Below are 124,224 nucleotides of genomic sequence, written 5' to 3'. Positions count from 1 at the left end.
ACCAGGACTGAGCTTTGCACTCCGAATCCTCACATCTCGCTTGCTGTCCAGCTCCATATTCATCCCCCTGCCATGCCGTAATCAGCCCTCCTGGCCTGCAGCCCTCCAGAAGCCTCCTGTCTGGTCCTCTTGCCTACCTTCTTGCCTTGCAATCATCCATTCTGTACAGAACAGCCAGAGTGGTTTTCATAAAGTAACAATCTGATCTGTATTTCCACCCACCTCAAACCTCCGGTAGCTCCTAGTCACACTGAAATAAAAACCCAGTCTCCTTGTCCCAACCTCAAGGCTCTGCGTGTTATGGTCCTTTCTCCTTCTTCTCCTGCCCCTTTACCTTTTGCTCCCTTTGTTGATATTTCCTGGAGCACTCTTTCCTGCTCCAGGGCCTTTGAATTTGTTGTTCCTTATGCTCAGACAGCTCTTCCCTCAGCTCCTCATCAGCCCCTGCTCCTCAGAGTCTCCAGGGGTGGGGGCTAGGGATCTGCATTTTAAATATGTACTTTATGTGATCTTCATGCAGACTCAGGTTTGAGAGATGCACTGGCTTTTGATGAGTATTCAAGGGGCACATGCAGAGAGTTCAAGAACAAACTTCTGATACCTGGAGTTCTTCTTCTTCTTCTTCTTCTTCTTCTCCTTCTCCTTCTCCTTCTCCTTCTCCTTCTCCTTCTCCTTCTTCTTCTTCTTCTTCTTCTTTCTTCTTCTTCTTCTTCTTCTTCACCTCACCCTTGTGAGGCCACATGGATCCTCTGGGCTGAGATGTTCTTCAAAAAAGGACCTAGGTGTGGGGGTGCCTGGGGCGCTCAGTTGGTTGAAGGTATTTTGGCTCAGGTCATGATCTCAGGGTCGTGAGATCGAGCCCCACACTGGGCTCCACACTTAGCAGGGAGTCTGCTTGAGATTCCCTCCCTCTCCCTCTGTACCCCACGTTCATGTGCACACATGCACACACGCTCTCTCTCTAAAATAAATTTTTAAGGAAAAGAAAAAAAGGACCTAGGTGTGTCAGCTTACAGAAGGATGGGACATTAGTGTCTAGAAGTTCCTCTACCAAAGGTAAAATGATGGCTAAAACTTCAGCTAAGATTTTTTTTTTAAAGATTTTATTTATTTATTCATGAGAGACAGAGAGAAAGAGAGAGGGAGGCAGAGGGAAGGGCAGGGACCCCCGATGCAGGACTCGATCCCAGGACCCTGGGATCATGACCTGAGCTCAAGGCAGACGCTTAACCATCTGAGCCACCCAGGCGCCCCTCAGCTAAGGTTTTTAAGTGTTGACTGTTACTTATTCATCTATTGGTAAATTCAGCATAAATACCTACAACAAATTAGCCCTTCCTCTGAGGTGGTGTTTGGAGACTGACTTAGGAAGAGTTCTGAAGCAGTTATATTCAGGCTTCTATCTTGGACATTTACTACCTGAGAACTGTTGCAATCTGGAGGGCCCTGTAGGACAAACAGATGATGAGGTGGTGGGGGGCGGGGCGGGGGGGCTTGGAAGGTACTGGAAACATTAAGCAAACACTCTTGGAGCTTATGCTTAGGGTAAGTTCCTATGCTAGGCATGGGTAGGTGGGGGAGGACACCACAAGAAGATGCACCCAGGTCTGCCCAGCCTGCCCATGAGGGCTCGTGGCCCCTCAAAGAAGCTTGTCTTGGTACAAAGTGGTTAGGGTAGTTTTGTTTTTATTGTTTTTTGAGGAATTTACCTAGTCCCACCTGGTGGGCATAAACAGAAGTCAGAACTTTACAAGGAGGCTGTGGCAGGAAAAGCAATAGAGAGTCATTAATTTTTGTTGGTTTCTCCCAGGTTTCATTTCAGGAACCCCTCCCTCACTCCCTGTGGTTCTGGGGAGCTGCCAGTCAAGGTGGCCCCGTCTCTCTCACCCCAGGAGCTGGGCCAATCACAGTCCTCTCTGGGTCTTCTTGCCAGAATCTAGGGGGCAGGCGTTCCTCCAGCTGGGCTTGCTGAACTGGCCAAACATGAGCCGTGTGCTGTCCGGTTCCATCATGCCCACCCAGCAGAGAGAACCTGAGTGACAAAGAGAAAGAGAGAGCCCCAATGACGTCATTCGAGCACCTAGATCCAGACAGGACTGAAGCTAGACCCACTCCTAATCTTTCCAGGATGGGTGTTAATAAATCCCCTTATTGCTTCAATCTGTTTGAGTTCAGTTTCTTCTCTTGCAACAGATAGAGGCCTGATGAATGCATAGGTCTTAGACAGTTCCTTCCATTATTATTCCAAGTCTCCAAATAAAAAATGTGCTATTGGCAGAAAACTCGTCTTCGCAATGTAAGAGTGAGGCCAATCTCATAATGTAGATGGGCAGTGTTACAATCCTATGGGGTTTGGGGCTCCTATAAATACTGGGCCAGGCACAGCCCTACTATTCTGGGTTCTCAGAAGCCGTTCTTGTGGGTGGGTGTGTCATAGTCTCTTCCCACCAAATGCCCTGCTCTCACACACCATGAATCCACTCTCTGACTTCCAAGTCTAGTCCCATGCCACAGAGTTCATTCCAGCCCCCCTCCTTTTCATATTGGTAACTCCCTTTCCCATCAGTGAGAAATCTGGCTCCTATTATATTTGATATACTTACTGACTTGCTCAAACCTACAATACATAGAGAATAGTTTCGGAATTGTGAATCCATACTACTACAAAGGCAAGCCTACTAAGTGGAGTTCAATATTTACTTATAGTTCTTTGGCATTTGTCTGAGGGGAGATCGTCAAAACACAGTGTGCAAAAGTTACCCCTTCCCTATTTCACTATGTTTATGTTATTCATTTGAAATAACACGAAGTTCATTGTTTCTGCTTCTATTTAAATTTAAGGGATTTTTTTCTTCCATCCTTGTTGATATTAATTTTTGAGTATGTGAAACATGAATACAGTTCTGAGAACAAACTATGCATAATGCATAATGTATCAGACAAGTGTAAACCCTCCTCCTACCTCTTCCACCCTGTTCCTATGCTTCTGTCCCCTCCACTCACCCCTATCCCTGGAAGGTAACCAATCTCATTTCCTGGCTTATCCTTCCTGGGTTTCTCTTTTCACAAATAAGTGGATATATCTATGTTTTCTTATTTTTCCTTCTTTCCATGCTATAGATACTCTTTAGCACTATCATTTGTTCACTTAATAATATATACCCTGGACATCTCTTCTTTTCAATTCATAGAAATGTTCAATCTTTTTTTTTTTTTTTTACAGCAGTATAGTATTCCACTGTATACGTGTACTATGGTTCACAAACCCACTCTCCTGTATACAAGCACCTTAGGTTTTTTCCAATATTTTGCAATTACAAACAGTGCTTCAGTGAATAGTCTTATGCATAAGGATTTTTGTGTTGTTGAAAAAAAATTTTTTAAGTAAACTGTATGCCCAATGTGGGGCTCAAACTCAAAACCCTGAGATCAAGAGTTGCATGCCCTACCCACGGAGCCAGCCAGATGCCCCTGAAAATGTTTATTTTTTTATTTTTTTAAAGATTTATTTATTTGAGAGAGAGAGAGAGTGGGAGGGGGGCCGAAGGAGAGGGAGAGAGAGTCCCAAGCAGACTTCCCACTTGAGCATAGAACCTGACACAGAGCTCGATCCCATGACCCCGAGATCATGACCCAAGCAGAAATCAAGAGTCTGACATGCAACTGACTAAGCCACCCAGGTGTCCCTGAAAATGTTTCTTTAAGAGTCACAAGCTCTTCCAATTAAGCCAGCCAAGCACCACCCCCCAAATTTCTACATAATAAAAAGATTTTGGTGTGCAGTTCTATGACTTTTAACATATGTATAGATTCTTGTAACCACAGTAAGGATATGGAACATTTCCATGACTCTCCCAAGTTTACTCATGGGGCTCCTTTTTAGTCACCTTCCTCACCCATAAAACCTAGTCACCACCAATCTGCTCTCCATTCCTATAACTGTGCCTTGTCCTGTGTCATATGAATGGAACTTTTTGAGACTTACTTTTTTCATTCAGCATAATATCTTCGAGAGTCATTCACATTGTTGTGTGTGCTAATAGTTCATTCCTTTATACTGCCCAGGAGCGTCCCTCTATATGGATGCACCTCAGTTTGTTTATCCATTCATCTAATGAAAGACATTTGGATTGTTTCTAGTTTTTGCTGATTATGAATAAAACTTCTGGGCACTTGGGTGGCTCAGTCGGTTAAGTGTATGACTTCGGCTCAGGTCGTGATCTCAGGGTCCCGGGATCTATTAAGCCCTGCTTCCAGCTCTCCACTCAGCAGGGAGTCTGCTTCTCCCTCTCCCTCTGCCCATTTCCCTGTTTGTGCTCTGTCTCAAATAAATAAATAAAATCTTAAAAAAATTCTATAAATATCTGTGTACAGTTTTATAGATAAATACCTAGAAGTGGGATTGCAGAGTTATTTGGTAAACATATGTTTAACTTTACAAGAAGCTGAAACCATAAAACTCCTAGGAGAAAACATAGGTAGTGAGCTCCTTGACATCAGTCTTGGGGATGATTTTTTTGGATTTGACACCAAAAAAAGGCAAAAAACCCAAAAATAAACAAGTAGGACTACATCATACCAAAAAGTTTCTGCATAGCAAAGGAAACCATCAACAAAATGTAAAGGCAATTTATTGAATGGGAGAAAATATTTGCAAATCATATATTTGAAAAGGGTTAATACCCAAAATATATAAAGAACTCATGCAACTCAATAGCAAAAAACAATGATTTAAAAATGGGCAGATAAGGGCACCTGGGTGGCTCAGTTGGTTAAGTGGCTCCCTTCAGCTCCGGTCATGATATCAGGGTCCTGGGATCAAGCCCCATGTCAGGCTCTCTGCTCAGCGAGGAGTCTGCTTCTTACTCTCCCTCTATATTCTCCCTCTCTCTCTCAAATAAATAAATAAAAATCTTAAAAATAAAAAAATAAAAATAAAAATGGGCAGAGAGGGGTGCCTGACTGGCTCAGTCGGTGAAGCATCTGACTCCTGATCTTGGAGTTGTAAATTCAAGCCCCATGAGATTACTTAAAAAAATAAAATCTTTTAAAAAAATGGGCAGAGGAACTAAATAGGCGTTTTTCTAAAGAAGACAAGCAGATGGCCAGCAGGTATATGAAAAGATGCTCAACATCACTAATCACCAGGAAAATGCAAATCAAAGCCCCAATGAGATATCACTTCACACATGGTATAATGGCTATTATCAAAAAGACAAGAAATAACAAGTGTTGGCAAGGATGTGGAGAAAAAAGAACCCTTGTGCACTATTGGTGAGAATATGAATTGCTGCAGCCACTAGGGAAAACAGTATGGAGGTTCCTCAAAAATTAAACTATCATATGATCTAGCAATTCTACTTCTGAGTATTTGACTAAAGGAAATAAAAACACTAACTCTAAAAGATATATGCACTCTTATGTTCATTGTAACATTACTTACTATAGCCAAAACATGGAAATCACGTAAGTGTCTATCAATGGATGAATGGACAAAGAAAATATGGAATATATATAAAATGGAACATTATTCATCCATAAAAAAGATGGAAATTTGCAACAATATTGAAGGCATTATGCTAAGTGAAATAAGTCAGAGAAAGACAAATACCAAATGATCTCACCTCAATGTGGAATCTTAAAAAAAAAAAGAAAGAAAAAAGAAAGAAAAAACAACTGAACTCATAGATACAGAGAACAGATTGGTGGTTGCCAGAGACAGGGGGTAAGAAGTGGGCAAAATGGGTGAAGAGGGTTCTAGAGGGGAGGGAGGTGGGGGGATGGGTTACCCTGGTGATGGGTATTAAAGAGGGCACGGTCTGCATGGAGCACTGGGTGTTATACACAAACAATGAATCATGGAACACTACATCAAAAACTAATGATGTAATGTATGGTGATTAACATAACATAATAAAATTTTTTTTAAGATTTTATTTATTTATTTGAGAGAGAGAGTGAGAGAGAGAGAGCCCAAGAAGGGAGGAGGGTCAGAGGGAGAAGCAGACTCCCTGCTGAGCAGGGAGCCTGATGTGGGACTCGATCCTGGGACTCCGGGATCGTGACCTGAGCCGAAGGCAGTCGCTTAACCAACTGAGCCACCCAGGCGCCAACATAATAAAATTTTAAAAAATGAAAAAAAAAAAAGAAGATCCAATAGTAAATCCCTACTGAACAATAAAGATTTTACATTTCAAAAAAAAAAAATGGGTGAAGATGGTGAAAAGGTACAAACTTCCAGTTATAAAATAAATACGTCCTGGGATGTAATGTGCAGCATGGTGACTATCGTTAATACTTTATTGTATATTTGAAATATACTTGCTGAGAGTAAATATTAAAAGTTATCATCATGAGAAAAAAATAATCTGTAGCTATATGTGATGATGGATATTAACCAGACTTATTATGGTGATCATTTCACAATATATACAAATATTGAATCATTATGCTGTATATCAGAAACTAATATAATGTTATATGTCAATTATATCTCAATTTTTTTAAAAAGGGGGTGAAATTCTGTAAGATACTTCTAATTTCAGAGTCATCTTGGGGCTGGTGTTCATTGATTTTCTTTTCCCATGATAATGGGTGAGACTTTCGTGGTTCTTTTTATGTCAAGTAATTTTGGATTGCATCCCGGCCATTTGTATACTATGTGATGATACGCTGAGTCTTGTTTAATCCCTATGGACAAATTTTTTTTAAGAGAGGGAGTGGGGGAGGGGCAGAGGGAGAGAGAGAATCCCAAGCAAGCTCCATGCCCCACACGAGCCCGACTTGGGGCTCGGTCCCACAACACTGAGGTCACCTCCTGAGCTGATATGAAAAGTCAGATGCCCAACTGACTGAGCCACGCAGGCACCCCAGGGACAATTTTTTTTTAAGCCAGGCAACTGACCTGGTTAGGTACAGACTCAAGTTCTGATCTGCCTCCTGTGGGCTGTGTGTCCAATGTCAACTTAATTTTCATTGTCCTTGCGGTGCTATTTAGATCTATCCTATATATGTGCCACCCACAGGCCAGCAGGTGTGTAGACAGTTGCCTATCCTGTTCAGTTCTCAAAAGCTTTGGCGTTCTGTTTAGGATCTCTGATGCATGCGCAGCACAGGCAAATTCAGGAGTTTGTTCCTGACTTTGTGAGATTACCTTCTGAAGCCTTCTCTCTGTGATCAACCCCACATTCTCCAGTTCACAGGGGCTCCCTTTGCTAGTCCTCTGGCCAGCCAGGGCTTTAGTCTCCTTTTTGCTGTGCACTTCCTATAGCTGTCACTGCTTCTGCAGCCAAGCAGTGGGAAGATAGGGAGATTAGAAAAAAAAAGAAATGGAGAGTCCCTCTGCACTCTTTGAACCTTGGTTCCTCTGGTCACAGTAAAGGCTTATCTTTGCTCTGAGAGTGAAGACAGAATAGAGTGTGCTCACTCCATCTTAACTGGAAATGGAGGGCTTCTGGTGTGATTTTAATTTGCATTTCTCTTATTGTAAGTGAATTTTTAAAAAGATTTTGTTTATTTTTTTTGACACAGAGAGAGAGACAGAGGGCACAGCAGGGGGAGGAGCAGAAAGTGAGGGAGAAGCAGATTCCCTGCTGAGCAGAGCCTGACACGGGGCTCGATTCTAGGACCCTGGGATCATGGCCTGAGCCAAAGGCAGACGCTTCCCCAACTGAGCCACCCAGGCGCCCCTTACTCTAAGTGAATTTAACATTTTTTGTATCTTCAAGGTCCATATTAAAATGTCTTTTTTTTTTTTTTTGAGAGAGGGAAGGGAAGGGGCAGGAGAGGGAGAGAGAGAATCCTCAAGCAGGCTCCATGCCCAGTGCAGCTCCATCCCACAACCCTGAGATCATGACCTGAGCTGAAATGAAGAGTTGGACGCTAAACTGACTGAGCCACCCAGGCGCCCCTTAAAATGTCTTTTTGATTAATTTCTTGTTCATATTTTTGCTCATTTTTCTACTGGATTTTTGGTCTTTTTTATCTTCAAATATTTAAGGGTTATAACCCATTTATTATATATGCTGGAAATACTTTCTCCTAGTTTTTCATCTACTTTCCTAATTTTTTAACCATGAAAAAGGTTATTTTTTTATTTTTTATTTTATTTTTTTAAAGATTTTATTTATTTATTTGGAAGAGAGAGAGAGAAAGAGCACAAGCAGGGGGAGGAGCAACAGAGGGAGAGGGAGAAGCAGGCTCCCCCCTGAGCAGAGAACCTGATGCGGGGCTCGATCCCAGGACCCTCGGATCATGACCTTAGCAGAAGGCAGATGCTTAACCAACTGAGCCACCCAGGTGCCCCAAGTTTTTATTTTTCTGAAATAAGCTTTATCAATCTTTTCCTTTGTTAAATCTGGATTTTAGATCAGTTAGGAAACTTCTTTCCCTACATACAGATTATAAAGAAATTCACTGGTATTTTCTTTTAATACTTATGTGGTTTCACATTTAGTATTTAACTATCTAACCCCTTTGGGTAAGGTATTGAGAAATAAATCTAATTTAATTTTTTTCCCCAAATGGCTATCCAGTTTTCCCAGGACCATTTATTTGAAAGTCCAACTTTATCCCCATGATTTTATTTACTAAATTTCTATGTCTTTGGGTCTATATCTCAATTTTCTATCCTGTTCCACAAATCTATTTGTCTATTCATGTGCCAGTACTATACTTTTTATAAAAAAGATTTTATTTTTAAGTAATCTGTACCCCCAATGTGGGCCTTGAACTCACAATCTCAAGATCAAGAGTCGAGCACTCCACCAACTGAGCTAGCCAGGTGCCCCATATACCTTTTATTTATTTTTAATTTTAAAATTTTTTTAAAAGATTTTATTTATTTATTTTGAGAGAGAGAGAGAGAGAGTGAGCAGGTGGGCTGAGGGGCAGAGGGAGAGGGAGAGAGAATCTCAAGCAGACTCCCCGCTGAACATGGAGCCAGATGCCGGGCTCAATCTCACAACTGTAAGATCACAACCTGAGCCAAAACCAAGAGTCGGACACCCAACTAACTGAGCCACCCAGCCGCCCCACCCTGTATACTTTTTAAATCACAGGTTTTGTAGATTGTCTTAAGGTCTGGTTGGGCTCTTGTAGATTTTCTCTTATGGTGTTTCCCTTGCTATTGTTCATTTTTTATTTTTCCATACATACTTTAGCATTAACTTTCTAGCTCCATAAAGAAACTTGTTGATATGTTTGATAGTGTAGATAAGGATACACTTGCCTTGTTCCTTATCTTTGTGGAAATGTCTTACTGTTTCCCAGTGAAATAAAATATATTTAAAAAGTGTCCACCAATGGGGCGCTTGGGTAGCTCAGTTGGTTAAGCCTCCACCACTTGAATTTGGCTCAGGTATGATCTCAGGGTTGTGAGATCGAGCCCCATGTGGGGCTCTGTGCTGGATGTGGAGCCTGCTTAAGATTCTCTCTTTCCCTCTCCCTCTGTCCCCCCGACTCACACTCGCTCTCTCTCTCTCTTAAAAAAAAACCCAAAACATCAATTTCTATTTTCTTGAGTGTTTTTTTTTTAAATAGATGTGAAATTTTGACAAAGGCTCATTTAGAATCTATGGAGATAATCATATGATTTTCCTTCTAAGATCTATTGATATAATAGATTATATTATTAGGGATTTCCTGAGATTGAATCAGTCTTGTATTCCTAGAATAAATCCTACTTGGTGATAGGGTATTATTTTCTTAATGTGGTGTTAGATCCTGTTTGCTAATGTTTTATTTAATATTTTTGTATTAATATTCATAAGCAATAATAGTTTTGTGATTTTCTTTCCTTTTATCATCTTTTAAAGGACCTTTTATTATTTATTTATTTATTTATTTTAGAGAACTGGGGCTCAGTCTCACAACCCTGAGATCATGACCTGAGCCGAAATCAAGAGTCAGCTGCTCAACCAACTGAGTCACCCAGAGGCCTGTTTTTTTATTATCTTTTAAAAATCAACTTTAGGGGCACCTGGGTGGCTCAGTTGGTTAAGCAGCCAACTCTTGATTTCGGCTCAGGTCATGATCTCAGGGTCCTGGGATGGAGCCCCTCATCAGGCTCCTTGCTCAGTGGGCAGTCTGCTTGAGGATTCTCTCTCTCCCTCTCCTTATGCCCCTCCCCCTGCTTTCTCTCACTCCCTCTCTCTCTCTAAAATAAATAAATAAATCTTTTTAAAAATCAACTTCACTTGATTTAGGTATCACTGTTGTACTTGCTGTATAAAAATAACTTGGGGGCGCCTGGGTGGCTCAGTTGGTTAAGCGACTGCCTTCGGCTCAGGTCATGATCCTGGAGTCCCGGGATCGAGTCCCACATCGGGCTCCCTGCTCGGCAGGGAGTCTGCTTCTCCCTCTGACCCTCCTCCCTCTCATGCTCTCTGTCTCTCATTCTCTCTCTCGCAAATAAATACAATCTTAAAAAAAAAAATAAAATAAAAAAATAACTTGGACATTTTCTTTCATTTGCTACATTCTACATAATTTATGTAGCATTGGGACTACCTGGTGTTTGAAGATTTAGTAGAATTCCCCTGTGAAACTATATGGAACTGGTTCTCTTTTGTGGAATAATGTTCTATTTCTTCTACAGAAATTAGTGTATTTAAGATTTCTATCTTTAAAGGAATCAAATTTGGTAAACTCTATTGTTTTTTTTTAATTCACCATTTTTTCTAGTTTTTTTTAAAAAGATTTTATTTATTTATTTGACAGAGAGAGACACAGCGAGAGAGGGAACACAAGCAGACGGAGTGGGAGAGGGAGAAGCAGGCTTCCCGCTGAGCAGGGAGCCCGATGCGGGGCTCAATCCCAGGACCTTGGGATCATGACCTGAGCCGAAGGCAGATGCTTAACTACTGAACCACCCAGGTGCCCCTTTTTCTAGGTTTTTAAATGTATTTGCTTAGAGGTCTACCAAATATTCTCTTATAATTTTTAAATTTTCTTCTGTTTAAATTACTATTACTATTTCCCCTTGTCATTTCTTATTTTACATATTTGTGTTTTCCCTCTTTTGCTTGATTCAGTTAGTGAGTGGCTTGTCTTATTTTGTTAATTTTTTTTCCAAAAACAAATCAGGCTTTTGACTGATTCAAACATATTATTTTTCTAATCTCTATCCACTGATTTCTGATTTTATCCAAACTTCGTTGTTTCCATGTCTGTACTTTGTTGTTGTTGTTTGTTTATTCTGTAATTATTTTCTGATTTTTTGAGTTTGGAATTTAACTTACTAGCACTCTTTCATTTTTATTGACTTATATGGGTAGGGATATGGATTTTCCTCTCATCACTGCTTTATATATATTTCATTGACTCTGATACATAGTTTCATTATAATTTTTTAGAGATTCTGTAATTTTGGTTTGTCTTTCCCCTTTCCACCCAAGAGTTAATAGAAGGTTTAAAAACTTCCAGTTTGAAGATTCCTTAAATATTTAAACAATATAAAACTTACAGAAAATTTGAGAGTATAGTTCAAAACAACATTTTTCCATGAGTCATTTGAGAGTAAGTTGCCAAATTGTAGCCCTAATCACCTCAAACATTTAGTGTGTATTTCCTCCAGACAGATATTTTTCCTATATAACCACAATACAGGCACAGAAATAAGGAAATTAACATAATTAACATAGATGTTCTTGTTTTTCTTTTGTCCTGCAGAATCCTTAAGTTTCTCCCTTCTGTTCCTTTTCCCCTTTTAATATACAGTCTCCTCTCCCTCCTTTTTTACCCTCTTCTCTCCCAAAAGCATTGCCTTTCCAAAGGCTCCTCATCCACACATTTTGGTCCCTTCCCTGTAATCAGAGTTTTGATGTACCAAGACTCTTTCCACACTTACAGATGGACTTTCCCTATTTAAAAACATTTGAGGGGGCGCCTGGGTGGCTCAGTCGTTAAGCGTCTGCCTTTGGCTCAGGTCATGATCCCAGGGTCGTGGGATCGAGTCCCACATTGGGCTCCCTGCTCTGCGGGAAGCCTGCTTCTCCCTCTCCCACTCCCCCGGCTTGTGTTCCTGCTCTCGCTATCTCTGTCTCTGTCAAATAAATAAATAAAATCTTTAAAAAAATAAAAAATAAAAATAAAAAAATAAAAACATTTGAGGTATAATTCACATACTATAAAATTCATTTTTAAAAAGTGTACAATTCAGTGGTTTTTTGTATATTCACAAAGTTGGGCAACCAGTACCACATCTAATTCCAGAACATTTTCTTCACCCCCCTGAAGACCTCATTCCCATTAGCATTGTCCAACCTCCCAGCCCCTAGTAACCACTAATCTACTTTCTGTCTCTATGGTTTTGCCTCTTGTGGACATTTCATATAATTGGAATCATACAATATGAGGCCTTTGTATTTGGCTTCTCTCACTTACCATGCTGTTTTCAAGGTCTAGCCATACTGTAAAATGTATCAATCTTTCATTCTTTTTTACGGCTGAATAATACTTTATTATGTGGCTATACAACATTTTGTTTATCCATTCATTAGTTGATGATCATTTGTTGTTGATTTGTTGTTTCTACTTTTTAGCTATTATGAATAATGTTGCTGTAAACATTCATTGGACATATGTTTTCAGTTGAGTATATGTCCAGGAGTAGAATTTCTGAGTCATATGGTAATTTTATGTTTAATTTTTTGAGGATCTGACAAATGATATCCAATATGGCTGTCTCATTTTGCATTTCCACCAGCAACGTTTAAGGGTTTCCATTTCTCTACATCCTTGTCAATACTTGTTATTATCTATCTTTTAAAAAAATTATATCTATCCCAGCGGTTGCGTGGTGGTATTTTATTGTGGTTTTGATTTGCATTCTCTGGACTTTCTCTTTCTGGTGGTGATTTTAACCCAACCCGTGTACAGAACCCCTACTCTTCACCACTATTCTACAACATATAACACATAAAGAGTAAAAAGTAAAAATCCCCCTTGGCCCTCCTCTTAATATCATAGTAACCACTATAGCTTCAACAATTTATTATATATCCTTGTCCCTGCATGTAAGCATGCTTAGGGTCATTTTAGTAAACTTTTGTTTTTTACATAAATGATGCCATAAGATGCATATTCTGTAATTTGCTTCTTTTTTACTCAACATTCTATTATTTTTTAAAGCTATAAGCAGGTATTGTGTAAATAAGAATTATTGTAAGTGGAATAATGGCATCTTCTAGATGAATGAGTACATCTGGATTTCTTCTACAAATTTCCAATTGCTATTTTAGGAGTAACGGACTTAAATCTAGTGATTTTCTTAAATCTTAATTGTAAGGTTTAATATTTACATAAATGAGAATGTACATATTCTCTAGCCTAAAAACCACTTATATTTAGAGAATATGTTATTTCTAAGGAATTGTTGGAACTTAAGAGATGCTGATTACTTTAGTTATCAAACCCTCAGACCTCTTACCTCCCCTACCTCCAAAAAAAGAAAAGAAGGAAAGAAAACTTCAGTGTACTCTTTTAGATAGTGTCATTAGAACTGGTAGCTATGTCTTCTAGAAGGTTTAGTGGGCAGAGGCAACTCTGGAATTGGACAGAACTTGGTCTGAACCGAGTAGAAGTAGCTGAGCTACTTCCTAGCTGTGTGGCCCTGATCAAGTTCTTTAGTCTTTCTGTATCCCTCAATTTACTCATCTGTAAAATGGGGATAATAAATCATCACAATAAAAAAATAAAATTTTTTTATTAGGTTTTCTTATCTTTTTTTTTAAGATTTTATTTATTTATTTGACAGAGAGAGAGATAGTGAGAGCAGGAACACAAGCAGGAAGAGTGGAGAGGGAGAAGCAGGCTTGCGCTGAGCAGGGAGCCCGATAAAGGGCTCGATCCCAGGACCCTGGGATCATAATCCGAGCTGAAGGCAGATGCCCAACGACTGAGCCACCCAGGCACCCCAGGTTTTCTTATCTTTAAAGTGCGTTGGCTATATCAAACTTGCAGAGCCGTTGTGAAAATTAAACGAGATAATTCATGTGAGGTGTCATATTGTTTAGCTCATGGTGGGTACCTAATAAATGATGATATTAATTACTGCTTTTATTAGTAGTATCATCTTTTATCTTTATGACTTTGGTGAGGAGGCTCATTCAATTCATTCTATTCATTATCCAAAAGGATATTGATGGGCTAAAAAAATATAATAATTATCTGTAAATCATAGAAATAACTATTAATACACTAGAAACATATAATAGGTGATCATAGGAATGGGAAGTTGTCAGATAAAGGAGCAGAAAAAAACATAAAGGGTAAGATTGAGATTTGTCTAAAAATATTTTAATTTCTCTATGCAAAAATTATAAAATTAAAAGGTAAATGTTAAGAAATTATGAGTCAGACTGTGGTAATCAAATGTTTACCATATAAGGAACTGATATAAATCAGTAAGAAAGGGGCGCCTGGGTGGCTCAGTCGGTTGAGCGACTGCCTTCGGCTCAGGTCATGATCCTGGAGTCCCGGGATCGAGTCCCGCGTCGGGCTCCCTGCTCGGCGGGGAGCCTGCTTCTCCCTCTGACCCTCCCCCCTCTCATGTGCTCTCTCTCTCATTCTCTGTCTCTCAAATAAATAAATTAAAAAATCTTAAAAAAAAATCAGTAAGAAAAACTATAAGACTATATTGCTACAATGGGGTTGGTTTTTTTAAAAGATTTTATTTGTTTATTTCAGAGAGAGAGTGCGAGCAGGGGGAGGAGCAGAGGGAAAGGGAGAAGGAAAGGGAGAAAATCTCCAGCAGACTCTGCACTAAGCACAGAGCCTGACACAGGGCTCGATTCCATGACCCCGAGATCATGACCTGAGCCAAAATCAAGAGTCAGACGCTTACCCAACTGACCCACCCAGGAGCCCCAGTGGTGCTGTTTTTATAACCCTTCAAACTCAGTGGTTAAAAATTCTCTCACAGGCCTAGGATTTGGAAGAATGTGCAGGTTTGGCTGGGCTTGGCTCCAGACTGCAGTTTGGGTTCAGGTCTGTTTCATGTTTCTCAATTTTTGGAGCCCAGCCTAAAGGGGCAGTAGGCATTCAGGGTATGTTCTTGCAGCAATAGCAGAAGAGTAAGTGAGCAAGGGGAAGGATGTAATGTCTCTTGAGGTCTCCTCCTGGAACTGGTACAGCATCACTTCTGCCCACATTCTATTGGCTAAAGGAAATCACATGACCAAACCCAACATCAGTGGAGTGGGCAGATAAACTCTGCCCTCAGTAATGGGTGGTACTGCAAAACCCATGGCATAGGACATGGATGTATGATTTTAAAATATGGAGGGCACAAAAAATTATGAACAATGACTCAACAAACCACAGGCTGCCAAGAAAGAAGTAAGTGAAGTAGGATTGACCAAATGAGAAGATAAGGTGATCAATTAACATGGCAAATTTTAGTCTCAAAAATCAAGTTGAAATAAAGAGAAACCAATTTTCTTCTACAAAATTAGCAAAAGTATTTTTAAAGGTGATTTTACTCAGTCAGGATGAGGTAAAACAAGCAACAAGTAAAAGATTTTCATTTTTGGGGTGCCTGGGTGGCTCAGTCGGTTAAGTGTCTGACTTGGGCTTGGGTCATGATCCCAGCGTCCTGGGATTGAGCCCCATGTGTCCGGGCTCCCTGCTCAGTGGGGAGTCTGCTTCTCCCTCTGCCCCTGCCCCTCCCCCTGGCTTGTGCATGCTTTCTCTCAAATAAATAAATAAAATCTTTAAAAAAAAAAAAAAAGAGACACCTGGGGGGCTCGGTCAGTTAAGCGGCCGCCTTCGGCTCAGGTCATGATCCCAGGGTCCTGGGATTGAGCCTCGCATCAGTCTCCCTGCTCTGCAGGAGGCCTGCTTCTCCCTCTGCCTGCCACTTCCCCTGCTTGTGCTCTCTCTCTCTCTCTGTCAAATAAATAAATAAAATATTTTTAAAAAATTAAAAATTAAAAATCAAAAAAATTTTAAAAAAGATCTTCATTTTTGTAGTAATAGTGCAAAAAAGCAGTGTCATCTTTAAAAGCACTTAAGAGCTTTGTTATTTATTTTCCTGAGTATGGTTTGAATTTTTTAGAGGTGAGAAGGGGCAGAGGGAGAGAGAGAATTCTAAGTAGGCTCCACGCCCAGTACAGAGCTCAACAAGGGGCTCCATCTCATGAGGTTGAGATCATGACCTGAGCGGAAATCAAGAGTCTAATGCTTAACGGATGGAGCCACCCAGGTGCCCTAACCACTGGTTTGAATTTTTGAGATAATTCATCAAAAAAGTAAAATTTTCCCCAAATTTCAATTTCTATGCCTATTACATCTAACATACAGACATGTGAATAGTCATTTTGGATCCCATTTTTTAGAAATTCTCTGCCTTGTTAAAATAGTTCTAACATTTTTCTCTAATGTACATCTCCTGGTGATAGTGATTTTCAAATGTTTGAAAGCTTTAGAGGGGCATCTGGGTGGCTCAGTCATTAAACGTCTGCCTTCAGCTCAGGTCATGATCCCAGCGTCTTGGGATCAAGCCCCCCATCAGGCTCCCTGCTCCATGGGAAGCCTGTTCTCCCTCTCCTACTCCCCCTGCTTGTGTTCCCTCTCTCACTGTGTCTCTGTCAAAAAAATAAATAAAAAATCTTAAAAAAAAAAAAAGCTTTAGAGCCCTATTTGGAAGCTAGAACAAAGTGGAAAAACCATGTAGCAATCAAAGAAGTGTAGATCATCAGAAAATGTTGTTAGCATGGTTATTGTTATGACTTGTAAGGATGATTATTAGTTGCAAAATTATTTTTTTTAAGGTTTTTATCTATTTATTTGAGAGAGACAGAGATAGTGAGAGAGCACATGAGCAGGAAGGAGAGGGAGAAGCAGGCTCCCCAGTGTGCAGGGAGTCCGACGTGGGGTTCGATCCCAGGACCCTGGGATCATGACCTGAGCTGAAGGCAGACGCTTAACCTACTGAGCCACCCAGGTGCCCCTTAGTTGCAAAATTATTATCTGCAGGGATTAACTTGCAAATTGGTAAGGAAAACTTTTCTCATGATAGTATCAGAAGTAAGAGAAATAGAAACAGGTAAGTAAAGTCCCCTGCCTGAGTGTGTAAGTTGCGGGACCAAACACAATCCAGTTCTTGCATATTTGGTAATTTTCAAATGTCCCAAAGCTTGCAGCACTTTTAATTCACTGTCCTCTCCTTTCCCTACATAGTGGCCGAATTTCCCTCCTGTCTCTATAATCTCTACTTTTCTTTCCATCTCCCTTGCCCCTACCCTCACCCAGGCCATCAACAACTTCAAAAACACATACTACAACTACAGGTAGGTTGATCCCCCCAATCCAGGCTTTTCTTTCACCCTAAATCCTGCTTCTGTCTTCCTAAACCATGCGGCAACCCTAGTTTAGTAAGTAAACATGGCTCGCTATTTCCCACCACATCGTTTTACTTCCTTGGCCTTTTTCAAAGGTTTTCCATAATCTGTATCCACCCCCAACAGGAAGGTCTGGCTACATAATTTGGGGGGCTCAGTGCAAATTAAAAATGTGGGGCCACTTGGTTAAAAATTATTAAGAATTTCAAAATGCCAGCAGCATTCTGAGCCCAGGGCGCTGGTGTAACTGTAGGGATTGCGTGCTCACAAGGCTGGCCCTGCCAACAGGCACTCACCACCGTAGGGAGGCCCCCCATTCTTGCTTTCCCCTTCTGAGTCTTCTCACATGTTGTTCCTCACTTGGAACACCTTCCTACCAACACCCAGCTCCTGCCCACATTAAGCCTTAGCCTTTTCCCAGATCTATTCATGTAGCGGCAACAAGTTGAGAGTTGGTCTCTGATCCATCCCCTCCTATAGCTTACAGTAGTCGTAACCATTTTCACGTATTAATTTAGACCTTAATTATATGCTTCCAATGTGTTATATATATATACAATGGAATATTATGCAGCCGTCAAAAGGAATGAAATCTTGCCATTTGCAACGACGTGGATGGAACTGGAGGGTTTTATGCTGAGTGAAATAAGTCAATCAGAGAAAGACATGTATCATATGACCTCACCGATATGAGGAATTCTTAATCTCAGGAAACAAACTGAGGGCTGCTGGAGTGGTGGTGGGTGGGAGGGATGGGGTGGCTGGGTGATAGACATTGGGGAGGGTATGTGCTATGGTGAGCGCTGTGAATTGTATAAGACTGTTGAATCACAGACCTGTACCTCTGAAATAAATAATACAGTGTATGTTAAAAGAAAAAAAAAAAAGAAGAAGAAGAAGATAGCAGGAGGGGAAGAATGAAGGGGGGGAATCAGAGGGGGAGACGAACCATGAGAGACTATAGACTATGAAAAACAAACTGAGGGTTCTAGAGGGGAGAGGGGTGGGGGGATGGGTTAGCCTGGTGATGGGTATTAAAGAGGGCACATTCTGCATGGAGCACTGGGTGTTATATGCAAACAATGAATCATGGAACACTACATCAAAAACTAATGATGTAATATATGGTGATTAACATAACATAATAAAAAAATGTAAAAAAAATTTAAAAAATTATATGCTTCCATGTGTTATTTTCTTACTATTTCATTCATTCATTCATTCATTCACCATCTATTATAGGTCAACTATTTGCCATGACTTTGTTAGACATTGGGTGTAGTAAGTCCCAAAACAGCAGAAACCTTGTTTAACTTGTTCACCACTCCATCCCCAGAGTCTCACAGAGTGATTGGCTCATGGCAGACACTGAACAAATATTTGTTGAATAACTGTTAAACAGTTCAACAGTTTCCCTCCACCATATGGTGAGCTCCTAGAGACCAAGAACTGTTTTTATTTGTTCTCTGACTGCTGATTGAGAACCCACTATATGCCACATGATATTCCAGACATGACAACACTCTTCTAGGCAACTTTCTTTACTACTTCTATATTCCCCAGCACATTATTATAAGTGTGAACATTTTCTGAGTGTTTTATATGTGCCAGGCATTAGTCTAAGCCTTATCCATTATCTCATTTCGGTCCCCCAGTGATTCTATGAAATAGGTCCTTTTTTATTCCCATTTTATAGATGAGGAAACCAAGGCTCAAAAAGGTTGAATAACTGGACCAGAGTCAAATACCTATTGGGGTTTGAACCCAGGTGACCAGACTTTAGCCCAACCTCTTGAGTACATTGCTAGGCTGCCTCCAGGGACTACTTTTTTTTAGATTTTTTTTTTTAAGATTTTATTTATTTATTTGATAGAGAGAGACACAGCGAGAGAGGGAACACAAGCAGGAGGAGTGGGAGAGGGAGAAGCAGGCTTCCTGCCGAGCAGGGAGCCCGAAGCGGGGCTCAATCTCAGGACCCTGGGATCATGACCTGAGCCAAAGGCAGATGCTTAACGACTGAGCCACCCAGGTGCCCCCAATGAGTACTTTTTGACTGATGACTTGACTGAACTAGAGAGCTCAAGGAAGAGCAGTGTTGATGGCTCCACACACCATCAAATAGGGGTTGTGCCCTACAAAATCAGTTAGTCAATTTCTTGACCAACACAAGCTATAACAGGTACATGTTTCTTTGCAAACTTACAATGTAGTAAGTAGAGCACAAACTATGGTATCATTTGCTTCACTGAAATCACCCAGTCATAAAATGCTAAATAAAGGAGATGCCCAGTGGGCCATCCGAAGATGCCTGGAAGAAGAGAACAGACATGAAGTTCTAAATGTTGGGAACTCTTTACTAGATGGAAGGTAAGCAATAAACTGTTTAGGCTGGAGGTTCATTTGTGGGACTCAATAATTCTTGTTGACACCAACAAGTTTCCCAAGGCATTCGCTGGGGAAAAGGAAAAGGGTGGGAATAAGAAAACAAGAGAGAGGAAAAGTGGGAAGGAGTGAGACTAATGAGTTGTGGAGAGGAGGGAGCCATCCAGAGCTTCCTTGGCTGCTCGGCTCCTGTGGACTGCTCCCCCAGCAGGAGACAGAATATTTAAAATGAGCTTTAAATTTAGCCGAAGGTACATAAAGTGTGTTCAGTCTCATGGGGCTCAGTGAAATGAAGATAGCCAAGTTGCCGTGTCATACTTTGATTTGTGTTCCACATCAAGTAAAAGGACTAGCACCCAGATTCCTGCCTTTGGAAGTAAAGACAAGGCCCCGGGTTGATGCTGTGTGTTGGGTTCTGTAATGGGGGATTTATGCTATTTGTGTGATGTGTGATAAGATGCAGGGAGTGAAAGCAGCTATTAACACTGATTAACTCAAAAGGTGACCACCAGCACACACAGCCATTGTTTCCACCAGCACTCTCTAGCCATGGGCTTTGTCTGGCTGCCTTCACAAGAGACAAATACCATTACAGGAGACCAAATAACCTTATTTAGGCAGTCGTCAGATAATAGAGACGCTCTAGGTATTAGCCTGACTGCATTAGTTTGATTTGTTACTACTGTTCACCTTGTCCTGGGCCTTAATGGAGACAATGGCTTGGAATTACCAGGAGCAAAGATAAGCTGTGGATTAGAGCCTGTGTGTTTTGGGGGAAAGATAATTCTATCTTGGGTTTTCATTTCCATTTCCATCTTGCTTGCTTTTTCCTCAAAGTTAAAGTCCAGTTTTTTTCCCTGAATATCATTATAGTCACTCCAAATGACTAACAGTTGTAATTGCTAAAAAAAAAGTTACTGACTCATTATTTCCTTTAACAAGATCAGCCTCTATTTTTTAAGTTTTGGAAATGATTTGGGGAAATACGCTAATGATCTTACAGATGATCTTGTTTCTTGAATATTCTTATATATTACAGACTCACTTTACAATATTTAATGATGTTAGGTTGAAAATATAAAAGCATGTGCATATTACATTCATAGTTACTTTTTTTTTTTTTAAGATTTTATTTATTTATTTGAGAGAGAGAATGAGATAGAGAGAGAGAGCATGAGAGGGAGGAGGGTCAGAGGGAGAAGCAGACTCCCTGCTGAGCAGGGAGCCCGACGCGGGACTTGATCCCGGGGACTCCAGGATCATGACCTGAGCCGAAGGCAGTTGCTTAACCAACTGAGCCACCCAGGCGCCCCCATAGTTACTTCTTTAATATCACAAATTCTAGTATTATTTGGGGCGCCTGGGTGGCTCGGTCGTTGAGCGTCTGCCTTCAGCTCAGGTCATGATCCCAGGGTCCTGGGATCGAGCTCTGCATCAGGCTCCCTGCTCGGCAGGAGGCCTGCTTCTCCCTCTCCCACTCCCCCTGCTTCTGTTCCCTCTCTCGCTGTCTTTCTCTCTGTCAAATAAATAAATAAAATCTTTAAATAAAAAAAAAATTCTAGTATTATTTAAGTTTTTCTGACTTCCAAATGTTATTTGTTTGTTATAGATGCATCATTTCCATTATAAATGATTTCAGTTATAAATATATAACTTCAGTTGTAAACACAACTTATTTCAATTATAGATAAAATTGGATTTTAGGCTCGCATAAATCAGTTACGTTAAATTGTCACTGGAAAATACTGAGATAATGTTATTCTAGAGTTACTATGCTTCTTTCCTCCCCATACTTTTTATAGGTATGATCAGTTTTTATAACTAAAAAACAAATTTAAGTGCATTACTAGTTGTTTGTAATGTTGTTTCATTTTTTTCCAAAGTCTATCATTTTATACAGAATCCTCCCACTCCTCAGAAATTTAGAGGTTAGGTTCAATTTCAGATAAATTCTAGATAAACTATGATGACTCTCTGAAAAATGGAAATTTGTGAAAATTACTACTTCAAGAATACCTAAATATTAATATTGTGGAATAGCTTGTTATGTACAGGACTTAAAATCCTATCCTAAACTAAGCAAACATTAGAAAGGAAATAGTTAGATGTCTGACATGGCAAGATGTCAGAAAGATGCACAGAATGTCAAATGTGATGACATTTAAGAAAATAACAACATCAAAACCAACAAATATATACACGTGCACATACATATGTGTGCATATGTACATGCTTTCATATACAAAAAGATTGATAGAAATGCTTAATGATGGTTATCTGTGAAGGATGAGGTTTGAGGGAGAGTTGCCTCTATTTCTATACTACTTGACTTGTTTACAATATGTAAATATGACCTTGGAGATAAAAACAAGACTATTTGAAGAAGCCTATCCATCACGTGATACTTTCCCCTCCCACCGGCTCCTGGTGACTTCCAGTCCTCCAACTTAATATAACTTCACTCACCTAATGAAGAGCAAAGAAAGCTCCTGGTGGACCAATTTTTACTAATATATTTCATAAATAGTGCTTCAAATTTTATATTAGTGAAAGCAGCTCTTTATATTGGAAAAAAATGGCCCAGTCTGACAGTAGATATCCTCGGAAAACATTTAGTGACTCTGGTTTTCCGTTTGCTGCCCTGCTGTTCTTTTCCTCCTCGCTCTCCATCTCAGCAATTGTGGAACAGAATACAACCAGTCTATTGCTGGCCAGCAGTTGGGACACAGAGCTCTCTATCTCCCCAAATGATTTTTTAAAAGCTCTAAAATCTGAGTCACATCGCTTTTCCTCAGTGGTAAGATGCAAACTCCTCCTCTTTCTCATGCAAACAAACAAGTAAACAAAAATGTATAGAGTGGGTAGAGATTCAGTAATTCCACAAGAACCTTAAACTGGGAGAGAAGAAGATAGAGGAGCAGGAAAGATAAAGGGAAGGGAGAATTCAACTCAATGCGCACAGCTGAAATACAGTTTCCAGGAGACCAAGTCAAAGTCCTCAAGCAAACATCTCAAAAAGAATAGCCACTTGGGCCTTCCACTAATTAACTAGAAAACAAATAACCAGACATCCAGTGGTAGGATTTCCTTCTTGTGATGCATCTTACCTGTTCTCATCTTTAATTGGCAGGTACAATGGCAAATGCAAGGAAAATACATAGTTTTTGTCCCAAAAAAGTGCCCTGATTATATCCAGCAACTATGTCACAGCACATACAAAGGGCAGCTCAGTTACCCTACCTTCTCCATCGACGATTTACTGTAATAACAAAATATGCAGTTGATTGGAAATCACTAACCTAGAAATAGATACAAGCCAGATGAGCATTATTACTTTAATGAATGAAAGTAAAACACAACATTAAATAACTAGGAAATATTTTAAAAATTTGCATTTATTTCCAGTTTGAGTCTTTTTGCAATATAGTATATATGAATATGACAACTGATACCTTTCTATCTCTACCTTGCCATTATGATTTTGCTTAAAAAAAACAAACTTGAAACTAGCATGCTAGAAGGATTTGTATTGATGGTCAGAAATTTTCACTGCTTCATGCCAGAAATTAAGAGAACCTAATAATCATGTTTCAAAATGCACTTGAAGAAAAGTAATTGAAACAGATCAGATCTTTGTGCCATTCTTCAGATTATTTTACTTGAATTATTTTGCAAATTGAATCCAGCTTGTGGAATCACCTAGTCATGAGTTTTAATGAACTAATTAATTAGATTAAATTTGCTCACTTAAAAAATAGCTGGCTTTTTATGAAAATTTTGTTAAAATATATAGGAAAGGCCTTTATTGTAACTAAAAGTGCCAAGTATAATAGGTACCATGTTATAACAGTAAATATTTACAATATATTTTAGGGAAAAAATAACAGATTAAATGCAGAAAAGAAAACACGTTTTTAACACTTGATATTTCCATTGATTCTTCATGTTCTGCAATTGTAAGATAATCTCATGTATTTAGTTTCTATCTATTCCAGGAGATTTGTGTTGAAATTTTTTTTCGCCATTAGAAACTGTGATTCTCTATGGGACCTTTTCAGCTTTGCACGCCGATTTTGGAACCAGATCTAAAATTAAGGAAAAATAAAATAGATCTCAGAAACATTATTTTATTATTCTTAACATTTCAATCATCACAAGTAACAACTAAATTTGAAAATTACCTGGATTCTGTCTTCCTCTAGATTCAATTTTCGAGCTAAGTCTTCTCTGATATCAATGCCCGGGTAGCAGTTAACTCTAAAGACGTTTTCCAACACTTCAATCTAAGAATAAGGAAATAGTTACATAAAATGTTGATATTTGGTATGTTATCATAAAATGGACTTTAGCTTACATATAATTGCATTTAGATCTTAGGCAATTAATTTATGTATGCCTTTTTTAAAAAGTGACTATCCAGAAACTGTTTTTTTAAAAAAAAACAACTCCGTACAGCCTATTTTTCATTAACAAGGCTTCTAAACTGCGATCCCAAAGTGATTGGGCTTTTGCTCAATAGGGTGTCAGTTAAAGCCTTTATATTATCATTACTAGTTGAAAAAAACTTCCCACCTGGTTTTGAGTAAAAGCAGTTCTGGGTCTCCGGCCTCTATACCAACTCAGCTCTCTTTTCAAAGACAGTCTTTCTGAGGCTGAAAAGTAATTTTCGTATTTCAAAAATCTTTCTTCTGGTACTGGGTGATCCACAGTACAAGGGAATGAGACCCCATTAGGAAGGCTCGGGATATGCACACATAGGTTAACATCTTTCCCTAAAAACAGAAAAATAATTAGAAACCCCCTGCAATGAAGAAATAAATCAGTTCCTGAGACTGTTTAAAAAAAACACACACACAAAAAAAAACCCAGAAAAATACACTCCATCTTAGATGTTCAATCCTGTATTCCACAAAGTTCTAGGAGAAGTAATATCAGGAAATTGTCTTTAATTTTCCTACTGGAATTCTTCTGGGTTTCACAAAAGAACTGACCTCTCATCAACCAAAACCAAAAAGCAAACAAAAATAAAGATCCTGCCTTGGTGCTAGAGAACATTTTGATCTCTGAATGTCATTTATTTTTCAGCGAAAACATAGAATATGTGATGTGTCAAATAAAAGAGACCTTTTGAAATAAATGCAGCTTCTTGGCATTTCCTGTGAATGAACTTTATACCCGCTTGGATCTAAGGCTGATATTCTTTTTTATTTCCTATGGAACTCATCGGGAGGCATTAAAATCCCCGATACTTCATTTATATAATTCGATGAAATTGCAGTTTTTCTCTAACTTGATGTAGTATGGAATAAAGGGCAAAATAAAGACTGCAGACGAAAACAACAAAGAATTAAACAAACAAACAAACAAATTGTGGCGTACCTGAGGAGCTGCAGGTGTCTGCCCACGGTCTGTGGTGTTTCACTGAAGGAACACAGTCTTTCTTCTGGTCCAATCCTAAAATGCTCTCAATTGAAAAGGAGCAAGGCGAGGGTTTGCTTTCCCCAAGCCGAGCACTTTCCGGAAGACTGGGAGCCATCCTCGAGTGGGCTGCCCAGAACGACAGCTCTGGCCTCTCCTGCCTCCTGGCTGGCTCTACCCCATGTGTACAGGGCTGGGATCTTCCTGCAGTTCACCTTTTGGCTCCACAGACAAGGGGGCTGGATTTAGAACGTCACGAATTAAAATCCTGTTTTAGAAAGTTTTAGCATGTCAATGAACACTCGCCCAGCCAGCAGCTTGAGGAGTTAATTGTTTATTTGTTTGCAAGTAATTAGCAACTAATGGCTACACCAGGGGGGCCACCTACAGGGACAAAAAGTGTTATCTCTCCTAAGCAGAACACAGACTTAACTTTCTCGGAAGAAGTGATGCACAAACTAGCACTCCTCTTTTATTTGAAATCATTAATGTATAAAATCATGCCTTTTATTCTGAAGTTTATACTTTCATGGACTCCAGTTACCTAAACATACAGGCAAGATAGGAGAGCAGTCAAGTAATAAATAATCTAATTTGAGTGAATTTTCTTCCAAGGAAATTGGAAAAAATAATAATCTCTTAATGCTATTACGGTAATTCCGATGAAAATGCCTGTTTTTCATATGCATATGTAATAGTGAATGTTGTCAATGAAAACACAATAGTATTTGGAGTGCAGCATACTGGAAAAGGTTGGCAATGTTATTAACACTGAGTGTAATTGTCTTCCAAGTGCCTGGATTAATTCATAAGGAACAGTTGCACCAAGTATTTTAAATAATTAATGAACTAATTCCATTCTTTCATCTTTTCTTTTAAACGAGAGAGATACAAGTTTATATGAAGATCAGATGTAACCACCACCAAACAACTTAAAAGCATGACTCTTCAAACTAAAGGGAAGAATTTCTCTTCCTACCATAGTTGTTTCAAAGACAAGAACATGATTTACTGTATTTTTTAAAGAATTTCCCTCTGTTGATTTTTTGAGGGCCTGGGAAGTTTTCATGAAGAAAATAAGATTTGTGAAAAATAACCAAGAACAGAATATTTTCATTTCATCACCCTATGAAAACTCGAAAGTAAGAGAGAAAGCGGCTAATTGGGAAAATTTTGAAGTAGGTACTCCCTCCAAACGTGTGGTACTTTTACTGCTCTTGTATTCTGTTGCCCCCCCCTTTTTCCAGTACCTTCTTGATGATAAATTTAAGAGCTCAACTTTATCCAGTATTTAAACAACTACCAGATTTTTCTTCAGGGAAGAGGAAAAGTAGTCTCCACTTATAGAGGAAATAGCCTCTACAGGATGGAGCTCAACTTGATCTGATTTTGTCCTATCATGATGTCACAAATATTAAGTTAAATTCCAACTTAAGCAACCTCTAGAACGAACAAAGAGTTCACATACAAAACATCACCGGGCACACAGAAGGATGGGTATATAAATATAGGTGTAAAGCCATTCTAAGAATGAACAAACCAGTAAATATTTATGCCTCATGGAGGTTTTGTCTCTAGTGTCTTGGAATGTAGACTGTGCAAAGGAGGGGGTGACCTTACCCTGGGAAGACTTGGAGGAAGAGCGAGAATTCAAGACCTTCCCAGATTCCTTTCTTTCTTTTGAGACATTCATTCATTCATCCATTCATTGCACTGTTGGTTGAGTATCTATTCAGTACCAGAAATAACAGAATAGGATCCTTGCCTTCATGAAACTCAAAATGGTATGGGGTGAGGTGGGGGTGGGGAGCAAACAATACTTATAACAGTAATTATAAATGAGTAGATTAGCTCATATGTTAACTGGTGATAAGAATGGAAAAAAGGAAATAGGTGAGCCAGGTAGGCTGGCTCATCAGTGCAAGAGGGGGAGATCCTGAGATCCTTACTCCCACAGATTGGTGCCCTTGAGGCGCGGGTGACAATGATGCTTACACAACTCTAGTCCCCAATTTCTTCTTGATCCCCAGTAACATCCCAATATCTTTACTCTGTCTGTGTTGACTTTATCTGGACTTACATAATACCATTATATATGGATGGTAGATGAAAATAAAAGGTAGGAAAGAATTTCTCTAAAAATGTCAGAAAACATTTTCTCATATAGTCATTCAACTTACTACGTGCCAGACACTGTTCTAGGTGCTGGATCCCAGTAATGAACAAGGTCATTTCAGAGAGTGATAAACTCACTGAGAGGAATAAACAAAATTTCAACTTCTCCCATTTACTACCTTTTGCCTTATTATATTATATATGTTTATTATGTTTGTTTTCTATTGTCTGTTTCCTATCTCTAGGATTTTTGTCTGTTTTGTTCACTCCCTAGCATCCAAAAACAGTGGTTGCTCATACTGGATGAAAGAATCTTATTGTTTCGGGTGCCTGGGTGGCTCAGTTTGTTAAGCGACTGCCTTCAGCTTGGGTCATGATCCTGGAGTCCCTGGATCGAGTCCTGCATCGGGCTCCCTGCTCGGCGGGCAGCCTGCTTCTCCCTCTGACCCTAACCCCTCTCATGTGCTCTCTCTCATTCTCTCTCTCTCGAATAAATAAATAAAAATCTTTAAAAAAAAAAAAAAGAATCTTATTGTTTCTTTTTGCATTCCTTCAAGAAAAGTTGGGGATTTCTTTCTTCATATGTTTATTGGCCAGTATGTGTTCTCTTTTGTGAAATGATGTTTTATGTCCGTCTTAGTCTGTTCAGGCTAACAATATACGACAGACTGAGTGGCTGGTAAACAAAAGAAACTTATTTCTCACAGTCCTAGAGGCTAGAAGTCTGTGATCAGGGCACTGGCATGGTTGGGTGAGGGCTCTCTTCCAGGTGGCAGATTTCTCCTTATCTTCACATGGCAGAAGGGGCTAGGGAACTCTCCAGGATCTTTTATAAGACACTAATCCTATTCATGAGGACTCCACCCTCATGACCTAATCACTCCCAGAAGCCTTCACCTCCTAATACCATTACACAGGGTATTAGGATTGCAATATATGAATTTTGGCGGGACACACACATTCAGACCATAGCATGTCCTTTGCCCATTTTTTTATTAGGGTATTTTGTTGTTGTTGTTGTTTCTTTTTTTACTTTTATTTATTTATTTATTTTTATTTACTTTCTTTTTTTTTAGAAAGAGAGGAGGTGCCTGGGTGGCTCAGTTGTTAAGCATCTGCCTTCAGCTCAGGTCATGATCCCAGGGTCTTGGGATCAAGCCCCTCGTCGGGCTCCCTGCTCTGCAGGAGGCCTGCTTCTCCCTCTCCCACTCCCCCTGCTTGTGTTCCCTCTCTCTCTGTCAAATAAATAAATAAAATCTTAAAAAAAAAAAAGAAAGAGAGAACGTGCACGCAAGCACATGCAAGCGGAGGCGAGGAGGGGCACAGGGAGAGAGAATCTTAAGCATGCTCCATGCCCAGTGTGAAGCCAGAGCCCTACGAAGGGCTCAATCTCATGACCCTGAGATCACGACCTGAGCCAAAATCAAGAGTCAGACACTTAACTGATTGAGCCATCCAGGCGCCCCTATTGTTGTTTCTTTAAGAATAAGAGTTTTTAGGGGCACCTGGGTGGCTCAGTCGTTAAGCATCTGCCTTCGGCTCAGCTCATGATCCCAGGGCCCTGGGATCTCCTATATACTCTATACATCTCCTATATACTATTAACGCCTATCCAGTGAATTTTTTATTTCTGATATTTTATTTTTCATTACTAGAAATTACATTTGGTTTTCTTTTGTAGTTACTATTTCTCCAATGATGTATGCTGTCTGTACATTCATTATGAGCATATTTTTATTTATGTCCTTAAGTATATTTACATTAACTGTTTTCAAAATTTGTCAGCTAATTCCAACATCTGTATCACCGCAGGGTCTGTCTCCATTGATTGCATTTTCTTGTGAATAGGGGACACATTTTCCAGTTTCTCCATATGTCTAATAATTTTGGATTGTATCCCGGACACTGTAAATGATATAGTCTCTGGATTCTATTTTGTCTGTCTGACGAACGTTGATTTTTGTTTATTTGTTTTATCAGGCTGTGCTCAAACTGTGTCTAAACTCTGTCTCCTTTGTGGTTGTCATCAGTTGAAATTTTTGTTCCAATCATTTTAGTAGCTGAGATGTTTGGTGTTTTCCAAAGGCATGCCAAATTCAGAAGTCAGCCAGAGTTTTGGGCAGAATTTATATGCAGCATTTGGAACCTTTCTTTTATCTCTTTCCTTCCTAGGAATTCTCTGTCACTTCCTAGCTGCTGTGGTTGCCCTGAACTCCCTCCTTTGGTTCTTTAAGCCAGTTAAGACTGTGGATCCTCCCACAGGGTGTTGACTGGTGCCTGCTTTCAGACAAAAAACCATAAAAATGGAAAAAACTCACCCAGTTCTAGTCATCTCTTCTAAATGTCTTCTCTTTTTGAGTTTCTGCCTGTTTGGGGCCACTTTCCAGTACTTTTGGATAGTTTTTTAAAAATATTTTGTCCATGGGGCACCTGGGTGGCTCAGTCGTTAGGTGTCTGCCTTTGGCTCAGGTCATGATCCCAGGGTCCTGGGATTGAGCCCTGCTTCGGGCTCCCTGCTTGGCTGGAAGCCTGCTTCTCCCTCTCCCACTCCCCCTGCTTATGTTCCTGCCCTTGCTGTCTCTCTCTCTGTGTCAAATAAATAAAATCTTTAAAAAAATTTAAAAAAAAATGTTTGTCCAGGGTTTATAATTTGTATCTTTGGGAGGGTAGGTACAATAGAGGGTACTTCATTATTACCATAAGTGGAGCCAGAAATACACTTTTTAAAGGTAGGGGAAAAAAACTAATAAGTAAATTAGCAATATTTTATCATATATTTAGCAAAATCATAGAATAAAGGTAAATACACAAAAATCAACTTAATTCCATATGTTATCAGCAGACAACTAAACATATACCTGTTATGTCCCAGCGATTCCATTCTTAGAAAAATATAAACATATGTCCACAAAAAGACTTGCATGAGAATATTCATAGAAACTCTATTCATAACATCCAAAACAGGCAACTAGGTGTCTATCAACAGGAAAGTGGATAAGCAAACTATAGCATAGTTATACAACTGACTTTAACTCAGCAATAAAAAGGTATATAATACCGATATATGTAACAACCTTGATAGATGTAAACACATTATGCTAAGTCAAAGAAGCCTTATGCAAAAGAATATCTGCAGTATGATTTCATTTATGTGGTGTTTAAGAACAGACAAAATTAGTTTGTTTTAAAAAAAATCAGAAAGTGGTGGTGGAGGTGGATGGAGGTGGGGACTGAATGGGAAGCAGAATCAGGAAATTTGGGGGGTTATGGCAATGTTCTAGATCTTGTTAGGGTTTGTATTACACAGATGTAGGCATTTGTCAATACTCCTTGATTAGTACTCTTTAAGATTTGTTCCCTTCACTGTATATGAAATTTTATCACTTAAAACATAAATAAGTATTGAACTGTAGTTAATGACATGCATGTTGAAGGATTTAGGGGAGAAATATATATGCCTGCAATTTGCTTTAAAATGCATTTATTTAAAAAATAAAATAAATTGATGGATGGATATGTGATTATTAAACATTATAATTGTAGATCAGATAACTTCTAATCCAGTAGAATTTTCTAAGGTGATATAAATGTTCTATATCTGCAGTATCCAGTGTGGTGGCTACTAGACACATGTGGCTAATGAGCACTTGAAATGTAACTAGTGCAACTGAGGAAATGAATTTTAAATTTAATTTTATTGTAAGTTGTTTAAATTTAGATAGCACATGTGGCCAGTGGCGACCATATTGGGCAGCACAGACAGAACATTTCCATCATTGCAGAAAGTTCTGTTGGACAACACTGGTCTAGAAGTACAGAACAGTGTTGAAAACAGTGATGATGAAAACAGACCTTCTTGTTTTGTTTCTGACAGGAGAATAGTGTTCCACCATTTATATAATGTCTACTATTGGTTTCCAATAAATACTATTTATCTAGAGTAATGTTATAATGAATAGAAACACAAAATATCTGTAGTGCTTTATAGCTTCTAAGGCATTTAAAAATATTTGTATTTAGTCCTCTCACAAATCCTCTACTCTTTTGTGGCTGAGAAAACAGAAACTGAAGGGTTCAGTTGTAAATTGCCACCACCTAGCCAGCAGCAGAGCCTTGACTCAATTTTTTTGTCTCCGAATTCCCTATTCTACTGACTTTATCAATTAACGGCCACTGTAATATGTTCATCAATGATCTCATGATATAAACATCAAAGGGTACTGATAAGTTAAGAAAAAGGTTGTGAGTGAATATGGTATATCCTCAATATCTTTTTTAAATTATTTATTTATTTTTTATTTTATTTTTTATTTTTTTATTTTTTTAAAGATTTTATTTATTTATTTGAGACAGAGAGAATGAGAGGGAGGAGGGTCAGAGGGAGAAGCAGACTCCCTGCCGAGCAGGGAGCCCGATGCGGGACTCGATCCCGGGACTCCAGGATCATGACCTGAGCCGAAGGCAGTCGCTTAACCAACTGAGCCACCCAGGCGCCCCTATTTTTTATTTTTTAAAAGATTTTATTTATTTATTTGAGAGAGAGAGTGCATGAGCAGGGTGAGGGGCAGAGGGAGAAGCAGACTCCCTGCTGAGCAGGGAGCCCAATGCGGGGCTTGATCCTGGGACTCTGGGATCATGACCTGAGCCAAAGGCAGAGGCTTAATCGACTGAGCCACCCAGGCACCCCTATCTGGTTTTTTTTTTTTTTTTTGAGAGAGAGAGAGAGAGAGAGACTCTTAAGCAGGCTCCATGCCCAGCACAGAGCCCAAAGCAGGGCTTGATCTCACAGCCCTGAGATCATGACCTGAGCCAAAATCAAGAGTCAGACACTTAACTGACTGAACCACCCAGGCGCCCCTATCCTCCATATCTTTTAACACTTATTTTGATGTAAGAAATAAAAGCCTGACACACTGACATTGAAAAGAAGATTCTAGGACTTATAAAATTGGACAGTCTACATTTTAAACATCTAAATATACAAGGTGAAGTAAAAATTGAGAGGTTTATGTTTTGTTTTGTTTTGTTTTAGTAATTTGTAAATCTACTCAAGATTGCTAACAATTTATTTTCTGATTGTGTATTTCAATTAAGTCCCAAATCATTAACATCAGGAAAAAATGCTCAATGTCTTAGATGTTTTAGCAGAGCTTTACAAATCAGTCATACAATTATTATGCTCATGGTCTGTGAAATGCAATAAGCACTTTTCATAGGAATTACACTGTTCTATTTGAGACTGCATTTTTTTAAACGTTAAAATATGTTTTCTAAAATAAAATAATTTTTTGCCTTTACACCTTCAGTGTCTTCTAGAACGGTGACAAAGTAGACATTCAATAAAATATTTATTGAATGAGTGAACAAATGGATGGATGGATAGGTGGGACTAGGAAGAGATGACTTGTAAACTGGACAGGCAAAGTAAATGCTGTGGGTTTATGATTTTTGTTGTTTAATGTGTTAAGGTACTCCCAGTTTCTCATGAACTACTTCTGTATCACTCCAGTGTAATCCACAAATTAGAAGACGTTTTGGCATTCTGTAACTACAATATAATAAGAAGGGAGATGAGGGATTTGTTTTAAAAATCAGAGCTTATGTGTGCTGAAACTAATATAACATTTTATATCAACTCTACTTAAATAAGAAAAATTAAAAACCTGAGTTTAGAATAAAACACTCTGGAGTCATGTTGGACAAACAGTTCATAGCTGTGGCTCTCTGTCATTCCTAAGGCCCTCATCTGTCACTGTTGTTACTTGAGACACATAATATCTTTCTCAGTGATTCACGAGAGTTGGGAGAGTTTCATACACATTTCTCTCTCCCCCAGCACCCATCACAGTGCCTGTCACACAGGAAATAATAAATAAAGCTTTGTTGAATAAGTTCACTTTATTTATGACATTTAAAAAACATCTCAGCCTTTATTCTTCTCAAATCTCAAAAGAGTACAGTTTCTTATTCTTACATTTTGAAATCAGTTAACATTCTTTTCAGTAAAGTATAGTGCCTTGCACATATTACACTCTTGACTTTTTTTTTTTTTAAGATTTATTTATTTTAGAAAGAGAGAAAGAGAGAGGGAAGGGGGCAGAGGGAGAGAGAATCTCAAGCAGAAACCCTGCTGAGCTCATACCCTTGATTTTAAAATTTTCATGTAAAATCACCTGAAACACAAGTGCATTTTTTTCAAAGATCCATTCAATATCACAGTACATAGAGTAAGATATGATTATCTCCTTCAATTTACCCCATTTTTACTCCCCAACCTACTATTGGCTTCCATTACTAACAGTTTATACTTCTCTTTCTTGCCTTTTTGAAGTACCTTGATATAATAGGTGGACGTGCACACACATATTTTTATCCACATGGAGTCAGACGTATGTATTGTTCTTCAGTGGGTCTCCCCGATGTTGACAATGACACTGAGTCAGCACATATAGTTCTACCCCACTCTTCAACAGCTGCTTGGCACTCCATCAGGTGGATAAACCATAATTTATTGAATTATATCCTTGATGATGGGCACTTAGGGTTCTCTCCAACTTTTTAAACTATAATAAACACTATGGCAATGAATACTTTATACACACATTTTAGCATACATGCAGGAGTATTTCCATGAAAAATTTCTTTGAAGAGTATATTAGTTTTTGGTGGTGTTGTCACATTTCCTTATAAGAAATCTTTACCAACGAACACTCTCACTCAGTCTAGTCCTTGTGGGAACAAGAAAGCTCAGAGCTGGCTAAATCAGACTCAGGTTATCCCCAGACACAATATTCAAAGAAAAACAGTTTTGGATTTAGGGCTTTGAGGGGTTCAGGCCAATACTTTAGTATCATTTAGTCTAAATAATCATTGCAGATTAAATAAGAGTGTCGGCTAACCTGAAGACCTGATGGTTACTTATGTCACTGTTTCTGGAGCATGAATGTTATGGTTCTTATTAACTTAAAAAAAAAAAAAACACAACCAACCTTTTGAATCACAGCAAACATTTATTAAACTCCAGCATATACCGAGGGTACACTAGGTAGCCAGGAGCTGAAATGGTTTCTGTCCTCAAGAAACTGATGATCAAGAAGATAGTAATTAACTTTGTTAGGTGTAGCTAACTGAACATAAAAACAAAACAAAAAAACAAAAAACTTTGTTAGGTGTGAGACTGATTATGGTTCTGTAAAAAAAAAAAAAACACCTTGTAAAAAAGATTTTACTTTAGTATTTATAGGTAAAATTTCAAGATGTGTGGGTTTTGCTTTACAGTACTTCAGGAAAACAAGAAAACAAAGAGAAAATTAGAGCAAGTGTTACAAGCTGTTGGTTAAGTGTTGAACTGGAGTGATGGGTATATGCGGATATAGAGATATAATGATGTGGATTCATTATTCTCTCTCCTGTTTGTGTTTTTTTAAGGTTTTATTTTATTTTTTTTTTAAGATTTTATTTATTTATTTGACAGAGCGATAGAGAGCACAAGCAGGCAGAGTGGCAGGCAGAGGGAGAGGGAAAAGCAGGCTCTCCGCTGAGCAGGGAGCCAGAAGCAGGGCTCAATCCCAGGACCCCAGGATCATGACCTGAGCCGAAGGCATCTGCCCAACCAACCGAGCCACCCAGGCACCCCAAGGTTTTATTTTTTTAAGTAATCTCTCCACCCAATGTGGGGCTTGAACTCACAACCCCAAGATCAAGAGTTGCATGCTCTACTGACTGAACAAGTCAGGCACCCCTCTCCCTACTTTTATAAATATAAATAATAAAATAATAAAAATAATAAAATTCTTAGTCTTCTAGGAACACCAATACATAAATACAAAATTTCAATGTAAGAATATAATAAAGATATATGCACAAGAGCTTATGAAAGCAGAAAAGGGCCCAAATCTGTTTGGGTGAGATTGAGCAGGACTGAGAGTGGGTAAGAGCCCAACTCTCATATCACACTACCTGGGTCCAAATTCCAGTACCTCCTCTTTTTAGCTATGTGACCTTGGGCATGTAACTTAGCCTCTCTGTGCTCAGTTTTCTCTATAGTAAAATGGGGATAATTATAGTACCTAATTAAGGATCTAGTGAGATAACTTGCAAAGCCCTTGGAATAGTGCCTGATACATAGTAAACATTAAACTGTTTGCTATAATTTATTACCATTATCACTGTTATTATGAAGGCTTTTCAGAAATGTTTTGAGGCAGAGCTGTTTCAAGAAAAGCAACATAACTTAAGGCCAATCAGGTGTAGGTGTGTGTGTGTGTGTGTGTGTGTGTGTGTGTGTGTGTGTGTTGAGGGGAGGTGGAGGGAGGAAGTTAACGTGATTCCCTTATTTCTAGCTTAGGTGACCATTTGGATAATGACATCATTAACTAAGAAGGGAATATAGATGAAGGAGAGTTTATAACTTGCAAATTGTAATTTTTAAAAAGATTTTATTTATTTATTTGACAGAGAGAGACGCAGTGAGAGAAGGAACACAAGCAGGGGAGTGGGACTGGGAGAAGCAGGCTTTCCATGGAGCAGGGAGCCCAATGCAGCGCTCGATCCCAGGACCCTGGGATCATGACCTGAGCCAAAGGCGGACGCTTAACGACTGAGCCACCAAGGCGCCCCTGTATTTTTTTAAAAATATTTTTTATTTATTTATTTGAGAGAGAGAGAACATGAGCAGGTGGAGGGGCAGAAGGAGAGGGAGAAGCAGACTCCCTGCCAAACAGGGAGCCCGATGCCGGACTCGATCCCAGGACCCTGGGATCATGACCTGAGCTGAAGGCAGACGCTTAACAGACTGACCCACCCAGGCGCCCCACAAATTGTATTTTTAATCATATAAACAAATGAGCAAGTAAAGTGATAAACATTCTAAAAATACAGGGGCCCCAAGGTGGCGCAGCCAGTTAAGCGTCTAACTCTTGATTTTGGCTCAGGTCATGATCTTGGGATTGTGGGATTGATCTTGGGGTTCTGCGCTCAGTGTAGATTCTGCTTGAGATTCTCTCTCCTTCTCTCTGCCCCTCCCCCCATGCTCTCTCTCTCTCTCTCTCAAATAAATAAATCTTTTTAAAAAAATAAAATAAAAAGGGGTGCCTGGGTGGCTCAGTCGTTAAGCGTCTGCCTTCGGCTCAGGTCATGGTCCCAGGGTTCTGGGATAGAGCCCCGCATTGGGCTCCCTGCTCAGCGGGAAGCCTGCTTCTCCCTCTCCCACCCCCCCACTTGTGTTCCCTCTCTCGCTGTGTCTCTTTCTGTCAAATAAATAAATTTAAAAAGAAAAATAAATAAATAAATAAATAAAATAAAAATACTGTAGGGGCTAACTTTATCTAGAATAGTAAACATTATTTTTTTTTTAAAGATTTTATTTATTTATTTGAGAGAGAGAGAGAGCATGAGAGGGGGGAGGGTCAGAGGGAGAAGCAGACTCCCCGCTGAGCAGGGAGCCCGATGCAGGACTCAATTCCGGGACTCCAGGATCATGACCTGAGCCAAAGGCAGTTGCTTAGGCCCAATAAACATTATTGTTATATACCTCACACACATAACCTAAATAACTGAGGTCATTTTAGTACTAGAAGACACCTGGAAATAACATTATTTCAGAAATCTAACAACTCAGATATTAGTGGAATTGCCTTAAAATAAATATATATTTCTCAAAAGTTATAATCAAATAAGCTGTCATGGTTACTGATGAATCCTTCCACATAGAGGTGTTTGGGTCTCCATTAAAGCAGATACTCTTTGGGGGTAGGGGCAGAAAAGAGCAGAAATAATCTCTGGAAAATTTTACTTCGAGTGCCCCAAAGTCTTATCCTTTACCCACAGTCTCCTCTACAGCCATGAGATCTATTTACTTAATAATCTCTTGTTAGAATTTGAAAAATTTTAAGGAAAAAATAATTTAGTAATGTATCATGTCATTGGTCTATTCATGATTATAACTATTGCCAGTCTCATTTTTAATATTTTCTATTTAATTTTGAAACAATCTCAAACCCACAGAAAAGTTGCAAGTACAGTACACACCTTTTCTCTCCAATCGTTGAAGTAGTTGCTGATATGATGCTTCATCACCCCTGCATACTTCAGTGTGTTTTTCCTGCAAGCAAGGACTTGCTTGTCCAGACTCCTACTTCATTTGGTCCCACCTAATGGCTTGAGAACTGAACTATTCAGGAAGGGAAGAGTAAAATCATACAGTTGTTTTTTACATGAAATCACTGTCTTCTGTTATTAAGACATTGCTTTTGACCCTGTATACAGAATGTGATTTAGCTAAATCACTGATGTAATTTTTCTTTTAAATCACTATATCTCAAAACACATGGGGTTTACTTAGGACAGTGTTAATTCGTGTGTAATTTATGATATATCACTAATTCATTCAGCTTCCCCAACATCTGTTTCAAATGTGATTTGTTTCAAATCACAACCTCTACAAAGGTGTTTTTAACCAAAATCGGGGTAAAAGTCAAAATCCTCACATAGGCCACAAGGCTTTATGTGATCGGGCCTCCTCTTCCTCCCTCTTCCCCCTCAACCCTCTCCCCTGGCTGCTCCTTTCCTGCCACCCTGGTCTCTATGAGATTCTTTTTTTCATTTGTATTAAGTATAGTGGGCATACAATGTTATATTCATTTCAGGTGCACAACATAGTGATTTGACAATTCTATACATTATACAATGCTCCTCACAAAAAGTGTAGTTACCATCTGTCACCATACAAAGTAATTACAATATTATTGACTATATTCTTTATGCTGTACTTTTCGTTTCTGTGACTTATTTATTTTATAACTGGAAGTTGTCAGAAGGGAGAGTGGTTGGGAGATGGGAGAAATAGGTGAAGGGGATTAAGAGATGCAAACTTCCAGTTTATTCTCTGTATTTATGAGTATTTCTCGGTTTTGGTTTTTTGCTTGTTTCTTTATTCATTTGTTTTTTTAGATTCTCTATATAAATGAATCATGAAATCATATGGCACTGCTCTTTCTTTGAGTTATTTCAATTAGCATTATACCTTCTCAGTCCATCTATGTTGTCACAAATGGCAAGATCTCACTCTTTTTTATGGCTTATTCTGTTTTATCCTATATATATATCTATATATAGATAGATAGATAGATAGATCTTCTTTATCCATTCATCTATCATTGGACACTTAGGTTGCTTCCATATCTTGACTGTTGTAAATAATACTGCAATGAACATAGGGGTGCATATATCTTTTTGAATTGGTGTTTTATTTTCTTTGATATCCTTAGATATCTTAGGTATCTTTCTTAGATACCCAGTAGTGTGATTACTGGATCATATGATATTTCTAATTTTGATTTTTTGAGGAATCCCCATCCTGTTTTGTGTAGTGGCTGCACCAATTTACATTCTCACCAACAGTGCATGAGGGCTCCCTTTTCTCTACATCCTCACCAACACTTGTTACTTCTTTTCTTTTTGATACTAGTCATTCTGACAGGTGGGATGTGATATCTCATTGTGGTTTTGATTTGCATTTCCCTGATGATTAGTGATGTTGAGCAACTTTTCATGCGTCTGTTGGCCATCTGTATGTCTTCTACACCAAAGTAAAAAAGTTTTGCACAGCAAAGGAAACCATCAACAAAACAAAAAGGCAACCTACAGAATGGGAGAAGATATCTGCAAATGATTTCTCTGTTAAGGGGTTAATATCCAAAACATATAAAGAACTTATACAACCCAACACCCAAAAAACCCAAAAAGTCCAATTAAAAAAATGGACAGAGGACCTGAATAGACATTTTTCCAAAGAAGGCATACAGATGGCCAACAGACGCATGAAACGATGCTTTATGAAATTCTTAAAACAGCCGGGGCCACTCCTGCCTTAGGGTTTATGGCCTCTGCCCTGGTGGTTCCTCTTCCTGGAACACTTTCTCCCCAGATGGCCCCATCACTCACTCCAGTGACTCCTTCAAGTTTTTGTTCAGATCTCACTTTCTCAATGAAGCCCACTCTGATGAGCCTGTTTAAAATCGGAACTGCCTCCAACCCTATTTTCCCTGTCCTATTTTTCACAACACTTAACCACTTTCTAATATACTATGCTTTTTTTTTTTTTAAAGATTTTATTTATTTGACAGAGAGAGACACAGCGAGAGAGGGAACACAAGCAGGGGGAGTGGGAGAGGGAGAAGCAGGCTTCCCACGGAGAAGGGAGCCCGATGCGGGGCTTGATCCCAGGACCCTGAGATCATGACCTGAGCCGAAGGCAGACGCTTAACGACTGAGCCACCCAGGCACCCCCTAATATACTATGCTCTTAATACTACTTATTATGTTTGTTTTCTATTGTCTGCCTTTGTTCCCAACATCCTCACTAAACTGTAGCTCCACAAGGGCAGGGATTTTTAATATTTTGTTGAATAAGCAAACAAATAAATATTTACCTAATAAATATTTGTTGAAGACAGCCATTTCCTGAAGCGGTTTGAATCCCAAAACTAAATTCAGAGCACCATCTAGTGTTCTTGGAAGGAGGTGCTTGCTATTTAACTGAGACTCTTATTTACATTAGCCATGGGATACAGTACTGGCTTAATCAATTCGTACTTGCTCTATTTTTTACTGTCCTCTGTGGTTCTGTGAAAATTAAAAGTTTTTAATGATTAAACAGTCATGGGACACATTGACTTCTCTAAGAGTAATCTCTTCTTCACTGACTTGCCTGTTAATTAATTAATTAATTTTTTAGAGAGGAGGGAAGGGACAGAAGGAGAGGGAGAGAGATTGCCTACCACCAAGCCCCAAGTGAGGCTTGATCTCACAATTCCTCAGGGTTAAAAGTGTCAGGAAGGTCTGATGTCTTTTAGCCTTAGCGCATCTCTCCTTCCCCACTTCCCAAAAAACCCCCAAAATATAAAAACAGGATAATAACCTTTGCTTTTTTGGTATCTACACCATTTCTCCAGAAAAATCACAATATATATTTGTTGATTTAAAATTTTTTGTTTTGGCCAAAAAGCCCCTAAATCAAAGTGATAAAACACTAGCAAGGGTAAGGGGAATATTGTTTAAAATAGTATCAGGATTCGCTAGGATAATGAGCACTGTCTTCTGATTTAGAAAATACTGGTTTCTTTAGACATGATGAAGAGGAAAAATGAAGAAAAGGAAAGCTGCTTTAAAAGCATTAAAGGGGCAGGGCACTTGGGTGGCTCCGTCAGTTAAGGGTCCAACTCTTGATTTCCACTCAGGTCACGGTCTCAGGATTGTGAGATTGAGTAAGTAGGGTTCCACCCTCAAAGGGGAGTCTGCTTCTCTCTGCGGGGGTGGGGGGCACCCCCCCCACTCATACACACTCTCTCTATCTGAAATAACTAAATACATCTTTAAAACATTTAATATTTGGGGTGCCTGGCTGGCTCAGTCAGAAGAGCATGTGACTCTTGGTCTCGGGGTCGTGAATTCAAGCTCCATGTTGGGTGTAGAGATTACTTAAATAAATAAACTTTTAACAGTAAATAATGAAAAGTATAATTAGCTCATTTTTATTGAACGCTTATTGTGCCCAGCACTATTCTGAAAGTTCATTATCATCTTTACAACCCTATCATGTAAATTCTCTATATTAAACCCCAACTTTCAGATGACGAAATGGAGACACAGAAAAGTTAAGTAACTTGACAAAAGTCACAGAACTAGTAAAGAGTAGGGCCAGGATTCAAAGCCAGCTAGGCTGGCTCCATAGGCCATGTCCATGAGCTCATGCCCATGGTTTTATCCACCTTCCCCAAGAAATGAACGATGCTGTTTTGTTTCAAAGTTCTTGGCTTGGTCAAAGAAATTAATTTATTAACGTCCTCATCTTCCAAAAAGGAATCAAGGCAACCATAAACAAAATGAAGGCATATACAATTATCCTAAAAATAAAATTTATTCTTTTCACAGTTAAGAATAAAATTTTATTCTTTTCATAGTTATAGAATTTGCCTTTCTAAGGATTATGTTTTGGCCACAATTTACATTCAAGGGATACTGTGGCAAAGATCAAAAGCAACACTGACATCAAGATCAAAGGCAGAGGGTGGTGTGCAGAAGCATAGTGAAGATCCGTTGGTCCTTGCTGCCCAACCAACTCAGAACTTTTGATTCTACCTTCCAATTGTCCAAAGCTACCCCCAACTCTACCATTGGTTCTAATGTTTCAAAGTAGATGGAAGTGACTCAAGTCCCCCAAATACCAATTAATGTACTCATTTCTTGAATTTGACTCATTTCAGCTGGATGTTAGAAAACAACTGAGTTATTAAAGTGAGTCGCATTGGGCGCCTGGGTGGCTCAGTTGGTTAAGCGACTGCCTTCGGCTCAGGTCATGGTCCTGGAGTCCTGGGATCGAGTCCCGCATCGGGCTCCCTGCTCGGCGGGGAGCCTGCTTCTCCCTCTGACCCTTCCCCCTCTCATGTGCTCTCTGTCTCTCTCATTCTCTCTGTCTCAAATGAATAAATAAAATCTTTAAAAAAAAAAAGTGAGTCGCATTAAGGAGTGATTTATTAGGTAATATCCAGAATTATTTGCATTATACGTTATGAATATGAATTCCTCTGTTTCAGACTGATGGAGTTTTTAAGGGGATATGTGTGAGTAGGAGGATTCCCAAGCTCTCTCAGGTGATTCTGGAAATGGTGTCCCTCTCACCATCCTCAGCTGGAACCAAAAACTCTTTTCCTGAATGTTTACATCACTCTTTAAATTTTCTAAAATACAAGCTTATTTGGGAAAGGGAAATGGTTCTTCTCCATTTTAAAAAATATTTTAATTAGTTAATTAATTAATTTTTTAGAGGGTAGGGAAGGGACAGAAGGAGAGGGAGAGAGATTGCCTACCACCAAGCCCCAAGCGAGGCTTGATCTCACAATCCTTAGATCATGACCTGATCTGAAATCAAGAGTTGGACACTTAGCTGACTGAGCCACCTGGGCACCCCAAGATTTTATTTTTAAGTGATCTCTACGCCCAACGTGGGGCTTGCACTCATAACCCTGAGATCAAGAGTCACATGCTCTACCAACAGAGCCCAGGTGCCCCTGGTTATTCTCCATTTTGGATAGAGATTTTCAACATGTGCTTTGAAGATTATCTTTGGACTCATCTGGGGAGATTCCCAGCCCCACCTCTGACCTACTGCATTAGAATCTCCCAGCTGGCTCAAGAATCTGTACCCTAACAACCTCCCCAAGGTAACTTTTGCGTGTGCATGAGTTCGGTAACCACTAACATATGGGGTAATTTTGAAAAGTAAAGCACCAGCATCATCTGGGTTGTTGGGTTCTTTCCTATTATAGACCACAGACCAGAACTTCAAGGAGTATCATGTAAAAACTTAATTATGAGAAGATCAAATATAATTCTAGGAGGCTAATAATTAATAAATCTATTTACAAGATTATATGACTTTTGTTGTAAATTATATGGAAACATCTCAATGAATTATATGTGTGAAACATCTCAAAGAATTCTTTAGTGGGTGTTGTTTAATCCTGCCTTGCCTTCCATAAAATTAACCAGCTGGCCAAAGTTTTTACTATCCTACCCACAGGAGTCGCCAGTAACCCTTGAGGCATTTTCTTTTCTTTTTTTTTTAAATTTTATTTATTTTTTTAAAGATTTTATTTATTTATTTGACAGAGAGAGACACAGCGAGAGAGGGAACACAAGCAGGGGGAGTGGGAGAGGGAGAAGAGGCATTTTCTGAACAAGCCTCATTTCCTGTATAAAAGGAACTGAGCTTGGTCAACTGTACAAAATTTAGGCTGATTAAAGTGGTTACCAAAGGAGACTGTGAATTCTGTAGTTTTAGAAATGTTTTAAAATAGTAAATACAATCATCTTTTTGGATGAGGAGAGTGTACAACAGCCTAAGGATAGAGGATCCAAAAAGAAGGCCTGGTAAGATTCTTTCTAGTTTTATAATTTGACTAAACTGCCTCCAACCAATTGAATGTCAACTTGTTTATGATTGTTTCATTTTTTAAAGCCCCTCCCAGATGTTTCATTTTTTTAATTGGCTAAACCTGGCAAGAATTTCTTGCCACTCCCTGATAGCTGCTTGAGAATCCTTTACAAAAATACAGTTTAGATGCGCAGAAGTACAAAAAAGGAAACCATTTAACTTGATAACACACCACCCAGATAACTCAGATACCTAACAGAATTTTTCGTTGAATTGTTTGGTTTGGCCAAGTTAACTGGCCAAACCTCTTCAGTTACAACATATAATTACTCTTCTTTCTTACACTTGTTTTTGTCACTTACTGTTGATTCTTATCAATTGCTACATTTCTTCTCCTTCATTTATAAGCTAAATCATAGTTCAACCAAGAAGGTCAATTACCTTGAAAAATCTTTCTTCTTTAGAGCCAGGTTGCATGTCACTGTGCTGACAGAGTAGAAAACAAGTATCAAAGGAAAGAGTTGGGTTGCTGGAATCTGTAGGATGCTGAGTACTTTGAAGCAGGTGGGAACCAGTAACACTAAGGAACTGATTCCAAACCACCTTTCGAAAACTAAAAATCTCTTCTAGAAGGGTGAGTAGTTGATAAACAATTTAAGGGGAGAACGCTTATTTAAAGCTTGTAACACTAAGGATATTTCTGTGAAACGATATTGCAATCTACTCGGTAAAACTTTTAAAACCAGATTTTATCTTTCCTTCAAGAGATCATGGGAAAATCTAGCATTCTAGTTTAAAACATGTAACTTCCTTTCCTGGTCCCATATTTGGGTTTGTTCTACTGTATCTGGATTTGTTCCAGCATATCTGTGGAACCAGGCAACTAATAATCTTTACTCAGCATTTCTTATATTTCTTGAATGAAAATGGAATGGATTGATTGGATTAATGGCTAGAGTTTTAAAGATTTTGTTTTCTTAAGTAATGTCTACACCCGATGTGGGGCTCAAACCCACAACCCCAAGATTGAGAGTTGCATACTTTACCAACAGAGCCAGCCAGGTGCCCCGAATGGTTAGAATTTTACAAGACACTTATGATTTTGCCATTTTCTTTGTATACTGATGAAAACTTCTTATAACTCTACAGAGAAATAAATGAGGCAGTGTGAGGTTGGGGAAGAAGGACAGAGAACTAGGAGTTCTAATCCAGACCGGGTTCTGGAATTAGAGCTTCACTTTTCTCTACTGTAAAATTAGAGGCTGAAGAAGCTATTTAAAGCTTCTTCCAAAACTTTTTGACCTAACAGAAATGCTAATCAGTTACCGACATAATTAACCAGTGTATCCTGATTTTTAAAACATGTTTTCATTTGTGATTTAAAAGAAATATGGAAGTCTAAATTGAGGCAGATAGCCCTTCAAGGCCAGGTAAGAACTGATGAATTGACAACAAAGTCACATGTTTTGAACTTAATATACTGATACCCAAGTGCCCAGAAAAATAATTGCTAGTCTACTGTCCGCGAATCTACTGGAAAGCCCTGTTAATGACACAACTTGGGATTTCACAGACATCTGAGTTAGCCAGCACCATTCCGCTGAAGGGTGGGGAGTAGACTGGACGCTCTGGGCAGGGTTAGGAACGTTATAATTTAAGCAACTAAAGAAAGGCCCCTCGCAGTAGGGCCTCTTCCGTGGCCGGTGATGAGGTCTCGCTGCGGGAGAAGTAAAGCCACCCCAAACTCCCAGTGTGGTCCTCCTCAAACGAGGCTGTGATTCCCGGAAACGTTCGCCGTATGTGAGTGGGGTAGACGGTCCCCTACAATTTACATCAAAACGCGCGCGCAGGGTAGACGGGCGCTGCCTGCACCGCCCCCAAGACCGGCGCTCACCGCAGAGCCCCGCCCCGCGGAGAAACCTCCAGGCCAGCCCTGCCGCGCTGACGGGCGTCGCCGCGAGCCAATGGGCGCGCCGGGAGGCGGGGCAGCGAGGCCGAGGGGGCGGGATTTCCCGCGCGGCCGCTCGGCTCCTGGCGAGAGCTGCGCGGGCGGCGACGGCGGCCGCGCCTGTAGGAGAGGGCGGGTCGGGGTCGGCTGCTACAGGCGGGCGGGCGCGGGGAGCTGTGGGTGGCTGCCGTGTCTCCTGCCGCCGCTCTCCCTCCGCCACGATGCCGGGAATCGACAAGCTGCCCATCGAGGAGACGCTGGAGGACAGTCCGCAGGTGAGGCGCGGGCGGTGGCGCGAGGCGAGGGAAAGAGCAGGGCGGGCCGATCCCAGGCCTGGTGCCGTGGCCGCCGCAGGTGCTCGTCCTGGCTTCAGGTGGGCGCCGTCGCCCTGTGTCCCCGCCCGTCGCGGGCCGCGCCCCGAGCCGCCGCGGCCCGGCCGCCAGCCCGAGGCCCGCGTGGGCCTGCGCGGCTGGGCCGAGAGGCACGCGCGGGGTCTGGGACGTCGGCTGGCGGCGACCGAACCTCCGCCGCCTTCGCTCGTGGGCCCGGCGTTCACGTACGTTCGCGGGGCTCCCTTGTATTTGACGAAAGGTGCGTTTTTATCGCCGTCATGTAAGGTCATAAATTCCAACCCTCTTCGGAGGAAGTGCAGAGGAGGAAAAAACCCCGTAGACTTATTCCATAATTTCTGAGCAAGCTAGGGAAGGAAATGGATAGTTTTTCTTCGGGAGATGCTGGAAGGCTGCTGATTTACCCGCGTGGAGAATCACCGGCGAAGCCCGTCAGGTGCCTCGGAGCCTCCCCGCGGACTGTGTCCAGTGTCGTGGCCGCGACTGTATCCGCTGTCGCTCGAGCTGTGCACGGCTTGTGATGGACGGCGCCTTCGTGGCTCCGCGACTGCTGCGCGGAATGATGCAGACTTGGCCCTAATAAACTCATCAAAATAAAAGCCCCGTGTTTCGTGCTTTGGGGGGGTAATGCTAGTGTGGTTGCTGTAGCCTCAGACAGTCTAGGGAAACGTAACAATCTGTTACGTGTTCAGTATTGAAGAACGAAATCAGTTACATTAAAAACATGTTGGTAGGCGCTGTAACTTGCATTGAGTAACATCATCCCTTGAGCCTGTCTTTTAACACAACAATTTAAGCGATTTAAGACGATGTTGCTGGTTGGCTACCTTCGAAATGGTGTTCATTCAGAACTACAATTGCACACATTTCATATGTGTCTTGATAGTTTAATATGGCCCCGAAAGATGAGGAAGAAGGGGCTAGATCCCCCTGGCCTGTGTGACGTCTGTCATGACTTCTGCCAATTTTAATTGCCAAGTGGAAGTCAGGCTCTGATTGTGGAATTGATTTTTTTTCCCCCCCAGGCGGAAAGTTATCTTCACAAGCCAGTTGTTTGCTGTAATGTTCTCTTACCAGCCTAAACTGACACACGCAGAAACCCACATCTTGGTTTATCTTGACTGCCAGGATAGCTACTTCAAATTCTTAATGATTTCTGTAGTGTAAAGTTAGAAGCTATATTTGTTTCAGATGTTTTGTAAAAATTTTGTGGCATGTATTGGACAGGTGCACTTTGTCATTTTACTGTTATTATATAAGACTCAACAGGTTGCTTTACCTTTTCTTACCTGGCCTGGTTTTTATAGCCCATAAGGATTATACACAGTCCAGAATGGGTAGCACGGTGCCTTCGCCAGTACTTGTGAGGAGTATATGATCTGACTCATCAGACTAATTTCTTGAACTTTTCACACAATTAGTTTACAACTTGAGCATTCATTTGTTTTTTTTACAAGTGCATGCCATATTAGTATCAGTTTTATAGTAATTTTTAATGAAGACAGTTACCTTGATATTCTTTCAATTTCTATAATAATTTGAACTAGGTAATATTTACTTGGAAAAATTAGTTGGGACAAATGAGATTTAGAAAGGGAAGACGCTTGGAAGTAATACTTAGGGAGAACTTGTGGTAGGATGGAAAGCTCTGGATTCTGGGATTCGGGATGGAGTTTTAGTCTTCACTGCCACTTCACTTGCTTTAGGGAAAGTCACTCAACTTCTCTGAATCTCAGCTGTTATAGTGAATGTTTTTATTTTTGTACCTGATTGTAAAAATCATAGTTATGCGCTTCAGAAAAATTAGAAGGTATAGAAATAGTTACCTGTCTTGCACCCAGCAACAAACCCTGTTAACAGTTTTTCCTCGTTTTCTCTTATATATTTTAATGTATTGGAAGTTATATTGTGCATAACAATTTTTATTCTGCTTTAACTTAACATTGTAGTGTAAGTATGTCCAGATATTATTAAATCTTGAATAAAAAAAATTGAAAGCTGCATGTTTCCTTAAGTGACTTAACAGTTGTCCTACTGTTGACTTTGAGAGTTTTCCACAAGTTTTGTTTTTATATATAGGACTGAGGTTAATGCTTTGGGGCATAAATGTTCTTCTCATTTGGACTGTTTATCTAGGATAGAGTCCAAGAAGTCAAATAACAAAGAGTATGAAAACTTTTAAAGCTCCTGATATAGATGAGTTTTTATTTAGATCATTTGATCCTAATCAAAAGTGTCCTGTCACCAGAGCACATACCCTCCCCAATGTCTATCACCCAGCCACCCCATCTCTCCCACCCCCCACCACTCCAGCAACCTTCAGTTTGTTTCCTGAGATTAAGAATTCGTCATATCAGTGAGGTCATATGATACATGTCTTTCTCTGATTGACTTATTTCGCTCAGCGTAATACCCTACAGTTCCATCCACGTCGTTGCAAATGGAAATATTTCATTCCTTTTGATGGCTGCATAATATTCCAGTGTGTGTGTGTGTGTGTGTGTGTGTGTGTGTGTGTGTGTGTATCACCTTTATCCATTCATCTGTTGATGGACATCTTGGCTCTTTAAAAAAATATATATATACATATCCCTTATATGAAACCTGGAAAAAAAATATTTTAAGTGTAAAAAAAAAAGTGTCCTGTCAATTGCTATGTAAAAAAGTTAGAGCCTGGAGTCATGGAAGACTAACCTAAATTGCAGTTACCCATTTTAGTTTTGATTTATAGTAAGTATTAAAATAGAGGGCTATTTGCAAGTTCAAATCTAGTTGATTGGACATAAACATCTTTAGAATTGTCTCCCATGCTGCAAAAGATAGTATTTATTGAGATAGGAAATCTTTAAGGCTACACTAGATGTCTTGTCCATACACAGATGTTGTTTTGAAAATCTGGAGCAAAATGAAACTGCTGGTTAATAAGAACAGATACGATCTTTTAAAAATAATCGATTTTATGTGTAGATAAGTATCTGTGATTCATCAGTGCTAGAACTGTGAAGATAAATGTCTAGTTCCAACTGGAGACTTTTTTCTTTGACATAACATGGAATATTCACAGATAATGAGACATACTCTTTTTTTTCTTTTTCCACATCTTAACATGCCTGATAGTGAGATAGATGCCCCTCTACAGTTGATGATTTATCTGTAATTGGTTGCAAATGTGCACACATGGTTGTTTCTCCTAGTGGTATGACTGGTCAAGTGCAGCCTTTCAGCATTCAACAACTCAATTTAACAAACACGTGAAGGACCATCAGTCCTGTTTGTTGTCTGAAAATATTCACCATCAAAATTTGCTGAATGGGTATCAGTGGTTTGGAAGAAAATACTGGGGACAAGAGTGGAACACTTCTAGGAAATACTAGTCACCTCCCATGGCACAGAATAATATTGGATGAGAAAACATGGATATTGATGATTCTTATGTCAAAAAGTGACTCACAAGAATTGAACTCTGAAGAAATACTAGGATAATATTAAATTTTATGCTGTTTGTGTTTTCCTTTTATGTTCAAAGGAGTTGTATATAAAATTCTGTCTAAAGGTTCATTTCCACAAATATAAAGTCAAAATTGCAAGACATAAGATCTCAAATCATAGCTTAATTGCTGGCATTGTTTTGTTTTAGTAGTATTTAAAAATGGTGCAGGGGTGCCTGGGTGGCTCAGTTGGTTAAGCATCTGGTTAAGCATCTGACTTTTGGTTTTGGCTCAGGTCATGATCTCAAGGGTTGTGGGATCCAGCTCCCTATCAGGCTCCATGCTCAGAGGGGAGTCAGCTTGCAGACTCTCCCTTTGCCCCTCCTCCCACTCATGTGCACTCTCTCTCTCAAATAAATAAATAAATAAATCTTTAAAAAAATTGGCGCAGCTCACAGTGGAAGTCATCATAGATTCAATGAAATGGTATCATATTGATGTACTTTTATAAGTTGCTAACTGGATATTATTAGTTTTAAATAGGGAACCTGTTTTAACACTGGGGCTAGGGAGATCTTTTTAATTTATAAATCCACTACAGGTTTTTGCATAAATGTGTAATTCCTTGAATTAGAATAATAATTTTGGGGAAACAAAAAATAGCAGATTTTTCTTAAGAATGGCGCTACTCAAACAAGCTTTCTTGATGTTTTCTTTTTTACATCTTAAAATATCACTGTGGGGAATAGGAAGGGGGCACAGAGCTAAAGAATGAAAAGATTCTGTCAGATCTAAATCTCTGGAGCATGGGAAATAGAGGACTGACAACATGAATTTCATATATGGACATAATGATTTTGTACCCTCTTTTTTTTTTTTTTTTAAACCATGTTGACTTAGCTTCCTTTTCTGAAAATAGGAAGCTAAGGAATAAGTTGATTTTTTTTTTAATTTTTTAATTTTTTATTTATTTTTATTTTTTTATTTTTTTAAAGATTTTATTTATTTATTTGACAGAGAGAGACATAGCGAGAGAGGGAACACAAGCAGGGGGAGGGGGAGAGGGAGAAGCAGACTCCCCGCCGAGCAGGGAGCCTGATGTGGGACTCGATCCTGGGACTCCAGGATCATGACCTGAGCCGAAGGCAGTCGCTTAACCGACTGAGCCACCCAGGCGCCCTGATTTTTTTTTAAACCACCTTCTAAGAATGAACTATTTGTAGAATAAAAATATAAGGTCATCTTTTAGATTTTAAACAGCAGTTATCTCAGTAGTTGTTGGTATTTTAATCCTTTCTTTGCCTTTGGGATATGAAAAGGTGAGTATGGCTGCCTTCTTGATATGCTGAGTTTCCTTATCTCTGATCGTTTTTATTGACAGTCTTAACGTTTACTTACTTTACAAATTTTCCCCTTAAAATGAAGGGGAAATGCTTATTGCATTAAAAAAAAAATGCCTAACAATATAGGTAAGTATGAAGAAGAAGAAGAAAAAAACCTCAAATTCTGTACTCATAAAATCCAAGTTAGCATTTACTAGGCCATGTTGGGGATGGGTACTATGTTATTATTTTGGATTAAGGTGGGGAGGGGTTTGGGATTACTACAAGAGACCATGGAAAAAGAGAAATAATACTGAGTTATCCTGAAATAAGACCTCTATTTATACATGGAATACTGTTAATTTAGCCTGGGACATTTTTGTTGATTTGTTCTTAGTTTAATTACAGACTTTTTAATTCATAAAAATATACCTTTGTTGTTCCTTTTAAAGTTTATGTGATGGGGGCGCCTGGATGGCTTAGTCAGTTAAGCGTCTAACTCTTGATTTTGGCTCAGGTCATGATCTCAGGGTTAGGAGCTGTGCTGGGATGCTTGAGATTCCCTCTCCCTCTGCCCCCACCCCTAAAAAAATAAAAATATTGTGTGATGTAGTTGGAAAATCCCTCCATTTTAGTGAAGTGAAATTGAGAACAAAGAACCCCAACATTACTACTACAATACTATTTTGGTATTACTATCAAAAGAGAGAAAATAGGTTAAAACTCAGAATTATTAGAGCTCCAATATCCTAGGATTTTTCCTTCCTTTAGGAAATAATTTTCTAGTTGATTTATATAATTGTTAATGTAAACTTACTGCTTTATTTTATACAGACAAGGTCTTTACTGGGTGTATTTGAAGAAGATGCTACAGCTATTTCCAACTATATGAACCAGTTGTATCAAGCTATGCATCGGATTTATGATGCACAGGTAAAAACCTAAAGGCTGACTGCTTTTTTTAAATGACTCATTAAGCCCATGAGGACAGATCTAGCTAGTGTCTGCCTTGTTTACTGGTGCCTAGCCCTATCCTGGGCTCATAGTAATATCTGTTGAGTGGATGCATGAACTTTTAAGTATTTTGTATTAGAGCCCACATTCCAATTACTAGTGTGTAGTTTGTAGCTCTTTAAAAGATACAAAGATTGAAGCGTCTTCCCCTTTCTACCCAAACACAGTGAAACTCACTGATCATGATCTTTGCCTAAGATTCCATATTGTCACCAGTGTTTTCCCTAATTGTGCTTTTAATCTTATGGAACGCTTCCCCCTTTTTGAGTAAAGGAATGAAAGTAGTTTATGTTTAGTGAGAAGCAGATAATAAAAATTAGATGTAACTCTGGGTACTGGGAGATGAATTTAAGAAGGAGATGACTAGATTTTTTTGTTGAGCAGGTTTAAGATTTGAGGCCATGTTTATGTAATTTAATTATAAGCCTTAACAGCAGCCTGGTTTCTGTGATAAGCTTTCTTTGGGATTAATTAGGTATACAAGTTTTTTTCCCTCTTTCTCATTTTATCTCCTTTCTGGACTCACATTTTCATTATGTACTAAAAATTTGCTGTGAGGGGTGCCCGGGTGGCTCAGTCAGTTAAGGATCCAACTATTGATTTCATGTGCGTGAATATTGGTGTTCAAGAAAAAAAGAAAATAAACAAAAGCTTGTACACAAACCCTTAATTTTTTTCCTTGTGATTGGTCTCTCAAGATTTGAGTCCTGACCACAGAGATTACTATGTAAAAGAAATGTCACATTTGTCATTATATTCATCACTGGGGAAAAAAAAAAAAACTTGAAAGTATTTCCTTCATATGGCTATGTTGCTGTATTATATGACTAGGCTAATCATATTTTAGTTGTATGTTATTAAATGCATTGATATAGTTTCAGCGTCTAGAGAGAGGAATGATTTGTCATTAATGTAGAATCTTTTAAGATTTTGCTAAGATTATGTACAGTTTACTTCTAGCTTTAAAGCTTTAACAATATTTAATGCTGAGTTTTATTAGCTAAAATAAAGCATACGCCTAGAACACTGCTGAATTCCTTGATGGTATCAAGTGATTCATGGTTTGAGTTTCCCTTTAAAGTGCTTTAATGGTAGTTCCCTTTCCAGTGATTTAATGAGGGGTTTAGAGAACATGTGGTATAGCATTTTTGTTAAGTGAAAACCAGAAGTGGCATAGGTATCTTCAACTAAAACTTTTTCTTAATCAGTAATATTGTGTTAATTTGAATGCTGATTTTTGCCCCCACAGAATGAATTAAGTGCAGCAACACACCTGACTTCAAAACTTTTAAAAGAATATGAAAAACAGGTATCGTACATGAAAATTTTAAAAGCATGATTTAAAATACACAATGATACAGTATCTGTATAAATAGAATTGCTCATCAAGAATCCTAAGCTTTTTTGAATTCATAGAAAGTAATTTTGATACGCTGTTGAAATTCCATTATAGCTAATTTTAACTAATCTTAGGTAGAAGTTATTTAATTGACGTATCTTCTTTTCACAAATGAAACTGAGGCTTACTCATTATATAGCTGGTTATTGGAGGAATTGGAGCTAAACAAATCTTTGAACTCCTAGTATGATGTGCATTCCTATAATATTATGTTAATTAGTTGCTTAGCAAACATTTTAAGTAATGTTTACTAATTATACGAATTACACTCTTATTAAGTGACATTTTTAGAGCTTATTCAAAATTTTGGAAGTTTTTAAAAGTTTCAGTCAACCCTTGAACAACATGGGTTTGAACTGCATGGGTGCACTTATTCATGGATTTTTTGATACAGTACAGTAAATATATTTTTTCTTCCTTATGATTTTAACATTTTCTTTTCTCTAAAAGTTTATGAAAATACAGTACATAATAAATGTAATGTATAAAATATGTGTTAATCAACTGTTTACATTACTGATAAGGCTCCCATCAACAGTAGGCTATTAGTAGTTAAATTTGAGGGAAGTTAAAAGTTATATGTGGGGGTCGGCCCTTCTAACTCCTATGTGTTTTGAGGGTCAGCTATTTTTAAAAATGTAAATTACAGCATCATTTACAGAAGACATACAGCACTGGACCTTTACCTCATCTCTGTTTCTCATTTTTCAGCGTTTTCCATTGGGGGGTGATGATGAAGTTATGAGCTCTACTTTGCAACAGTTTTCAAAAGTTATAGATGAGGTAAGTGCTTATTTTATTTTGCTTGAGTAAGTGGTCTTATAATTAAGTTATTCAAGTTGTTTAGCTTTTATTGGGAACTTGTATTATTATGATTACATGAGCAAATCTCTATAATAAAAGGTTACTATTTAAAGAAGGACCTTATTTCCATATTAGTGTCTGTCTCATAAAAATAGTACTTTGTCTGATTAAAACAAATTGTTTTCGGGTATAAGCATAGAGATGTGCTCTCTCTCTTCCCAGTCCATGTCCTTCAACCTTTCACTGTTTTATTTGCTGTAGGCAGGGAGGGAAAAATTAAACTATGAGATATAGCTAAGTTCCGGATCATTTTTTAATGATTTGTTCTGATGACTGGTTAGAGAAATTAAGGGCTGATATTGGCTGTCTGGGGTGGAAGGAATAATAAACTGAATGGTAAAATGTTAGGAGGAAGAAGGGTGGTGAGAGCTATTTGGGGAGTCCATTACTCTTCTCAATTGGGGCAATGAAAGCTCTTCTTTTCACATGAACCATTAGATAGTTCTGTCTTTTCTAGTCCCCTAACTGAAAAAGTAATTTTTTGAAATATTTTAATAACTCATTGTAGCAAAATATTGTTACAATAGAGCAATATAAAGAAATATTTATAGGAAATGGAATATTTTTATTGTGGTAAAATATACATAACATAAAATGTCTCCCTGCTTACATTTATACACTCACAATGTTGTGCAACCATCACCACTGGTGCCAGAACATTTTTGTCATCCTCCCAATGGAAACCCCATGGCCATTAAGCAGTCACTCCCCACTTCCCCTCCCTTCAGCTCCTGGCAACCACAGATCTACTTTCTATCTATATGGACTTGCCTGTTTTGGATATTTCATATAAATGGACTTACACATTTGTGGATTTTTATGTCCGTCTTCTGTAGCATAATGTTTTCAAGGTTTGTCTGTGTTGTAGCATGTATCAGAATTTCATTCCTTTTTTGGGTGAATAAAATTCCATTGTTTGAATATACCACTTTTTATTTATCCATTGATAGTTGATGGACATTTGAGTTGTTTTCTACCTTTTGGCTAGTGGGAATAGTGCTACAGTGAGGGTTTGTGTACAAGTTTTTGTTTTTTCTTTTATTTTTTTCTTGAACACCAATATTCAGTTCTTTTGGGTATATAATCAGGAGTGGGATTGCTGGGTCATACAGTAACTTTATGCTTAGCTTTTTTTTTTCCTGCTTTTTTTTCTTTTTGCATTTTTTTTCTTTTTATTAACATATAATGTATTATTTGTTTCAGGGGTACAGGTTTGTGATTCATCAGTCTTACACAATTCACAGTACTCACCTTAGCACATACCCTCTCCAATGTCCATCACGCAGCCACCCCATCCCTCCCATCCCCCTCCACTCGAGCAAACCTCAGTTTGTTTCTTGACATTAAGAGTCTCTTATGGTTTGTTTCCCTCTCTGGTTTCATCTTGTTTCGTTGTTCCCTCCCTTCCCCTATGATCCTCTGTCTTGTTTCTCAAATTCCACATATTGGAGACATCATATGATAATTGTCTTTCTCTGATTGACTTATTTTGCTTAGCATAATACCCTCTAGTTCCATCCACTTCATTGCAAATGGCAAGATTCATTTTTGATGGCTGCATAATATTCCATTGTGTGTGTGTGTGCATGTGTGTGCGTGCACGCACACACACACACACCAAATCTTTATCCATTCATCTGTTGATGGGCATCTAGGCTCTTTCCATAGTTTGGCTATTGTGGACATTGCTGCTATAAACACTGGGGTGCACATGCCCCTTCGGATCCCTACATTTGTATCTTTGGGATAAATACCCAGTAGTGCAATTGCTGGGTCGTAGAGTAGTTCTATTTTCAACTTTTTGAGGACCCTCCATACTGTTTTCAGAGTGACTGCATCAGCTTGCATTCCCACCAGTAGTGTAAGAGGGTTCCCCTTTCTCCGCATCCTCTTCATATGTTTAGCTTTTTTGAGCCAGACTGTTTTCCACAGGTCCTGCCCACTTTTACATTCCCAAGTAATGTAGGGTTCCAGTTTCTCCACATGCTCACCAACACTTACTATTTTAATTTATATTTTTATTATAACCATCTAAGCAGGTATGAAGTGGTATATCATTGTAGGTTTTATGTGCATTTTCCTGATGACTAATGATGTTGAGCACCTTTTTCTATGCTTATGGGCCATTTGTATATCTTTGAAGAAATGTCTATGATAGTACCCCCTCCCCATCCACAGGGGATACATTGCCCCCCCCCCCCAGTGGTTGCCTGAAACCATGGATAGTTCTGAACCTTATGTATATTACGTGTTTCCCTATACATACATACATACATGTGATAAAGACTAATTTACAAAATGGGCACAGTAAGGAGAAAGGGGAACCCTCCTACACTGTTGGGAATGCAAGCTGGTGCAGCCACTCTGGAAAACAGTATGGAGGTTCCTCAAAAAGTTGAAAATACGGGCGCCTGGGTGGCTCAGTTGTTAAGCGTCTGCCTTCGGCTCAGGTCATGATCCCAGGGTCCTGGAATCAAGCCTCGCATCGGGCTCCCTGCTCGGCGGGAAGCCTGCTTCTCCCTCTCCCACTCCCCCTGTTTGTGTTCCCTCTCTCGCTGTGTCTCTCTCTGTCAAATAAATAAATCAAATCTTTAAAAAAAAAAAAGGTTGAAAATAGAGCTACCATATGACCCAGCAATTGCACTACTGGGTATTTACCCCAAAGATACAAATGTAGGGATCCGAAGGGGTACGTGCACCCCGATGTTTATAGCAGCAATGTCCACAATAGCCAATCTATGGAAAGAGCCAAGATGTCCATCGACAAATGAATGGATAAAGAAGAAGATATATATACAATGGAATATTATGCAGCCATCAAAAGGAATAAAATACTGCCATTTGCAATGACGTAGGTGGAACTGGAGGGTATTATGCTGAGCGAAATAAGTCAATCAGAGAAAGACATGTATCATATGAAGGGTGAGTACAGCAAGTAAGATATTTTGAGAGAGAGACACACACACCACATTCACAGAACTTTTATTACAGTATAATGTTATAGTTCTATTTTATTAGTAGTTATTCTCTCATTTTGTTAATCTTACTGTGCCCATTTTTTTTTTTGAGCAATCCAGGTGCTGTTTTTTTTATTATGTTATGCTAATCACCATACATTACAACATTAGTTTTTGATGTAGTGTTCCATGATTCATTGTTTGAGTATAACACCCAGTGCTCCATGCAATATGTGCCCTCCTTAATACCCATCACCAGGCTAATCCATTCACCACCCCCAGAACCCTCAGTTTGTTTCTCAGAGTCCATAGTCTCTCATGGTTTGTCTCCCACTCCGATTTACCCCCCTTCATTCTTCCCTTCCTGCTATCTTCTTCTTCTTCTTTTTTTTTTAACGTATAATGTATTATTTGTTTCAGAGGTACAGGTCTGTGATTCAACAGTCATACAATTCACAGCGCTCACCATAGCACATACCCTCCCCAGTGTCTATCACCCAGCCACCCCATCCCTCCCACCCCCCACCACTCCAGCAACCCTCAGTTTGTTTCCTGAGATTAAGAATTCCTCATATCAGTGAGATCATATGATACTTGTCTTTCTCTGATTGACTTACTTTGCTCAGCGTAATACCCTCTAGTTCCATCCACGTCGTTGCAAATGGCAAGATTTCATTTTTTTGATGGCTGCATAATATTCTGTTGTATATATATATATATACCACATCTTCTTTGTCCATTCATTTGTCGATGGACATCTTGGCTCTTTCCATAGTTTGGCTATTGTGGACATTGCTGCTATAAACATTGGGGTGCACGTACCTCTTCGGATCACTACATTTATATCTTTGGGGTAAATAGTAGTGCAGTTGCTGAGTCGTAGTGTAGCTCTATTTTCAACTTTTTGAGGAACCTGCATACTATTTTCCAGAGTGGCTGCACCAGCTTGCATTTGCAACAACAACGTAGGAGGGTTCCCCTTTCTCCGCATCATTGCCAACACCTGTTGTTTCCTGACTTGTTGATTTTAGGCATTCTGACTGGTGTGAGGTGGTATCTCACTGTGGTTTTGATTTGTATTTCCCTGATGCCGAGTGATGTGGAACACTTTTTCATGTGTCTGTTGGCCATTTGGATGTCTTCTTTGCAGAAATGTCTCCGTTCATGTCTTCTGCCCATTTCTTGATTGGATCATTTGTTCTTTGGGTGTTGAGTTTGATAAGTTCTTTATAGATTTTGGATACTAGCCCTTTGTCTGATATGTCATTTGAAAATATCTTCTCCCGTTCTGTCGGTTGTCTTTTGGTTTTGTTGACTGTTTCCTTTGCTTTGCAAAAGCTTTTTATCTTGATGAAGTCCCAATAGTTCATTTTTGCCCTTGCTTCCCTTGCCTTTGCGATATTTCTAGGAAGAAGTTGCTGTGGCTGAGGTCAAAGAGGTTGCTGCCTGTGTTCTCCTCTAGGATTTTGATGGATTCCTGTCTCACATTTAGGTCTTTCATCCATTTTGAGTCTGTTTTTGTGTGTGGTGTAAGGAAATGGTCCAGTTTCATTCTTCTGCATGTGGTTGTCCAGTTTTCCCAACACCATTTGTTGAAGAGACTGTCTTTATTCCATTGGACATTCTTTCCTGCTTTGTCGAAGATTAGTTGACCATAGAGTTGAGGGTCCATTTCTGGGCTCTCTATTCTGTTCCATTGATCTGTGTGTCTGTTTTTGTGCCAGTACCATATTGTCTTGATGATTACAGCTTTGTAATAGAGCTGGAAGTCCGGAATTGTGATGCCACCAGCTTTCCTTTTCTTTTTCAACATTCCTCTGGCTATTCGGGGTCTTTTCTGGTTCCATACAAATTTTAGGATTATTTGTTCCATTTCTTTGAAAAAAGTTGATGGTATTTTGATAGGGACTGCATTAAATGTAGATTGCTCTAGGTAGCATGTTCACAATATTTGTTCTTCCAATCCATGAGCATGGAACGTTTTTCCATTTCTTTGTGTCTTCCTCAATTTCTTTCATGAGTATTTTATAGTTTTCTGAGTACAGATCCTTTGTCTCTTTGGTTAGATTTATTCCTAGGTATCTTATGGTTTTGGGTGCCATTGTAAATGGGATCAACTCCTTAATTTCTCTTTTTCTGTCTTGGTGGTGGTGTACAGAAATGCAACTGATTTCTGTGTATTTTTATATCCTGCCACTTCACTGAATTCCTGTATGAGTTCTAGCAATTTTGGGGTGGAGTCTTTTGGGTTTTCCACATAAAGTATCATATCATCTGCAAAAAGTGAGAGTTTGACTTCTTCTTTGCCGAATCGGATACCTTTTATTTCTTTCTGTTGTCTGATTGCTGTGGCTGGGACTTCTAGTAGTATGTTGAATAGCAGTGGTGATAGTCGACATCCCTGCTGTGTTCCTGACCTTAGGGGAAAAGCTCTCAGTTTTTCCGCATTGAGTATGATAATCGCTGTGGGTTTTTCATAGATGGCTTTTATGATATTGAGGTATGTACCCTCTATCCCTACACTGTGAAGAGTTTAAATCAAGAAAGGATGCTGTACTTTGTCAAATGCTTTTTCTGCATCTATTGGGAGGATCATAGGGTTCTTGTCTTTTTATTAATATTGTATCACATTGATTTGCGGATGTTGAACCAACCTTGCAGCCCAGGAATAAATCCCAGTTGGTCGTGGTGAATAATCCTTTTAATGTCCTGTTGGATCCTATTGGCTAGTATTTTGGTGAGAATTTTTGCATCCATGTTCATCAGGGATATTGGTCTGTAATTCTCCTTTTTGATGGGGTCTTTGTCTGGTTTGGGGATCAAGGTAATATGCTGGCCTCTTAAAACGAGTTTGGAAGTTTTCCTTCCATTTCTATTTTTTGGAACAGTTTCAGAAGAATAGGTATTAATTCTTCTTGAAATGTTTGGTAGAATTTCCCTGGGAAGCCATCCAGCCCTGGGCTCTTGTTTGTTGGGAGATGTTTGATTACTGCTTCAGTTTCCTTAGTGGTTAGGGATCTGTTCAGGTTTTCTATTTCTTCCTGGTTCAGTTTTGGTAGTTGATACATCTCTAGGAATGCATCCATTTCTTCCAGATTATCTAATTTGCTGGCATATAGTTGCTCATTATATGTTCTAATAATTGTTTGTATTTCTTTGGTGTTGGTTGTGATCTTGCCTCTTTCATTCATGATTCTGTTTGGGTCATTTCTCTTTTCTTTTTGATAAGTCTGGGTTTATCAATCTTATTAATTCTTTCAAAGAACCAGCTCCTAGTTTCGTTGTTCCTGTTCTACTGTTCTTTTGGTTTCTATTTCATTGATTTCTGCTCTGATCTTTATTATTTCTCTTCTGCTGGGTTTAGGCTTTATTTGCTGTTCTTTCTCCAGCTCTTTTAGGTATAGGGTTAGGTTGTGTATTTGAGACCTTTCTTGTTTCTTGAGAAAGGCTTGTATTGCTATATACTTTCCTCTTAGGATCGCCTTTGCTGCATCCCAAAGATTTTGAACAGTTGTGTTTTCATTTTCATTTGTTTCCATGTCTCCTCTAATTTCCTGGTTGACCCATTCATTCTTTAGTAGGATGCTCTTTAGCCTCCATGTATTTGAGTTCTTTCCGACTTTCCTCTTGTGATTCAGTTCTAGTTTCAAAGCATTGTGGTCTGAAAATAGGCAGGGAATGATCCCAGTCTTTTGGTACTGGTTGAGACCTGATTTATGACGTAGGATGTGATCGATTGTGGAGAATGTTCCATGGGCACTAGAGAAGAATGTGTATTCTGTTGCTTTGGGATGGAATGTTCTGACTATATCTGTGAAGTCCATCTGGTTCAGTGTGTCATTTAAAGCCTTTATTTCCTTGTTGATCTTTTGCTTAGATGATCTGTGCATTTCATTGAGGAGGGTGTTAAAGTCCCCTACTATTATTGTATTATTGTCGATGTGTTTCTTTGATTTTGTTATTAATTTGCTTATATAATTGGCTGCTCCCATGTTAGGGGCATAGATATTTGAAATTGTTAGATCTTCTTGTTGGATAGACCCTTTAAGTAGGATATAGTGTCCTTCCTCATCTCTTATCACAGTCTTTGGTTTAAAATCTAATTTGTATGATACAAGGATTGACACCCCAGTTTTCTTTTGATGTCCATTAGCATGGTAAATGATTTTCTACCCCTTCACTTTCAATCTGGAGGTGTCTTTGGGTCTAAAATGAGTCTCTTGCAGGCAGCATATCGATGGGTCTTGTTTTTTATCCAATCTGATACCCTGTGTTTTTTGATTGGGGTATTTAGCCCATTTATAGTCAGGGTAACTATTGAAAGATATAAATTTAGTGCCATTTTATTGCCTGTAAGGTGACTGTTACTGTATATTGTCTCTATTCCTTTCTGGTCTATGTTACTTTTAGACTCTCTTTGCTTAGAGGACCCTTTTCAATATTTCTTGTAGGGCTGGTTTCGTGTTTGCAGATTCTTTTAGTTTTTGTTTGTCCTGGAAGCTTTTTATCTCTCCTTCTATTTTCAATGACAGCCTGGCTGGATATAGTATTCTTGGCTGCATATTTTTCTCGTTTGGTGCTCTGAGTATATCACGCCAGTCCTTTCTGGCCTGCCAGGTCTCTGTGGATAGGTCTGTTGCCAGTCTAATGTTTCTACCATTGTTGGTTACAGACCTCTTGTCCCGAGCTGCTTTCAGGATTTTCTCTTTGTCTCTGAGACTTGTGACTGTTACTATTAGATGTTGGGGTGTTGACCTATTTTTATTGATTTTGAGAGGGGTTCTCTTTGCCTCCTGGATTTTGATGCCTGTGTCCTTCCTCAAATTAGGGAAGTCCTCTGCTATAATTTGCTCCAATAGATCTTCTACCCCTCTCTTCTTCTTCTGGGATCCCAATTATTTTAATATTGTTTCATCTTATCATATCACTTATCTCTCGAATTCTGCCCTCGTGATCCAGTAGTTGTTTATCTCTCTTTTTCTCAGCTTCTTTATTCTCCATCATTTTGTATTCTATATCACTAATTCTCTCTTCTGCCTCACTTATCCTAGCAGTTAGAGCCTCCATTTTTTATTGCACCTCATTAATAGCCTTTTGGATTTTGACTTGGTTAGATTTAGTTCTTTTATTTCTACAGAAAGGGATTCTCTAGTATTTTCCATGCTTTTTTCAAGCCCAGCTAGTGTCTTTATAATCGTCATTCTCAACTCTAGTTTGGACATCTTACTAATGGCTGTATTGATTAGGTCCTTGGCGGTTGGTACTGCCTCTTGTTCTTTTTTTTGAGGTGATTTTTTCTGTCTTATCGTTTTGTCCAGAGGAGAATAGATGAATGAGAGAACAAAATGCTAACAGGGTAAACAACGACCCCAGAAAAATATGCACTAAACAAATCAGAAGAGACCCGAAACCAGGGGGAAAAGAAAGGGAAAAAAAGAAAGAAAGAAAAAAAGGAAAAAAAAAGAAAGAATATGATCAGGCTGGTGAATAGATCAGGGTCACACACTTGATTTGGGGCATATTTTGATCTATTAGAAGAAACTGCCTCCCAAAATTCTAAAGAAAAACTTATATATGTACCAAAAAGGTAAATATGATGAAGGGATGGAATGTGACTATAAAGATGAAAATTATAAAAGATTCTTAAAAAGGAATTGATAAGCAACGTTGGTTGAAAAAGGGAAAAAGAAAAATTCGAAAATATAGAAAAAGAAAAAATAAAGAAAAATTTAAAAATTAACTTTAAAAGACTAAAGAATCATGGGGAAAAAAGCCATGAATTCTGTGTGCAATATTCCCCTAGTGCTAGAGTTCTGCCATTCTCATTGATTGGTAAACTTGGTCTTGGCTGGCTATTCTTGTTGATCTTCTGGGGGAGGGGCCTGTTGCCGTGGTTCCCAAATGTCTTTGCCGGAGGCAGAACTGCCCCGTCATTGCAGGGTCCAGGCTAAGTAATCTGCTCGGGTTTGCTCTCAGGAGCTTTTGTTCCCTGCAAGCTTTCCATACAGCTTTGGAGGAGGAGAGTGAAGATGGCGGCCTCCCAATCTCTGCCCCGGAGGAGCTGAGAATTCGGGGCCCCGCTCCTCAGTGAGCCCCCAGAGAAAAGCAGTCAATCACTCCCGTCTCCCCGTCGCGGGCCGCACTCCGTGCTCACCTGGCCTGTGACTGAGTGTTTCTATCTCTGGCACCCGACCCCGTGTGGAGTCTCCAAACCCAGCAGATCCCTGCGGTGTGCTCCCGCACTGCTCCTCCTGGGGGAGGAAGGGGAGTCTCCCTGGATCTGCCGCTTGTTGGGTCCCTGCTGGAGGAGCAGTGGCCTGACTGTGCCACAGATCACGGTCTATGGCAACCCCGAACTGAGAGCCTGCGCCTCAGCTCCATCTCTGCAGCCGGCTTCCCCGCTCCAATACCTGGGAGCTCTGCTGCACTCAGGCACCCCCGGTCTTTCTGTGACCTCGAGGGTCCTGAGACCACACTGTCCCAGAGAGGGTTCCGCTCCTCGCTTAGCCACTGGAGCGACGTCCCTTAGCGGAGCCGACTTCTAAAAGTTTCGATTTTGTGCTCTGTGGCTCTATCACTTGCCAGAAGCGGCCGATGGAGGCCCCCTCCCCCGCTCTCTATCCTCCCGAATATTGCCTCCGATTCACTTCTGCGCACCTCCTACCTTCCAGAAAGTGGTTGCTCTTCTGTTCAGAGAGTTGCTGCTATTCTTTTCTTCGATCTCCTGTTGAGTTCGTAGGTGTTCAGAATTGTTTGATCCCTATCTAGCTGAATTCCTGGGACCAGACGAAAGCCAGGTCTACTCTTCCACCATTTTGCTCCTCCCCGCCTCCCCCCGTGTTTTTACTTTCTTGATACATCCTTTGCACAACCTTTTTAATTTTGATGAAGTCCAATCTATATTTTCTTTTGTTGCTTATGCTTTTGGTGTCATATGTCAGAAACCATTGCCAAATCCTAGGTTATCCTATGTTTTTTTCTAAGAGTTTTAAATGGATTCTTTTTTTTTGTTTTTGCTGTATAATATTTTATAGTATATCACATAATTTTGAGTGTTCTCTTATGTAAAATGTATCAACATCTGTTTATTAGATTTTGTTTAATTTCTAGAACACTGGCTAAATGTCTCTGTATAGTTATTTATTCAGCCTTTTTGGTCTTCCTTTTACTAGCTTAGCTCTTGTCATGCAGTACTTTCAACGCAGCTAGCTGATGCCATGATGTTTCCCATTACCCAGTTTAAAGAAAGAGATCTAAAAGGTAATGAAATCAAGTTTATGTTTACCTCTGTTAGCCATCAGATCAATACTTGTAAAGTGCATATTACTGTATACCTTAACCATTTCTGACTGCAGCTTGTACCACTTTAATGTGTCACTGGATATTTATAGGAGCTCCTGCTAGATGTTAAACTAGATACAGAAGAATACTGATATGAATACAGTGTCACTTCCCTCGAAAAAGCCTAGAGAAAGAGATGGGTAAAATAAGTAATTATGATATTCTCTTATAATTAGGGTATGAGCAAGGTACTGTGGGGGCTCAGGAGGGTGTCAGAAAGGTGTCACCAAGGATGTGACATGAGCATTGTACAATGAAGGGGCATTTTTGCCAGGAGGAGAGAGTCATTGTTCTGTTAGAGGGACTAGAAAGCACAAAGGTATGGGTTAGAGAAATACGTGTCTTGTTTTGTGGTTGATGAGAAACTCTTGTGTGGCTGCAATGTTGGATGTGTTGGGTGTGACAGGAGACCAATCTGGAAATAGATCATGCTAAAGATGTTGGACTTGAGCTTTCTAAACAAAATTTTAGATATTTCATAAATATGCTAAATTGAAACTTCTTGAACTTTTCCAGAAATATTGACATTAAAGGAAGTGTTTCAGATTGCTAGTAATGGTAAGTTCTGAATATTTTACACAGTTATTTCTCACAGTGATGCATTTCTTTATCAACACAAATCTGTGGCCATGTTCTATGTAATAATTGAAAAAAGTGAACCTAATTAAAAGTGTAAGTTAACATTATATGAATCAGTGCTGTTTTTCAGTTGCAATATTTGTGCTATAAGAAAAATTTAAAAGGAAACTAAATCTTGTGGTTTGCTATCTTAATAATACCAGAGGAGTTGATATAATATTTTCCCTTCCTTGTTTTCCTATATACTCTAAAATTTTCTTTAATGAGCATTTGCTGTTTTTGTACTAAAAAATACTTTTAGGGGCACCTGGGTGGCTCAGTTGGTTAAGCATCTGCCTTCGGCTCAGGTCATGATCCCAGAGTCCTGGGATCAAGCCCCGCATCAGGCTCCCTGCTCAGTGGGGAGGCTGCTTCTCTCTCTCCCTCTGTAGCTCCCCATGCTTGTGCTCTCTTGCTCTCTGTCAAATAAATAATAAAATTATATCTTTAAAAAAAAATACTTTAAAAAACTTTCAGTGGAATACAGTCTCCTTAGAATTTTTTTTTTTTTAATCAATTTAATAAGTAGAAAGATACTTCATGGGAAATTTGACTGTGGGAACATTTGGGTGGAGTGAACTGTGTGTTAAAGAATTCTTATTTTTTTTTTTAAAGATTTTATTTATTTATTTATTTGACAGAGAGAGGCACAGTGAGAGAGGGAACACAAGCAGGGGGAGTGGGAGAGGGAGAAGCAGGCTTCCTGCCGAGCAGGGAGCCCGATGTGGGGCTCGATCCCAGGACCCTGGGATCATGACCTGAGCCGAAGGCAGACGCTTAATGACTGAGCCACCCAGGCGCCCCAAGAATTCTTATTTTGAGAATTCTTGCTTTAGCATATTTGTTGAAAGATGCACATGTGAAGACTATTTAAAGCATTTATAAGTTTGGTAAGGTACTGTTATATTATTGTTAATAGTTATTTCTGTTTTCCAGATCATGATGCTGCAATTAACAGATATAGCCGGTTGTCTAAAAAAAGAGAAAATGACAAGGTGTGATAGATACATACTTGCTTCTTTAGTATCACAATTAACAATTGTTTCATTAGATTTTTTTTCACTAGTTTTTTCCTGTTTAAAAACAGTAGCCTGCCTGTTACTTTGTATGTTTTGCTACATTGCCCTTAGTTTATTCTTTCCTTCTAGTTGTTTCAAAGCCTTTCTTATAATTATCAGACAGTTAATAATTGTCTCTTTGAACAAACTATTTTTCTGCTGACAAAATTTGATAAGTAAACAGAACTATTCCAAAAGTGTAATTGATGCCCAGTATATAACATTGCCTCCTTTTGCTTTGTGTTTTGATAACATTGTGTGTGTTCTGTTTATTTGACCATGTATGTATTCAGAAGTGTCTTCTGAGATAAAGTGGTTAAAAAGTTGAATTGTTGCATACATAATTGATATTCTAAAATTTACTGAAATGAAAATGTTAATACAAAACTTTCACAACCTAGCCACTTGGTGTTCAGAAAAGATTCTGATATTCTAAAATTTACTGAAATGAAAATGTTGATACAAAACTTTCACAACCTAGCCACTTGGTTGTTGCATACATAATTGAATGAAATTCTGTTATGAGGACCTCCGCATTTACAGGGAATACATATATATATGCATATATATATATAGTTTTTGATACTTCTCCAAATCCAGAAATATTTCACTGTATTTCAGGAGAAATGCATTTGAGTAAAGAACAAAGAACAAAATATTAACAAGTTCATCTAGATGCTCCTTAAGCTCATTTTTTCCTAATCCAAGGTTTGATGACAAGATATACACTAAATGTTAGCGAGTGAGGTGGTCTCTGTTGGTGTCTGCAGCCTTGGCCACAGCTGCTGGTAGGGGCACTGTGATCACTTGGGGGAATGCAGGACTGGGTATGATTTACTGTGCAACAGCTACCGTGACGCGGTAAAGGGAGTACCTTAACCATTTCTGACTGCAGTTCTCACAAAGTTCAGTACAAAGAGCTTTCCATTTCTTCTTTTTTTTTTTTAAAGATTTTATTCATTTATTTGACAGAGCACAAGCAGGGGAGGGGTAGAGGGAGAGGGAGAAGCAGGCTCCCCGCTGAGCAGGGAGCCCGATGCAGGGCTCGATCCCAGGACCCTGGGACCATGACCTGAGTCGAAGGCAGACGCTTAACGACTGAGCCACCCAGGCGCCCCGAGCTTTCCATTTCTAATTTTAGTTCACTGAATACTTGATGGTGCAAATATTAATAAAAAACATACATTTTGAGATCTATGTTACTTTGTTACTTTGCCTTAGAGAAATAGTTAAAGGGTCTAGCTATGAATTTTGTTGTATTTTGCATTGCTTCTGGCTCTTCCAGTTTCATTGTTTTTATTTTAGGTAGTTTAAAAAACATTATTTTACCAATTTTATTTGAAAAAATTTTGAGCATCTGCTATATGTTGGGTACCATGGGGTGATAGTGTGAATAGGCTCCACTCCTAGCCTCAGGGAGTGAATAATACACACTTAATCGAAGGCTTCCTGTGTGAAGGCATGTAGCTGGAGTAGATGCCAGTGTACAAGGATGAAGAGAACACGTGAATTAACAGTGAGTTAAGTACAATAATAGCAGTCTTAACAAAATGTTGGGAGAGCACAAGCAAAGCAGCAGTTAACTTTGGTAAATTGGGAAAGGCTATACTTTTAGGAGGTGCTATTTGCTTGATTGAAGATGAGTGAACGTCACTGGTTTGGGACTGGGGAGAAGGTATTCCTGGAAGCAAAACAGTCTTTGCAGAAGCACATGGTAGACACCGGAGAATGTAAAGCTTAAGAGCACTGGCTCTGGAGTCTCACTGCTGGAGGACAGATCTCAGCTTTGCCACTTATTTGCCTGAGGTCACACCCTGGTACTTAATTTCAAGCCTTTATTTCTCTATCAAAAAAACTGAGTAGTTGTGATGATGAAATGGGATAATACATGCAGGGTACCTGGCTTGTAGCAAGTTTTTAAAATTCTAGCAATAATTATTATGATAATGGCATGTGTCTGGGGCATATATTTGGGGAGGTATGGCAGAGATACAAGAAAATAGTTTGAGGTCAGATTACTATGTCACTGACTTTGAAATTTGATTTAGAGGGAGTGGGCAGCCTGCTTAAAGGAATCCTACTTAAAGGATTATAAGTGGAAAACACCATGCAGTCGTGTTATAAGATACAAATACTAATGGAAATGTGAAGGGGACGGGACTAGAGGGAATCCAATTGAAAAGGTACCAGAATAGTTTGCAAAGACATTAGGAGAGCCTCAGGTCGTTGTTGAAAGAGGAGAGGAAGGAATACTTTTGGAATATATTTTGTAAGTAGAATTGACATGACATAGTAGGAGGAGGAAACAAAAAGGAATCCTGTGATTCTTGGATGATGGGGTAGATCTTGAAACAATTAAGAGAGCTAAGAAACAGGGGCATCTAGATGGCTCAGTTGGTTTAGCATCTGCCTTCAGCTCAGGTCATGATCTGGGGGTCCTGGGTTCGGGCCCCGTATCAGGCTCCTTGCCCAGCGGGGAGTCTGCTTCTCCTTCTCCCTCTGCCCCTCCCTACTGCCCACTCTTGCTTTTGCTCTCACACTCAAATAAATTAAAAAAATCTTAAAAAAGAAAAAAAGCTAAGAAACAGAGGGACAGGCTTTGTGGGGAAGGTACTGTATTCAGTTTTGTACATGTCCAGCACATTTACACACTCGTGTGCACACACACACACAAAAGCCCAGCTGGAGATGTGCTTCCTCTGACACTTAGGAGAGTGAAGAGCAAGGAGCACCTGGGTGGCTCAATTGGTGGGGCATCTGCCTTCAGCTCAGCTCATGATCCCAGGATCCTGGGACCGAGCCCTGGATTGGGCTCCCTGCTCAGTGGGGAGTCTGCTTCTCCCTCTCCATGCTCATGCTTTCTCTCTTGTTCTCTCTCTCTTTCTCAAATAAATAAAATTTTAAAAAAGTGAAGGGTGAGAGATTAAAATTTGGGAGTCATTGGTGTATTAGAATATTCTTAGTACTTGATTTGGTATTCTAAGGAAAGCAAGAAGAGAGAAGAGCCTAATGCATATTACATTTTTTTCCTTGGGTAGGCTCTTCCCTACAGCCACTACTAAAGATAATTAAAGATAATTACATAATTAAATAAGTAATAGTATTTTTAATGTTTATACTCAAAGGTAAAGTATGAAGTCACAGAAGATGTCTACACTTCCAGAAAAAAACAACACCAGACCATGATGCATTATTTTTGTGCATTAAATACTCTTCAATACAAAAAGAAAATAGCATTGTTAGAACCTCTACTCGGGTACATGCAAGCTCAGGTAAATACTATATTGTGTTTTGGATTATAACTGTCCTAAAAACTTTCTATTAAGTTTGATATTTATGTTAAGTATAAGGGTATTACAGACTAAGGTCAAAATACTCTATTTGGATCTGTGTTTTCAAAAGTAATTTAAAATGTCCTCAGAATGCTATTTTGAGGAAGTTAGAATGGTTTTCCTCGCAAATGAAGATTTCACATACTTTTTAGGGTAAATGAAACCACTTACCTGGTATTTAGGCCTTGTCCATCACAGGGGGACAGGGAACAGAAAGCTAAATGAATTCTGGAGTTACTCCTACTGATGGAACTTTCATTCACTCTGGCTTTGGAATAGATTTGAAAGAGAATGGGCAAGTTTGAGTTTGTCTCCTCTTCCTTGCATACCTCCTGAATTAAAAATAATAGATGAACTCCAAAGTGTCCCAAGAGGTTTGCATCAGGAAGGAGGCTAGAAAAGTAAATTTGGGTAATATGAAATGGCACACCCCTAAAAATTAAGAGTTTAAAGAAATTCAAATATGCCTTCAAATATGAGTGCTTATTATTCCTCAATATAAAATTTATCTTTGTAAAACATGAAATAGTTTATATAACTTATTTAAAATGTTTTAACATTTTCCAATTTTATAAATTGCTTACAGAGATGTACGGTGAAATTGAAGTCTGGTTTCTACAGTGGCTCTAAGCCCAGTAGAAGTCATTGTAAACTAGTACACAAATGGGAATACTCCTTTGTTCTTTACCATGTATCTTGGAGATTGTTTATATGATTCACTGTGTTTCTTGTAAATGTGTGGGTTTCTGTTGTTCATCCTCCCACTCACACACCCTCTTGCCCCAGATAAGTTTCTTTAAGATGGGTTCTGAAAATCTCAATGACCAGCTGGAAGAATTCTTGACTAATATTGGAACAAGTGTACAGAAGTAAGTACTTTCTTCCTTAAAATTGAAAATGAAGTTATGAGACTAAGTTAACAGCTAAATGCCATAATCTAAAAATATTTAGCATTGAATTTCCTGAGGGGCTGTCTTCCTTGCCCATGAGACTATGTCTCACGTGGCTCATGGATCCTTCTTGGGTTATTCACCATCTTTTCCATGGAATCTGAACTCTGAATTTCATAGCTCTGTCAAGTCCGATGGTATTTTATTCTAAACTATGTTTTATAAAAATCTGTATATAACAGACACATAATAGTAATTATCCATAAGTTCATTATCTTCACAATTATCTGAATTGTGGGGGATGGTTGGGAGTTACTAAATAAATCTTGCTTTCTAAGCCATGAAAGCTTAAAGAGAGCAAGCAGTTCTAAGCAGGTTCAAAATTCTGAGCAGTGATGTGGTCAATCTGAGATATGCAGGACAGTTTGAAAATTATTCCAACGTTAGGCATTCAGTGTGGCTTCATTTGTTTTTTAACTTGGTATTGTTTCCAGAATATCTAGTTTCAAATAAAATGTGAAGCTTTTTCATCATGCGTTCATGTTACTTTAACCACCCATGCTACTGTTTGCTCTCTTTAAGAAAAAATATGCAAAGCAAATATATAGCTAAATATGATTGGTAAGGAGTCCTCTGTTGTGGTTGGTAGTAAATAATATGTTTTCTGTGTTAGCGTTCGTAGGGAAATGGACAATGATGTAGAGACCATGCAGCAGACAATAGAAGATTTGGAGGTAGCCAGTGACCCCTTATATGTGCCTGACCCAGATCCCACGAAATTTCCTGTTAATCGAAACTTAACCCGGAAGGCTGGATACCTTAATGCTAGGAAGTAAGAAAACTAGTTATTTTCTTTCTTTCTTTTTTATTTATTTATTTATTTATAAAGATTTTATTTATTTGTCAGAGAGAGAGGGCACAAGCAGGGGGAGCGGCAGGCAGAGGAAGAAGCAGGCTCCCCACCGAGCAACAAGCCCGATGTGGGACTTGATCCCAGGACCCTGGGATCATGACCTGGGCTGAAGGCAGACGCTTAATCGACTGAGCCACCCAGGCGTCCCTATAGTTATTTTCATATGTTGTTTATCATCTAAGGTAGTATGAGGTGAATATATGATTGATATTGTCTGCTAAATTATTTTGTTTTACTAAAGGTTGAATCTTATTAGTTAGCGGTATTTGTGTTTTTGTCAGCTTTTTGCCAGGTGGAGTACATGAATAATTTTCAGAAGTAAAATTCTGTTTAGATACTTATTGAATAATTTAGAATTATTTTAAAAGTGAAACAAATTTGAATTTAGATAAATCTAGCATTACATAAATGCTATTAAATATCATTTTTATTATACATTTAAAATGTATGTAATTATACCATCAGGTCAACTTTTAGTTTTTATTTAAAGATAGGGTAAAGCAAGTTAACCTTAGAAGTAAGATGAATTCTTTTCTTTTGAATTTATTCTCCTGAAGGTTGAACTATAATTTATGGAACATTATTCTAACAGTTGCAATTTGATAACTTCCAGCTTTTTTTTTTTTTGAAATACACACACAAACACAAAAGTGGTTCAACATACATGAATTTATTTTAGAGACTGAAAAACATATATTTTCTAGGCATCTTTGTGCCTTTTTGCAAGCTGGTTCTTTGTGATGTGCTTTATCTTGTGTCTGGCTTATGAGATTTCAGATGTGTTGTTACTGAAGAATGAATGTACTTTCTTCATTTAGTAAAACAGGCTTGGTGTCATCTACCTGGGACAGACAGTTCTACTTCACGCAGGGTGGAAACTTAATGAGTCAGGCGCGTGGGGATGTGGCAGGCGGCCTGGCCATGGACATTGACAACTGCTCAGTAATGGCTGTGGACTGTGAAGACAGGCGATACTGTTTTCAGATCACTTCCTTTGACGGAAAAAAGTTAGTATTTTTTCCTGCTATTAATAAAATCTGTCATATTTTAAGTTACTGAAATGCACAATAATTCCTTCTCATTCAAACATTTTATAGCTACTTTAGGCTTATTATGTATTAAGATAATTTTCTTTTTTAATCACATAGAAATGAGTTGAATTTTCCTTTCTGACTTGGTTAAATGATGTCTTAATATTTTGAGGTTGTTAAACAAGGGCATATGAGAGATAAAAACCTGTGATTTCATGTTAGGGTACCATTCACTGAAAATTCTGCACCGTATGGGGGAAGGCAGCACAAGTTAGTGGAAAGAGCCCTAACCCTGGGGTCAGAAAGTTCAAATTCAGGATCTACTACTTACTGTGTGGTCTTAGACAAGTTACATAATCTCTGTTTTTTCACATGTGAAATGGGGGTTGTGGGAGTTATAATCCCTATATGGAAGAGAAATCTAACATATGTAATGTGCCTAACATGTAGTAAGTGCAAACACTAATGTTATTTTTAAATGTTAAATATTTCTGGTTAAATTAATGATTTAGTCCACTAATGTGTATATGACATTTTTAAGACTTCTGTTACCTTTGCATTAAATGAGAATCCATAGAGTAGCCGTTAGAACAAATTTTTGGAAAATACAGAAAAATATAGAAAAGGAGTATTGAATATTGAAAGAAAGCTATAATCTAACTAGAAGGGACAATTAACTTTCTGGTCTGTTGCCTTACAGTTTTTATTCTAACTACATTTTTAAAAAATACTTGAGGAAATACTGTATATACACTTTGGATCTGCAGCTACTTACTAAAAACATTTCACAATGGCCACATTATAATCCATCTAAGGATATATACCATAATCTAAAATTTTTTCTAATGATAGATGTTTAAGTTATCTGCAGTTTTTTTTCCTACTTAAAATACCGTTTTTGATCTTACTGTTCTGAAGCAACATGTTAAGGTGTTATGGTTCATGGTCTTTTATCAGTTGTTTAATTTCATTTATCATGCTGGATGTTGGGAGTCCCTGTGTTTACCAAATTGTTAATATGTTAGTACAGGAATTTACATTTTTTTCAGTTCTGTTGCTAATAATGCTTAACATGATTTCCCATTTCACATTCCTAGTGTGATTCAAAATTAGTAATTTTTCTCTAATTCTTAAAATAACATCTATAGAAAAGGTAAGTATCCCAATGTTAGTGATTGCTATATTCAAAAATTTTATTTGACTGTATTTATGGAGAAATAATGAGTACAATTAGTGTTTTCTGTTAGGATCACTGATTTACATTTGAAGTATATATGGTAAGTGTCAGAAAGTTGAAATGCATTGTCTTATTGGCAGTGTACCTTTGTTATGGGCTGTCTTCTGAAAACCAGCACCTGTTTCTTTTTTGGTACGTCTTGGCATGGATAGCCAGAGTCAAGAGTTGTTAAAATCTGAGTCCAGATGCCCCAGGTGGTCTCCTTTTCCTAACTAAGATACTGATTGGTTGTGTGTTTTGGGTTTTTTTAGTTTTGATACCGATTGGTTTTATATGTACTTTTAAAGATAAAAAATTTTCTCAGATCTTTTTTTAAATTGAGGGTCAAACTTCTTTCTTTTTTATTTTTCAGATCTTCAATTTTGCAAGCAGAAAGTAAAAAAGACCATGAGGAGGTAAAATTTTATCTAAAGTTCTTCAGCAACATCTTAAGATATTTCAGTAACTAAATATTATGATAGAAATGTGGAAAATCCTAGTTAATTAAAAAATTTTTTTTTCATAAAAATCTATTGTCCTCAAGCAACCTCAAGTTTCACAGGGACTTTTATAGCTAAACCTATAAGAGGAGACTTTAGAGATCATTGGTGTCTGTCTTTTTAAAGGCTCAACTTCAGAAATGACCTTGTGACTGTTGCTTTCTGGCAAGCTGTTAGTATCATGAGGTGACACCTTTATTCCCTTCTCTCACCAACTTTCTGAGACAGTATTTGCTGCATTAAGGACATAGTGGCAGCTGATATAGCATGGCAGGAAGCAAGTAAAACTTAAAGCCTTGGAGAAATGAAAGACAGAAAAACAAAAATTTGGGAGAGTCTGTTCTTCCTCATGAGTCTCTTATTTTTGGCTCCATTTTTACTTCTAGTACACCAAATATGGAAGGTAAGTTACCACCAAGAACTGACGCTTCAGAAACTTGGTCCTGAGACATATTCTTCAATGAAAATATACTGTAGTTGATTTTGAGCCACTTTATCTGGTATTAAAACTGTGTTGGTAAAAGACAAGGTTAGAAATTATATATTTTTATTTACCTCTTGTGGAAAAGAGTAGGTATTAAAACTTGTTTTTGCTTTGTGAGGAACACAAATAAATGTCTGCTCTCTGCTGGGTTTACCAAACAGATTATTAGTTTAATGAGGCTCATCATGGACTGGAGTCCTCAAGTGTGAAGTAGAAAATGTGGAAGAGAGCATTTTTTATGTTAATTAGCTATAAATCCAAAAGAAGGGAGGTATGTAAAATGCATTCACTGGGAATATATTTAGCTCTTAACTTTTTTTTTTTTATTGGTGTTAATCATGATATCTGAGTCCAGGCTATCTTATTTGATGGGGATTAAGAGGGGGGAGTGATTTAAAAGACAAATATAGACTATTAAATATAACTTAACATTATTGGTATATTTTTATTTGCTTTTATGAAGCTAATTTGGGCTTTGTTTTTTTTTTAAGACTTTATTTGAGAGAGAGAGAGCACCAGTGGAGGGGCGGGGCAGAGGGAGAGGGAGACCCAAGACTCCCCACTGAGCAGGAAGCCTGCCTTGGGGCTCGATCCCAGGACCCTGAGATCATGACCTGAGCCGAAGTCAGACACCTAACCGAATGAGCCACCCAGGCACCCCAGTTACGTGTTTCTAATGAAACTTCTATGCAGTGAAATATTGAGGATTCTTTTAGAAGAGAAGCAGTATAGGAAAAAAAATATTAATCACATTTTTCTGTTTTTTTCTCTTGCAGTGGATCTGTACAATAAATAACATATCCAAACAAATATATTTAAGTGAAAATCCGGAGGTAATATTATTATTTTATGGTATCCAGACCTGGCAAAAATGAATAATTATTAATTTATTATTTATGTCGTAATTCCTCAAGCTCTGAAATCTTTTAATTTGCCCTTGAATGAGTAACTGCTTTAATGTATCCATGTATGAGCATTTGGTCTTCCTAGAAAGATAAATTATTTCAAAAGTAACTGAAATTGGTCAGCTAACAAGTTTTTACTGGGCATCAATGCTGTGTTTAGCTTTGGGTTGAGCACCATGGAGAAGAATACAAAAGAAAAAGAAGCCATGGCTTTGCCCTCCAGGAGCCTGTGTCTATGGAAATACAACACTAAAACTTTTACATTGTGTATAAAACTATGTAACAAAATGTACGGTAATAACTAAAAGCTTAAGATTTGAGAATATTAAGATCAGTGTGGACTTTAATTTTAGAGAAAATTGTGGAGATAGTAGAATCCTGAGCTGGCTAAGATTTGTTCATGTTTTGAGGAAAAGAGAAGAAGTTGCAGATATGAGAAGCAAAAGCATAAAGGCAGAAATGGTGTGTTTATAAAACCAGTAGTATAATTGGAGTTGAAGGTTCTTGTTAGAGAAAAATAGCTGAAATGTACATACAAAACACCTCGGGATCTTGTTAAAATGAAGATTATGTCTAGGGTGAGGTGGCCTGAACTCTTAAGTTTTGCCAGTTACGCTTTGAGTAGCAAGGGTATCAAACCAGATGAACTTAGCTGTACAGGTGAATCCAAATATACACGCAGAACCCAGTGGTGCAGAGAACTCTGGAAGGAATCAAGTGGATCCACAATGCAGCGTAGTTGGGAAAAGACTTTGGTTTAGGGCAGGAGCTATGTGACCCCTGCTAATCTCAGTGGGCCCATCTGTGCAGTAAACCTGGCCGCCTCTCAGGGCTATGCGGGGCTGATGATTTCAGTTGAGGCAGAGCAGGGCTGATTTCTCTAGGAAGCCCTACCCTTCTAAGTCCTAAAACTGTTGTTGGTATAATGGTTGATTAGACAGGGGCATCTGGGAACATGCAGGAGGCCATTATCCTAGTTCAGGCATGAACTGAGGGTCTGGACAGGGTGGTAACCAAGAGAAGAGAGAAGAAATAATTTGCACTGTATAAAGAGGTAAAAAGAAATCGACTGGACTAGTTAGTAACTGACCAATGTAAAGGATGAAGGAGATGAATTAAAGATGACTTTCAGGTTTTAAGCTCAAGTGAACGGAAGAACAATTTGAAAGAGTTCTGTTTTTATCATAATGGCTTTGCGGTACCAGCCAAGACACACAGGATTTAGATGCCTAGGAACAAGTTTTGAACCAAAGAAACAATATTTCATGACCTCCAAAATATTAGTAACTTCTGTTTTGTAATAATCTTATGAGTGTAATCTAAGAAAATCAGTGCTAATTGTAGAGGAACCTTTTGCTTGCAGTAATTTGATCTCTTGCCAGGTTAGCTTTTCCTTTCTGTTATGTTACTTGGGAGCACCAAAAAATTAAAATGGAAGTTGGATGACCTGTTAATACCTAGGGAATACATGGTGAATACAGTGTTTGGATTTGAATAATTGAGGGTTATCTTACTTTTCCCCACAAATTATCAGAACTCTAAATTTTAAGTAGTATTTTCCAGATTATCCAGAATTACTTTTTCTGTACTTAATGAGAGAAGAAATTCTGATCAGTTTGTGGCATTGTCTTGATATTTTTGCTAACTATAAGACACAGAAATGCAAAAATGTTATGATTTTTTTCCTAATGTAAATACTATTTTATGTAGCTAGCTAGTGTTTGAAATAAAACAATAAGTTTAAAAATACTTCTTATAGGAAGCTTTTCTTTCAGATTTTGGGCCAGAAAATATCGATATAACTTCATCAATTAAATACATAGATGTTTCTGAGCATAAATATATTCTGGAAGATCATGAAAACTTCAGCAGTGTAGTTATAAAATATTTTAATATTTTTGATATTTTGGCTATTCCTACTCCTAAATTTAATTTAGCAAATTTATTGAGTACCTATATAGTAGGTGCTGTATTAGGTGCTAATAATCCAAAAAATCTGGTAGTTAAATATTTAAAGATCTATGTCTGTAAGAAGTAAGAGGAAGCTTAAGTTATAATGTTACGAAGTTCAATATGTATCTTAATGTTAAGGCAATGTGGAACTACTTTAGTAACTCCAATTTGCATTTTAAATGTAACTCAAGAACATTCTGACAGTTGTATCCAAACTTTTGGTTTCCTTGCTTTACTAATTCTAGTCCTTTTTAAAAAACAAAATAGGAAATTGCTGCACGAGTAAATCAGTCCGCTTTGGAGGCGGTCACTCCTTCCCCGTCTTTCCAGCAGAGGCACGAGAGTCTGCGGCCGGCAGCGTGAGTTACCAGACTTCGGGTTATTTAAAAGTATATGGGCTATTGAAAGTGTTAGCGAACACTTTGATTTTAGCAGTGCTACTTACATTAGTATGAAATAGTTTCTCCAAAACATAGAAAGGATTTTCAAGTTGGTAAATTTACCAGCAAGAGTGCTAAATAAGTAACAATTCCAAATTGCCCTAGTGCTTTATCTATAGATTGAGATCATTTATGTTTTTGAATTTAGTCATTGGCAAGAAAAGTCTGTTACTGGAATTTCTTCTACTCTTCTCTTTGGCTTATAAAACTGTATTTTTCTTTCTCATAGTTTGTATTCAGTTTCAAAAAGAGAAAACTAAATGCAATGTCTCTGGTTTTCTTCTGTGTTTAGACAATCTCGGCCACTGACAGCTCGAACTAGCAGCTCGGGATCCTTAGGATCTGAGTCCACAAATTTGGCTGCCCTTTCTCTAGATTCTCTCGTTGCTCCAGATACTCCAATACAGTTTGACATCATTTCTCCCGTGTGTGAAGATCAGCCTGGCCAGGCAAAAGCCTTTGGCCAGGGAGGCAGGTGGGCGCTGGCATCACAGGGATATTGTTCTATGGTCTGTAAGGCTTATGATTCCATTTTTTGCAGTTGAGAGTCCTCTCTCACATATGTGTATCAATTATGTTGTACTTTCTTTAATTACCTAATTTCAGTAGTCGGGAAAGAATCATGCAGGTTTTTCTCTTTGTTTTCTGCCTCAGTTAAACAAGTGAAGATAATTTAGTTCTAAAAATATTTAATTTTGGGGCGCCTGGGTGGCTCAGTTGGTTAAGCGACTGCCTTCGGCTCAGGTCATGATCCTGGAGTCCCCGGGATCGAGTCCCGCATCGGGCTCCCTGCTCGGCAGGGGGTCTGCTTCTCCCTCTGACCCTCCCCCCTCTCATGTGCTCTCTCTCATTCTTTCTCTCTCAAATAAATAAATAAAATCTTTAAAAAAAAAATTTAATTTTGAATTGCTTATCAGATCTACTTCTGGTATTTGCTCTTAAAATTGCAGAAGAAAGTTGATAGTCCTATCTTTAGGTCATGACAATATTTTAGAAATTGAGAGTAATACATGTGTTGTAGGTTTGTAAGAAAAATACCATCTTGGGGCGCCTGGGTGGCTCAGCTGTTAAGCGTCCACCTTTAGCTCAGGTCATGATCCCAGGGTCCTGGGATCCAGCCCCGCATCAGGCTCCCTGCTCAGCAGGAAGCCTGCTTCTCCCTCTCACACTCCCTTTGCTTGTGTTCCCTCTCTCGCTGTCTCTCTCTCTGTCAAATAAATTAAATAAATAAAATCTTTAAAAAAAAAATCATCTTGGGTCAGAATAAGAAATCTCCAGGAAGGTACTAAAACATTATCATGCTATGAGTTATTAATAAATCATCTTTTGGTTATATACGAGAAATGTGAAAGCTGTTAGAATTTTTCTTTGGCTCTGGGATGAAGGAAAATGTCACGGCAAATCATTTATTTAAGTAGGTTGGACGCCTAATAAATTGATACTAATTTGGATATACATGGTTGTGACCAAGAAAAAATAATTTGTATTTGATCACAGAAATATACTTAGCATTTGATATAGTAGTTCAAACATGAATTAGAGAGATCGATTTCATGTTATCTTAATGCCAACATTATTTTAAAACCATTTAGCTCTCTTTTAGCCTACAAAACCTATTTTGAATTGTATTTTTTTTCCTTCATTGTGGGTATGCCAAGAGCCAACTCACACTGAAGAGGGAGGTAGCTCCCATCACTAATTAGCTTTTCTTCTTGCATTCTGTTACACATGCCTTGAGAAATACAGGTTTAAAACTAGAAAATGTTCAAATTAGCGTAATTAACTTGCAATATGTACTTGGAGGACCTAAAAAGAGGTTTTTGCAATCCTAGGAAATCCCTGGCATTTTTCTCAAGTAGCTAAAATTGAAGCTAAATCAGCTGTTCTGTCCCTCTTTATTTAAATTCAAGGACTTTTGCAACGTGGTTTATAGGATGTTGGGGGTTGTGTGTGTGTGTATATGTATGTATGTCTACATTTCAGTTCATCCACCTCTTCTAGAATGCAGCAGCATTGAGTTCAGCCTACTAAGTGTGAAGGCAAGGGCCTTCATCAGAGTAAGGTGGTCATCAGTAGTGTTCCTTAACAGGATGGGGCATTTTAGAGCTTTTTAAAAATGTATGTACAAGTTTTCGTGATGCTTAGTTTTTAACTCCAGTTTCAATGATTGCGATTTCTCCCATATGGCTCATAGTAACTGACCATTGGTTCCTAACTTTTTAAAAACTTTTCAGGCGCACAAATCCATTTGGAGAATCTGGAGGAGGTACAAAATCTGAAACTGAAGGTAAAACAGATGTGCAGTATTCTTATATTTTAAAAATTCTCAGCAGTAAACTGTGTGAAGAATTTGTTTATATTTATTCTGATGTATGTATTCTGATGTATGTTGTTTATATTTATTCTGATTTGTTGTTTATATTCTAATGTATGTATTCTGATTATGTTTACATCTGATGATGTAAACAACAAATATGTTGTTTATATTTATTCTGATGTTTATATTTATTCTGATGCATACATCAGAATAAATATAAGCTTCAAACTGTGAAGCTTTACTTCACAGTTTTCTTTTTGCTCATAGTACTCAAAGCAGCAGAACTTAATCAGGCTTAAAGATTTCATTAAAATTATAGAATATCATACTTTGGATGATATTCTCAATGCAAATTCTCAATGCAGAAGATATCCTTTAAGCTTTTCCTAGGAGCTGATGTTTTCTTCTGGTACGGGAGCATTAACTTTTTTTTTCTTTTTTCATAACTATTTATTTTGATAAATTTCAAACTTAAAAGCTATAAGAATAGTACAAGGAATTTTTTTTTTTTACTCAGAACCATCAGTTGTTGAAGCCTAACCTTTTGCTATTTGAATTAGAGACCTTAATTTCCCTATAACTTGAACACTGTAGTTAGGAGTAATTTCTAAATACTTCTACTAGGTTGAATTTTTCACTAGAAAATCTAAAAGGTGACAGTGTATTTTATTCTTAAGGAAGGGAAGTGTGGGATTTAAAGATATGTAATGTACCTTGTTCTTTTGTAGATTCTATTCTTCATCAGTTATTTATTGTCCGATTCCTTGGTTCTATGGAGGTGAAATCAGATGACAATCCAGATGTTGTTTATGAAACAATGCGGCAAATCTTAGCTGCCCGGGCCATCCATAACATCTTTCGTATGACAGAATCACATTTATTGGTCACTTGTGATTGTTTAAAGTGAGTAATGACCTCCCCCTTAAAAAACTGTAGGAAAAAATGTTTAATTTCAGCCTAATTAAAATTTGTTTTCCAACTTTTTAATTATAGGTTAATTGATCCACAGACACAAGTTACACGGCTCACAGTGAGTTCTATGTGTTTAAAGCTTTATTGGAAGTCTCTTTGTGCATATACATGTCTATATCGTTAAAATAATTCTGATCATATGTATTGAAATATGGTATTAATTATGATTGGCTAAGTTGTAATTAAGACTATGTCCATCTCCCCTCCCCCCCCAAAATTTATAATTGAACATTCCGTATACTTAAAGAATCAGTGCAATCTGGTATGATACATAGTTTTTTAGTATATGATATATGCTGCTTGGTTAAGGGATAAACACTAATAGTCGGAATTAAAAGGTGAACATGATTGAGTTTATTTTATAATTATCTGCGTTGAAATAGCTGGAAGTACATGCTCTTAATCATTTAACAGTATGGACCATATTTGTTAATGAATTTGATTTTGTAAAATATGTAAATGACTAATAAATTCAGTATTCAACAATGTCTTACTCTGCCTGGTAATCGAAACCAAATATGACATTTTTGTTCTTGGATTGCCATTCTGTTAAGAAAATTGGCTTTAATGTTCTGTTTATAATATTTTTATAATTTAGTACTTGAATTTGTCATGTAGAAGAGTGCACTTGTGTTTGAAAAATCTCATGGTTGCTTCTGATATTTTCTGTGGCAGTTTCCATTACCCAGTGTAGTTTTGTACGCTACACATCAGGAAAATAAGAGGCTTTTTGGATTTGTTCTTCGGACATCAGGAGGGAGAAGTGAAAGTAATCTGTCATCAGTCTGCTATATATTTGAATCGAACAATGAGGGGGAAAAGGTACATGACTTTTCAAAATGTGTTTCTGTTACAAAATATATATCATAGTCGAAGTTCTTAGTAAGATTTCTGGAAAAAAACAAATTTGGCTTAATCCAACAAAGTTGTTTGACCAAAGCCTGTTGGCTCTGAAGATAGCTGAGCTGCTGGGTGGCTTGGGCCTTCTGACTACAGACCGTGTCTTCCCTGGCCATTGGTAATTGCTGCAATCTTCTGGCCTCATTAACTTACTCTGGGAATGCAGTATATTCCCATAATCAGCCTTTTTTAGCTCTTTGCAGCTTAGAGCAGCATCAGCATCTCCTTGCTTCATTCTTTGCAGATCTTACCCTTTCAGTAAGGAATTTGAGAATGTGACAGAGGTGAGACCCAGCAGCAGAAACTGAGAGACTCTGAAGAAAATACACAGATGCTTCATTCGGGGGCTGGAACATTCTTTTTTTTTCTTTTTTTTTAAAGAGAGAGCATGAGCAGGGGGGAGGGGTAGGGGGAGAGGGAGAGAATCTTAAGCATTCTCTGCACTGAGCGAAGAGCCCAACATGGGGCTTGATTTCACGACCCTGAGATCATGACCTGAGCTGAAATCAAGAGTCAGACACTTAACCAAATGAACCAGGTGCCCTGGGGCTGGAACATTCTTAAATCAGCTTTTGTTTGAAGCAGTATATTATAATGAGTTATAAATCTAGTTACATCAGCCATTTAGATACTTGAAATTATTACTTCGATGTGAGAACTGCCTGAGTTTTTCCTTTTCCCCTTTTAGATTTGCGATTCTGTTGGTCTGGCAAAACAGATAGCTTTGCATGCAGAACTGGTAAGAATCCAAAATACTTAATTATCCAAGAATGTTATTTTTTATTTTTTATTTTTTTTAAGATTTATTTAGTTAGAGTGCATAGGCAGGGAGAGGGCCAGAGGGCCTGGGAGAGAGAGAATCTCAAGCAGACTATTCGATGAGCGCAGAGTCCTATGCAGGGCTTGACCTCATGACCCTAAGATCATGACCAGAACCAAAATCAACAGTTGGATGCTTAACCGACTGAGCCACCCAAGTGCCCCTCCAAGAATGTTACCTAAAGTAATATAAGATCTTTCATATTAGCAAGGAAATAAAATGATTTTGCTGTTCAAGGTTATCAGTGGATACTATTGCTGATACAACATTTAGAATTTGGATAAGTGACTATGAATGTAAATTTTTAGTGTGTTTTCATATAAATATAAAAAATGTGAAAAGGTTACAAAGATAATATTAATTGAAAAGTCTAAAATTTAAAATTATTTCATATTCATTAGTTGTATTCATCTGTTTTTCAGGATCGTCGGGCGTCAGAAAAACAAAAAGAAATAGAGAGGGTAAAAGAGAAGCAACAGAAAGAACTCAGCAAACAAAAACAAATTGAAAAGGTATGTAGTCCTAGTATCTAGATCTTCTCTGATGTAAGTTTATGAAATTTCCTTAATATAGGACTGATTTTCAGATTTGAATCTCCAAGTGAAAGTCTGTTTCTGCTTCCTCAGCCACTTTATAACCACATGGTTCATAGCACAGCAGAAAAGGAAGACATCGTCTTCTGAGAGGATGTTTACATTATAGTTACTGACATGTAGTTGACTTGCCATTTAGCAAACATACCAGAACTTTTATATTTCCATATTCCAGTGAAGGTTGTTTCTATCAAAGCAGGTCTTTTGAGAGGCCGTGTGTGTGTGTGTGTGTGTGTGTGTGTGTGTGTGTAGACTTAACTGCCATTGCTGACATCTTTATTGGTCTCCAGGAATGTATATATATTTATATAAATACTTAATGCTACCAGGAGTGTCAAATCATTGTCCATCCAACAGGATAATTTTAAGTTAGGCAAGTTTCAGAGCAAAATCTGGAGAATGCATTAGATAGTGATGCGTGAGATTGTAAGACCCAGTTATGGGTTGTGGCGTTGGCAGTAGCAGTGGAAGAGAAGAGACATTTGTGGGATATTTAATGAGTACAGATCAGCAGGAATTGGGAATGGATTGGACTTATGGACAAAGGAGAGGGATGTGATGAAGATGACAGTGAAGTTGAAGCTTCCTTGCTAGGTTAAGCTGAGGGAGGGCAACAACTGATTTAGCAAGGTAAGTTGGACAGAGGGGGAAGGGTGGGGATGTGGAGTGATCCATTATGAGTCTTTTATGTGGTAGACTGTGAGAGAGAACAATGGTCTGAATGTTGTGGTTGGCCATAAAAATGGAGAAGAGGGCGGGGCGCCTGGGTGGCTCAGCCGGTTAAGCGGCTGCCTTCGGCTCAGGTCGTGATCCCGGGGTCCTGGGATCGAACCCCGCATCGGGCTCCCTGCTCAGCGGGGAGCCTGCTTCTCCCTCTCCCTCTGCCTGTCTCTCTGCCTACTTGTTCTCTCTCTCTCTCTGTCAGATAAATAAATAAAATCTTAAAAAAAAAAAAAAAATGGAGACGAGGGCAATGTTGGCTTTTACAGGATTTCTAAAATGGTGCCAAAATTCACTTTGGTGTCGCACTGGTTGTATGTAGCCTTTGTTTTCAGTAAGTTGCCAGAATTATGCATAAATGTTTATGACAGAAGGATTGAAGTGGCTCTCAAGTATGTATTTTAAATGCATAGTTTTGCATTTGATTGCAAACAATAAAACTTAGTTTCTTTTCTGTCTTTTCTACTAGGACTTAGAAGAACAAAGTCGGTTGATAGCTGCTTCCAGTAGACCAAACCAAGCCAGTAGTGAGGGGCAGTTTGTTGTCCTTAGCAGTAGCCAGTCAGAAGAGAGTGATTTGGGAGAAGAAGGAAAGAAAAGAGAGTCAGAAGCATGAACTTATCCTTGCTTTTTGGTTGGTATTCCCCCCTTGGAATTTATTGACAGTTTCTGTGGTGAAATGGCACAAGGTAACAACTATGTTGAAATATCCAGGAGACTAAAGTTTATATTTGCTTGTTTGTTTTAACTTCATTTTTTAAAATAAGATTGATCTTGATCACTTAGGTTTGCATTGATTTTTTTTCCTTAAAAATAATATACTATGCAGTAACATCAAATTCCACGTGTCAAAGAGAAACCTGTTCATCTCCTTGAAGTAGATTGCTGAGGAATTACACTTGCTCAAGCCTTTTTTCCTTCAAATTGTGAACTTATCTTGCATTGTAATTGGCTCTGACCATAAGAAACCTTTTATTCTTCAGCTTCAGATATTCATGGATATGCTCCCTCTTCTCATTAGGAACATTTTTGCTGGCAGTGAGGAAGCTTTCAACTGAATCAGTTCAAAACCCTTTATACAGAGAATTCTACAAGTTTGCAAATATTTTAATTATTAAATGTGCAATAGAACTTTTATATAAAATAATTAGAAAAAAGATTTTAGACTTAAGGTTTCAAATTGTGGCAGGTGGTACTGTGATTTCAGGGCACTTTCTTGGATTGCTCACATTTCTCTGATGTGAGCAATTTCTTCTTTCCCACCTGATGCCAGTGGGAAAGAAGCCTACGTGTCTTCAGTTCAAGATTGATACAGCCCGTGGCATTTAATTATCACATTCTTAGTTCTCAGGTTGGGACTTGAATTATTGCTGCAGAGCAGTAATGATTAAAATAAGATTTTGGAATTTATTAAAAGGGATTTTTTTTGTTCAAGTACATTTTAGATTAGGACTTAACATGTAAAGATATTGTTACAGGATAACACATTGTATTTTCTGCATTGCGTGAAATAATTTTTATTGAAAATCAAGTGACATTTCAAAAGAAATTCTGTAACAGTTGTTTCCTGCTTAAAGTAAAAATGCCCAGAGTTTAGTTTAGAAAATGTAATCTTTTAAATTTCAGACTGATATGCACAGTATTTTCATAATTCCATGTTTTGATAAAATACTGATCACCACTTTATATCCACAAAGGCAAATAACTAATATATGAGAATAGAATAATTTGCACTAATTATTGTAAATACTTGTACTCTCAAATGAGTAAAAGGTCTAATTCCATGAAAGATTGAAAGGAGATTGAATGTTTGGTTTAAGAGTGACCAAGGAAGGATTTTAGTTTGGTGCCAAGGTTAAAATGACATTTCCCTACTGCCATGTCAAAACTTGATTTTTTTTTTTTTTAACATTGCTGATAGAAATTATGTTTCCTTTGTTTCACATGTAAAACTATATAGAAACAAGTTAAATATATTGAATAAAATACATAGTCATACATCTAAAATTTTCAAGAGATTAGCCACTTCATGACTAATTATATAAGGGAAAAGCCCTTTGTTCTTTGATACAGTCTTATCTTAGTTCTGAATTAGAGACGGCATCTATTTTAGCTCTCACAGTACAGTGTGGCTGTTTCACACTGTGTGCACACTGCTTTCTGTGGAAGGGGATAATTACATATAGGATCAGGATATTCTTTGTATCCATGTGCCAAATGGGAATAATGATTACTTGATAATCATTATTTTGAAGATTATATTCACAAAACATACAGTAACAAAATAGACCTTTATGGAATACTTTTTGAAGAAAGTTGACTTTGTGCTTACTTTGGGAATGCTTTCACAATAGTTGGTGTATCATTCCTTTGGTAGAAGTTGAAATTTCTGTGGTCAGCCCTTGATTAGTCATGGTAGGTCCTGCTTTTAAGATCTTTTTGAGAATTAGTCAGCTCTCTGTTTCATAAAGTCTTTTGTTTATGCTATTAAGTTGTCACCTCACTTAGTTCAGATGAAACTTGTCACCCTACAATGAAGGCGGTCAGCTTTAGGAGGCAGTTTTACTAGGCTGGTGCTGTGCCTGGTAATGAGGTGCTGCCCTTTTTTAGTTCGCTGGGTCAAAGTGAAGGCTAGAGCCAAAGGCACTGGCAGACTTCAGGATGCTGGATAGACCTGTAGTTCCTTTCAAGTCCTGTTTTGATAGGACTTTCTACAATAACACATCCATTTCCACAGATCAGACCAAAGAGCCTTCCGACACCAAATAGAAATCGTGTGTGGGATTAACAGTTTTAGATATTTCAACTTTTGGTCCATTGCTATAGGACTATACGAACTTTGCATACTGCAGATATTTAGGCATCAGCTTTAAAAAACTTGGCTTTTTGTTTGAAGAAGGCTGCCCGTGGGTTTCTGCATAATGTTAAAGCTGATCTTGGTTTGTTACCCTTTGAAATCCCTTCTGGCTCTTGAGTGCTTTGATGGTAATTGAATTCGAATTTGGGATAGTTTTCTCCAATTCAAACTTACACTTGATGGTTTTAGAAATTAACAAAATTGATTCTTTAAAAGAAAAGAAAGTCTACCTAATTCAGCTATGCACTCTGCTACCTATAAAAACAGTACTTTTGTAACGATGGTAATGAAGTCGATAGGAAACTAATTATACTGCTTCTCCCTTTAAAAATTTTAAAACTCTTAACAAAGGACTGAACAGAGTCCCCAAAGCCAGTCTAGTTTTTGTCATTTCTACAATGATTAGTTTGTGTTTAACTTCAAAAGAATTCTCAGGCCCTGGGGTGGTAAAATTATTACTTTTATGCTTGGGAAAAGGGTATTAGGGTATGCATAACATTCTACGTAACATACAGTCTTGTAAAGGCATCTGAGTTAATTTTGAGTTATGTGTAGGAACTACAAATATTTAAGATTTGAATCTTACTAGAAATGCTGACAGACCCTAAGATCCCGTGTATTGCAAAACCTGCTACCTGAATTAATAAAATGAAAATACTAACATTGGTTTTGACAACAACCTCCTAGCATTCAAATTGTACTTTAAATATTCAAACACACTGATTGTAGCAAGCAAGCCTTTCATTTTATTTTAAGCAACTTTGGCTTACTCTTCTTTCATGAATTTTGTTCTTCTGCATTAATAACACCTAAAGATTTGAAACTGGAACTATATACTACACTTTTTAACTAGTCTCTTGTGGCTGTACTCATGTAATTTACTTCAGCTAATATGAGAACTGGGATTAAGTTATAACTAATGTGCAAAACCGCTTTGTATATTTGGTGATTTTGTAATGTTAGTGAATTGGTTCTTATCTCACTGATACTATTAATCATGCATATATACAATTAAAAATCATGCTACATTTCCCTTTAGAATTGAAGAGCTCAACTTTATGTAATGGTGGTATACATGTGGGGTGGAGAGCTTATTCTTTTCGTTTTGTCAAAGTAGGTATTCTCTGACAAGGCTTCAGGATATATGCTTTTAGGAGATTTTTAATGTATAATAAAGTCCATGATTTTTGTATAGTCTTTTTTGTATGAAGTATTTGATATATACTCTGAATTTTATTTCTTCAAGTAATTCCAAATGATGCTTGTGAAACAAATGGACTTTTTCTTATGTTATGACACTTATAATTACACATCTAGCCCCACTGCAATTCCATAACAGCTAAAATGAAAAAAAAAAAGTCACTTAACTGAGAATACAAATTCATCACTAGTGACTTTTTTTTCTTTTAGAAAAACAGACTTCTCAATAATTACCCTAGACATGTTACAGACAATATATACTTGCTATGGTTGGCCCTATTCAAAGAAATACATATGTTTAAAGGGGCAGGTTATTGTGTACACCAGCTTAAGTGGGCTTGGCCTGTAATTTTAATACCAATACATATTTGTCCCATGTACTCTTTATACTTTCCTATAACACCAAGTTTTTTTTCTTCTGGGAGTTTCTGTTCTAATTTGTTTTTATAAAATATATATACTTTTAGAAGGTCCAGGGTGGATGAAACTATAGAATTATGTAATTTATCTAAGTGCATGTATATCCTAAATATATTTGTATATTGACATATCTATAATCCACTACTCACTTATAAATGGACACCACAATTTGACTAAAAAAATAAAAATTATTCATGCCAGCAAATTTTGCAAGTTTTTAATGTGAAAATTATAAGTAATTTTACGTCTGTGCTTACTGAATTAGTCTGTATAGCCATGAATCCCCACATCACAAAGAAATCCTATAACTTCAGTTTCCCTAAGATGGACTATATTAGGCTAAAAAAGTATACTAACATTAAACATAAACAAAGCTATGTTGACTGGGTCTGTGGTGAAAATGGACCTCCATCATCCTACCTACCACTGTGTTCTTAGTGATGTGCCATCTAAATGCTGCACAGGGGTGGCTGAATATATGTCTCCTCAGTTTCTTTCCTCATTTTTTCACATATAGAAACCTGTACTTACCTGCAGCATAGAACATATAGAAATAAAAATTTAGCCAACATTTTGTAACTGGTATCACAGTTCTAAGAGGGACGTTTATAGCAATACAGGCCTGCCTCAAGAAGCAAGAAAAATCTCAAAAAACATAACCTTACATCTAAAGGAACTAGATAAAGAACAAACAAAACCCCAAACCAGCAGAAGGAGGGAAATAATAAAGATTAGAGCAGAAATAAGTGATGTAGAAACAAAAAATAGAACAGATCAATGAAACCAGGAGCTGGTTCATTGAAATCAACAAAATTGATAAACCTCTAGCCAGACTCATTAAAAAAAAGGTCCAAATAAAGAGAAGTAACATCACAGAAATATAATTGTAAGAGATTATGAAAGATTATATGCTGACAAATTGGACAACCTAGAATAGATAAATTTTTAGAAGCATAGCCTACCAAAACTGAAACAGGAAGAAATAGAAAATTCGAACAGACCAATTACCAGTAAAGAAGATGAATCAGTAATAAACTCCCAATAAACAAAAGCCCAGGACTAGATGGCTTCAGAGGTAATTCTACCAAACTTTTACAGAATTAAGACCTACTCTTCTCATACAAGTCCAAAAAATAGAAGAGGAGGGAAAACTTCCAAATTCATTCTATGAGGCCAGTATCACCCTGATACCAAAATCAGATAAAGACACCATCAAAAAAGTGAAAAACAGGCCAATATCTCTGATGAACATAGATGCAGAGATCAACAAAATACTAGCAAACTATCCAACAGTACATTAAAAAAAATCATTCACCACAATCAAGTGGGATTTATTCCCAGGATGCAAGGGTGGTTTGATATTCACAAATCAATCAACATCATACATCACATCAATAAGAGAAAGGATAAAAACGATTTCATCTTAATAGATGCAGATGTTGACAAAGTACAACATCTATTCATGATAAAAAACCCTCAACAAAGTAGGTCTAGAGGGAACATACCCCAACATAATAAAGGCCATATATAAAAAACCCACAGTGAACTCAATGGAGAAAAACCAAAAGCTTTTCCCCTAAGATCAGGAACAAGACAAAGATGTCCACTCTCCCCACTTTTATTCAACATAGTACTGGAAGTCCTAGCCACAGTGGTTAGACAACAGAAAGAAAAGGCATCCAAATTGGTAAGGAAGAAGTAAAACTTTCACTACATGCAGATGACATGATACTGTATATAGAAAGCCCTAAAGACTCCACCAAAAAACTGCTAGAACTGATAAACAAGCTCAGTAAAGTTGCAGGATACAAAATCAATGTACGGAAATTTGTTGCATTCCTCTACACTAATAATGAAGCAGCAGAAAGTGACTTTAAAAGAAAGAGAGGCAAACCAAGAAACAGACTCTTAACTATAGACAATAATCTGATGGATACCAGAGGGGAGGTGGGTAGGGAGATGGGTTAAATAGGTGATGGGGATCAAGGAGTGCACTTGTCCTGGTGAGCACCAGGTGATGTATGGAAGTGTTGAATCACTATACTGTACACCTGGAACTAATATTACACTATGTTAACTAAGTGGAATTAAAAAAAAAAAAAAACTTTAAAAAAAGCCCTCCCATTTACAGTTGCACCAAAAATAACAAAATATCTAGGAATAAACTTAACCAAAGAGGCGAAAGACCTGTCCTCTGAAAACTATAAAACAGGAAATTGAAGATGACACAAAGAAATGGAAAGACATTCCAGGCTCATGGATTGGAAGAACAAATATTGTTAAAAAGTCTATACTACCCAAAGCAGTCTACAGATTTAATGCAATTCCTAAAAAAATACTAATAGCATTTTTCACAGAGCCAGAACAAAAAATCCTAAAATTTATATGGAACCACAAAAGACCCTAAATAGCCAAAGCAATCTTGAAAAAGAAAAAACTGGAGGTATCAAAATTTCAGGCTTCAAGTTACATTACAAAGCTGTCGTAATCAAAATGGTATGGTACTGGCATAAAAATAGATACTTAGCTCAATGGAACAGAATAGAAAACCCAGAAATAAACCCACAATTAAATAGTCAATTTTTAACAAAAGAGGCAAGAATATACAATGGGGAAAAGACAGTCTCTTCAAGAAATGGTGTTGGGAAAACTGGACCACTTTCTTACACCATCCACAAAAATAAAATGGATTAAGAACCTAAATGTGAGATCTGAAACTATACAAGTCCTAGAAGAGAGCACAAGTAGTAATCTCTGACATCAACTACCGCAACATTTTTCTAGATTATGTCTCCTGAGGCAAGGGAAACAAAAACAAAAAAATAAATTATTGGGACTACATCAAAATAAAAAGATGCACAGCAAAGGAAACAATCATCAAAACTGAATGGCAACCTACTGAATGGGAGAAGGTATTTGCAAAGGACACATCCAATAAAGGGTTAGTATCAAAATAGATGGAAGAACTGATACAGCTCAACACCCAAGAAACAAATAATCCAATTAAAACAATGGGCAGAAGACATGAACAGACATTTCTCCAAAGAAGACATACAGATGGCCAACAGGCACATGAAAAGATTTCCCTCACTTATCAGGGAAATGCAAATCAAAACTATAATGAGATTCCTTACACCTGTCAGAATGGCTAAAATCAAAAACACAAGTGTTGGCAAGGATGTGGAGAAAAAGGAACACTTGTGCACTGTAGGTGGGAATGCAAACTGGTGGAGTCACTCTGGAAAACAGTATGGAGGTTCCTCAAAAAGTTAAAAATAGAACTACCATATAACCAATAATCACACTACTGGGTATTTACCCCAAAAATACAAAACCCTAATTCAAAGTGCTATATGCACCCCTGTTTATTGCAGCAATATTTATAGTAGCTAAATTATGGAAGCAGCTCAAGTGTCCATCAATAGATGAATGGATAAAGAAGTGGTATACATACACAAAGGAATATTCAGCCATAAAAAAGAAAAATCTTGTCATTTGCAACAACATGGATGGATCTAGAGAGTATAATGCTAAGCGGAATAAGTCAGTCAGAGAAAGAAAAATACCATGTGATTTTACCCATATGTGGAACTTAACAAATGAGCAAAGGAAAAAAAGACAAACCAAGAAATAAGACTCTTGACTATAGAGAACAAACTGCTGGTTACCAGAGGGGAGGTGGGTGGGGGGATGGGTTAAATAGGTGATGGGGATTAAGGCGTGCACTTATGATGAGCACTGAGTGATGTATAGAATTGTTGAATCACTATATTGTACATCTGAAACTAATATAACACTGTATGTTAACTATAAGGCATTAAAATAAATAAATATGACTGCTTCGATCAGTGAGCCCGTCTTGGGTGTTTAGGACTGCACTAGGTTCAGTATAGAATCATAAGCCACTTGAAAACACTTTTAATTTCTATTCCAGTGATAACAGCTAATAAATGGTAACCCTTAACCAAGGTTTTGTGGAAAGAAGGACCGCAAGTTTCTCATTAATGATGACATTGCAATTGAAAGTTCTGTTTCCGTGAACCAAAACACCCCACTTCAGTGCAGGGTTCTACAAGTAAACAGACACTTAGCTGGCCTTGGGGCTTTTGCACAGGAACAGCTAACTTGCAGGTCAAGTACTGGGGTCAGTATTTTATTCAATGTAATTACTAAGACATTTTATGTATGTACTTCTCTATAAAAAGAATTAGTTATCTTGAATTATTAAAGGTGGCATCTCTTGTTTTGACATGTAGAAGTGTAGTTTATACATTTAATGTAAAATCAATACAGAGTGCGGGCGCCTGGGTGGCTCAGTCGTTGGGCGTCTGCCTTCGGCTCGGGTCATGATCTCAGGGTCCTGGGATCGAGCCCCGCATCGGGCTCCTTGCTCCGCGGGAAGCCTGCTTCTCCCTCTCCCACTCCCCCTGCTTGTGTTCTCTCTCTCGCTGTGTCTCTCTCTGTCAAATAAATAAATAAAATCTTTAAAAAAAAAAAAACAATACAGAGTGAGAACTGATGTATTTCTGCTAATTGAAATTTTAAGGCTTGGGTTGTTTTTTAATTTATTTGGGGGGGGTGTTATTTTTTTTTTTAAACTGCCTTTCAGAATGCTTTTGAAAAGCAGTATCAAGTCCGATGTTGGGACTTGAATTCATGATCCTGAGATCAAGACCTGAGCTGGGATCAAGAGTCAGACACTTAACTGAGCCACCTAGGCACCCTGAGAAGCAATATTAAGCATATTAAGAAAGAATAGAATAGTAATATCAGTATTAAGAAAGAATGTAGACTGCATTGAGATTTTAGTTGGTAGGAAAAGTGAGAAATAATGAATCCTATGTAACAAGTCAAACTTTAAGAAATACAGCTTACAGATTTATACCTTTTCATCCAGAACGGTTTGACTACCAGGTTCCTGTGAAAATTCCTTGTCCATAAAGGTCATATTCTTTGTAAAGGACATAGGCTTTGAGACGGTTTGGTAATGGAAGGAAGGACATGAAGACCGGGCAGCGCAGACGTAAGCGCCCCATACACTGCCGGATCTTCAGACGGCACAGATGTCTGAGGGGTCGAGGATTTGCTAAAACGAGAGAAACACACATTATCTGAAGGAAAAAGAATTGCTTCATTTGTTAGTGATGTTAGGGTTTAGTCAGCAAGTGTATGTTAAACTTAAGCCACCCAAATTTGCATCTGCGGTGTCTAAATGGAAAAGGTAACAGGGAAACAGCCTTTCCTTCTCCTTGCAGTCCTTCGTGTCGACGTGATTTCAGAACCAGGCCAAGCTAGGAGTCCAAAGACTGGCATCAGTTGTGGGTCTGAAGCCCTTAAATCTACGTGAATTAACCATCCTCTCGCCTTGCCCTGTACCTCAGGGTTAGGCTTAGAACTAAAGATCACCACCCTGTGGAGAAACTAGATAAAAGAAATTCTTCTTGACTGATGTGCTACTACTGTGAAAGAATGTGGTTTGAAGGGCCATTTGATATTCTCTGCAGGCTTTGATTTTACTTTTTCTCGTCCCTGTTTTCATTGCCATTTCATAGCTTCTAATTCCTGTATCTGCAGTGTTCCATACGATTAGGAGAAAGGTATTACCTGCCATATAATATGTGATTACCTAACAGAGTTTATCTACTGGGAAATGGTGATAAGTACAAATTAAGTGATAAATAGTAACTGTTTCTAGATAGGAATAGTATTTTCCTTAGTTTAAGGAAATCTTTTAACCAGAAAAGAATGTTTTACAAAGCAAATAAGAATGTAAATACCTAGTAGTATTTTTGGTAAGAATCTTCTACAGGAAAGGATACTCACTCAAGATCAAATGGATTTCTGACCAGAGCCCCTGTTTTTGGAGCACAGCTTTCAACTTTGAACAGATTCGAACTTGATCGACGTAATCAAGCATCACTCGAACAACCTCCCCAGAGAGATGTTGCAGCCACGACAATGTTATTACTTCACAGAACTGAGAAGGAAAATTGGAACTATGAAAGTAAATGAGAAACTTAAGAATCTGTGGGGTTTTGAGCACTCAACTCACAGTCAGGAACCAAGGTCTCAAGTCCCTCATTTATAAACTAAGGCATTGAACAGGGAATTATTTTTTTTTAAGATTCATTTATTTGGGGGGGGGCAGAGGGAGAGAGAATCCTTAAGCAGAATCCCCACTGAGCACAGAGCCTGATGTGGGGCTCGATCCCAGGACCCTGAGATCATGACCTGAGCTGAAATCAAGAGTCGGCTGCTTAACTGACTGAGCCACCCAGGTGCCCCAAGGAAATTATTTCTTAGCTCTAACATTTGGAAAAATATTTACTACTATATCTTCAGAACTATGTAAGATGTAACCAGGGTGTGAAAGAGATAGTTACCTAATACCTGTCGTCCCCTTTGGTTGGCCACATGGCTATCTGGAATAAAGATCACCTTTCCAGCTTCCTTGCACCTAGACGTGGGCCACCTAACTAAGTTCTAGCCAGTGAGATGAGAGTGGAAGTGTGAGCAACCCCCAGAATGCACTTAAAGAAGAGCAACGTGTGAGCTGCTGCTTTCTGCCTGCCTCCTGGCTGGCTGGAGTGTGGCTGCAAGTTTCTCTTGTGATCATGGAGCTGTCCAGTTAGAAGGCTGTTTATCTCTGGCCTTCACTTACATGAGTGGGGAATGAGCCATCTTACTAAAGCCACTCTCATTTTGGGTTTTCTATCATTCATGCCTGAAGGATAAGATAGTTTCTGTCTGTAGGTAATTTACACACTCCTAGCCATCTCCTACATTAATTATAACCTAAAAATAATATACAATATTAAAACCATATGTTGCCTTTCACTTTTTAGAATTGATTCAAAGTGCTTTCTCCATTTCACTGTTTTATTTTTGATTTTAATATGAACTCAGGTATTTCTAGTGCATCTACTACCTAGTAGTAGGTAGTACTACTACTACTGTGCTAAGCACAGATCTCTAAGCTGAGGAAAGTGGTGAGCAGGAGTTTACACTGATGTATTTGTGGAGGAGACACAATCAGAAAATGTTAAGATAATTTCAGAAAGTGGTAAGTGCTATAAAAGAAATGGGCAGCATAATAAGATTAGGGATGACAACTACCTTAGATAAGGTAGACGGGAAAGGAAGGGCCTCTTTGAGGAGGTAACACTTGAAACCTGAAAAGTGGCAGCTTTTTGAAAAGTTGGGAGTGCGCTCTAGTTGGGGGAAATAGAAGTGACCAGTTAGGGGGGGAAATAGGAGACTGGTGTGATGAAAGCCAGGAGGAAAATGTCTCAAGAAAGAAGGAGGTGGTCGAGTCTAAGATGGTGGAGGAGTAGGAGACCTTAGTTTCATCTGGTCCCAGGAATTCAGCTAGATAGCTATCAAATCATTCTGAACACCTGTGAACTCAACCAGAGACCTAAGAAAAGAATAACTGCAACTCTACAAATAGAAAAGTGACCACTTTCTGCAAGAATGACAAGACGGAAAAACTCACCTCAAAGAAAAGAACAGGAGGCAGGACCAACTGCCAGGGTCCTAATCAGCATGGACAGAAGTAAGAACTCTATTGAAACTAGAGTTGAGAATAGTATAAAGAATTCTAGCTGGGCTTGAAAAAAAAGCATAGGAGATACTACAGAATCCGTTTCTGGAGAAATAAGAGAACTAAAATCTAATCAAGTCATCATCAAAAAGGCTATTAATGAGATGCAATAAAAAATGGAGGCTCTATCTGCTAGGATAAATGAGGCAGAAGAGAGAATTAGTGATATAGAATACAAAATGATGGAGAATAAAGAAGCTGGGAAAAAGATAACTACTGGATCATGAAGGGGGAATTCTAGAGATAAGTGATACCATAAAGTGAAACAATATTACAATAATTGGGATCCCAGAAGAAGAGGAAAGAGAGAAAGAGGTGCAGAAGGTATATTGGAACAAATTATAGCAGAGAACTTTCCTAATCTGGGGAAGGAAACAAGCATTCAAGTCCAGGAGGCACAGAGAACCCCCCTCAAAATCAATAAAAATAGGTCAACACAGGGGCGCCTGAGTGGCTCAGTTGGTTAAGCGACTGCCTTTGGCTCAGGTCATGATCCTGGAGTCCCAGGATCGAGTCCCACATCGGGCTCCCTGCTCAGCAGGGAGTCTCCTTCTCCCTCTGACCCTCCCCCATCTCATGCTCTCTCTCTCTATCTCATTCTCTCTCTCAAATAAATAAATAAAAATCTTTAAAAAAAAATAGGTCAACACCCTGACATATAATAGTGAAACTTGCAATTCTCAGAGACAAAGAAAATCCTGAAAGCAGCTCTGGACAAGAGGCCTGTAACCTACAAGGGTACAAACATTAGACTGGCAGTGGACCTATCCACAAACCTGGCAGGCCAGAAAGGACTGGCATTATATATTCAGGGTGCTAAATGAGAAAAATACGCAGCCAAAATTACTTAATTGAGTTAGATGTCATTCAAAATAGAAGGAGAGAGAAAAAGCTTCCAGGACAAACAGAAACTAAAAGAATTTGTGATCATTAAACCAGCCCTGCAAGGAATATTGAAGGGGATCCTTTAAGTGAAAAGAGAGCCCAAAAGTAACACAGACCAGAAAGGAACAGAGACAATATACAGAAACAGAGACTTTATGGGTAATACAATAGCACTAAATTCATATCTTTCAATAGTTACTGTGAATGTAAATGGGCTAAATGCCCCAATCAAAAGACACAGGCTATCAGATTGGATAAAAAAGCAAGACCCATCAATATGCTGTCTGCAAGAGACTCATTTTAGACCCAAAGACACCTCCAGATTGAAAGTGAGGGGGTGGAAAACCACTGATCATGCTAATGGACTTCAAAAGAAAGCTGGGGTAGCAATCCTTATATCAGACAAATTAGATTTTAAACCAAAGACTATATTAAGAGATGAGGAAGGACACTATATCATAATTAAAGGGTCTATCGAACAAGATCTAACAATTGTAAATATTTATACCCCTAACATGGGAGCAGACATTATATAAACCAATTAATAACAAAATTAAAGAAACACATTGATAATATTATAATAATATCAGGGGACTTTAACACCCCCCTCACTGCAATGGACAAATCATCTAAGCAGAAGATGAATAAGGAAACAAGAGCTCTGAAATGACACACCAGACCAGATGGACTTCACAGATACATTCAGAGCATTCCATCCTAAAGCAACAGAATACACATTCTTCTTGAGTGCACATGGAACATTCTCCAGAACAGATCACATACTGGGTCACAAATAGAGTCTCAACCAGTACCAAAAGATTGGGATCATTCCCTGCATATTTTCAGACTACAACACTTTGGAACTGGAACTCAATCACAAGAGGAAATTTGGAAAGAACTCAAATACAGGGATGCCTGGGTGGCTTGGTTAAGCATCTGCCTTTGGCTCAGGTCATGATTCCAGAGTCCTCATGCAGCAGGGAGCCTGCTTCTACCTCTGCCTGCCACTCCCCCTGCTTGTGTGTGTGCGCACACGCATGCGTGCTCTCTCTGGCAAATAAAAATCTTAAAAAAAAAAAAAGAACTCAAATACATGGAGGCTAAAGAGCATCCTACTAAAGAATGAATGGGTCAACCAGGAAATTAAAGAAGAATTTAAAAAATTCATGGAAACAAATGAAAACCAAAACCAACTGTTCAAAACCTTTGGGATGCAGCAAAGGTGGTCCTAAGAGAGAAGTATATAGCAATACAAGCCTTTCTCAAGAAACAAGAAAGGTCTCAAATACACAACCTAATCTTACACCTAAAGGAGATGGAGAAAGAACAGCAAATAAAGCCTACACCCAGCAGGAGAAGAGAATTTATAAAGATTAGAACAGAAATCAATGAAATAGAAACCAAAAAAACAGTAGAACAGATGAAAAAAACTAGGAGCTGGTTCCTTGAAAGAATTAGTAAGATTGATAAACCCCTGGACAGAGTTATCAAAAAGAAAAGAGAAAAGACCCAAATAAATATAATCATAAATGAAAGAGGAGAGATCACATCCAACACCAAAGAAATACATTATAAGAACATATTATGAGCAACTGTATGCCAACAAATTAGGCAATCTGGAAAATGGATGCATTCCTAGAGACGTATATGGAAACAGGAAGAAATAGAAAACCTGAACAGACTCATAACAAGCAAGGAAATTGAAGCAGTAATCAAAAATCTCCCAACAAACCAGAGCCCAGGGCTGGATGGCTTCCCAGGGGAATTCTACCAAACATTTAAAGAACAATTAATATCTATTCTTCTGAAATTGATTTAAAAAAATAGAAATGGAAGGAAAACGTCCAAACTCTTTTTATGAGGCCAGCATTACCTTGATCCCAAAACCAGACAAAGACCCCACCACAAAGGAGAATTACAGACCAATATCCCTGATGAACATGGATGCAAAAATTCTCACGAAAATACTAGCCAATAGGATCCAACAGTACATTAAAAGATTATTCACCACGACCAACAGGGATTTATTCCTGGGCTGCAAGGTTGGTTCAACATCTGCAAATCAATGTGATACACTACATTAATAAAAGAAAGGACAAGAACCCTATGATCCTCTCAATAAATGCAGAAAAAGCATTTGACAAAGTACAGCATCCTTTCTTGATTAAAATTCTTCACAGTGTAGGGACACCTGGGTGGCTCAGTCAGTTAAGCATCTGCCTTCGGCTCAGGTCATGATCCCAGGGTCCTGGGATCGAGTCCCACATTGGGCTCCCTCCTCAGCAGGAGGTCTGCTTCTCCCTCTGCCTGCTGCTCCCACTGCTTGTGTATGCTCTCTCTCTGACAAATAAAAAAAAAAAAAAAAAAACAACTCTTCACAGTGTAGGGATAGAGGGAACATACCTCTGTATCATAAAAGCCATCTACAAAAAGCCCACAGAGAATATCATTCTCAATGGAGAAAAACTGAGAGCTTTCCCCCTAAGGTCAGGAACGCGGCAGGGATGTCCACTATCACCACTGCTATTCAACATAGTATTAGAAGTCCTAGCCACAGCAATCAGACAACAAAAAGAAATCAAAGGCATCCAAATCGGCAAAGAAGAAGTCAAACTCTTACTCTTTGCAGATGATATGATACTCTATGTGGAAAACCCAAAAGACTCCACCCTAAAATTGCTAGAACTCATACAGGAATTCAGCAAAGTGGCAGGATATAAAATCAATGCACAGAAATCATTTGTATTCTATATACTAACAGTGAGACAGAAGAAAGAGAAATTAAGGTGTCAATCCCATTTATAATTACACCAAAACCGTAAGATACCTAGGAATAAATCTAACCAAAGAGTTAAAGGATCTGTACTCAGAAAACTATAGAATACTCATGAAAGAAATCGAAAAATGTTCCATGCTCATGGATTAGAAGAACAAATATTGTTAAAATGTCTATGCTACCTAACAAACAATGAATCATGGAACACTACATCAAAAACTAATGATGTGGGCGCCTGGGTGGCTCAGTTGGTTAAGCGACTGCCTTCGGCTCAGGTCATGATCCTGGAGTCCCGGGATCGAGTCCCGCGTCGGGCTCCCTGCTCAGCAGGGAGTCTGCTTCTCCCTCTGACCCTCCTCCCTCTCATGCTCTCTGTCTCTCATTGTCTCTCTCGCAAATAAATAAAATCTTAAAAAAAAAAAAAAAAAAAAAACTAATGATGTAATGTATGGTGATTAACATAACAACAAAAAATTTTTTTAAATGTCTATGGTATCTGGTCAACTAATCTTTGACAAAGCAGGAAAGAATATCCAATGGAAAAAAGACAGTCTCTTCAACAAGTGGGGCTGGGAAAATTGGACAGCCACATCCAGAAGAATGAAACTGGACCATTTTTTTACACCATACACAAAAATAAACTTAAAATGGATGAAGACCTAAATGTAAGACAGGAATCCATCAAAATCCTAGAGGAGAACACAGGCAGCAACTTCTGTGACCTTGGCCACAGCAACTTCTTCCTAGAAACATCACCAAAGGCAAGGGAAACAAAGGCAAAAATGAACTATTGGGACCTCATCAAGATAAAAATCTTTGGCACAGCAAAGGAAACAGTTGAGAAAACCAAAAGACAACCAACAGAATGGGAGAAGATATTTTCAAATGACGTATCAGATAAAGGGCTAGTATCCAAAATCTATAAAGAACTTATCAAACTCAACACCCAAAGAACAAATTATCCAGTCAAGAAATAGGCAGAAGACACGAACAGACATTTCTGCAAAGAAGACATCCAAATGGCCTACAGACACATGAAAAAGTTTCAACATCACTCGGCATCAGGGAAATCCAAATCAAAACCTCAATGAGAGGGCGCCTGGGTGGCTCAGTTGGTTAAGCGACTGCCTTCGGCTCAGGTCATGATCCTGGAGTCCCGGGATCGAGTCCCACGTCTGGCTCCCTGCTCATCAGGGAGTCTGCCTCTCTCTCTGACCCTCCCCCCTCTCATGCTCTCTCTCTCTATCTCATTCTCTCTCTCAAATAAGTAAATAAAATCTTAAAAAAAAAAAACAACCCTCAATGAGATACCACCTCACACCAGTCAGAATGGCTAAAATTAACAAGTCAGGAAACGACAGATGTTGGCGGGGATGCGGAGAAAGGGGAACCCTCCTACACTGTTGGTGGGAATGCAAGCTGGTGCAGCCACTCTGGAAAACAGTAAGGAGGTTCTTCAAAAAGTTGAAAATAGAGCTACCATATGATCCAGCAATTGCACTACTGGGTATTTATCCCAAAGATACAAATGTAGGGATCTGAAGGGGTACATGCACCCTGATGTTTATAGCAGCAATGTCCACAATAGCCAAACTATGGAAAGAGCCCAGATGTCCATTGACAGATGAATGGATAAAGAATATGTGAGAGAGATATATATATATTTATACACACACACACACACACACACACAATGGGATACTACTCAGCCATCAAAAATTTGAAATCTTGCCATTTGTAAACAATGTGGATGGAACTAGAGGGTATTATGCTAAGTGAAATAAGTCAATCAGAGAAAGACAACTATCGTATAATCTCAAATGTGGAATTTAAGAAGCAAAACAGAGGATCATAGGGGAAGAGAGAAAAAAATAAAACAAGACAAAATCAGAGAGGGAGACAAACCATAAGAGACTCTTAATCATAGGAAACAAACAGGGTTGCTAGGGGGTGGGGGGATGGGGTAACTGGGTGATGGACATTAAGGAGGGCACCTGATGTAATGAGCACTGGGTATTATATAAGACTGATGAATCACTGACCTCCACCTCTGAAACTAATAATTCATTACATGTTAATTAATTGAATTTAAATTAAAAAAATAAGTAGAGGTGGTCAACTATTTATTGTGATTCCTTTTTCATCAAAAAGGTGACCAAAGAGGGGCGCCTAGGTGGCTCAGTCAGTTGAGCATCTGCCTTCGGCTCAGGTCATGATCTCAGGGTCCTGGGATTGAGCCCTGTGTCGGGCTCCCTGCTCAGTGGGGAGTCTGCTTCTCCCTCTGCCCTACCCCCTTCTCGAGCTCTCTCTCTCTCTCTCAAATAAATAAATCTTAAAAAAAAAAAGGTGACCAAAGAGACCTATTTAATCAAATTTTAGAGCTAAAAGAGATAGCCAAGAACCAAGGGGTATGGGTATATCAGTACCCCAGAAACGTTTTAGCTAGGTTACTCACCCCTTCAAAGAAAAAGCGTCATTAGTTTATAAGACCGCATTTTTAAAACCTTACTCAGATGCTACTTCATTTGTGAAATTCCCCAGGTAAAGTTAAGTCACTTTCCCTCTGAGCAGTTTCTGTACCTTTTACATCTCTTTATCAGGTCTATTTTACATATTAAAATCTTTCCAACTATGAGCTTCTGGAAAGAATGGATGGAGCCTTATCTATTGCTGTAGTTCAGGGCCACCAATAATGACTATATAAGTTGATACAGTACTGTGCACTTACCATAGTATCTTTGATAACTGTAGATGTCCAGCCTTCAAAAGTATAGCAAGGATGAACTTTGTCTCCATGAGGACAATCAAAGCATCGCTCTACGTCATACCCGTAATTCAACAGCATCCTGAGCATGACTTCATCTTTCAGTGTGTATTGCAGTGCTGATGGGAAATGTAAAGGGTTGACCCTGCAGAAATAATTGACGTTGGCCCCATGCCGTAGCAGCAGACTTATCAGCTCATAGTTGCCCATCCGTAGGGCTATCTGGAGGCAGTTAACTGGGTCTTGGTTAGGCAGAGCTCCAGCACTCAGAAGCAGCTTAACTGAAGAGAGGTCACCATTTGATACGGCAAAATACAAAGCTGACTTCCTGTGGTCATCATAGTGTTTGCGAATTCTCTGATCTAGCATGAAATTTACATCAAATCCCGCCTGGATGAGGAGTCCCAGGCATTCGGGGTGTGCCCCTGCTGCTGCACAGTGGACGGGACTGATGCCACTCCGCTTAATGGCAGCAAGATCCGTCACTGGAACCAAAATCTTTAGGGCTCTGAGAAAGAATTTCAAAGTGCATTTAAAACATTGTTTTTGTTAAGACACAGCATTAACCTGTTTACAATGGTTTTATACTAGTACCAGATGGTATTCGTATCAGGTGGCGTTAGGACCCCCCAACCAAAAAGTACATAATCCCTATATCCAAAAGCTCAGATACTTAGTAAAGTTAAATGAAACTACTGTCTAGATACAAAACTCGGAATTAGCCTCATCAGTGAGACCTGGGGTTCCCCATATTGCCCAAGGACCTGGTAATAAAGTAGTTTTATGTCTCGTTCGTGGCTACAGAGGATGCCTGCCTTCACCACTTTCTAGCTGGTGGAGAGTTTCCTATCTTTAGAAGGGTTGTTGGAATTCTAGGATCAGAGATGAAGTAATACAAAGTTCCCAGAAGCTGCCCCGAAAACCCCCCATAGCTCTTACCATTTCTATCAGCACTAATGTCAGTGAACTTACAACAAGTGGCCTCTGTCAGCTGCCACATGAATGGGCAGGTGGCCTGAATTCTTGGGGATGTTGGCATCAGCTCCATGCTCTAGTAGAAGAGCCACAGAGTCTGGATTTCCTCCACTAGCGGCCTCAAGTAAGATGGAAGAAGAGTCTGAGGCCTGACCAAGAGCATTAGCTCCTAAAAGGAGAAAAAGTCTTGTTATGCAAAAAAAGTCTTTTCCACTGTATTGCTTATGCATTCTTAATATATCAGCACTACCCAGAAGCAATTATTAAGAAGCCACTTTAGCAAAGCACCGCAAATCGAAGAAATAAAAAATGTACCTCCTGCTCTCAGCCAGTTTATAATGTAGTTGGGAAAGGAAGAAATGGTGCAAACAGTCTCTAACTTATGAGTAAGTTGGCTTTCAGAGGAATTTTATAAGTTATTTGTTTGGAACTTGAAGATTCCAGGAGAAATAATTTTATAAAAGGTGATTTTATTTCCAGACCCACCTATAAAAGCCCACTTACCCCATACTTATATATAGGATGGTACCAACAATCCTGTTGGACAGTAGCACCCGGCCATCTGTTGATGTCATGGTGGAGAATGGCATTTCTCCTGGTTTAACATGTTCTTAGCGGTCTGTTCATAGCAAGACACACTGTAGTTGGTTGTAACTCTAAGCTGGGGACTTAGAGCTAACAGGATACATTGTAGCGCCCACAGGACGCTGAGTGCCATGTGATGGTGTGGATGGTAAGAGTACAAGTATAGGCAAAATGTCCTCAGTTCCAGATTTTGAGGGGAACTGGATGGTGAAGGAAGGAGAAAGGTGTTTTGGGTCAGTTGCAGAAGGCCTCTCAGTAAAATGGGTTTTGAGGAAAGAGTAGCCTTTGAAAGGACAAAGGGCAAGGGGAGCATCCTGGGCACATTCACAGCACATATAAAACAGAGGTAGTGGCTTTAAATTAGTGGAAACTCCACAGTCATCAGAATATATTGGCTACCCAAGAACCCCATTCCTAGAATGCATGAAGAAAGGTCTAATGAGCCTCCATGGAAAGAGTGGTCATTATATACAGGTTCCTCTATGTGCATAATTTCCAAACTTCCCACCAACCCTAACAAGTAGATGCCAGTATCTCCATTCTAAAGATGAAAAAACCGAGGTTCGTGGAGGTTAGGTGACTTCCCCAGAGATGCACAGCTGGTAAGCAAGGTAATCAGGATTCACATGCAGGTGGGCCAGACCCAGGGCCTGTTTCTATGAGGCCCTGTTGCCACTCTAGGAATGCAGGGTGGTGAAGTAGTGTGACTCGGAGTGAGACAGACGTGGGTTCAAATCTTGGCTCTGCCGTTTCCTAGCTGTGTCACTTTGTGCAAATTACTTCATAAGGGAGTTACCTCAGGGAAATACCTCACTGAGGTCAACTGATGCTGGTTTCTTTTAAGAGTTAAGGATTTAAAACCAGGTGCCTCTCCTCTTTCGTTGCCTTTTTTTTTGTATAGTTGAAGGATCCAGTGTTTACATGACTTTAGACAGCTCTGATATTGCTTATTTAAAACATCTTACTTAAAACGTCTTATGGCCAATGATTGAAAACTACAACAGCCTCCCCTGTATGATGGGAAAGTTCCAGGTAAGTCTTAAAAAGCAGAAAGTTGTTCTTAAAAACAGGAGACCCTGTAGTCTAGAATATTGGAGACCAAGACCATATATTGTTAAAGAAAGAAATAAGGCTTCTGGACAGGAAGGAGAATAAAGAAAGTAAATCTAATATTGGGACTTTATTAAATCTTGGTAAAGATTTGCTTCTTTGACAAAAAGCTCTAGATCGTACATTGCTTCATCAATGGAGGGTCTCCTCAAAGACAATAAATGCCAAAGTTCTCTGAGCCAAGGTCTCTGCCAGTTAAATCAGGATCTCGAATTGGCGGCAGGGGAGGGTGTGTTTAAAGGAAGTCCTCCAACTGGTATCATCCCTAGCTCTCTTTCCTTAGGTGTAAAATGAGGACAGTGCCTACTTCATAGGGTTTTAGAAGATCACATGAAGCAGCATAGGTAGCTTAATGGATGGTACTTAGAAAGTACTCAATAAATCTAAGTTGCCTTCCCCTTCTCTCAGCTGTGGTTATTACCGGAGAGAGAACTGGGACCCAGAGAGAAGCAACCAGGAAGCAGTTCCTAACAACGGAAACATTTGATAACACACTGGACTGCCCCATGACTTAGCTTAGCAGAGACAACCCATAGGGGGTGATGTGGGGTCTTCTGTGAATCTAGAAAAGCACAACACATAAAAAATTAAACTAAACAACAAAAAAAACCCAGCCATCCTCTGCATGGTTGGGGAACATTATATAAAAGATAATCTGCATCCTAGTAATCTTACGGAAATTACTTCACATCGAAGGAGAAATATTCAATCTCTATTTCAGGCCTTTATTAGCCAGTATTAAGACATGCTTTCATCAAATATTTACATTAGGCTTAAATAAAATGTTAACTTCTATTATTCTGAAGCTCTCCATGAAAAGGAGGATGCTTGCATCATGTTACCCCTTGGGGGTGTGCTGACAGTATAGAAAATCTTGCCTTTCTGCAGTAACATTTCCATGATTTCAGTGTGTCCACTTTGGGCAGCAAGAGCCAGAGGAGTGAATCCGTAGGAGCTCTGTGGGTCAGGGTGTGCCCCAGAAACCAACATCAGCTTCACTATGTCCTGCCTGCCCAGTCTGGCTGCTTCGTGGAGAGCTGTCCTTCCGTTGGTACACCGCAGATTCACGTCTGCCCCAGAGCTGATCAGCAAGGCGGCCATCTCATAGGAGTTGCGCAGAACAGCTGGGAAATTAGAGGTGAAACAGGCATCATGTTGACTGGGAAATTATGGCCACAGTAGCTTATTAGCCAGTGCCCCTCGGGCTTCTTAAGGAGCTCTTCCTACCTACTCCCATGCACCAGCATTTTGTGTTTAGGAAACATTGTAAAATGAGGCTTATATCCAATAATATTAATAGCGTTTTACATCGATAGCCCATTGGCTTTTCTGTAAGCCATGAACAATTATTGTCTCCTGCCTGCTCATGTGGCTGAAAAACATAAACATATAAAATTTTCATTTATCATTTTTATGTTCTTCCCTCAAGAAAATGGGAACTTAAGTACCCAATATAGTCCTAGAAGTGCTTTTAAGTGCTTTAAACAAAGAAAAACAAAACCAGCAATAATTAGGAAATTATTTTTTATTTTTTTAGAGAGAGACAGAGCGTGCCTGAGCAGAGAGGCAGAGGGAGAGGGAGAGAGAGAATCCCAAGCAGGCTCCATGCTCAGCTCATAGTCCAACTTGGGGCTCAGTCTCATGACCCCGAGATCATGACCTGAGCCGAAATCAAGAGTCGGACGTTTAACTTACTGAGCCACCCAGGCGCCCCAGGAAATTATTTTTAACCTCATGTTTTGTTAAAATTTTCTAACTGGCTTTTCTGCATTTATGCTGTTATCATTCACATTTGGATGATAATCTTTAAGTCCTTCAAGATTCTGTGCCTGGGTGGCCCAGTCAGTTAAGTGACTGACTCTTGGTTTTGGCTCGGGTCATGATCTCAGGGTCCTGGGATCAAGCCCCATGTCTGGCCCCATGCTCAGCTCGGAGTCTGCTTGAACTTCTCTCTCTCTCTCTCTCCCTCTGCCCCTCTGGCTGATGTGCAGGCGCTATCTCTGTCTCTCAAATAAATCTTTCAAAAAATATGTATCCATCTCCCTACTCATTTGTTAATTATTGGCACCCACTGTGTGTGAGGAGTCTTGCTAGGTGCCAGATGTTGAATCAGTATGAATTCTCTTCGTAACCATTTATAATGTGCCATGGAAAGTGCTTTAGGACTAGAAATACAGAGTGTCAAGTGTGTTGAGTCTTTCTTAACTCATTGAGCTGGCATTAGTGTGCACTTTGATTCTGGAAACTCATATCCTTTGTTTTAGGAAATCATTTTCTTGATTTATTCATTGATGATATATCACCTCCATCTTCTCTGTTCTCTTTCTAGGATTTCTGAGATTCACATGTTGCTCCTCTTAGAGAGTTTCTTTTTCTTTCCTATTTCCCATTTCTTCTTCTGGAAGTTTTCCTAAACTTTATCTCCCAGCATTTGTTTTGAGTTTTATACTTTAGCTAACGTTTTTTATTTTCAAGAATATTTTTGTTGTTTTGTTCAATTTTTTTGCAATGTCCTGTTATTTCATTACTTTTCACTAATTTCTCTAACTTGATCATAATTTCCCCCTACATTTTATTTTCCCTCAATAGTCTGTCACGTCCAAGTTGCTTATCTCTGTTGAAGACTTTTCTCAGAGAGTCCTTGTCGGTCTGCTCATGATGAAATAGTTGGGGACTGAAAAGCTGAATGGGGATCCTAAACGTTTGGAGTAGCTCTTGGACCGTGTTCCTCACTGTGTATTGATGTGCCTGGGCCATTTTTTGGGGAGCCCCCAATTTCAGTCTCTTTAGTTCTTTCTTTTGGGGTATATCAAATTCCCCAGAGAAGCCTCCTCTTGGAAGGTAGAGTTCTGGCTGTGGGCTTTCTGGAATCCTGGTGGAAGAGGAGGGCTGGGAGGTCTCAGCCTGTGTTTGCTTAATTTCTCCAGTGTTTTCAGTCTGGTATCCCCCCCCATTGCCGACCATCCCCCCAGTCCAGAGAGTCAGAATTCAGGTGGGGTGGGAGAAGAGATCTGTAGCTCTGGCTACTTGTTCCTTAATAGTGTTCTAGCAATCCTCCTATATTAGCTGCCTGTCCTTCACCTGGGCTCCACGAGATAACCATCACCAACAACTTTTGGGCCTTTTGATATAATTGTGTTGCTTTCCCCATGAGCAAGTTAAGATTTGGCTTTCTTGTCACTGACTACTCATCCACCTGCTCTCCAGGCTTTAAAAAACTATGTTGCTGTCACCTCCTCTCCTATTCTTCTCACTCTTTTGTATCTTACCCCTTTAAAACAATTTCTTAACTATAATTGTAGTGAAGACTCAGGAGAGAGCAAAATCAGCCATTCGTATTCAATCAGCCATCGGCTGTCTCTTCTTACTCTGCTCACCTCTTATATTTCTTACACCCGAATTCACTGGCTAAGGCACTGTGCAAAATGATTAGCTCATTGGCAGAGAGTTTGCACCAGGCCACCCCATGGGCCAGTCTATAGAAAGCTTCAGGACAGTCAGGTACCCATGTCTGGTCAGTTGGAACCAGAAAGACAGCCCTGCAAATATGCACAAAAAGCTGCCTTGCCATTTGCCACGACATGGACGGAGCTAGAGAGTACTATGCTAAGAGAAATCAGGGGAAGACAAGTACCATATGATTTCACTCATACGTGGAATTTCAGAAACAAAACAAATGAGCAAAGGAGTGGGGGGAAGGAGAGAGAAAGAGGCAAACGATGAAACGGACGCTTAATAGAGAACACACGGATGGTTACCAGAGGGGAGGGGGGAGGGGAGATGGATGAAATGGGGGATGGGGAGGAAGGGGTGCACTTGTCATGATGAGCACTGTGTGATGTACGGAAGTGTTGAATCACTATGTTGTTCATCTGAAACTAATATAGCACTGTATATTAACCGGAATTAAAATAAAAACTAAAAAAAAAAAAAAAAGTTGTCTTTGAAACGTGTGGGCATGGAGGACACTCAGAATCACAGACTGTTTTCCAGAGACAAGGTATCAGTTTACCTGTAAGAAGAGGCGAATTGCCCTCAGAATTCTTGGCATTCGGATTGCAGCCACTGAGAAGAAGAAAATGGGCATTTTCCAAGAGGCAAGTGCTGACAGCCAAAAAAAGTGGCGTTTCACCGTTGTGCGTGGTTTGCTCCCACATGCTGGGTTTTGAAGCTGAAATAAATCCATTAGCCCACACAGGTTAACATAAAGAAATAAGTTTTACATTTATTTCTCAGAAGCATCAGGAAGAGTTGTAAAGGGAATTTACCTTTCAGGGTTATTTCCAAAATGTCCTTATTTAACTGCACTGCAGCCTTATGCAGAGGAAGCCAGCCTATCCCATCTGCTTCATCAAAAGCAGAATGGTGCTTGGTCAAGTGTGACAGTGCATCTCCCTTACCTATTGACAAGTCAAATGGGAACAGATTCACATTTGGCACGCACACACACACACACACACACAAGGCAGCCCATGCTTCTGAAGTCCACCATCGAGCTTAGTGCACGAGATGACAGAGTTCTAGCCCCACGCTTTATGAGAGACATGTTACAATGGCATGGGACGAGAAGCAGTAAGACCTTTCACTTGTGCTCCCTATCCCCCGGGGCCTGTGGCTGCCCCCTTGGGTTGTCACATAGCTCAGTCTGCCCAGGAGCCCAGCAGCGCTCTGCTAAGTTGTGCTGTGGTACTTTCTCGCAGGTCTGGAGAATTAGTGGTGGGCCCCACAGTGTTGAGCATTTGGGAGAACCTGCTTCTGGGCGTCCTGAACTTAGCGGAGTAGTGGCGCTGTGTCAACATCCCACCAAACCAGGAGCTGGAGGGGATAGAATAGGAAGAGTACTTAACTGCCTCTATTGTTTCAATTATCTTCTTGTAGTCCGAGCTCAAAAAGGAATGGAAGCTGCATAGAAAACAAATATATATGTAAGCCCCAAACTGAGGGAAAAACGAAGGCATTTGATAAAAACACAAAGGGTAAAGGCAATTGACATTAGCCAAGGATGAACTTTTATATGAGGCAGTTACTGAGGCTTCATGGAAATACTTCCACAGTATAATGTGACCAGAAACGCGCTCCAGGAAAACTGCTCTCCCGTGTCTGTCTTTCTGGGGTGGGGGAGGGGGGCATTCATTATTCCATCTATCTTAAGTAGCGTTTCCTAATTCCTTCAAGTGCCTGACCAAGTCAGCAAGCCTTCCTACGTACCATATAACTCTTGCGAGTCTAACAACTGACATTTATACCTACAGTTAATTTTAATTTTTCTGAAACATTTCAGTCATCAAAATCTTATGCCTTTCAACCTAAAATCATGACTTAATTACTGAATGAACTTAAAAATTTTTCATCACAAGGTTAATAGAACAGATAATCTAAGAAACCCAATTTCTTTACAAAACTTTAAAGATGACTTTAAAGATTATTCCTAAATGTAACACAAACGTGTAGGAATAGTGTGGTAAAGAAAGTCTAAATAGCTTCAGACTTTGAAGCTAGACTGCCTGCCTCTCACTAGCCCTGGGACCCTGGGTAACACTTACCTGTCTCCTCATCTCTATGTGGGGATAATAGGACTTAACCACATAGGTAATGAGAATCAAATTTAAATGAGTCAAAACTTGTGAAATGCTTAAAATAGTGTGGCACAAAGTGATCAGTTCATGAGTTTGTTACTTTAAAAAAAAAACAACAGTTTTAGTGTACTTCAACATCTCTACATTTAATTATAAAATCTCTTGGAGTTAAAACACATTTATCCAGTTTTACGTCCAGCAGGCAAAAAGAGGTCACCATCCCAAGCAAACAGGGTTTATCACCCCTGAAAAACAATAGTAGCTACTTGGGGGTGAGGCTGCAGATCAGCCAGAGAGCATCTGAGCAGGTGTGCCTGGCTGTGGATGGCCCACCTCTAGCGCGATCCTTTTACACCACGGAGCGACCTGTGGGGTCCTTTCCTAGTGTTGTCATTACAGAACTCTGAATATACACCCTTCAAAAAGGGTTAGTCTCTTCTGGGTTTAAGTTTACATAATTCCTCCTTTTGATTTGAATAAAGACTGGACCTTACCCCATCTTCCCACTGAGGTTGAGGATAATTTTCTATGTGTATTGGTTGGATTTATGCATTCCCTTGGCTCCCCAAAGACGAGATGCATTAGGGTTCTCTAGTGTTTCATATCCTTGTGCATTTTTTCTCATTTCCAGCCTGCAAGTTCTCAGCCAGAGTTGCTGCTAACCTCCTTCAACCGTTTACTCCCTAATTACATTCTGAATTATTTCCAAATTTCCCTGTCTGGCTGGTGAGACATCAAGTCTCATAGATATTTAAATGACAGCTCCTTGGATTTTGACCCTCTCTCCTGTTTTTATCACAACACCGGAACTGTGCTAATGACACGTCTCAACTGTTGAATACTCACACTACATCGCCACTGAGATACCGTTACCTCTCATCTGCAGATGCCTGCTGTGTAGTCCTCAGCTGGTGAATGTCCTGTAAGCTCTGCTGGATGATGAGCTGGGTATCAAAGTCCTCCTCTGTGTCTTCATCACTGGTGTAATTATCCATGTGGAACGCTGACAGATTTAAAGTCAGAATGAATTAAAAATATTTTTCCAGTTGTGAAAACAAGATATTCAAATACTTAAAATTACAAACAAAATTCAGAGAACTACAAAACTGATAGGATTAAGAAAATGCAAAATTTAGATAAAATATTCATTAAAATTTTTCCCCATAAATTTAAAATAGTTTTCTGAACTGCCACAAATTCAACATAAATTTGAAGCTTCCATGAGTAGCTATTTTTTAAAGCCTATTCAGGAAAAACAACCTTTCATATAAAACTTAGGTCAGTGCCATTTTAACCATGAAAATAAGGTCATTTTTTTCTCAGTCATTGTAGCACGCACCCAAAAGAACATCTCTATGCTGAAAATAACAGTAAATACTAAAAAACAAACATATTATAGGACTATATGTACTCTTATAATACAACATGTAACAGTAACAGTGGTAGTAGAAAACAATGTATTTTATTAGGCAATATCTCAATGATTTTAAAAGAACATTTCTGTTTTAGCATAGAATAGGTTTGATCACATACCAAAGACTTTTTACCTTCTGTTATATCCTTTAGGAGAGCACGGAAGTTTTCACTGTCAAAGATTAGCACATCAGAATTTTCATTTATATTTAGGATCTCCACTCCCCCGTAGGGACCATTCCATTAATAGCTTTACTATAAATACCTGATCATAAGACAGTCTGGCATATTCTCCTTGTTTTTTTTACATGTGGTTTAGCTCTCTTTGGAAACATGATCTCTTGTCTTCACTGCTGTATTCATCAAACTTAAAGGACTAAACATTTTATTCCTGGTATAAAATGCTTTTGCAGGGGGTTGGCTGTGTGAAGTGAATCCATTCTCTGAAGACTCATGCACATAGCCACTGCAGACCAGAATCAATTTTCCACTTGAGAGGCCATGTTTCTCTGACCAATTTATCAAAGGGACTGTCCCAACCACCCTGATTCACTTGGTAGCTGCACCTACATTTTCTCTGGGTTACAGAGCTGCAGCCTAAAGTGTCCTGGGAATCCCAAGGAAGGAATTAATTCCACACAGGTAATAAAATTTTGACTATAGTTTTGTTTTGTTGAAATGTTTTAAAATTGTTAATCTATACTATTAAGAATATATGTTAAATAGTAAGAATATTAACTATTAAACATAACAAAGAGACACTTGGCATTTCAATCAAACACAGAATCAATGCCAAGCAGCACAATATACGTGGCCGGGTGTGTAGACCTGCCCCCAGCCATCCACTGCCTTTGTACGCAAACTTCACTGTGTGAGTTAACTTCCCTCGACACTGTGAGCCATGGAGCTAATGCTGTAAAAGTGTGATGTAAAGGGTTTAGTTCTGGAATTGATATTTTCCTTATTTAGAATCACCTCTGGTAGGTGAGTGGAAAGTCAACTATTACTGAAGCTGAAGAAATGACTTAACACTTGTGAAAACATGTTTTCTGATACTAAGTTTTATCCGGTTAGTCTCCCAAATCTGTTTTTCACCTACATGTCAGGTAAATAAAAGTTTCAAAAGTTTCTCATATGCTTCAAAGAAACATTTCTCTTCATGTTTTCTAGAAGGGCTGTATTCCAGTCAAGCAAGAGTGGTACATCAGGGAGGAGGACTGTGAAAAGACCATTTAAAAGAAAGACACATGGGGCGCCTGGGTGGCTCAGCCGGCTGAGCATCTTGATCTCAGCTCAGGTCTTGATCTTGGGGTCGTGAGTTCAAGCATTGTGTTGGACTCCACACTGGGCATAGAGCCTACTTAAAAAAAAAAAAAAAAAGAATGACACAAAGTTACTTGGTTCTATAATATATATATTTTGAAGTAAGTGAAGACAACACAGATTTTTTTTTAAATGTCTTTCAGATGTTTTCTTAAGTTTGTCCAATTTAGTTATCCAACTGACAAAGCAAGGCAACCCCACGCTTGATCCAGTGTTGAGTGGGTTGGTCCGTCTTTAACAACATTGCAATAACAAAGTTAGTAGAATGTCCTGTAGTGGAAAGAGTTCCTTTACGTTCACTTGTCTTGTAGAGGGGACAGATGTAGGCATTCGACTTCACAATCTGAGACTTTTTGGCTTGGAAAAGAAAGAAATACATTCATTTGGTAAAGGGAAAACAGCCCCTGGGACTAAAAGAACAACTATTTTAGTACTAAATCTAAGATTATGATTATAATATTTGAACATTTCAATGTTGTTATTGTTGTATATTGTTATATACCATTGGTATATAATTATGGCTGTGAAACAAGACAAGTGATTTCATACGGTGCATGATTCTCGGTTTAGAGGATAGGAATCGATTCTAAGTCCTGATAACTTAGCAGGCATGAAAACACTCAAGAGGACTTGGGAGAGGAGAAGGTAGGGAAGAAGGAATAAAATACAGCACAGGTAAAGAGGCAGATATAAAAAGAGAGGACACTGCTGCTTAGAGCCTGAATACAAGAAATGGATAAATCAGAAGAAGCGGAAGTTACTATTTGCTTTCAGCAGGTTATTACTAGGGAAGACACACCAACTCTTACCTACTCACAGAAAGAACCCACATATTATCCTTGAAAAGCCTGATATGAGCTATAAGGAGTGTTTCTAAACTAAGGCTACATTTCTCATAGTTATAATTGAACTGCGTTAATAATGAAAATACTTAATGGGTTAGGTGGTGATTGTGGATGATTTGGAAATGTTTCCATTGATAATTATCAGAGAACAAAAACACTAGAGAAGAAAGAAAAAACAAAAGAATGAGCCTCATTTGTTCAGACTCGAGGAAAAATGATGGTAGCAGAAGAAGGGAAGGAGTGAGTAGCTTTCCCAGGAGAGCAGAGTCGGCCTCCAGCCCCTGTGCCTTGCAGGTCTGTGCCTTCGGGCACCTGTCTGGCTCTTGGGCCTAGGAGTTTCCCATAGCCAGAAGACTCTAGCCACCAGCCGTGTGTTTCTGAGAGGTGTGCAAAGGCATGTCAGAATCAAAATATTGATGGAAAGCCCCGGACTCTGGAAAAGTAGAAGTGTGGGGGAGGGGCAGAGAAAATGTTGCATCCCATGGGATAGGAGCAAAAAGAGGCATGATGATATGCCCAGAATAACATGAATGCAACACGAAACAGGGGAACAATATATTTCCAATGTAAACATTAAGTCGCTGTTTATTGTAATCGAACAAAGTCTTAATAGGTTTGAACAGAGACTTAATTGGGGGAGCCATTAAAAATACCCCTCTCTAAAACTCTTAAGAAATTTTGTTAGAAGTAGACTTACTTGGTTTGATCCATATGATGGGCATCAGGTCAAACAGAAGTTTGGGGTGTTGTTCCGCAAGCAATCCACTGTGAGGAGAAATTGACATGTTTATTAGAAATAAGATGAAATTTGCTTCTAGAAATTGCTACTTAGATACTGACTTTTAATACAAGAGAGGACCAGAAATATGCAGAGAAAGAAATATAAAACAAAACAAAACAAAGCCAAGGAAGAGGCAATGAGTAATTGAAAAACGAAAGATAATAATGGCAAGGCAATGTGTACAAACAGTGGAAAAATATCAATTCCTGTCACTTAAAAAAAAAAAGATTTATTTATTTGAGAGAGAAAGTGCATGAGTGGGGTAGGGGCAGGAGAGAGGGAGAAGCAGACTCCCCACCGAGCAGGGAACCGGATGATTCGATCCCAGGACCCTGAGATCATGACCTGAGCTGAAGGCAGATGCTTAACCAACAAAGCCACCCAGGCGCCCCTGCCACTTTTAAATACCATCCATGAGGCCAACACTATCCTATCACATTTGGTCCTCACTGTGACCTTGTCCCCATTCCTGTGCCACAGATGAAGAGTGGAGGTTCAGAGAGGTTGAGTAGTTTTCTCTCAGTAACACAGCCCTTACGTGCCAGAGTCAGAATTCAAACGTACATCTGCCTGTCTAGAAAACATGGTTTCTTTTCCCTATGCTACATTGTTTATTTGTTTGAAAAAAGGAGGGAAGGGACGAAGGGACGAAGAGAGGAAGAAGGAAGAAAAAGATGAATGAATACATATATAAGGAAAAGCAAGTTAAGACAAATGTCAGTAGAGTGATGAAAAAGAAGAGAGAGAGAAATAACCACAGGAAGTAGGTGGAGCTAAGTCTCCTCTTCGCGCTGTCTTGGAATGATCTCTCTAGAGCCTCCTTCTTGCTCCCCTCAAGCGATTCTCTGGGCCTCAGCCTTTAACCCTCCCTTGAGAGCAAAGCCTAACCCTGACCCTGGAAATAGAGGATTGTGCTTATTAGTGGACTGATAAAGAGCAGGGTTCCAAGGGAAATAATCTCTCCCCTTGCCTCTTACCTCTACATATTTTTCCTTAAAGATTTATTTATTTTATTATTTTAGAGAGAGAGAGGATGAGCGGGAGGGGGAGAGGGAGAGGGAGAGAATCTCAAGCAGACTCCCCACTGAGCGCAGAGCCCTGAGGCAGGGCTCAGTCCCACCACCCTAAGATCATAACCTGAGCAAAACCAAAAGTCCCCTGTGTAACTGACTGAGCCACCCAGGTGCCCCTCCCCTGTGTATTTTATTTATTTATTTATTTATTTATTTTCTTTTTTTTTTTTTAAAGATTTTATTTATTTATTTGAGAGAGCGAGAGTGAGAGAGAGCAAGCACATGAGAGGGGGTAGGGTCAGAGGGAGAAGCAGACTCCCCGCCGAGCAGGGAGCCCGACGCGGGACTCGATCCCGGGACTCCAGGATCATGACCTGAGCCGAAGGCAGTCGCTTAACCAACTGAGCCACCCAGGCGCCCATATTTATTTATTTATTTTAAAAGATTTTTATTTATTTATTTGAGAGAGAGAATGAGAGAGAGCACATGAGAGGGGGGAGGGTCAGAGGGAGAAGCAGAGTCCCCGCAGAGCAGAGAGCCCGATGCGGGACTCAATCCAGAGACTCCAGGATCATGACCTGAGCCGAAGGCAATCACTTAACCAACTGAGCCACCCAGGCGCCCTCCCCTGTGTATTTTAAACAAGAAGAGCAACGCTCAATTTTCCAACCTGGAAATTCAGTATTTATTTTAAATATTTTTTTATTGTGTCATCAAAATCTGAGAGAAAGTTTTCCATTTAACAACAGAAATGGGAAGTTTACTATAACCATAAAATGTTTGAAAGTGAGGCACTCCTGCATGTTACGAGACAGAAGGTAACAGTCCTGAAACAGAAGAAGTGAGAAAATAATTTCATCTAACTTCTACCAGTAAGACCACTGGAATATTAACCAAAAATTCTTCAGGAACTAAAAACACTCACTTATCAATTGCTCCAGCCTGAGTAACGATTTATGGAAGGATTCTGATATTTTTTACTACTTGCCATATTCCCTAGAAGAGGCCGTTTGGTGGGGTGGGGTGGGAGGGAGGCAGCAGATGGTGTGTTTTACTCATTCAGCTACAACTAAAGCCATGTCTTCAGTTCAAAGCCCTGACCTTGTTCTGTCCCAGCGTGCTCCATCAAGATACAATCCGTGGATGTACACGCCGTCTTCTGGGGCCATCTCGGATGTATCCGAAGGAATAACCTGAAGGGAGAGGCACACACTTGTAATGGTCTCTTTCCCAGACCACTCTGTCTTATAAGGAAAACATTTGCTCAATTTTCAGAATGTATTCAGGGAAACTCCACTATATAATGGCTTGTATACATTTTTCAGTAAAAGTGTAAATGTAAAAATGTATAATACAGTTCTTTTTGAAGCATTTAATCAGGTTTTACTGTACCTTATATTAATTTTTGCTAAAACAGAAGAGCAGCATTAGATTATTTGAGTGGAAAATTGAAATATATAAAAGTCCTATCAGACACAGCAAGACAAATATCATTTACTTTCTTCATGAAACACAAAGGATGGAAAGAAATCAAATAGTTTATAATGGACCATAAGGATAGGAATTCTGCTTATCTTCCTTGCTTAAATACATGATTTTGATATAGTGATAAGACTGTGGAGTTCAGGGGGTTACTGTACCTCAAATTCATATCCTAGTAAATCAATAGGTATGGTGTATTTTCTGGCATAATTCAGGAAAACCTAATGTGTTCTGGCTCTCAGGATTCTTTTTCACCCAAGCCTTCCTAACTGGAGCTATGCAGAATTATGCCAGTCCTGTAAAGGGCAAACAAAACGCATTATGTTCAGTTTCCAACTCACACAGCATCACCTCATACAATTCCTTTTTTTTTTTTTTTAAAGATTTTATTTATTTATTTGACAGAGAGAGACGGCGAGAGCGGGAACACAAGCAGGGGGAGTGGGAGAGGGAGAAGCAGGCTTCCTGCGGAGCAGGGAAGCCCAATGTGAGGCTCAACCCCAGGACGCCAGGATCAGGACCCGAGCCAAAGGCAGATGCTGAACAACTGAGCCACCCAGGCGCCCTCATATACAATTCCTGATTCTGGTGTATGTGCTGCCCACACTTTCCATCACAGGACTCTCTTCCCTGACTCAAAGCACACAACCTTGGCCTTCTACCCTTTTCGCTTATAGTTACTCTTCTTGGAAAATTCAAACTAATTTTAACATTAACCTGAATAAAACAACATTTGAAAGATTCACATCTTCTGCAAAGAGCCAAAGATAAATTATTTGGGGATTTATTATATTACTTAATCCTACTCAAAAGCCACTACCTTTAGACATCTTACGCACCATATCACAGAGCCCTCGTGTGTTGATTCCAGCTCCTTAAGCCTCTCAGCCACCCGTGCCTCCATGCCCACTGCCCCCGCTCCAGTTCAGAGATCCACTGTCTCCTTTCTGTATCGATGCGTCCATCTTCTCACTTTTTCCGTCTCTCGCTGCTCGGCACATCTAGAGTCATTCTTCCCGAGTAGACGTCACCATACATGGTTTGGATTGGGTTTAGCACCTTGCATAATTCTTTAGTGATCTACTACTACTCTACCAAATTAAAGTCTAAGCACCTTAGTCTCCTATTCAAGAGACCTCACAATCTGGCCCTGAATTGTATTTCCAGCTTGGTCCCTTTTAATTCCTCTTCAAGCATCTTGCATTCTAATCAGACCATTTGCTGGTCTCTTCTCTGCATTGGGTGGACATCCGTCTTACATCCCGATGGAGGCTGAACCTTTCCACACTCTCCACCCAAGCACTTTTGGTGCAGGAACTCTACTTCCTGGGGTGGGCATGTGATTCATGCCTGGCCGATGATACCTCCAGTCATCATGATCGATTCAGGAATGGACACGTGACCCAATCAAAGCCAGAGATGCAGAGACTCTTGCTGGGACTTTTGGGGAAAAGACACTCAGCTCTGTGAAGTTGCATGGATGTGGGGCCAGAATTGCTGCAGCTCTTTTGCTACCACTGGACAAGAACCTACCTGCGAATGGAGTCAAGCCTCAGAGAAATGGAGCCAGCAGACGAGGTGCAAGAATCCAGGACCAGGGAACAATTTTGCACCCTAGGTCAGCTCCTGCCTAGAGCCACTAGATGCCCTGGATTTTTCAATTACTGAGGGAATAAACTTTATTTGTGTTTATGTCAGAATTTTTACAACAGAATCAGTCCTAAGTGAGATAGTGCCTTTCATTGCACAGCTATCTCTAAGTCCTTTTCCTTTTTTCTTGCAGCGTCCAAAACCTCTCATCCTTTAGACCCAGCTCAAATGCTTCCTCATCCAGTAAACAAGCTCTGCTTTCCTGGGCTAGAAGAACTCTCTCCTTTCTTTGAATTCCCAGAACAATTTACAAATTGATCTTTTATGACTCATCCCCTACTCTACTGAATTCGTTTTTTCTTAGATACATATAAGCTTATCCCCCTGTAGACTATTGGCAATTTGAAGGCAGGGCTCATGTGGCCATCACACTTTTATCTCACAGAGGACACAACAAGATGTTCTGGACAAAGTGGGGTCTCAATTCACATCAGTTGAATGAACAGATGAATCAATAAAATGAACTCTGTCTCTGAGCAAGCAGTGCACTGTGGGAAGAAGCCAGCTTTGCTTTCTGGGAGGAAGAGACCAGACTTGTGCTAGAGATGTTGCAACAGTATAAGTTATCAAATCAGGAAGAGGTGGAGTGGTGCCTGGGTGGCTCAGAAGGTTAAGCATCAGACTCTTGATTTCCACTCAGGTCATGATCTCAAGGTTGTGAGATCGAGCCCGGCGCTGGGGGTGGGGGCACGCTCAGCAGCGCATCTGCTTGAGATTCTTTCTCTCTGCCCCCCCCCCCCCCCCGCCATGCTGTCTGTCTCTCTGAAATAAATAAATAAATCTTAAAAATAAAATATAAAAGAAGAAGAGGTGGAAAAAGAGATGGATTTTGACAAGGACACAAGCCAGGCAGAACCGGCACCATGCACAAAAAAAGCTGTCAGAACCCAGAAGGCGAGTGTATAGAAAATTCCCCAGCTCACTCTAGGGCTTCGTTTAGCCGAGAATGTCACGAGCGTCTGGGTCAGCGACTTGTATAGGGTTTCTGAATTAGCTACCATTTACTGGGTGCTTGGTGCGTGCGGGGCACTGTGCTCAGCACTTTACATGCATCACCTCGTTTGGTTCACAAAATAACTCAGTGAGTTATTCCTCCCATTTTACAGATGGGGAAACTGGAGTGCAGAAAGATGAATACATCTTGCTCAAAGTCACACAGATACTAAGTGTCAGATAAATAGGATGAATGGTGAGAGAGAAAAGAGGAAAAGAGAGAAAACTCCAGGCGACTCATTTGCTTAATTTGTTAACTCTAAAAAGCACTGGGAGGTGAAGTCAAGAGTCCAGGAGAAAGAGAGGAGAGGGGAAAACCATACAGCCTCCCTAAGGGTAAGAGGACAATGGGGAGAGATCCATTCAGAGGAAGAAGGTGTGTGGCGAAGGATGATAAAAGTGCCCAATAATGAGTGAGGTCTTTCTTACTCATTTGAATGGAATGATTCCAAGGGGGAAATTCAAATTTCAGAGAGTAGGGAGTTTGGTGTGGACTTTTTATCAACAACAAAAGGAATTTGTCCCAGAGACTCTCCGTGCTGGCACCGTGCCAGGACCCCTCTAAAAGACCAAGGTAATGACTCTTTGAGGCCCTTTAGGAATGAAGCAATATACAGGAAATGGAAGCAGTTTCAATAAAGGTTTCAGAAAAGCTTGGGAAATGAACTGAAGTGTAAAAAAAAAAAAAGGAAGATTGTGGCAAGGGGAGGATGTGATTAACCATATGTCAAATGTTTTTGATAAGGGATGGAAAGAGGCTGTGCACACAGGAGGAACTAAGACAACATGTGGCTAGGACTCACCCAGGTATACACAGCTTCACCTATCCAATCAGCAAAGATGAAAAACAATGTTAATTCTGAGAAACAGGCACTCATAATCACTATTGTTGGGGATACAATTAAATAATTTTTCTGGAAGCTGACTAGGTAATGTCTATCAAAATCCCTAAAAATAGCCAAATGGAATTGATGAAAGCATTAAAAGAAGGATCCACTGACCAACAGGAATTTTTCTAGAAACACAAGGGCGGTTTTACACTTGGAAATCTAGTGACACAATTCAATGCAATAATTAGCTAAAGAAAAAAAAAAGTTACGTCATCAGCAATAAATGCTGCAAAGGCATTTGATAAAGTTCAACAAGTTATGATGTTACAAAAGAATAATCTTCTTTTACTGAGTTCTTACCACATACCATGGGACTGTCTCCCTGTGAGATATAATTGATCATTTTATGGATGAGAAACTGTTAAGTGGCATCTCTTCTATACCCTGAACACTGAAAACCCCTGTTTTCTAGACTGTTTTTTTTTTGTTGTTGTTGTTAAATGTAAAATCTACACAAAAAACTCCTATAAATTAATTTTTCAGAAACAGCCAAGAAGAAAAATGGGCCGAGGAGATGAAGAGGCAATTCACAGGAGAAATACAAATGGCAAGCACACATACCAGAAGAAGCACAAGCTCACTAATTATTAAAAAAAAAAAATGGGGCACCCGGGTGGCTCAGTTGGTTAAGCATCTGACTCCTGATTTCAGCTCAGGTCATGATCTCAGGGTCGTGGGATCTACCTTGAATTGGGCTCCCTGCTCAGGAGGAGTCCTTGAGATTCTCTCGCCCTCTCCCTCTGCCACTCCCCCACATACTCGTATGCTCTCTCTCTCAAAAAAAAAAGGCAGATTGAACAGTGTTTTTTAATTTATTTATTTATTTTATTTATTTATTTGAGAGAGAGAATGAGATAGAGAGAGCATGAGAGGGGGGAGGGTCAGAGGGAGAAGCAGACTCCCTGCTGAGCAGGGAGCCTGATGCGGGACTCGATCCCGGGACTCCAGGATCATGACCTGAGCCGAAGGCAGTCGCTTAACCAACTGAGCCACCCAGGCGCCCAAAAAAAGGCAGACTGAAAAAATAAGACTGGTCCATCTATCAGATTGGTAAAAATTAAAAAGGGGTGAATGAAAAAGCCCCTCTCCTCCACATCTTCATAAGCACTGGCTATTTCAGGATTAGCTTCCACGGTGAAACAAATAAAGCTCTTGTGTAATAGAAAGGCAACTGAACACGGAGAGGTCATATACCTAATGTGAATTTCCAAAAAGTATTTTGGGGGCTCTCCCCACTTCTTACCCCACATAAACATTAGCCATATGATGGGGGCAAGCCGAGTTGCTGGGGAGGAGAGAGTGCCCTGAACATCCTTATGTGTGTGCTTTGGGATGCGGCGTAGAGATTTCAAAGCACTCAACTTTTCCCTTTTATAAGATAAAGGATAAGAAGCAACTGATTTTAAGACAATGGCCAGTTATTGGTAAATCCAAATCTTGGGTTCTTTTTGTGATTTACCACCAGTATTAAAATGACAAGACCAAGTATGTGGTCTCAGAAAGCCACAAACCTAGAATCTTAAAATAATATGTCACATATTACTTGGACTTGAGTAAAGTAAAATTTTAACTTTTTCCTCAGTACTTTGAAATATGTTTTTTTTTAAAAAGATTTTATTTATTTATTTGACAGAGAGAGACACAGCAAGAGAGGGAATACAAGCAGGGGGAGTGGGAGAGGGAGAATGAGCAGGGAGCCCAAGATCCCAGGATCCCGGGATCATGACCTGAGCTGAAGGCAGACGCTTAATCGACTGAGCCACCCAGGTGCCCCTGAAATATGTTATTTTTACTATTCTTTTTTTTTCTTTTAAAAATGTTATTTATTTATTAGAGAGAGAACACAAGCAGGGGGAAGGGCCAAGGGAGAGGGAGAAGCAGACTCCCCGCTGAGGGCAGGGAGCCCAACTCGGGGCTCAATCCTAGGGCCCTGGGATCATGACCTGAGCTGAAGGCAGATGCTTAACCCACTGAGCCACCCACGCGCCCTTATTTTCAATATTCTAAAAGTTCGGTTAGATTACCGTGAAACTGCTAACCACATTGCTCAACTCAGAGACATTCAAGTGACCAGAGTGTTTCTAATCTCTCTCCAGTCAATCAAAAAATAAAATTTTATATATATATATATATATATATATATATATATATAAATTACATAATCTTTTACCTGTAAAAAGTTCAACCGGGCTAGAAAATCTGTGATATAACTTGCTAGGGGTTTAAGACTTGGGTATGATCGTGTGGCCCATATTTCTGGAACCTTCCCAACAAGCAAACTGCCAGAGAGTGCCTCCAATGCAGAATCCATTACAACCACGCCCTTAATAGCTTTTTCAAGGTCCTGTAGAGTGTTGCGTATAGTTTTAATTAAACTGCAAAGAAAGAAATCATTTCATCAATGTACATATGAGGGTAAATATCAATGTACTGTCTTTCCAGAAGAAGTAGCAGAAATCTCATTCACAGCTTTATGGAAGTGTTTCCCCAAATGAAGTCACCTCCCACTTGGTAATGGAAGATACTTTTAGGTGATACTTGGATGAACATTTTTCATTTTAATCACTACATAATATAGAAAATAATACAATAAGCATAACAAAGTTGTTGTTTTCTGGGTATTATGGCTTAAGATCAGGCTAATTTAAGCAGAGAACGATTTTAGGAAAAATATCAGGTAAATAATGTTACATGCAAATGTGACATGCAAATACGGAAAAAGTTATAAAGGTGTAATCCAAAGGCTGAAATTTGTGAAATAATTCCTTAAAGCATAAAGCATATATTCATGGATATACTTGCAAATACTTTGCTTCCCACATAGACCCAAACTGCTAAGAACGCTGTAAATAGACCTGAGCCGAGGGTTTTAGACTAGAAGCCTAAGAAACTGAGAGACTGAGAGGCAGTATACTATTACATATAAATACATATGGTCTTTGTATAAAAAATACTGAATTAAGGCATTACAGTGTTTTAATATATTTTTAAGTGTCAACAAGTCCAGAAACCCAAATAAACTTGAAAACACCTTAGAAAATTCATAATCAAAACAATTTCTCCATTCCTTAAGCCAGTATTGAATTGTAGAAAATTCAATTAAAATAATTTGTTCACTATTGTGGGATACCTAATCGACCCAGGTTGGACTAAGGAAGAAAAGGGAGGTGTATATGCATCAAGTGGCAGAATAATGACAAAAGACTTGTCATTGGCTCATTTGGTCTTTAGTTCCTGAGGAGAGTAGTAACGGGTGGTGAGAATTATGACTAATGAATATTTTCACCAGTAAAAACAGATCTCATTTCCATCATCACTTTTGCATTCTAAAACATACCTTCACTTCTGGGGCAGAAGATTATACAACTTTAAAGAGTGGGGGTGGATCCTAAGGAAATGGCAGGTTTTGATAAGTTTTTCTTAAAATTTTAATTCAATACGTGTGTTTTTTTTTTTAAATCAACTTTGATTGGTTGTTTTCTGAACCACTGGGAGATAGATCCTTACTTGTTAAATCTTTCCATTTCTTGTACTAACACGGTATTCATGCTCTCTTCATATCTCACAGGAAACTTCAGTAGTGCCAATTCAATGTCAAAATCATTTG

General features: G+C 38.9%; 4 protein-coding genes across 4 annotated transcripts in view; 1 reads left to right on the top strand and 3 right to left on the bottom strand.

Annotated features, from left to right (window-relative positions):
- Nucleotides 1–23,710: 23,710 nt before the first annotated feature.
- Nucleotides 23,711–25,260, bottom strand: HESX1 (HESX homeobox 1). Its single transcript, XM_021695174.1, has 4 exons — nt 25,104–25,260; nt 24,297–24,496; nt 23,906–24,007; nt 23,711–23,809 (listed from the first exon to the last, which is right to left on the bottom strand). The coding sequence occupies exons 1-4, from the start codon at nt 25,258–25,260 to the stop codon at nt 23,711–23,713; spliced, it is 558 nt and encodes a 185-aa protein (XP_021550849.1).
- Nucleotides 25,261–45,237: 19,977 nt separating this feature from the next.
- On the top strand, nt 45,238–88,152 carry APPL1 (adaptor protein, phosphotyrosine interacting with PH domain and leucine zipper 1). Its single transcript, XM_021695003.1, has 22 exons — nt 45,238–45,414; nt 51,074–51,172; nt 52,503–52,562; nt 53,364–53,435; nt 63,646–63,733; nt 64,331–64,372; nt 65,369–65,427; nt 68,616–68,762; nt 69,609–69,691; nt 70,386–70,544; nt 71,444–71,632; nt 73,246–73,288; nt 74,633–74,689; nt 76,982–77,073; nt 77,447–77,629; nt 79,389–79,441; nt 80,200–80,374; nt 80,465–80,501; nt 81,119–81,265; nt 82,032–82,082; nt 82,586–82,675; nt 83,946–88,152. The coding sequence occupies exons 1-22, from the start codon at nt 45,361–45,363 to the stop codon at nt 84,090–84,092; spliced, it is 2,127 nt and encodes a 708-aa protein (XP_021550678.1). The 5' UTR covers nt 45,238–45,360; the 3' UTR covers nt 84,093–88,152.
- A 4,708-nt stretch (nt 88,153–92,860) lies between these two features.
- On the bottom strand, nt 92,861–111,222 carry ASB14 (ankyrin repeat and SOCS box containing 14). The gene is made up of 9 exons (XM_021695152.1): nt 111,101–111,222; nt 109,499–109,553; nt 108,920–109,046; nt 108,664–108,822; nt 105,530–105,775; nt 102,954–103,125; nt 101,946–102,489; nt 93,777–93,930; nt 92,861–93,039 (listed from the first exon to the last, which is right to left on the bottom strand). The coding sequence occupies exons 1-9, from the start codon at nt 111,220–111,222 to the stop codon at nt 92,861–92,863; spliced, it is 1,758 nt and encodes a 585-aa protein (XP_021550827.1).
- Nucleotides 111,223–112,790: 1,568 nt separating this feature from the next.
- DNAH12 (dynein axonemal heavy chain 12) overlaps nt 112,791–124,224 on the bottom strand; it is a 226,315-nt gene continuing 214,881 nt past the window's right edge. The window contains 6 exon segments of the mRNA XM_044916801.1: nt 112,791–113,320; nt 114,506–114,573; nt 116,704–116,795; nt 117,243–117,380; nt 122,788–122,992; nt 124,125–124,224. The exon segment at nt 124,125–124,224 is cut by the window's right edge and continues 4 nt beyond it. Coding sequence (XP_044772736.1) covers nt 113,130–113,320; nt 114,506–114,573; nt 116,704–116,795; nt 117,243–117,380; nt 122,788–122,992; nt 124,125–124,224 — 794 coding nt within the window. The 3' untranslated portion in view covers nt 112,791–113,129.

This window comes from Neomonachus schauinslandi, chromosome 1 (genome assembly GCF_002201575.2).
Source record: "Neomonachus schauinslandi chromosome 1, ASM220157v2, whole genome shotgun sequence".
Taxonomy (NCBI): domain Eukaryota; kingdom Metazoa; phylum Chordata; class Mammalia; order Carnivora; family Phocidae; genus Neomonachus; species Neomonachus schauinslandi.
The sequence above is the reverse complement of the archived record's forward strand: the minus strand, read 5'-3'. Positions and strand labels throughout refer to the sequence as shown.

What these genes read in the sequence shown, in the direction of transcription:
- ASB14 (XM_021695152.1), bottom strand. Translation starts at nt 111,222, where the DNA reads ATGGATAATTACACCAGTGATGAAGACACAGAGGAGGACTTTGATACC. An exon ending in CAGGCATCTGCAGATGAGAG is followed by an intron (nt 109,554 to 111,100) that starts GTAACGGTATCT and finishes TTTTCTATGCAG; the next exon opens with CTTCCATTCCTTTTTGAGCT. An exon ending in GGAAATGTTACTGCAGAAAG is followed by an intron (nt 103,126 to 105,529) that starts GCAAGATTTTCT and finishes TTCTCCTTTTAG; the next exon opens with GAGCTAATGCTCTTGGTCAG.
- HESX1 (XM_021695174.1), bottom strand. Translation starts at nt 25,260, where the DNA reads ATGGCTCCCAGTCTTCCGGAAAGTGCTCGGCTTGGGGAAAGCAAACCC. An exon ending in AGACACCTGCAGCTCCTCAG is followed by an intron (nt 24,497 to 25,103) that starts GTACGCCACAAT and finishes TTCTGTTTTTAG; the next exon opens with GGAAAGATGTTAACCTATGT. An exon ending in CTGCTTTTACTCAAAACCAG is followed by an intron (nt 24,008 to 24,296) that starts GTGGGAAGTTTT and finishes CCTTATTCTTAG; the next exon opens with ATTGAAGTGTTGGAAAACGT.
- APPL1 (XM_021695003.1), top strand. Translation starts at nt 45,361, where the DNA reads ATGCCGGGAATCGACAAGCTGCCCATCGAGGAGACGCTGGAGGACAGT. An exon ending in ATTGGAACAAGTGTACAGAA is followed by an intron (nt 69,692 to 70,385) that starts GTAAGTACTTTC and finishes TTTCTGTGTTAG; the next exon opens with CGTTCGTAGGGAAATGGACA. An exon ending in CACAAGTTACACGGCTCACA is followed by an intron (nt 80,502 to 81,118) that starts GTGAGTTCTATG and finishes TTTCTGTGGCAG; the next exon opens with TTTCCATTACCCAGTGTAGT.